The 117220-nt window shown below is 33.5% G+C and overlaps 14 protein-coding genes and 1 long non-coding RNA gene across 31 annotated transcripts; 8 read left to right on the top strand and 7 right to left on the bottom strand.

Moving 5' to 3' along the window:
• Positions 1-1592: 1592 nt before the first annotated feature.
• LOC108225558 (probable linoleate 9S-lipoxygenase 5) lies at positions 1593-6053 on the top strand. The gene is made up of 9 exons (XM_017400453.2): positions 1593-1962; positions 2225-2511; positions 2721-2961; positions 3329-3667; positions 3858-3943; positions 4035-4142; positions 4290-4594; positions 4773-5036; positions 5132-6053. The coding sequence occupies exons 1-9, from the start codon at positions 1713-1715 to the stop codon at positions 5898-5900; spliced, it is 2649 nt and encodes an 882-aa protein (XP_017255942.1). The 5' UTR covers positions 1593-1712; the 3' UTR covers positions 5901-6053.
• A 2378-nt stretch (positions 6054-8431) lies between these two features.
• On the bottom strand, positions 8432-9813 carry LOC108226228 (uncharacterized). The gene has a single exon (XM_017401178.2). It carries the CDS (start codon positions 9565-9567, stop codon positions 8662-8664), a length of 906 nt encoding a protein of 301 aa, XP_017256667.1. The 5' UTR covers positions 9568-9813; the 3' UTR covers positions 8432-8661.
• A 2388-nt stretch (positions 9814-12201) lies between these two features.
• Positions 12202-15326, bottom strand: LOC108225957 (uncharacterized). Of its 2 annotated transcripts, XM_017400911.2 has the most exons (8): positions 15211-15326; positions 14959-15080; positions 14700-14817; positions 14285-14373; positions 14119-14165; positions 13948-14036; positions 13205-13338; positions 12202-13075 (listed from the first exon to the last, which is right to left on the bottom strand). In XM_017400911.2, exons 2-8 carry the CDS (start codon positions 15055-15057, stop codon positions 12383-12385), a joined length of 1269 nt encoding a protein of 422 aa, XP_017256400.1. In that variant the 5' UTR covers positions 15058-15080; positions 15211-15326; the 3' UTR covers positions 12202-12382. The 2 variants fall into 2 exon arrangements, with proteins under 2 accessions (XP_017256400.1, XP_017256405.1); XM_017400916.2 differs by lacking the exon at positions 15211-15326 and having other exon boundaries at positions 14959-15175.
• Positions 15327-23724: 8398 nt separating this feature from the next.
• On the bottom strand, positions 23725-26428 carry LOC108221528 (uncharacterized). 2 transcript variants are annotated; one of them, XM_064081244.1, is made up of 10 exons: positions 26256-26428; positions 25997-26091; positions 25827-25891; positions 25624-25667; positions 25309-25386; positions 25014-25167; positions 24684-24863; positions 24336-24410; positions 24141-24260; positions 23725-23934 (listed from the first exon to the last, which is right to left on the bottom strand). In XM_064081244.1, exons 1-10 carry the CDS (start codon positions 26378-26380, stop codon positions 23920-23922), a joined length of 951 nt encoding a protein of 316 aa, XP_063937314.1. In that variant the 5' UTR covers positions 26381-26428; the 3' UTR covers positions 23725-23919. The 2 variants fall into 2 exon arrangements, with proteins under 2 accessions (XP_063937314.1, XP_017250891.2); XM_017395402.2 differs by lacking the exon at positions 23725-23934 and having other exon boundaries at positions 23963-24260.
• Positions 26429-27139: 711 nt separating this feature from the next.
• Positions 27140-35587, top strand: LOC108226260 (imidazoleglycerol-phosphate dehydratase, chloroplastic). 2 transcript variants are annotated; one of them, XR_001807646.2, is made up of 9 exons: positions 27140-27401; positions 27495-27622; positions 30370-30474; positions 32187-32279; positions 32898-32972; positions 33831-33893; positions 34321-34430; positions 34978-35155; positions 35239-35587. XR_001807646.2 is itself a non-coding variant. In XM_017401207.2 (8 exons), the coding sequence occupies exons 1-8, from the start codon at positions 27188-27190 to the stop codon at positions 35003-35005; spliced, it is 816 nt and encodes a 271-aa protein (XP_017256696.1). In that variant the 5' UTR covers positions 27140-27187; the 3' UTR covers positions 35006-35587. The 2 variants fall into 2 exon arrangements, 1 of the variants encoding a protein (XP_017256696.1); XM_017401207.2 differs by having other exon boundaries at positions 34978-35587.
• Positions 35588-55973: 20386 nt separating this feature from the next.
• Positions 55974-61275, top strand: LOC108225849 (protein OBERON 2). Of its 4 annotated transcripts, none has more exons than XM_017400805.2 (5): positions 55974-56122; positions 57882-58266; positions 59464-59981; positions 60093-60156; positions 60538-61275. In XM_017400805.2, exons 2-5 carry the CDS (start codon positions 57891-57893, stop codon positions 60984-60986), a joined length of 1407 nt encoding a protein of 468 aa, XP_017256294.1. In that variant the 5' UTR covers positions 55974-56122; positions 57882-57890; the 3' UTR covers positions 60987-61275. The 4 variants fall into 4 exon arrangements, with proteins under 4 accessions (XP_017256294.1, XP_063937309.1, XP_063937306.1 ...); XM_064081239.1 differs by having other exon boundaries at positions 56020-56114; XM_064081236.1 differs by lacking the exon at positions 55974-56122 and adding an exon at positions 57245-57744 and having other exon boundaries at positions 59467-59981.
• Positions 61276-63141: 1866 nt separating this feature from the next.
• Positions 63142-65423, bottom strand: LOC108226237 (FCS-Like Zinc finger 8). Its single transcript, XM_017401188.2, has 3 exons — positions 64856-65423; positions 63884-64728; positions 63142-63468 (listed from the first exon to the last, which is right to left on the bottom strand). Exons 2-3 carry the CDS (start codon positions 64675-64677, stop codon positions 63375-63377), a joined length of 888 nt encoding a protein of 295 aa, XP_017256677.1. The 5' UTR covers positions 64678-64728; positions 64856-65423; the 3' UTR covers positions 63142-63374.
• A 490-nt stretch (positions 65424-65913) lies between these two features.
• On the top strand, positions 65914-73227 carry LOC108226453 (protein STRUBBELIG-RECEPTOR FAMILY 7). Of its 6 annotated transcripts, none has more exons than XM_064081217.1 (13): positions 65914-66179; positions 66665-66794; positions 67093-67138; positions 67212-67277; positions 67355-67417; positions 67509-67810; positions 68347-68473; positions 68767-68841; positions 68967-69039; positions 69141-69233; positions 69791-69910; positions 70695-70851; positions 71448-73227. In XM_064081217.1, the coding sequence occupies exons 2-7, from the start codon at positions 66758-66760 to the stop codon at positions 68394-68396; spliced, it is 564 nt and encodes a 187-aa protein (XP_063937287.1). In that variant the 5' UTR covers positions 65914-66179; positions 66665-66757; the 3' UTR covers positions 68397-68473; positions 68767-68841; positions 68967-69039; positions 69141-69233; positions 69791-69910; positions 70695-70851; positions 71448-73227. The 6 variants fall into 6 exon arrangements, with proteins under 6 accessions (XP_063937287.1, XP_063937284.1, XP_017256915.2 ...); XM_064081214.1 differs by having other exon boundaries at positions 69122-69233; XM_017401426.2 differs by having other exon boundaries at positions 68378-68473; positions 68967-69233.
• A 14463-nt stretch (positions 73228-87690) lies between these two features.
• On the bottom strand, positions 87691-88252 carry LOC135150865 (uncharacterized). The gene is made up of 2 exons (XR_010289297.1): positions 88129-88252; positions 87691-87933 (listed from the first exon to the last, which is right to left on the bottom strand). It is a non-coding gene; the product is annotated as an uncharacterized LOC135150865 (long non-coding RNA).
• A 1117-nt stretch (positions 88253-89369) lies between these two features.
• On the top strand, positions 89370-93683 carry LOC108225599 (RINT1-like protein MAG2). Of its 5 annotated transcripts, none has more exons than XM_017400554.2 (5): positions 89370-89473; positions 90456-90762; positions 90845-90919; positions 91539-91642; positions 91737-93683. In XM_017400554.2, the coding sequence occupies exons 2-5, from the start codon at positions 90459-90461 to the stop codon at positions 93651-93653; spliced, it is 2400 nt and encodes a 799-aa protein (XP_017256043.1). In that variant the 5' UTR covers positions 89370-89473; positions 90456-90458; the 3' UTR covers positions 93654-93683. The 5 variants fall into 5 exon arrangements, with proteins under 5 accessions (XP_017256043.1, XP_017256002.1, XP_017256029.1 ...); XM_017400513.2 differs by having other exon boundaries at positions 91734-93683; XM_017400540.2 differs by having other exon boundaries at positions 89472-89490; positions 91734-93683.
• Positions 93684-93909: 226 nt separating this feature from the next.
• Positions 93910-96322, top strand: LOC135147766 (uncharacterized). Of its 2 annotated transcripts, XR_010285566.1 has the most exons (5): positions 93910-94051; positions 94198-94673; positions 95269-95459; positions 95590-95821; positions 96011-96322. XR_010285566.1 is itself a non-coding variant. In XM_064081200.1 (4 exons), the coding sequence occupies exons 2-4, from the start codon at positions 94625-94627 to the stop codon at positions 95761-95763; spliced, it is 414 nt and encodes a 137-aa protein (XP_063937270.1). In that variant the 5' UTR covers positions 93910-94051; positions 94198-94624; the 3' UTR covers positions 95764-95964. The 2 variants fall into 2 exon arrangements, 1 of the variants encoding a protein (XP_063937270.1); XM_064081200.1 differs by lacking the exon at positions 96011-96322 and having other exon boundaries at positions 95590-95964.
• Positions 96323-103400: 7078 nt separating this feature from the next.
• LOC108226469 (uncharacterized) lies at positions 103401-106206 on the top strand. Its single transcript, XM_017401437.2, has 2 exons — positions 103401-104616; positions 105541-106206. Exon 1 carries the CDS (start codon positions 103541-103543, stop codon positions 104117-104119), a length of 579 nt encoding a protein of 192 aa, XP_017256926.2. The 5' UTR covers positions 103401-103540; the 3' UTR covers positions 104120-104616; positions 105541-106206.
• Positions 105578-106206, top strand: LOC135146723 (uncharacterized). Its single transcript, XM_064081177.1, has one exon. It carries the CDS (start codon positions 105578-105580, stop codon positions 106109-106111), a length of 534 nt encoding a protein of 177 aa, XP_063937247.1. The 3' UTR covers positions 106112-106206.
• Positions 106207-106265: 59 nt separating this feature from the next.
• LOC108226508 (non-specific lipid transfer protein GPI-anchored 5) lies at positions 106266-107305 on the bottom strand. The gene is made up of 3 exons (XM_017401475.2): positions 106872-107305; positions 106719-106781; positions 106266-106613 (listed from the first exon to the last, which is right to left on the bottom strand). The coding sequence occupies exons 1-3, from the start codon at positions 107191-107193 to the stop codon at positions 106495-106497; spliced, it is 504 nt and encodes a 167-aa protein (XP_017256964.1). The 5' UTR covers positions 107194-107305; the 3' UTR covers positions 106266-106494.
• A 400-nt stretch (positions 107306-107705) lies between these two features.
• Positions 107706-115642, bottom strand: LOC108225519 (probable RNA helicase SDE3). Its single transcript, XM_017400410.2, has 5 exons — positions 115431-115642; positions 111741-112550; positions 111483-111656; positions 109531-110994; positions 107706-108582 (listed from the first exon to the last, which is right to left on the bottom strand). Exons 2-5 carry the CDS (start codon positions 112524-112526, stop codon positions 107878-107880), a joined length of 3129 nt encoding a protein of 1042 aa, XP_017255899.1. The 5' UTR covers positions 112527-112550; positions 115431-115642; the 3' UTR covers positions 107706-107877.
• Between the last annotated feature and the right edge of the window lie 1578 nt (positions 115643-117220).

The raw sequence follows: 117220 nt of genomic DNA, 5'->3' as shown, positions 1-117220 counted from the left end.
AATGAATTACACGTGTATAATTCTCCCTTATTTTTGGTGAAAACTACAGCTTAAGTATGGTATAATGGTTCTCTGCGTGAAGCAATATATTATTTAGATTCTTTCTGCTGCTTCTAGTAACCTGAGTAAATGAGCCATGAGAAAAATAGCAACCAAATAATATATGACGTCTAAAATAGGTGTAATGTAAATAACGGGATCTGCTCATCTCGTGATTTTAACCAAGTCTCACTGTTGTTATTTGTCAAGTCATTGACTCGTAGCACCCGGCACGCTTATTACCTCATCCCAGTGTTGTAAGAAGCGGAAATCGGACTTAATCAGTGAAGTTACGGAAGAGGGATTAATCGGTTATAAACATTTCCAATAGTATTAAGCAACTCCGTTATTAAAATTAAGGTCGCGTTTGGTGTTAATTTTACATGGTATATTATAAACAACAACAGCTTAGTTTTTTATAAAAATAATTAAAAACTTGTATGATAAACGGTATTTATTAAGTTTTATGGTTTTTAAAAAGTTTTATTTTAACTTTTGTGAGAAGAATTTGCACAGTCACTATTAAACCCCTGATATTTACAACAACATTTTTTTACTATAACAATCTTTTTAATAACAAAACGATTAAAAGTACTTTTAAAAGACTATAAGATATACGTTACAAGATTACTCTCTTTCTATTTTTATTTTTTAGGAAAAGTTTTACGTTATTAATCTTTTATATTTTTTTAAATTTAATTATTTATATCTATAAAAGATGTGAGTTTATATTTTTTTTTATAAAAATAGTTGTTGCTTTTTTAAAATATTGATAAATATTCTAGACTAAAAAACAACCATTTCATCTCTGATATATTGTCAAAAATGTGTATTTTAAAACTCCATTCTTATGAAATTGATATTCGAATTTTCTAGTATGAGCTAATGTACACCCTAATAAATCATCTCTTAGGTAGGTGGTTGATTTCTATCGAGTACAATCCCATTAATAATAATCTATCCATGTATAAAAATTTTCACCAAAAAAATTTCCCGCCTATATAAAACACACACTAGAAAAAAGCATTCATATCTTATAATTTGCTATAAAAACAAAATATTTCTAACTCCCTTTTTTTTTTGCAAGGAAAATATTTCATCGCTAACTTAATCAATAGAAAAGAGCGTGTATATGGAAGGGCACAGAAAATCAATCAAATAAAAGGACAATGATATGTCCGTCACTTTCATGGTATATATGGTGTACAACATTCATTATACTTGTCTCGCATGTGGCAGACATTTTTTCCGGAGACTTAAAACATGCATCTTTAGAAAAAAAAAATAAGTAGAAAAATACAAATGACATATTAATCTCTGATTTTGCTATCACTAGCTCTATTGATTCTAAAGAGAGTACTTTTGTAGGCATTAAGATGATTAGATGAGAGATTAGCAAGCTTAGCAACACAAGAAACAGGAAGGTGACAAGTGGAATCAGGTTCTTGTCTTGATGAAGTTTCCTTTCTTTTACATAAAGAGATCAACATTGAAAGTTCCTTTTGTCCCTACCAAATTCAGTAACTTGCATATATTTATAGCGACCCGTGTAAGAATAACTGTCAAAATAATCCAATGCAAGTCAGGAACATCAACAAAATAATACTACAGTAACTGAGCCTCGACTCTCTGTTTCTCACATTCGATCATCGGGTTTTTTGACAGGGACTCCTATGGGGAATTGTCCGCCATGGAATCCCGAAACAATGCAGAAGATAGTGGAAATGTTCTGGGGGAGATATCAGCAAGAGAGGCCAGATAATAGGAGGAGGGAGACTAAGAAGATTAGAGGGACGGTTGTGCTAATGAAGAAAAATATTCTGGACCTCAGTGATATGGGATCGTCGTTTCTTGATCGACTGCACGAGCTCATGGGACGAGGTGTTTCTCTGCAGCTCATCAGTTCTGATCATGTTGATCCAGGTCGGTTTCTCTTCAATCATCCAAATTTTTTTCATTACATTAACTTTTTTTTTTTTTTGAATAAAGTTTGTTCTCCGAGTTAAATTACAAATTAAGATTTTTTGGGATCTTAGGAAATTATAGCATACGCGTTTTACAATGTAGCACCATAGATCATCCTGAGGACAATAATAAAGTGTACCTATTGAAAATTTGAAATCTAATGATGACGATTTCAATAATCTTTGATAAGCTACTGTGTTTTATTTATATGTAAATCCAGTCAATGGGAGAGGGAAGCTCAGCAAAGCAGCATTTCTTGAAAATTGGATTACTAGAATTACCTCGGTGACAGCTGAAGATGCTTCATTTAGCATTACATTTGACTGGGATGAGTCGATGGGTGTTCCGGGTGCTTTTATTATCAAAAACCATCATCGCAGTCAGCTCTACCTGAAAACAGTCACCTTAGAAGACTTCCCTGGTCACGGGAGAGTCCATTTCGTATGCAATTCTTGGGTTTACCCAGCACATCGTTACAAATATGACCGTGTCTTCTTTGCAAACAAGGTACAGCCATGCTGAATCTAGAATATAAATCTTTTTCCAAATCCATATAGTTACCAATAAGCCTCCAAGACATTGTGGCGTGAAAGAAAATTTAATACCAGTAACTAGATGGCCATTAACAAAAACTATCACAAAGATGAGAGTATGTAATAATAGGAAAGACGAGCTAAAGATTAATCTTTTCTAAGATATTTAATCATTTTAATCAGGCTTACCTGCCAAATAATACACCAGCAGCCTTGAGAGAATACAGAGAAGTTGAACTTATCAATCTTCGTGGAAACGGAACTGGAATGCTAAAGGAGTGGGATAGAGTCTATGACTATGCATACTACAATGACCTGGGAAGTCCAGACAAGGGCCTAAAATATGCTCGCCCAGTGCTGGGTGGATCGAAGGAGTACCCATATCCTCGCAGAGGACGAACAGGTCGCATGCCAACAAAAAATGGTCAGAATTATTTATCCTTTTTCCTTTGGTTACCAAGCATATCTTTAACATTATTGAATACTAACCATTTTTCTTCTTAAATATCTTTTTAACAATCTGCAAAGTAGCTAATCATGTTGTTATTTATGCATTTATAATGTTCTTCAGTTAAGCACAAGCCAAAAGGCTACAGTATATTAGTAATACTCTTTAATATGAATGTTTACAACCTAAAGTATAATGATTAGTGAGACCCTTAACAAAGATTATGAAACAATCTTTGATGTAATTGCATTATGCTTATTGTCGGTTGCTTATTGTCGGTTGTCAGTAGGAAGTGAATTAACATCCTAATTTGTAAGAATCCTGAATCCTATTATCACTGCAGATAGCAGCACCGAGAGTAGATTGCCCCTGTTAAGTTTGGACATTTATGTTCCACGGGATGAAAGGTTCAGTCACATAAAGTTTTCAGATTTCCTTGCCTATGCTCTAAAGTCACTTGGTCAGATAATAGTACCAGAGATTAACTCTTTATTTGATAAAACTCCTGGTGAATTCGAGACATTCCAAGATGTAATGAAACTCTATGAAGGTGGAATAAGGTTACCAGATGGGGACAAATTGAAAACACTCAAGGAATGCATCCCATGGGAGATGCTCAGAGAACTTGTTCGTTCTGACGGTGAGCAGTTCCTCAAGTTCCCAATGCCTGATGTAATCAAAGGTAACATCACATCTTTTCATCTCACCTCAATAAACTTAAGCCAGCTTACTGACCTTCAAGCATCTCTTTCCCTGATATGATAGACACTAGCTACCAGTGTCTTTTTGCAAACTTTTAAAATTATGCAGAAAAGCCGCTTAACTCTCCTAAGATAACAAATAATTTAAGTACCTATTGTAATAAACTGCAGAGGACAAGTCTGCATGGAGGACAGACGAAGAGTTCGCACGTGAAATGCTTGCAGGAGTGAATCCTGTTTCCATTCGTTGCCTCCATGTAATATACTTCTCATTCTTAATCAGACAATCAGTTGTATAATAATAGTTTTTGATACTGAATTCAAAACTTTTACTACTCTACCTACCAGGAGTTTCCACCAACTAGCAAGCTAGACCCAAAGGTATATGGCAATCAAACCAGCTCAATCACAAGGGAACACATTGAGAAGTCCATGAATGGTCTATCTGTATATAAGGTAAATGGGACCAGTTGTTCTCTCTTGGGGAGTTCTACGTATGTGAATGTGCATCACCTGTCAATTTAGGAAACAAGCAGCAGTATATTACCTAAAGAAATCAGAATTTTCACCCTATCTAAATTTTCTACTGTCGTGAAAGTACAGGCTATCAGGAGAAAGCGGTTGTTTATATTAGATCACCATGATGGACTGATGCCATATCTAAGACGGATCAATACAACCACTACCAAAATGTATGCCACTCGCACTCTCCTACTGCTTCATGATAATGGGAAACTTAAACCGTTAGCAATTGAACTGAGCTTACCACATGCACAAGGAGACATACATGGTGCCACAAGTCAAGTATATACCCCGTCAGAGGATGGCATTGAAGGTTCAGTGTGGCAGCTAGCAAAAGCTTATGCTGCTGTTAGTGATTCAGGCTACCACCAGCTCATAAGCCACTGGTATGTACTAATACACAGTCTCTTGCATACTCTATCTAGTCCTCTACAACTCCCCCGGAAACATGAGGAGTTTATATAGTATCCACAAAAGAGAGAATGAGAATGACATTTGCTAAGCACAATGTATAAGGTTGTGTGACATGTGACATGCGTGCCTAAAATTTATTTCTGATTGCAGGTTGAACACACATGCAGTGATAGAGCCATTTATCATTGCAACAAACAGACAATTGAGTGTGATTCACCCAATATATCAGCTTTTGCACCCCCATTTCCGTGATACAATGAACATTAATGCCTTGGCTAGACAAATCCTCATCAATGCTGATGGGGTTCTTGAGAAGACGGTGTTTCCAGCTAGATTTTCAATGGAATTGTCATCTTTTGCTTACAGAAGTTGGATTTTCACAGAGCAAGCGCTTCCATCTGATCTACTAAAAAGGTAAAGAGGCAATGATGCCTCTCTTTAATAATTTTATCCACACTTCATGTCTGTTGATAAAACAAGAAACTACCTTTTTTTCCTGTGCATTGTAGAGGAATGGCAGTTCCAGACTCAAGGCAACCCCATGGACTCAGACTTCTAATAGAAGATTACCCCTACGCGGTTGATGGCCTTGATATATGGTCTGCAATTGAAACCTGGGTGAAAGAGTATTGCTCTCTCTACTACCCAACAGACGAAACAATACAATCAGACTCTGAACTTCAATCATGGTGGTTGGAGATCCTCACCGAGGGCCATGGTGACAAGAAGGACGAGCCCTGGTGGCCTAGTATGAAGACAAGAGGAGATCTTATCCTAAGTTGCAGCATCATTATATGGGTGGCTTCTGCTCTCCATGCAGCAGTGAATTTCGGTCAATACCCTTATGCTGGATTCCTCCCAAACCGCCCCACTGTGAGTCGTCGCTTCATGCCTGAGCCAGGTACTCCAGAGTATGCTGAGCTTGAAACAAGCCCTGATTCAGCATTTCTAAAAACCATCACAAGCCAGCTTCCAACACTACTAGGAGTGTCTCTCATTGAGATTTTGTCTAGACATTCAACGGACGAGGTTTATCTTGGACAAAGAGACACCCCTGACTGGACTTCAGATCAAAGAGCGCTAGATGCATTTGACAGATTTGGAACAAAACTGGTGGAGATAGAAAACAGGATTGCAAACAGGAACTGTGATGTGAGATGGAAGAACCGCGTAGGGCTCGTTAAGGTGCCTTACACATTACTTTATCCTAACACCTCAGATTACAGTAGAAATGGTGGGCTTACAGGCAAGGGAATTCCTAACAGTGTTTCAATCTGAAAATGCTCTGGTTTGCATCTGGAGATTCTTTTCTATTTTTATCTGCTAAATCTTTGTAACTTTTAATTGGAGGCACGTATTGTAAATCATGCCTAACGATTGCATCGCTGAAATTTGGAGTATTATTAATAAAAACTGACTAGTTCACTTGTTTGAATTGAGCAAATAAATGAAATTATGTTTACAGAGCCAGGTTATATCATTTCTGCTTTGAGGTGGCTAAACAACCAAAAAAATCGGAAAAAGGAAAAGAGTTTTATCAGAGCGAGGTTTCGATCCTCGGACCTGTGGGTTATGGGCCCACCACGCTTCCGCTGCGCCACTCTGATTTGTTGTTAATGTTGTACATCTCTTGTACTTGAATCAGAATGGACTTAAATGTCTGCGCGCTCGTTACATTCGCTGGAGTTAAAATTTTAGTGCACCCGCTAGAGAGCATACATCAAAAGGGTATACTGAGCATATCCAAAATCCTATGTGCGTGTAAAATTATATATAAATATCTTTTATTCAACAAATATAATCAACAACAAAACAAAATCATATGTACTCGTGATTATATGAAATTATACATAAAATATCTCTTATTTGACAAATATAATCTAACAGCAAAACATAGTTGATTATATTTGTTTGTTAGGAAACATGGGATTGGAATCGTAAAACTTTTTACATGATATCTAAAATACCACCTAGATGTCAAATCAATGTAACATAGATAATTTTATTTAAAAATTTTTATCACTAAAAATACTCCATGACCATGTATAATATTAGGGAAAATGAAATTAATTTATGATCCGTTAACTCTCCTTTTGTGATTGAAATTAAGTCGAATTTTCATTTCTTAAAAATCATGCTAGTCAAAGAAGGTCATACAATATGGGATGAACGGAGCATGTAATGTGAATTTTTTTCTTTCTGGAATAAGTTTTTATTCTTAAAAAAAAGCCCGAACAAACATGTCATGTAACATGGAACGAGATAGTTTGAACTCCAGATCGGGGGAACCGCACATTTCTTAGGATTTGTTCTGCATCTCCAAGCGCTTCTAGAGCACACCTTAGGCATCTCGGAACACAGACACACACACAAAATACTGTCTTGACCTCTCAGTCTTACCCGGGCTTTATATTTCAGACGGATTATTCTCGTGTGTATTTAAGACACTCTGGTTTTCATTTTGAGTAGGGAGCTCTCTTGTGGTCTGTATGAATGACTTTGCTTCCTTCTCACTCAGCTTTAGCTTCACACCACACCTTTTGCACCTAGCTCCTCTCTTTCCAAATCTAAACCTTGCACATGTGCCTTCCTTCATCAATTACTTTCAACAAACTACGGCCCTTCAATAAATCAAATGCAGACAGTTATGCATGCCCGAATTGCATGATCATCAGGGTTCGTATTGCATAATAAGAAACAAATACCCGTGATGAACAACTGTCTTTCTATACCCGCTCTAACAACTCTGTAGTGTGAGCACAAGCAAGCTAACCTTACCTATCGCCTATCAGCGAGCAACTTAAATTTAGAGATACGTGGACTTTAGTTTTTGTGGCAGCATGATGACACAAACTTACCTCGATACAGCATCTTATTACACCAATGATTTTCCTACTTAACTTGTCCAATCTAAAGCCTCATCTCAAGGATTGTAATTTTTTATATGGCAAACACTTTTAGTAAGGGGTTGAACTATCATGACTACAAATGAATTGCCACAGATGTATGTTCCATACAAAGCACTGAACTGGTAAACATAGTCACAATTTAGAACTCATGCCGTTCAAGATTCTCTTTAATTTAGAACTCATGCCGTTCAAGATTCTAAAGAGAATATTACTGATTTCTATCCAGGAGAGACATTAACAAGTCATTACAGGAAAATAGGAGAGCAAACGTACGGCATATATATCAGGAACCTCCTTTTTTGAAGCGATTATATATTCCTGGAACTGAGAAACAAAGCAAAAGAGATACTTACTTGCATGACAGCATAACTAGCTTTTAACCCCCCATACTATTAACAGGTATTCAATTTCCATCTCAATGCATGAGACTCCATTCATGATGATAAGTCATCAGTGCCATGATAAATTGTAACTACTAGAATTACGACCACCTATACCTGTATATGTTTCAAAAAGCAAAAGAAGTACCTTGTTCTGAAGCACAGGCCAGCCAGTTCACACTAAATTCTGCTATTATAAGGAAACCTGGGTATATCTTTACCATAACAAAGGCGCGACCGATTCTAACTATAATTACAACAAGAGACTACAAAGCTACAATGTGAGTTATTCATATCATTACAAAGTCTCAACAAGAAGATTACAAGAGCAGAGCGAATTCTCAACGAAGGTACATATATATATACAAATTGATCACTGCCAAATTATATGCAGTAATTCAGTATGCTAGGAGAGAAATATAGATAACAATAAATTATTGATCAACATCAGATTCATTCAAGCTGATGAGTGCTCTTAACCAAAGAAGAAATCTCTAAGAAAAGTTGAACACGACAATAGTAATGGTAAAACATATTGTGAATTACTCTGGAAGAATTAAAAAGACATTTTGTAAATCAAGCAATGTATGAAAAACCAACTAAACTTTCTATGTTCTCATAAGGTTCTGTGAAACAAATAATTGAGCAAACATTTGGAGACACTGATTAGTAAAGTATAATATTAGAAATAGTTCGACCATGTCCATTTTCCAGATATAAACTGCAACTGATTCATGGAAAGATTCACATCTACTCGTTCTTCCAAGCATACAAAGTCAAACAAAAACCAAGCCCAGATACTTTGGACCCCTTGAAACTCTGCAAACAAGGCCATTGCTGTTCCGAGTCATCTAAGAATGTCTCCCCAGTCCACAATTTCTCTGCTGATAAACAAGTTTGAAACATAAATATTGCATTCCCCAAAGTCGTGCCAAATAACCAATTATGAACATCCCAGAAGATTTCTACAGGAAGCCCATCAACCAATATCGTAGAGTTTCCACGGAACTTCCACCTGAGGTGCTTCACCTTCATCACGGGCTTACTGTCCACACGAACAATGAGGCACAAATCATCATTCCCATTTGCATCGCATTCAATTACAATATTATGAATCGGTCCGTTATCAGTAAACTGAGCTTTACTCGCGTACACTTTTTTCCCAAACAAGTGTTCCTTCTTGGAAACAAAAATGGAATTAAACAGCGAAGGAACAGCACCAATCTTCTTCAAAGCTTCTTTCCTCATATCTCCAACTAGCAAAACCATTTCCCCTTTACACACAATCCCCACATAGAATCCTTCAAGGGGCTCCGGCCCGGACCCGAATTTCGCCGAAGAAAGGTCCCAATACAAATCAATTTTGCAAGAACTCACATCTAAACACTTAAACCCTTTCCTTCTAGAAAACAAAGAGGGCTTCACATCAACTCTACACAAACACTGATGAGATAAATCATTAATCTCAACACCTAAACAATGACCCATCAAATTCTTACTCCATGAAATACTTATCAGACAAGATTTGCCAACTAATTTACACTGATATGTGCAAGTAACCAAATTTTGTGAAGATTTACTAATATTTGCACTTGAACAAGATGTATCTGCAACCTGAACTCCATTTTCACCAAAACAAGATGGAAAATCTCGCATTCTTACCAGTAAAACAAACAAACCCAACTTAAAAATCACTTTTTTCACTTCCAACAAGCATAAAAAGAGCAAAATATGAAAAGGGTAAGAGTATCTTACCAGAAAGACTCAATGTGAGATGAAATTACAAACCCATATTCACAAATTTGGGTTGTGAAAGAAGGCAAGTGTTTCAAATCTTAGGTTTGAGCTGTAGATACATACATTGGTTTAAACTTTAAAGTGGCTGTAATAAACAGGGAAAAGAGATGAGTGATGCTTAAGATCAGGAGCAAATTATGTGGAGTATACTGGGGGTCCAATCGGGTCAAGCTAGTAAAAAAGTAAAAAAGTTAAATTGTTTTTACTTTATTCTATTTAGTTTTTATTTTAGTGGAAAACAAAAATTTTGGTATTAAAAAAAAAAAAACTCCCTCAACCTCTTCCTTTTTCCTAGCCGCCGTGAGACTTCCATGATTTTCACTGTTGAAAAGTTTAAATACTATTTTCTATGCTTTCTTCTTATTTTTCAATAATAATACTCCTTTACCGGCGAGGATTTCTACATTTATACAAAATCAAAACATAATAATCTTTACCTAAATTCAGTTTCTTTGAAGTTTTGTTGAGTTATTTTCAATTGATTGCCGTTATTTTTTAGTATATCTCATGATTGTTTTTGTGATATTAGTGTTGCACTATAAGGTATTCATTTTCGTAATTTGCAATCACTTGCAACTTATTATGCAATTAAATGTAATTTTTAACTGATTTTTTAAAATTACATTTGTGGTTGCATGTACGTTTGTTAGCAGTTGCAGATTTGGTTGCATGTGCAACCTCCATATTTTTACAAATATTTTTTGCAAACATGATATTTCTGTAATTTATTTTAAAAAGTGAGAGTATTTTTGCAAAAATTCTTTTATTCTTGAATATTTATGAAAAAATCATTTAAGAAAATAGTTTAATAAATTATTGATTATATTTTGATTTAACTAAAAATATTTGATTTATAAAAAAAAAAAATTTAATCCCAAATCGACGGGTCAATCGATTAGTTCATTTCTACAACCTCGTGGAAGAGTAATCTATATATTTTTTTTTTAGTTTTTCAACAAGGATCTTCTTGATCTTTATAGACCGTGAATCTATTTGCTGAGGGTTTTTATAAATTGACGTGCTGATTAAAAATTGTTGTGGTAGAAATCATATAACTGTTTGGTATTTTTTATTTGCATATTTTAAATTATAATATATAATATAAAATAATAATAATAATACTTTTGATATATTTGGTGAGTTTGATATTAAAATATATTATAGCTTCTCGCAAAAATTGAAAAGCAATACTTTCAACAAATACTGGAAACCTGTTTTTATTAAAACTAAATTTTGAGTCATAAACTATTATTCAAAAAAATTACTTTTAATTTTATCAAATAATTTTTCAACTATTTTCGAGTAAAAAATGTCAAATCGTGCATATATCGATTTTGGTGGTGATTAACGTTATATTTGTTGTGTTACCTTCAGTTTTGATCCAAACAGGGTGCAGAGAAGTTTTTTAAAAAGTAGCTAGATCTCTGATCAACAGGATGCTGTATAAGTTTTAAAGGAACAATGTGAAGCAGACCTTAGTTTACAAATCCAGTCCACCTATACTTAAGCCCAAGGTCATTCTCATTGTTACCTTTTGCAAAAACGCACAAGCTTCTATCAACTAAACTACAAATAATCAGTACCAGAAGACCGGTAATGCTAAAATAGTCACATTTCTCCACTTCCACTCCTCTTCCAAACTACTCCCTCTGTTTTTAAATAATTGACGTTTGACTTTTTGGCACATAATTCTAAGAGCTTTGACTGCATACTTAAAATTATTATTTTTAAATTATTTTTTTCTGAATAAAAATATTAATCTTATACTTTAATTTACAAAAAGAAAATTTTAAAAATATTAATTTTAGCTATGTGGTCAATGCACCTAAAGATGTGTGCACAAAAGTCAAACGTCAAATATTTGAAAACAGAGGAAGTAGAAAAAAACAAACTCCAATGGACCTTGACATGTTCATGACACACCACAAAACACACACCCACACACACATTTCCATGAGTACTTGTAGACTTATAGTTTTGAGTTTCCAACACATTTCCACACGGCCAAACTAGATAGTCCAAATATACATTGACTTCGCTATGTACATGTATTATACTACCACACGAACACACACATTCCCACTACCAACTTATCGTGCCATCGATCTTTGAAACTAACATGCATCAAGTACTTTGTGTGCATAAACTAATAAACCGAGCGAGAGATACAAACACAATCTTACAATATTGGAAGTACTACATTTGTAAGACACCTGTGATTTTTCTAGTAAAATTAAATAACAAAAGTCTCACTGTGCGACATTCAAGATTCTCGTACATGTACATATACAAGAAGCTCCACGGAAAAACCTTAATGATTACTTTAATCATATTTCCAATTTCATTACCGATGCTATATATGTTCTCCGGCTCGACCACGATATCTTGCATCCATGCATTTACCTTAAGTTTCCACTTTGATTAATTTTGCACATATATTATAATTTAATATGAATCACACAAATTCACATCCCATTTTGCACGCAGTCTATATATTATATCACCCAAATTTTCAACTTCCTTACATTGATGATCAAAATCGATGAACAACACATTAAATTCCTTTTGACTTTGGAAACGAAAATTAAGTTATTTATACTACTAAATAAAATGTCTTGATAAAATTTAGTAGTAGTACTCATGTAGTTATGCTATGTACGTGGCATTTTGGAGATCAAAATCGTTGAGAAACTGACATGTGGCGACGGCGGAGCTGCGGCGAGACGATTGAGATGAGGCCGCCGAGAGGCGGTCTCATCTTTGATCTGTAGGTCATCTCGTCGTATGGTCGCCGGTAGAATTTTAAGAACATTGCGAAAGATTCGCGACATTTATCGGCCTTGCTGACGTGGCATTCCTTCTTGCTAGTGAAGAATGACATGGCAGGTGACTGGAGGAATGATGGATTAGGTGTCCTAGGTTGTTTGATGTGTGTGTGATCGAATGTTTGAGTCTTCTGAGGCAACGGTGTGGATGGGAAGAAGCTTTTTCTGGCGACGGTGTGGATGTTGCCACGTGTCGTCCTGGCAGCTGGAGATGCGAATGAGAATGACCTGGCATTGGCCGAGGATATGAGCGCGGGGCCTACTAGAGATGGGTTGGTGGGGCCTACTTTGGAGGATGACGTGTCACCCAAACTGAGGTACCAAGGCTTGACGGAGTCGAAGTGATGAGCGACGGTGAATGAGAATCGAGAGGAGGCGCATGAACCAATCTTGGCCGTTGATTGTGCTGACGTGGAGTTGAATCGGAGGGAGGAGGAGGCTCGTGAATAAGACGTTAGATCGTCGAACTCGAATGAATCATGGAAGTCAAGTGAGGATACCATAACAATGTAAGATGATAACTCAACAAACGCCTTCACTCCCTGCAAACAACAAAAAATGATAAAATTGTATATTATATACAACACACTATCAAGTTGAGACAAAAGATAAATGTACGAGTCTGAGTCGAGACAAAGAAACGATAAGAGGGTAGTTAAAAACAAATTTACCTTCCAAAGGTAAGAGAAAATGGAAGGAGGGTCAATAACAAAGGCCTTGTGGAGACGAGAAGGGTAATAGTCAGCTATGATCTTCATTGTAGTGAGCAACATATTCATGAAAGCTGGGCCTGATCTGAAAAAGCCTGGAGATGTAATAATGTTAATAAGTTACAATCATGTACAGTAATAGTCAAATAGCCAAATCTAACAAGATACAATCATGTACTCCACAAAGCTCTCACTATATTTTCCACTATTGTACAGTTCTCGTTAACAACCTGTGGCTTGTTCCATATTTGTTCTCTCTTTTACAAAAAGTTAAACCACCACTAGTGTAGTAGTGTCCACACACTAAATGACAGAAAGTAACCAACAGCCAATTTCGACTCTTAAAACGGAAAATAATCGAACTCGGTTACAGAAATTTAAATATTCACGTTATGCAGTTCCGAACTCGAAGGTTCAGCTAGCTATTTAGCAGATAATTGTGAGAAATTTAAGAAGCAGAATTCTGAGTTTGAGCATATGCTGGCATGCTCTGATTGTCTTAGGCCAGACACTTTTCGTCCCCACAATTTAACTGGAAATGCTTTTAAGGAATGATTATTAAATGCTCTTGTTCTACTGCCAATTTTGACTACTACAAATACAAATGTACAAGGCTACAACAAATAACTTCACTGTTGAGATCTGAGAAGTGAGAGAAAGCAAGGGTTATTTGGTCATTATCTAGGTATGAAAGCTAAACTTACTTGCATCGATTAAAATCACAAACTGCTCCACATTTTTTGCCATGCTTTGTAATGCAACCTCAAGTGTAAACACCACAACTCGAGTCAACCTGCCAAGTTGACCAATATATTTCATATACGCATTACTCAATCTTAACAACATTTGTAACAGTGAGCTGGTAATAAACTTACATTTTCTGAGAGTGAAACTTATGGTAGTCTTGCTTGATTCGGAAAATCTGCGGTAAACCGATGAATATAAAATCATTTCAAATATTTACGAGAAAATAAGATAGTCTAGTAGTAAAGGTGTATCCCGAGCATTGGAGTGAACAAGAAAATGAGGAATTTTATATACCAAAACGGGTCTAGATTCATTGTCATAGCCGGAGACATAAGCTACACCATCGGCGATCTCAGTAGAAAACTCATCAGCTATCAAATTCTCTGCATTTTCACACATCCCCAAGAATTAATAAAAAAATATATTGACCTATCATAATTTACTTCTTTATTAAAGTGCTTTAAAAATAATAATGGGCAAATTCAAATAGGGAAATGATAAAAAGCAAGATTCTGTCTAGTGTACAACGAAACAAAATGGACAAAGGAAAAGGTTGATAAAGTAATAACGGATAAACTATAAGAAACATGGTTAACATAGACACGGATATACATGAATATATGTGTAATGGTGGTGCTTTAAGGCAAAGTGTTTGAAGTTGTAAGCTTTTTAGTTGATAGAGATGGAAAGAAGATGAATGAAGTTTTACCAATGCCGATACTCTCTCTCCAAGAAAGGCAAGCTCTTAGGTTTTTGGCAGCTTTTTTTACATTCTCTCCCTTGGCTTTCAAAAATCTCTCCACACTACTTCTGCTGCAATACCTCTCCTGCACCCCATCAATATAATATCAATGCACCATTTTCAGAGAGAGAGAAGGAGAGAGGGAGAGGGAGAGGGGGGGCGAGAGAGAGAGAGAGGGAGAGGGAGAGGGAGGGAGAGAGAGCGAGCGAGCGAGAGAGAGAGAGACCTGTTTGAGGGAGAGAGGAGCTTGTTTCTTGAGGAGATGAAGAACGGCATCAACTCTATCTTTAGTTTTCTGAAGCTTTTGATCATCTGTCTTGCCCATTGTAGTGTATGCAACAATCTAAACTGCAAGACACATTTATATATGAATGCATGAGTGGCCAGTGTAATCTCTCAATAAAAGACAGAAACAAAAATACCAGACTTAAGCTTTACTCAACAAGTTTAAATTTAAAGAGAGAAAGGAGAACTCTACCTCAATAAAATCCAGAGAGAGAAACTCCACTTTGTCTAAAGTGTTGTGTTGTATAGTGTTTGTTTGGTACAAAATCGAGAAAAAAAGGTTAGCAAGAATAGGTATTTATAGCGGTGACGGAAGCCGTTATGTGGTTAAAAAATAGTAATTCCACGTGAATAGTGGATTCTCAAGTCAAATAAAACGACGGTCCGAAAGCGAGTTCTAACGGAAACGGTCGGACCCGGGTCATGATTAATCACTTTCCGAGTTGATATTTTGGAAGTTTGTCAATAATAATTTAATTTTAAGGAAAAACATATTCGTAAGTTGGCATTCAAATGTTGGCCAGTTTTTGGCAATTTATTTGTCGTTAGTCGTTAGATGTATAGTGAGAAACTATGTAGGTACAGTAGGATGCTATTGATACAGCTATCTGAATAGTGTAGATGAATGCAACAAAAAAGACACACAGTAGCACTGTCCTACAGCAGTGCTGTAACAATTTATCCGTATGATAATTCGATATCGATGTCGCGGTGGTACATGACTACATGCTGTCCAGTCGAGTGTATTGTGATATTATGTGCAGTGTAGGGATATCAAAATACAATCACTCTGCGAGTTCCTCTCTGTTCTAGAATCATTTCTATCCCATTATCATGTTGTTTAGCCCGCAATTTGTCTTTGTCAAATAAGCTCTTTAATTAAGCAATTTTGTTTCATCCCATTATCATGTTGTTTATCACGCAATTTGTTTTTGTCAAATAAGCTGTTTGATCAAATAATTTTGTTTTATCAGGGTCGGTAATAAAATTGTATGTTAAATCATCAATGTCAGCCTCTTCCTTATCTAAGGAATAAGGATTGTAGGTAAAATCTTCCAATAATGAAATTGTATGTTAAATCATCAATGTTAGTTATCTACGAATTGTAAGTTCAAATCCTATCCTATTCCCAGAAGTAAGTATGTCGAAAAGACAATCCATTCTTATACCGAATTAAATGGTAAAATTGTCACTTTTACCCTAGACAAAGAATTAAAGATGCTAGGTGTGGGTGCATAGTTATTGCGTGTACATGCAGCATTATCACTGGAGCTCCGGGATACAACACAGACAAGCAAGCATGAAACAAGCGAATGGTTGTTTCAAAACTAGTAACGTACACGTACGTCCTTGAGACTCATGAACAGTATGTCCAATATCTGTCCTGCCGATACACACGTTAATACATGTACACATGTGAACGAAGAGTCGATGCGAGGAGTGGCGGAACCGCGGTGGAGCTTGCTACCTTAGGAAATGATGTGAAAGATACTGAGCCGCATGTTTGGTCAGCAGAATTCACAAGCAGCACAAGTTGCTTCTGTTTTTCTTGACCGTTTGTATAAATAAACAAAATTATTTTTAAGAAATTGAGAATATAACTTTTTTCTCATAATTTCTACTTTTTCTTTTCAATATTTTATTAATTTATTTAGTTCTCACTCTTACTACACTTCTTTAATTTAAGCGAGAAGTCATTCTTTTAAACTAATCAAGACGACCCCTGAATTGTTTTAATAAAAAAATACATTATTGGATTAACCCGTGAACTTACATGACTAATATTTGCAGGCACGCAAGTACGTTGTGTATTAGCCAAAATTGAATTCATTGAATCTCCCATTCATACAGTGCGAGTGTTGTCCCGTATATAGAGATTTCTCTGGCTTCAAAAGAAATTGTAGTCTTTTCGTGCTTTCTGTTTTCTTCCTGTGTTTTTATAGATTGATTGTTAGAGCCAAATAAGTTATTGTTGCCCTTATTTCTTAACGGACCTGCAGTGACTCACGTGCTACGTTTCGTCGATCAGTTTGCGATAATGATCAAATCGAATATCTTTTCTAGCTAAACCACTCAAGTCGAGTATTTAACATGTGGTTCGATAAACTTGAGCTGGATACCACCAACTAAGTCGAGTTTGAACCCAATTTTATGCTCCATAATCTTGAAGAATATTGTTCAATTTTACTAGTGCTCATTAAAAGTGTGTTGGAATTTTGTTTATTTGCGGTCCTATATTATCACGTAGTCTTTCTATTTTCAAATAAATGATATTTAACTTTTCGACACATAATTCTAAAAATATTGACCGCGTATTTAAAATAATTATTTTTACAATTTTTTCTCAAAGAAATTGTTTAACTTAAATTTTAATTCACGGAAAGAGAAAATTCGAAAAATATTAGTAATTCTAGCTATAAAATAAATACACCTTAAAATGTGCGTAAAAAACCCATTAGCCCATCGGCATTTCTTTGAAAATATAAAAATTATATATTTGAATTGTCAACTATCTAAACACTTTATTAAGTTTGCACATGTGTGTTGTAATTCGAATTTAAATAATCGAGTTCAACGTATTAACAAACTCGAGTTTTGAGCATAATTTTTTGTCTGAAAACATTGATGAGTATAAATCTGATAAATAACTTTTTACTTTGTATTTATTAAAAATTTCATCCAAGTTGAGTTCATTTTCACCTCTACCTGAAACACAAGGAAAAACGGGTCCTCTCTACCGAACTTGAGACTTCATACAATTTCAAAATTTGAACACAAACCCTCCCTCCTTTCGCTTACTCTGATTTGCTTGCTACCTTACCATTCCACTATATTCCTTGTAATCATTACTCCCTCCGTCCCCCTGAGTTGTATACATTGGGGGACGGGGACGCGGCACAGACTTTAATGCTCCTGCAAAGTGTAGTTGTGCAATTTATTTTTAAATTTTTTTTTTCTGAATTAAAGTTTAGATGTTATATTTTTATACAGAAAAAGAAAATCTCAAAAATAAGTTACGGAACTATATTTTATAAGAGCATTGAAATGTGTGTCGAACAGTTAAAAAGAAACGTATAGAATTAAATGGGACAAAGGGAGTACTTTTTAGATTCATCTCCGAAACAAGTCAAACAGCGTTATATCTACCTCTTTCAAAAATATTCACATGAAATTAAATTATTAAAAGTAATTTGAATTTACAATCTTGATAAGCATGTTATCAAAGTCTGCAGCAGTGCACCTTTTTTTTGTTGCCAAGTTGTGGTGCACGTGTTATGTTCAGTTTATAAAAATTGAAAAGTTTTGTAATACTAGTAGATTTTCCTTATTATTCTTCATTTTGTAACAAATAATAAGCGGTTCAAATTTAAGTACCGATTCGGTAATGAAATTAGGCAGCTGCAACCAAATCGGATAAACTACGGAAGATAAGACTTGCAGATTCGCAAAGATATCATGCACACACGACGTACAATCATTCCTGTAATTTTACTGTAACATTCGCTTCTTATCAACATATGATATGATTATGTTTTCTCCAGTGCAAGTTCCTGTGAACATAAAATATTATTTATTCCCCGCCATTTTCGTATAGACAACAAAACTGATGCATACATTCTATAATGCAACCTCCTAGTCAAATGCTAGAATCTTTACACCGAATTGTAATTTACCTGGCTTACTTTACTGGTTTTTTCAAAAATATCCGAATTATAAATTTTTTTATATAAAATGACGGTGCAATCTCGTATGCAGATAACAATTGTTTCCAACCTACATTACAATTTCATAACTGTGTTTTGGAAAAAGTTATAATTTATTCATATAATAAATCCTTGAAATTATTATGTTATGGCAAAAATATGTTAGTTCTCCCGAAAATAATTCTTAAAAGATATTTAGTCATTAAACTGTGACTTCACCAAAACTAAAAATGTAACACGGATGGGGCACATATGAATTATGATGATGCAATCTAAAAGTAAAAGTGATGATCATCACCTTCCAACAGTATTTAGGCCATGCTAAAACATTTGAAAGAGGTAATCACGAATCATGTGTTTTATTTTCCTACCAGTTAAATATGGGTTTGCACTTTTTTCTTCATAGAACCGTTATAGAAAGAGTAGTTATATGGGGGTTGATGTTGAGCTAGCAGAATTGAAAATACATATCAGATTAGGTGAATTAGTCGGATTGATTGGTATGACTAAATTTACTAACTCAATTTTGGTTTCATTTTTTAGAAGTCAACTCTATTTCGGTTGCTCAGATAAGCTAGATGGTTGAAATGAAATCGGCGCCAAAATTATTTTGTGTATACGAAACTGGAGTAGGAACTGAAGTGGCACGAATATACTAAGGTTGTGTTTGACGTTGCTATTGCAGACAGTCAACAGCTTTTTGTTAAAAAGTTTCGTAAATTTAAAAGCTGTTTTTCCGAACAGCTTTTAGCTGAAAAGCTGCTTTTAGAAAAAGCAGACCCTCTTATACTTTTGGAAAAAGCTGCTTTTCAGCTTTCTGTTAAATATTTCACTATCAAAACTTACCAAAAACATCATTTTTTGAAATTATTACTCAAAATAAACATATATCAAAAAAAAAAAATTACCAGACAGTTATTTAATTTTTACAACATCACTTTTTTTACCAGCACTTTCTAATATTACAATAATTTTTAACAGTACTCCCAAATAAATCTTAACCGGAGCCAATTTGACCACAATCGTTTATTAAATGTAATATCTTTGAAAATATTGTTACTGATCCGAAATATTAGTTGCATTTAGCAGTGCTAGGTGCACATTACTGTGTAAAAGAAAAATTGTACATAATGATGTGGTAATTGATGCAGAGTGTTTTAATTGGGGTTGTTGGTGTAAACACATGGGCCAGTTCCAATCAAAACCCACCACATGTCATTATGTACGAGTTTTTGTACACAATTATGTACACAAAGCATTTTCCCTGTTGCATCATCCCAGTTTATCGTGTATATTATGTATTTTGTAGATGATTCTGAGAGAGGACTCATATAACGTACTGATTTTGATTTTGGACTGTTGGCTGATGTATCAAACGAGCATGATTATGATATAATCCCGTCACATTGAGCGTTTTTTCACTAAACAGGTGCATACTCATTTCAATTGTCAAGTTATAAGAAATCGCTCGACAAGTAAATATTTATTTCTGCGATCTAAACAAATAAACTGAGGAACGGGTACATACTCATTTCAGTGTCCAGCAAATAAAAGCGTTGAACATGACGAAAATTTGTTATATTTCTACCCGTTGGATGGATGCGTTATACAACGATACAAAATCAATATATTATACAAGCACTCACGGAATACAGTCAGGAACAGGATCCATAGTAGATATGAGCAACATTGTTCATCTCTCTCTCGGTCACATTTATACAAAATGCTCACTCTATTAGATACTCACAAATTAGAGAAAAATATGTTTCAAAACAGCTACATTAGCATGCTACTGGATTAAAAAGATCAAGGGGCCGTTTGGGTGAGTTTAAAATAAGTGTTTCTTGCTTAAAATAAAATAGTGAAGTAGAAGTTAGAAGCAAGTTAAGACTTATAAGTGATTAAAGTGTTTGGAAAATAAGTAGAAGCCCTGGAACAAAAGTTAGTAATCCTAGCTTTTTATAAGTACTTCTCGACTTTTTACACAAACGATATGAAAAAAGTGCTTCTAACTTATAAATCCAGAAACCGGCTTTTAAGCCGTTGCCAAACACCCCCTAAGTAACCTTCCCCGCTCTACATAAATTTTAATACAACAAAGAAGTATCAATTGAGTGTATTCACTTGAATTACACTCCCTCTGCTCCTGGGTTGTTTACCGCTCCTAGAAAATGTAGTTCCGTTACTTATTATTTAATTTTTTTATTTGAATAAAAATTTAATGTTTGAATTTTTATACACAAAAAAAAATCTAAAAAATAAATTACGGAGTTATGTTTTATAGGAACCTAAAATGCGTGTCGAGCAATGAAAAAAAATGTAAAGAAATGAGAGGGACGGAAGAAGTAGTAATCTCTTCCCTCCGTCCCTTTGATATGTATACGTTTGGATTGGGCACGGAGACTAAGAAAAGTGTATAAAGTAAAATAAAGTGAGAGGAAAGAGAAGAAAAAATGAGTAAAGTGGTGGGACCCATCAATATATAATTGATAGATTTGTAAAAGTGGATGAAAGTAGTGGGTGGTTGGAAATTTTATATTATAAAAGGTTATCACTTTGGGAAGGTTTTGAAATGTATAGAATTGAATGGGACATCCAAAAAAGGAAAGTTTATAGAAATCAGAGGGACGGAGTGAGTATTTCTCACGCGGGGAATTTACATCCTGTATGAAGATGTCAAGTCTTACCCCTATGAAGATGTGCATGTTCTTTGGTCCGTACTGGTAGAATCTCATGCCCCTGCTCCGCCATCAATCAAAAAAGATTCTTACGGTTTCACCAAAACACCATCGCACTAGAGGCTACGACAGGTTTTCAGCTTGCACAAATCTTACATCTATATGATTTTTTAATTAAACCAATTTATGAGAGGATCTAACTTTTTCAGATTTCTCTATTTTTATGTCAGAACAATTTCAATGGGGGTGTCAAAAAAGTGCTAAATTGTCATGTGCCATGATGTGACATGACACTCTTGTTGGTTCTCCATTATAGTGGAAGGAGCGCCAATTAGGGATGGAGATCGGGCCCCTTCGGGTCGGGGATTGCTATACCCGGTCCCGATCGGGATTCGGGGATACCCGCGGTGATTCGGGGATTTTTAATTTAAGCTAAAATTTCTATTTAAATACTTAAATTCATAATTACGATTAGTTTCTAATATGTCTAATTAATACCTAATCATTTTAATAAACAGATCTTCAATGATTTAATTATGACCTTTTTAGTTTTAAGACTTATATTAATAGAAATAAATATTAAAATTTATTTCAATAAATTTAATTATATTAAAGAGGTATATAAATATGTTAATAAATGATTATAAACATGTGAAAATCCATGACTGAAGTTGACCTAGAGAGGTATATAAACATGTTAATAAATGATTATAATATATATGTATATATTTATATTATATATAATATATAGTATATAATATAATAATCGGGTCGGGGATCGGGGAAAATCGGGTCGGGGTTCGGGGATCGGGCCGGGAGAATGTGAAAAACCGTACCCGACCCGATCCCCGATTTTTTTCAAAGTCATCCCCGTTCCCCGGCCCGTACCCGAAAAAATCCCCGAATCCCCGCACCGAATGGTGCGGGGATCGGGTCGGGATCGGGCGGGTCGGGATTAATGCCCATCCCTAGCGCCAATCAAAGTTGTCAACTTTTGACACTCTCCTAATATAGAAAAAAAATGTATATATCACTATAAAGACATATAGTTTACTATATTGTTATAATTATACTTGTACAAATATGTGGTAATTTTGGGTGCTAACCATTGAAGCAAATTTTTGTGTAAAAGTTGCCAAAAGAGAGAATAAAATATTAGTAGTATTTTTGATGATTTGTCATTTTAAGCGACTTTAGTTAGCACCCTTATTGGAGATGCTCTAAGTGTCTCGCTTACTAAATTATTTGAAAATTCTGTTGCGGATTGAAGCTAAAGTTTAAATCTGTATTCGGATTAAGCACCCAAGCCTGCAGCGCCATCCCCGGCATTTTTCCTGTCCTCCTTCAACTGTGGAAGATTAAAAGCAGATTAGGACAGTTTACTGGCCTTTGTACTTCTCTTATACACCGGTTCCACCTTCAGTTACAGTCAAGATTAATATTAGAATTTTTTGATGGTTTAAAATCTACATGAACAATATGGTGTTTGATAAGGCCATCATATAATATTTGGCCCCATAATATTTCTGTAACAGAAACTTTGTAGATCATATTCTCGTCTAATTCATCTGACAGAATATCTTTCTCCCCGTTCTTTTCACTCCTCCAGAGTTTAGGCCAGTCTGCTATATAATTTTATTTTGTTGAGTTATTTAATTCCAAGACAAACAAACCTAATAGCTGAATTTCACACCCTAGAGCGCTCTTTTCCTCTACGGTGATGTTAAATATCTCGGACACCAACGATTGTGATTTCAGCCCGAGTAAGAGGATTAACAGGAGAAAAGATGATAAAGACAGAAATAAAAACCTAATGAGCAGTAAATTCCAAGGAGTACTTATTTAAAGTGGATATAATGATGTATAGGGATAGGATCAACTAAAAACTTTTTAAGTTACAAACTTACAAACTTTTTTTTATTCTCCTATCGTGTTAATCCTTAGTTATATAAAGTAACCATGTTGAAAATTTTTCAAAAAACATCACAATTTTTAAAAATAACGCATAAATAAATCGCGTTTTCAACACATTTATAACTGGGGTTCAACATCGGGTGTTGAACACTAATTATCATTGTGTTGAATATATCTAAAAATATGTTTAAACTATATCTCTAGGGTTTGGGTGAGGTCTAGAAATATAAATATTAGTTATATAACATGTTTACCTTAGTTCTTACATTTAAAAATTGGTTTATGTACTTCTCCACCACTATTTTAGTCAATGTTCAACAAAAAATGTTGAAAAAATGTTGAACTCAAGTTATATATGCGTTGAACAAAAAAAGTTTGTAAGTTTGTAAGTTTGTACCAGAACCCTCCCCATGATGTATATATATCAAATTTGATTGATATGGGACATATTATGGTTAAAAGGTTTACAACTTTTTAACTGACTTCCTGATCTTCTTGACACTGTAACATATAACAGCTTCTGATCTAGGGGATGATAATGCCACAGATAAGAGCAGCAATGCAAGACGGCGCTAATAAAACAGTTAAACGATTGCTGGAGTCACCTTAGAAGTATCCATCCTGCATGCAGAGGAAGTTCATATTTTACTTATATTTATCCGGAAAAAAGCAGCAATACATGTGGTGACTGGTGAGTGAATTGATTAGTAATGTCTCACTGAATTGTAGACAATTTAAAGACTGTTTAGGACGTAATGTTTTAGTAAAATCAATACTTCTGTTTATTAAGCCTTTAAAATAGTTACGGCCATCATCAAGATCCTTACTTCAGTTGAATCAGCATTACAGCGCTGAGGAGTTGTATCAAGCACGGGAAGCCACTCCTTGAAGTATGACTGGCAGTCACTGTCTGCGTTTGTTAAAGCGCCAAGAGGTGTGATGGTTATCTGAAATGGAATATGCATTATGTTAGATGTCATCTTTCACTCTTGTTAGTTTCATCAAGTAAAGCAGCTACATACATATCCTTTTTTGAGGAAGTCATAGTCTTCTGAAGTTTTATCCTTAACTTGTGCTCCCATTTGTGGTCTTTCCCCCTAAAAAAATTTAAACGCTAGATTGTTAATTAATTTTTATGTTAATAAGGAGTGAAAATTATATGTAGGATAATATATAATCATAACTGTCAAAGGGATGATAGTTGGACAAATTACGCAGGAAACTTAAGTTAATTCAAGTAATTTAGTGCACAACAGAGAATCGAGATGTCAACTACATAATAAACGGAGTTAACATGTGTGACTTTTGTCCTAGATATCCTGTGTCCCAAGTCTTGCAACAAAATAGAGAGCACTAGCAGACTAGCTTACTATCAGTCGTTTGAAAACGAGTTGCTCCTGTGATACTGTGGCAGTGTTCTTGTCCATAGCAGCAATAGATTCCGTCTTCATATTCATTGTTGGTAACATATGTCCTCCTTCTGCATTCGAAGTAACTTGCTTCCATTCCATACTGACCATACTCTTGCACTGCCTAGCTAGCTTATATCCCTGTAAAGGCAAGCAAAACGCATATCATACCACTGGTTATAATTAAGCTATAGGAAATAAACAAATTAGAAACCTGTCTTTGATTGTACATTCTAAGATGATTCACTTGAACTAACAAAACAGCATTTTTAGCTAGTCACCAAATCTCACCTTATGATTTGTAACATCAGCTGGCAGATTTATATTCAAAAAGCATTTCTGAAGATAATTTGTATTTCTGATTTCAACAAGAATTGCGCTTAGTATAGGTAAGCAAGCCTCGGCAGCTACTGTGAAGTCATGAAGATTGCTCCCGCCCTTTACCCTGAAGCAACCACCAAATATTTTTTATGAAGAGAATTCAGTACTTACCAAACAATCAACTCATGATTTTAAAATGTGAACAAGGTAGAGATATACTAATAACTGATAAGTGGATACATCATGCGCCAGTTAGTTTGCATACCAGTGATATGAAATAGACACAGAGGGTACGCCTTGTAGAAAGGCTTGTCGGGCACCTGCTACTGTTCCAGAGTACCATCTGTTAGTCAAAGATAATATGTTACTTTAGTGCGAGAGCAATATTGCCAACCCTAAATGACTTCAAATTACAAAAGCACTAAACTTAAACTCCTACTGAGAGCAACGAGAGTACAAACCATATAGTCAGAGTGACTATTTGTTCAAATGAGGTGCTTAAATCTTAAGTAACAACTAACATGATTATTGAACATAAAACAAAATGCAGGAGGAACAACAAGAAAAGAACTATACTAACATGCGATGACCACAGTTGTTCCCCTCATTTATGCCACTGATAACCTGCACCAGAAAGTAAAGACGAGTTAATCATTTTTACCAAAAAATGAAGAACAAAATGACCCACAGTTGCCATAATTTGCTCAAAGATGAATTTAACAAGGTAATACTGCAGACTGCAGTAGCATTACTGTACTACATAGACTGAAGCCTGATAAGTACCAGATCAGGCACTACAGGAAACAGAGCTTTGGAGACTCCTAAAGATGCACAATCAGCCGGGGTCCCTGTGAAATGTGTATCGATAAGTACGAGCAATGAAGATGAAAAACATTGTCCTAATGATTTCTCAAGAGTAAAAAAAACAAATGCAAAAGATCGAGGAAACGAACCAGATACTGCAAAGGCCTTTGCTCCTGTAATTGCTACTTCCTTAACGTGGAGATCGTGTTTCCATGTAATACAATGACTAACAGCTGATTGCTCACTGCAAGAATTCAACAAAGCCAATACATTAAAATATATCACTAATTAGGCCATTGCCACTATAATTCATGCAAACTCAGAAAAGTGAATTGCACAACTAAGTTCATATGCAAGTCATGCATGCATGACAACATGAGTATATTTATTAATGGACAGAGCTAGTACGAGTCAGGAGCGCAGACGAGAATCCGGTAAAGATTGGTGGAGACAAGGACACGAACAAGAGCTTGTAAGCCAGGAGCATCGATTCCATCGTCATTGGTCACCATGATTGTCTTCAGATTATCCATATCAGCTAGTATTTCCAAGCTGGTTGTTGTAGTAGACTGGTAGTTTAGTTTAGTACTAGTATAATGAGAATGTGTGTGTACATTTCCCAGTAAATGCTGCATTTATATTCATATTTACATAGAAAAGTTAATACAACGTATCATCTCAGCAGCTCCTTGAGAAAGTGAAGAGAAATCACCGTTGGAAATGCATCGGAAATGCTCAACATGCGTTAAGTTGTTCTCTTACGCGGTTCGCTTAGTCGGGCCGGGTCGCAAAACTTTCTGGACTGTAGCTAGTGTGGCAAACGCGGTTACCTAATTCTGGCCCGGGACTGATTGGGCTTTGCACCAAATTCTTCACAAACATATAATCTACTATTGAATTAATTCATTAAAATATTTAAGAAAATAAAAATAAAAGGGTGTTGCAGAAGTAGGGACAGATTAATCTTCTGAATTGAGTTAAAAATTTATAATTTTTAATTAAAGGGAAAAATGCATTTAACTTTTTATAAATTTATTTTAATAATCATTCTTTTGATAATCCAATAATACAAATGTTGATAATTCTTAAATATATATCATATATAATATATATTTCATTTAAATCAGTCTAGTATTATTTTCCTAATGATATTGGTTTTTCTATAATTTCACACTACTGAATTTATTATGTTTATATTATAAATTTATGGTAATATATCATTATATCTAGTAAAGTGTAAAATATTTATTTATTTTAATATAATATTAACGTCACTGTGATTAGATTGTTTAAAAGATTTTTGGTGCAGAAGCTCGCCACTGAGCTTTCTCCTCTTTTTTATGGAGCTGCTTCATTCTAATATATCTTGTTCATCTCAATTACTTAATACCAGAGTTAGGGTTTTACAAACCCCTCTCCTCCTCAACCACCACTGCTTCTCCACTACTCGCAACTACCATAACAAACTCACTTCAATGGATGCTCATAAACCTCTCAATCACGCATCTTCAAGCCCCGTACTACTCGAAAACAACAACGCCTCTTCGACAACCGGTAATTGAGTTCAGCTTTCTTGAATTAATTACGCTTATTGTTTGTCAAGTTGTTGAATTTGTGTTGATAAGTGTGTGATTTTGTGATTTTTAGGTGAATGTCGAGTAGGAGAGGTGAAGAGAGTTACGAAAGAGACGAATGTAGCGGTGAGGATTAATTTGGATGGGTCGGGCGTTGCCGATAGCTGTACTGGGATTCCGTTTCTTGATCATATGTTGGATGTTAGTATCTAGTCTCGCCCCACTTCAATTATGTTGATTTTCTGTTAAGATGTCTATGATTTAAATATATGGGATAATATTACTAATTAGGTCTAGTACTTATCAACAATGTTCTAAAATGATGTTCCTAACCAATATTTGAGGTATTTGAAAGAAAGGGTTAAATGGCTAATTCATAACTAAGCTAGTTAAAAACTTGCAGTTTGGTCATGTTGTTAAAAAAGCTCACAGTCAACTAATAAAATATTTAAAAACTTGCATATCAGTCATTTCCGTGAACTCTGTTAAAAACATTGACGGAAATAAACCATCTTTCAAAAAGATCACTGGAACAAGAACAATAATACAAAAACATCACTCAAATATAATAAACATCACCTTCTGTAATTGCAACACGTAACAACAGCCTCTTTTAAACAACCACCAACCTCCATCATCTCCTACACACGGCCATGGACTCCCCGCCGTCGACTGCCGGCCTCCGACTACCAACAGCCGACCCCGTCTCAATTTCGATTAAGAGCAACCCAAACGACAGCCGCGCCATCCTGACTGATCCGAGCTCCACCGCCATCAACCGCGCCTTCGTTTGTCAAACCCAAACCCCCATGCAACAACAACACATACACAAAATCAAACCTTTGTACTCTTGCAGCCCGATTTCGTTTGATTTTGATCGGCCGCCCTTTGTACTCTTGAATTCTAATTTCCCTCACATGTTTCCCCCAAACTGCTCATAGATGTAATAAAACATGATTTAATGTTTTATTTTGAATTTAGATTTAATAAGGATTGGGTCGGGTCGGGTAAACGGGTATTTTAACGGAGAACGTTAAAAGTCAATGAATTTTTAACGTTCGTGTAAGTTTTTGTTAGCAAGATCGTTCGATTGAAAATTATATGAAACAAGGTAATGTGTTTGAAAGTTTTTTCAACAACATGACCAAACTGCAAGTTTTTAACCAGCTTAGTTATGTATTAGCTATTTAACCCTTGAAAGAAATGAGTACTCCAACAATGTCCTAGCGGGACACTAAGACATTCAACACATGCCTTATTTTTAAGGCACCACTTTGCATGTCCTAAACTATTTTTATCAATAAACAATTTAATTTCCCTCCATTCCAACGCACGTCTCTCCTCTCATATTTTCCCTTCCCTCCAATACTAATTCAAATATATTATTATTTTAATAGTAATGTGAACTATAAGGCTTGTTGTTGGAGTTTATATACCAAAGTAATGTCTGAAATCACTACGACACTATTTTTTGAAATATTAATAGGGCACTTGTTAGGACATTGTTGGACTTGCTCTATGTAAATATAGCTAATACTTGGATAGTGTTCACAGTTAGTTTTTGTTATAGTTTCTTTTAGATTTTTTATGGCTGTTCCAGTTTAAAGTTGCATCTCCATTAGCATTGATAAAATAAGTATGCAAGAAGGTTTTGTTTTTAAATGTTGGAATTTGACCTCTATTTAACTTCGGAATTATATAATGTGGATTTTTTTTTGGGTTGCAAAATTACGAGTCATGTTTTTGTTTCTGAATTGCAAAACATTCATGTAAGCATAGTAAGACACATATGCTTTGTTTGGTTGTGTGCCGCTTGGTTGAGCTGAAAGTATAGATTCGGCATAGAGTGGATTGATAACTTATGTAAGCATCGTAAGACACTCAAGCTTTGTTTAAAGATTCATTATCTCGGAAATCATGAGATAGATCCATCATGTCAATGATATATATTAATAACATTCTGAACTTAATTCATATCAATTTAGTCGCTCTGACTCTTGTTTGACACAGCTTATTTCTTATCACCATATAACACATCTTATGTAATATTGCTTTTTATGATCCCTTTGTATTGTTTGTTCTTTTGCCAGTGTCCAATCCTCTTCTAGTTCTAGTTTCCATTTTGTTTATCACCCGTATACTGTGCCTATTCTTCTTCAAGTGAAAACGAGTAGTGTTATCCGCAACTATGCAACTATACTAATTTGCCGGACATATATATCAAGCGTTATAACAATCCATATAGGTTAGTCCTTGCTCTCCTAGTACAACACTTATATGTAACTCTACGCTGATAATTTGATTTGCATATTGTCATTATTTCTTTCTAACTCTTACACATTTTGTCAGGTTACTGCTTTGTGTTATTGTTTTTTCATGAAGTAATTATTTCGAATGATGCTTTTTCTTATCCTATGTAACTTGATGAAATTTATTTGCGATATTACATGTTTGTAGTTCTTAGGTTACATTTGTAATCAACTTTTAGAGTATGTTATGAAACTAATAATATTTTCAGGTTAGTGCATGCTGCGTGTATGATAATTGTTAAAGTAAGAATATTGTTGTAGTTGGCTATGTTTGAGTTCTACAAATTTACTAACTGTTAAGGAAATCAGGGTCCAAGATAATAGAAACACATTTTTTTTTTTTTATTATTATTTCAGTATTTTCTGTATTGATTGGGTTTTTGGAACTACTTTGAGGAATTATTATAGTGATGTTATGAACAGAATTCCGCAGAAAAGGTACATAACCTTATAAGATTTTCTTATTTTTTTTATTTTGCAGAAATTCAATCATAGCTAATAACAAAAATAGTTGCATGACATTTACTATGCAATTAACACACACTAAATGAAGGTTTTATTTATATAATTGCAAACTCAATGTGTATATTATTGATTGCTTTCAGTCTCTTTTTGTTACTAATTATTGTTTTGTCACAGCAACTTGCTTCACATGGCCTATTCGACGTTCATGTGAAGGCTACTGGTGATCTTCACATTGATGATCATCACACGAATGAAGATGTTGCCCTTGCCATTGGAACGGTAACCTGTTTATGTGATTCCATTAGCAAACTGTTCTATTTCTCTTTTGTTAATCTATCTTTGTATATGTGCTTGTTTAATGTACATAAATACACGACATTAAAGGCTTCTACTATACTCAATGACGGTCAAGTCATAAATTGTATTTAGGGTGTTTACTGTTTTAAATAGAGCAATTGTAGTGTGTATTTCTTTCCCATAAGTACGTGCTTATAAGTTTACTATTTGACTATTTCTGTAATCCAGTATGGGCCTTGATGCAGAATGGAGAATCATAATAATTTATGTATGTTGTTAATTGAGAATTAATTTCATTGTAATTTATTGCATTTTAATATATACATATGGACTATCAAGAATACTCTAGTATAAGTTAGAGAAAAAGAAAAGAATTTGTTTACTTTACTATTAAAATTCTTGGTGGCTAAGTTTAGGGATTTACTCTTATACAAGGAGATGTACTCTTTTATTATGGGAAGAATATTGATTAATTGAATTTGAGATTGTTCTCTTATGGGTTGCGATCCTAACAAACATCACTATACATCAGGCACCATTGACTAACTATACAACAGGCACTATTGACTAACTATACAACAGGCACTTTCACTGTCACTGTTCATTTGATACTACTGCCTCAGTAGTAACTTGCTATGGTTGATGACTTAGTGGTAAATTGGGGTGGAGAAGAGGTGGGTAGGGAACCTATTAGACACCACCGCTTATTGATGCACGTAGTAAACATGTGATGGTTAAAGAAAATTGGATTGTTGAACCTTGTACAATTCAGTGTTTTATTATCGGAAAAGAAGAGGTGGAGAAGGCGTCTGTTCAGGATTTTAACATTAAAAAAGAAGAGGTAGAGAGGCGTCTAAACATGAAGTTGTGAAGGAAAACAAATAATCATCGTGGAACATGCGTTTTTCAAGGCATTAACAACACATTGGAACTGCTATATCATCAAGATATCATATTCCTTCGATGTTGCTTCTAAAGACATTGTTTATAGAAAACGCTATTACACCCATTAATTTCTTCCGCTATCTCTATTTTATAATAATATAAAACACGATTAAACCTACTACTTCCTCCACTATCTCAAATATATTATTAAGTATAAATTGGTCCCATCACTTTACTCACTTTTCATCTAACTTCACTCATTTTTTAAACATTTTCTTGGTCTCTGTGTCCAAACCCAACGTATATAATTCAATTGACGGAGTGACGAAGGGAGTAGTTTTTATATTTGTCTTGTTTGCTTTTGTAGTATTTTTATTTCCCAATTTGTATATTTCATTTATAAATTAAATAAAGTCTTTATATTGTAATTTTTATTAATTTGTAACTTAAAAGTGATAAATTACTGAACACTACAATGAAGTTACAAGTAAAATTATATAAACACGAAATGACTTATGAGTAGAATATTTCATAACACTTATGTGTCGCTTATCACATATAAGTGAAAAGTAATTTTTCTTAGATTATCCAAATGGATACTAAATCTTATACAAAACCTCACAAAAGAAAAAGCTGAAAGCAAATACAATTTAAACCAATATAGATGAAGTTGGCAATTTAATTGTACTGGAATCCTTATTAATCACCAACTAGGATATATTCAGACTGATTTTATGCATTTGTTGTATGAGCTAACATATAGGAACCGTTTCCTGCATAGTAACACTAGCGCTTAATTTGTTCTGCAGGCTTTGCTGCAAGCACTTGGTGATAGAAAAGGAATTAATCGATTTGGGGATTTTTCAGCTCCGCTTGATGAAGCACTGATTCATGTAGCACTGGTATGTTGTAAGAAATATAAATCTTGCAAGAAATATGTGAAATGATAATATATAACCAGAGATCAACATAGTGGTTCATCAGATTGAATTTGTAAATAGCTTGTAGTTGACCAGAAACATTGTGAATTTGTTGTTGGTCATATATATTGGCATTCCTGTAACATTTCTAGAGCTTTAGGCTTCATGCAACTGTATTGGTATACTTAATGTTTATCTATTTTTCAGAGGCATATGCCATTGAACTGTCCAGAATTTTGTCCCTGCAGCATCACACTAACTTCGATATTTTGGAAGCTAAACATGTACTGGCAATAATTTTTTGGTGAAATCATGTGTATCTGCACCTTTATTGCTAAGGATTTACTGTATACACCTTTATTGCTAAAGATGTACTGTATACACCTTTATTGCTAAAGATTTACTGTTACATGTTATTGATCCTGTTTTTGACTTGATAAATAAAATGATTTAGATAAACTCTTTGTAACACATGACACAGTATGTAGAATGCAGGGTTGCATTTACATATAATAATTCTCATCTTGTATGCGCAAATTTGGTGCAATAATAGATGGTCTTTGTTTCTTGTTTCCTGATTCTGCTAATTTTGTGTTCTAGGACTTATCTGGAAGGCCACATTTAAGCTGTGATTTACGTATACCAACTCAGAGAGTTGGAACATATGATACTCAGGTATTTTGGTTCTATAGTTTTGTTTTTTGCTACTGTGATTAACTGATGATATCTATAAATTTATCCTTAGGAATCTAATCTTGTCATGTTCCTACTGGTAGTTCTGCAAGTATTTTAATGTTACATGTAGGATGTTATATTGATTTATACTCAATAATATGCTTCTGGAGATATCATTACTTGTGAAATTTGTACAAGCATAACAGAAATTCTGTATGATCTGATTATTTCGCTATCTTTATACTTTAATCTATTAGCCAAATCAAGAATTTTTGAGTTTCCTAACAGCCAAATCCACCAAGTGGAGAACCAGGATACATGCCTCCCCCCTTCCCCCCTCCGAAAATCCCTTGCCAGTTGCCGTGGTCACTCCTTCGCCTGGGGGCTTCTTTTTTTTCAAAAATGAGAAGTAAAAAGAAGTGAATCACTTCACAGATTACACTTCTGCCCTTCAGAACAAGCAGGTGTACTTGGCAGCTGTCTTATGTTATATGCTCATTTATGATATATTTCCTTTGGATAAAACCAATGTTAAAATTCTGATACTGTAGTACATCATATAAGAGGGAAATTTGTCTGCATGTAGCTTTTCATTACTTAAATGATCAAACCACATTCAGAGGTTTGCATGAGTTATTTATCTATCACAAGCCACTATTTTTATTTATTTTTTTGGAAACTCAAATTTGACATAAATTGGCATGCTCCAATTTTGTGCATTCATTTTTCTCCTATTTTTCCGCACAATAACATTGGATCTATAGCTAAATGACATTCTGCTGATATATAACTTTATGTTAGCTTATTTTAATTTGATTTCCTTTATTACTTTACCCAAATGATCTCTCATCTCTGTAGCTGGTGGAGCATTTTTTTCAGTCTTTGGTCAATACATCTGGCATGACACTTCATATTAGGCAGGTATGCAATTATTTCATTGCAACAGTAATTTTCTTGCAGAAGAAGAAAATGATTTTGCAGATGAAGAAATACACTACACATGTCAATCTACATTAACAGATGCCCACCTCAGTTCATACCTTGTTATGTTCAGATAGTATAATTATGCTACTTTTAAAGCCAAATTTGCTAGTACCAAATGTTAGGAGAATAATAGTGTGGGCTAGGCGCTATAAACCTAGATATTAGTAGTCAGTAACTTGTCATAATTAAAATTGATAAGATATTAATTGTACTTCTTGCTAATGGTATTTGGTACTTAGAAGATGGCATGAATTAAGTTTTCATGAATCTAGACACACTTCAGCACAGTACTGTAAACAACACTTCTCTTTTGAAATTGTATGACCTCTTCTGATATTGTGAAATGTTCTTATGATGAGATTAGCTATCGGGAAAAAATTCTCACCATATTATTGAGGCAACCTTCAAGGCTTTCGCAAGAGCTCTTCGTCAAGCAACAGAATATGATCCACGTCGTCGCGGGACCGTGCCAAGGTTTACTCACACTTTCCTTTTAAATAATAGATGAGGCCATTAGCCCCTTATCCCAAGGCCTTGTCAATGCATGACAATTCCTGGCCACCTATCTTAATTTTTGTCTTTTTGACTTGATCATAAACCATAGATATTGGGACTTCGTTTCACTGTTATGGCTTTTGGCTACATATAATAAAGGATTTGATATGAAGGGCAATCATAGTATATATTTTTAGAAAAAGGATGTAATATGAGTAAGGGCAATCACAGTTTACGCCTTGGATATTCAAATGTTTTTTAATTAGTTGTCCTTCTTGCCTGTCCTGTAGTAAATTGACTTTCACCTGATAAATGCGAAATGGAGATGGTGGGAAAGCGGTTCTTTATATTATAAAGGCAATTCTAATTAACTAAAACGCAGTATTGAGAGACATGTTGGCAAGTTTTATGTTTGAAATAACTGTTTAGTTGGAGAGAGCTAGAACTAGTTTGAATTCCAAGTACATTATTTATATTATAACATAATCTGAATTCTGAAAGTTTATCATATTCTATCTCTTTGCAGCTCCAAAGGGGTTCTCTCACGTTCTTAATGCTTCATAATCATTGCACGGATGGAAAAAGCATGCCAGTACTGTCTTTCTCTCTTCTCTGGGATATTGTATCTACTGATTAAATCCACTGAAGGTCTGTGCCATGATGAAGTTTGCTTGCATAATAGAGTGGGAGAACTGGTTGACATGGTAAAGCACGAAATTAAATCATTGATTTGTTGTGGTATTTGGTACAATGGTAAAGACGGTAAAAAAGTTTAAACTTACTGCAGGCTGCCGCCCTGCAGCATGTCCCGAAAGTTTCTACGACCACATTATAAAAAAAGTTTAAGATTATGGGATGCTGCTGCCTTTGCTGTATATTATAAAAGCCTTTTGTTGTGGACGGTGCTGGAACAATGCAGTAAATTAATTATTCTCTTGAAGTTGGTCTTTTGTCAAATTTTTAAACTTATATCCAACTGATTTTCCATTTTACAAACCATTATGTTCTAGAACATTCTGTGTAGAAGACAATCAGCGTATTGGGTTATCATGGATTATGCTTCGAGATAGATGGCTGATAATGTAAAGAATTTATTTTGTTTGTGAACTCATAATATTGCAAAGTATGCTTGGTAATATTGTGTATCTGCTTAATGGCAACAAGAGTGTACCTAGGAAACTAAGGAAAGTAAATGAAGCTCTGCCTGATGAAAAGAGTATACTTAAGAGGACGTTTGGATGGCGGAAGAGAATGAAAATTGGGGAATGGGGTCTAGGAATGCTTACCTGGGAGTGTAGAAGGAATGATTTATCCAATTGCGAATGAGGTTCCGATTCAAATCACCAAATGGCTAATCCAAACACCAACACATGGATTTGAAGTTCGAAGTTCTGATTTTCGTTAACCGGATTCAATAATCATGAACCAAATGTTCCCCAAGTCATTATTTACATCCGTATTCGACATTGCACGTGCTTCATAATTAAGTCAAACAATGGAACCCTCTTGAGAGTTGAGACAATGGAGTGAACACAAATGAAATGGTTACAAGATGATATTTCAAAAGAAACTAATATCTGCATAGTGTAATGGATGAAGTAGCATATTAAACATACTCTTCTGCAAAGTTTAAGTCATTTATCAGAATCTACTCAACTTGCTCATCAAATGTGATGCAAATTATTGTAAACCAAGGCATGGACTGAGCTCACACCTCAACTTCTACAATAGTGCTCGGTTGCCAAAGAGAAAAGCTAATAAGAAGCTGAATACTGTTTCTGAAGAGTGAAGATGAATTTTGTGATTAACAATATAGAAATACCACATAAAAAAACCCCTAGTTAAATTTAGTAAAACGACTACAGTTGCATGCTAGGACATACAGAGATATAATTGCCGAGATGCTGAATCTGGTACTGAATTGCTATTGTGATGCTCAATTTTGTTATCCAGAATTAGGCCTCACTACACCAGGGGAATTTAGTTCTTTTTGTAGGTTCATGTCCAAGTCTTTCTCTATTCAACTGTAACAAAGGAAATATGCACTGGCATAGGAGTAGTTTTCATGGCAGCAGCAGCGAAAATATACAAGTCTGTAATTACCGTGCCTTCAACGGACCCTGAGAGAAATTATTCCCCACACTTTAAGCGCTGGGTTGATTAACACTTATGCTCCTAAGGGAATGAAAGGTGCTTTTTAGAAGGCTGAAGTGATTTTGACCAAAACTTGTAATGCTTACATGCTTCAGCAGTTTTATGTTTCTGTTAGACTATTACTAATAAGTAATACCTAGGCGGGATCCTCTATTATCTTACCATCGTAGATGCATTTTGAAACCCCAGGAAAATCTGTACAGTTGATGCCTTTGTATCTGGGATAATTATAGAGATTTTGGTAAACTGAAATTAGGCATCAGCCATTGTACCAATATGAGCTCTATCGTTCAAGATAGCCTTGTAAATTCTGGGTGACGGATCCCTGATATTAGAACTCGAAAATTCAGCACCCTCAGTAGATCTCTTCCCACAATTTTTAGGGGTGAGCAAAGTTCTTAGATTAGTGAAAAATCCACATATCCTTACTGACTTCTGTAAACAACTAAACATTTACACAAATGATAGATCATTCCCCTACCTCTTGCAATTTCATTTAAAAATAACTCTACTATTCCTGCTTATTAGTCTCATACAGCTCCACTATCAAACTTCTCATTCTATAAAAGAAATCAACTGTAAAACATTACTACAACACTCTATATGTCACATTCGAATCGCATAAAATCATGTCAAAAAAAATCAATAATAAAGATGAAAATTAAGCACATTCATTGATTTCATCCAAAAAAATCCTGAAACCCTCTGCCAGCAAAGACCTGATCAGAGAGCTCAGACAGAACAGCATTAACAGTCAACAAAACAACACTAGACCCTGCAATAACACCCAACACAACACCAGTAGTACTCACCACTTTACTAAAAGCAGGCCATTCAATCTCCCCAATCTCTTCACCCACCCCTTTCCAAAAATCATCACTTTCTTGTTTACTCTCGTCTCTCTCTTTCATGGCCTTCTTGATTTCTGCTCCTATTTCAGAAAGTTGGTCACTTTCTGGTTCTTGGGGTGCGGGTGTTTCTGTTTCTGAAGTGGCTTCTTGAGACACGCTGCTGCTGTTGGGGTCTTGAATGGATTTGATTATGGGGAAGTGTGATTTTTTGAGGGGTTTTGAAGTTGAAGTGATGGGGGTGAATATGGGTTGCGGGGTGAGATTGGAGGTGATTTTTGATGGGGTTCTTGGGAAGGATGGAGGGAGGGGAATGTGTGAGAGAGAAAGGGAATGCGCCATTGGAGAACTCGTGGTGGAGTGATGGTTTTGGATTACTGGAAAACTAGATTTGGGTAATGGGTCGGATACAACATACGGGTCAGGGTATCAGAGAATCCGAATTTGGTAGATATGAAAAATATCCGCAGCCGGGAATGGATAGTATTGGAATCTGTTTTATACTCCTCTCAAAATAGTTGTCACATTTCTATTTTTTTGGTCAAATTAACTATATTTTGACCAAAAATTATAAGTCAATTACTCATTATTTTAAAAAACTGAAAATTACATCTTAAAATAGATTAAAAAAAATTCCCGGTGACATATTTTTTTTATTTTGTCAATTGATAAATTTCAGTCAAACTTGAGTCCATTTGACCGGTACAAAACCAAATGTGACAACTATTTTGGGATGGAGGGAGTATTATCAATAATTTTATTTTAATGAAAAAATAATGGGCTTTTTTCATAATTGCCTAACCTCTTTAATTTTCTTACAAAAATATTGTTGCAAACTTTCAATATTTTAAAAATACCATTTTTTATAAATTATTTACAAGATACGACTTGCAACTTCTGCAACTTCATTTGCAACAACGTTTTGCGACAGTTGCAAATAAAAAATTAATTTGCAACTTCTATATCAAATACGACTTGCAACTTTTACAATCTCGTTTACACCACCACTTGCAACAGTTGCAAATGAAAATTTTCATTTACAACTTATGCAACTTCATTTGCAACAGTTGCAACTTGATATTGCAGATGAGGTTACAGAAGTTGCAAGTCGAATTTTTGCAAATAATTTGAAAAAAAAATTGTATTTTAAAAAATATTTCAACTTGACAGTAGTTTTGTAAATAATTTGTAAAAAGTTGGTATATTTATAAAAATTCCAAAAGAATTTATTAATTATTTATTTTTAAGATGAAAAGTAAAATATGAATTATTTTTAATATAATATATTAGTATATAAATATATATGTGTGTGTGTGTTGGGTATAATTTTTTGAAAAAAATATATACTATATTTCTAAAAAAATATATTAAATAATAATTAACTATATATTATTAATTAATTATATTTATTATCAAATTTATTTTATAAGTGGATGTCAGATGTTCGCTGCATCCCTCTCCAAGATTTAACCCTACATGCCCGCAAGGGTTGGTTCATCTAATTAAAGAGGGGACTTGTATCCTCTTGGTCACAGGTTCGACTCCCGAAAGGAGCGATATTTGTGATTATGTCCCCTGGGCCAGAGCCTGTTACTTAAATAAAGGATGATTCAAACACTTGGATATGTGTCAGGACTCATTTGTTTTCAATTTAGTACAGTTGAATGAGTTCCATCTTTGTTATTAATATAAATTAAAACTGTTTGGTTATCGTATTTTATTATTCATATATAGCTGACCAATATAAATTAAAATTGTTTGATTTATTTTTCAATTTTATTCTACTTCTATACCTTAAGCAACAGGCAGTTGATCTTGTTTTTCGACATAATGGGACAGAGTATGGATTATATCACGAGTCATTTGCCAACTTAAATTTTATTTGAAGTTTTAAAAATTTGACTAATAATATATTTGGATATATGAAATAAATGAGATTTAAATTTATTTAAAAATTATAATATTTTAAAGAAATAATAAAGAAATAACTTTAACATGATACCTCAAATATATATATCATCCGAAATGAAATATTCTTTCCCATGCACAATTCTAACATAATTGATCTCCCGCTGCCCTAGTATCTTCAAACAAAAAGTGTAAAGGTAAAAGGAACAGAAGAAACGTATAGCAATGGCAGTGAAAATTAGAAACGGCCAACCGACCTTAGCTTTCCTGATCTTGCAAAGATACCTGTCTGAATAATTAGTTTACTGTGTTTACACTCACTGTTCACTCAAGTTTGCTCTTGTTGCGTTCCGGTACAGGAATTGTCAAATATCCAAATGTATGTATGGACTGATCCACAGGTCAGTCCATATTCTTTGTCATTTTGAGTTGATTGAGTTGACATATCCGGCCCACACTGTAGTCTTACTGATTGAAGTATTCTTTTTGCTGTTAATCACGAAAATACCATCATTCTTTTTCTTCCTTCCATGCTTGCGAAAATTTTTGTTAAATGCTAGACATGGTTCAGCTTTTGAGTTTTCACAATCTATGTGAAATAAGCCAATTAATTGCATGTAATATAGTGAATAGAGTACTGGTGCAGTAAAGGAGTCCCGACCACATGGAGATGATATGGGATAGGGACATAGATTCATAGAGCAGCTGGTAGATATATTTTTTGTATGAGTTTTTCTGGCGCGTGCTCATGTTAAATACTACTCCCTCCGTCCCTCCCATTTCTTATCGAATGGGTTGAGCACGAAGGTTAAGAAATATGAATAAAGTAGTTGAAAAGAGAAAGAAAAGTGGGTGAAGTGGTGGGACTTACTGATTTTTAATGTATAAAAAGGAGATAGTGGAGTAAAAGTAGTGTGAAAAGGAAAGAAAAGTGGAGAAGTGGTGGGACCCATTGACCATATTTGGTAAGTTTTAAAATGTAAAGAATTGGATGGGACATCCCAAAAAGGAAAGTGTAAAGAAATGGAAGGAACAGAGGGAGTAAAGATCATGAAATTGACTCATTTTGACTCTTCCTTCTTGTATATTCTTAAGATCGACGAAAAGCTGGGGTGCTTGGCAGCTCACTGAAATTGTCCCTCGCCGAGTCGCCGTAATTACAAACATCGTTGTATTGTTACAATCTTCCGAAAAATAATGGCACAAATTTATATTTTCAAAATAACAGTTAAATAGACTCTTCTGAAAGCCAGCAAGTGTTAAACCTCTGTTTATACAAATTATTTCTCTCCGTTCAAGTGTCACTCACCTCCTAGAGACAAAATAACGTTTGTCTTAAGACCTGTCTTAAACCTCTGTTTTTTATGTATCTCTTCGTTTTTTAATTTGTTACTTTCATTTTCTGATTTAGTTGAGTGGAATTGTGAAAAAGGTGTTTGGCTTTAATCTTGTTTGTTTGTGGGTATTTGTTTGTTTGTTTGTTTAATTCTTGTGTTTTGTTTGGTTTTTGATGTTTTTGGCGATTTTTCGTGTTACAAATGAGACGCTTCGTTGTTCGCTTCGCATACGACGAGGCAACTTGATCGATAGCATAGCGGTGGTGGCCGATGGTGGCGGTGACGGTGGTTTCGGGACGGGATCCGATTTCAGAAAGGAAAGCGCTAATTGTGCCTTAATTGAGGGCGTAAATTGTGCTTCCTAAGCGTAAATTGTGCCTCTTGGGCGTAAATTGTGCCTTATTTGAGGGCCTTAATTGTGTCTTAATTAAGGACATTAATATTTTATTATTATGCCTTAATTAAGAACTTAATTGTCTCGATCATGAGTTATCATGATTGTGGGAATATTTTGATATAATCTGTTAAATCGACTTATATTCTTCTTGTTTCTCTTGTTTTATTTTCAGGATTTTTGGAAGAAAACCGGTTTTTCTTTTCAGACATTAAAGTTTTATTGTCTAAATTTCCCCGGTCATCTTGCATGTCCGACGGTTAGATAATAAGCTTTCTTGAATGAAAGAATTATCACGGTAAATTGCCGATTCTCGTTGAGATTTATTCTCATATTCAAAAAAAAAAAAAATAACAGTTAAATATATTTTTGTTTTGAAAATTAATATATAAAAATGTCTCTCAGCGGCCGGATGCCGTAGTCCCGTGCCCACTGTCCACAGCTTGCCACCTACTCTCTCCGGCCGACTCTCTTTTTCTAGATTCAAATTTTTATCCGTCCTTTATAATTTCACTTGCTTCCAAATTTCAAGATAGGATATTTCGATTGATTCTTAGATAAATTGTTATTTTTTTAATCTTTTGTATCTACTGTAATTTTGTATAAAAAAGATTGTTAATTGGGTTTCAGATTGTTAATTGCTTTTTAAAATTTATTTTTGTGAATTGTGATGGTCACTTGTTTTTGAAAAACTTGTGCACATAATTATATTACTCTTCTAATATTTTAAAATCTGCATATATCCTCTTCTAGCAGTTTGTATAATTTTAAAAAATGCTCATGCGATCTAGATAAAGTGCATCAATATGAATTCTGAAATGGTGGATAACAAATACACGCCACATCCAATTTGACAATTCTATGATAGTATGATGATATATGAAAACAATCAAGACTTATCAGCGTAATATGATGGGAGATGCATGGCTGAGTGACAGTATGATAATATATATTGAGAAAGCTTTTTTTGCAAGTGTGGATAACAGAGTTATTATACAACAACTAGCATTTTACCCGTGCTACGCACCGAACGGTTAATATTATAAAATAAAAATAAATTTGTATATATATATATATTCAAGTATATATTATATCATATCATTTATACAATTTTATTACATAATATATGTATAATTCTTTTACAAAAATAATATTATTTCTTAAATACTCTGAATTTGATCAATTATGTATCACGTATTATATTATTTTAAATTAAATATAAAATAAATCATATTTTCTTTTTAATCAAATATTATATAAGGATCGACCATTGTTCTGAAATTAGTGAATGCGATCCTACTCCCGATTTCGGACCCAAAATCTAAATCATCTGGATTCAGTTAGCAATGTCACATTTTTCCATACGGATCATTTTGATAGCAAATCATTGATTTTTATTAATTTTTTTTTGATAATTGCATCATCTAATTAACCATCAAATATAATATAATATATATAGTTACTAAAAAATTGTTATATTTTTAAGAGGTCAATTCTACCAATATTCTTTAAACTCTCCATTTTATTTTTAATTTTCTTAATATATAAACAAAAATAGGGAAAAAAGTGATGCATGAACATGAGAGGATAAATTTTTATAATAATAAATATAAATTAAGAGCGAAGGAAGGCTTCTAGAAATATGACATTAATCATTTACAAAAACATATTTCAAAATTATCATCATTTAGATAGATTTAAATCATTGTTAACAAATAACGTGATTCATTCAGAAATTCATATTAACTGATTATCTAGATTTCCAGTCATCCAGAACAGCTATCTAGATTTAACAAATGACTCCTTAGAGAATGGGGACGGGAGTGAGGTAAGTAATTTCAGGATCATAAATTTTTCCGATTTCTCGTATTGAATAAAGTAATGTCGGATTAAGTTCGATTAGATCGGTGAATGCATCCCCCAAGAGCATCTCCAACCACTGAAAGCCCTTAGCTAAAAGGTGAGTTGGCACATTATTTATTAACATATTAAACTGATATATTCTATTTTAACAATCTAAAATATTAATCACATACTATTTTTAAATTATAGTCAACCAATATAGCCAATACCATTGAAGCAAAATGTCTTACAGGTTTAGCAAATTTTACATAATGTCTTACAGGTCCCATTTAGCCAACGATTATAGCCAACGATTATAGCCAACGCCGTTTGAGATACTTTAATATCAGTCATTATTATTTATTATAATTATAATTACATAATTTAATTAATTTTTATGCATCAATTTATTTTTATTTGCATGATTAGTCTTTGTAGCCATATTTTAGGAAATTTGTATGCACTTAACTTATTTATAAAATAATACAAATTATTAAATTCAATAGAGCATGCCGTAAAAGTATACATTTGTAAATATTCACTCATCTAAAAGAAATATTATGTATTTAAAAAGATAAATATATATCATTTTTATATCTATTTTCAACCACTAATATAATGAAAATTTTGTCCCAGTAAATTAAAAAGTCACCGTTAAATTTCTAAAAATTTGTCATTCCGAATGCTAACTTGTATTAATTTAAATATTATTTCTCTCACTGTAATTATATATATATACTTATAGTTACGATATTTATGTAGATGAGTATAAATTTAATTTTATAAAATAGGAAATATTTAATTTTATCTCGTATAATACTCGAAAAATCATGTACGACACGTAATACATGTTTATCAGGAGATTGTATTTTTTCAATCAAGTAAATAAAAAACTTATTCTAGTCTGTAGGATGTGAAGATTGAAGAAGACTCGCATAATTTAAAAGAAGATTTATCAAATTGATCTAAAATTATAAATATTGATTAGTCATAAAAAATTTAGACTCATATAAAATCACATTGTTTACTGTTATTTTGAACATCTTATTGTCTGAATTTAAGAATTCCTTAAAATTCTCGGTCTCGCTACTACTATATAGTTAAAATCCTTTTATTTATTCATAATTATCGGATAATTCTCATGTGACAATAATATGGATCGATGATGATATGTTTTTCGTGAATTATTATATCATAAATTTTGCTCATTCAAATATTTAATCCTCGCATTTTTATGTTGCATCTTTACATGTGGCATTAACCTCAACTTAGAGAATGGGGACGGCAGCGAGGCAAGTAATTTCAATATCATACATTTTTCCGATTTCTCGTATTGAATAAAGTAACGTCGGATTAAGTTCGATCTGATCAATGAATGCGTCCCCCGATATCAGTCATTATTATTATATTATAATTATATAATTTAATTAATTTTTATGGATTAATTTATTTTTATTTGCATGATTAGTCTTTGTAGCCATATTTTAGAAAATTTGTATGCACTTAACTTATTTATGAAATAATATAAATTATTAAATTCAATAGAGGATGCCGTAAAAGTATACATTTGTAAATATTCACTCATCTAAACAAAATATTATGTATTTAAAATAAATAAATATATTTGATTTTTATATCTATTTTCAACCACTGATATAATGAAAATTTTGTCATAATAAATTATAAAGTCACTATGAAATTTCTAAAATTGGTCATAACTTGTGTAAATTTTATATTGTTTCTCTCGCTGTAATTATATATTTATACTTATAATTACGATATTTATTTGTATGAGTATAAATTTAATTTTATAAAATAAGAAATATTTAATTTTATCTCGTATAATACTCGAAAAATCATGTACGACACGTAATACATGTTAATGAGGAGATTGTATTTTTTCAATCAAGTAAATAAAAAACTCGTTCTAATCGTCATATTATTAGTCGTAAAATAGTTCCTTTTTTGTGATTGGCTAACGTCATATTGGTTCCTAATATAGCTCCTTTTTTGTGATTGTTTAACTATATATTGGTTAAAATTTAGTAGAAGGAAAGTGTAAAATTTAGTAGAAAGAAAGTAGAATAAGAGATATTATTGGTCTAAAATTTAGGAAAAAATTCTGATTGGTTCTAAAATAACTCTTTTTTCTGATTGGTTCTTAAAATAGCTCTTCTTTTATGATTGGTTAACTATTATAAAATAGGAAATATTTAATTTTATCTCGTATGATACTCGAAAAATCATATACGACACGTAATACATGTTAATGAGGAGATTGTATTTTTGTAATCAAGTAAATAAAAAACTCGTTCTAATCGTCATATTATTAGTCGTAAAACAGTTCCTTTTTTGTGATTGGCTAACGTCATATTGGTTCCTAATATAGCTCCTTTTTTGTGATTGTTTAACTACATATGGGTTAAAATTTAGTAGAAGGAAAGTGTAAATTTTAGTAGAAAGAAAGTAGAATAAGAGATATTATTGGTCTAAAATTTAGGAAAGAATTCTGATTGGCTCCTAAAATAGCTCCTCTTTTGTGATTGGTTAACTGCATATTGGTTAAAATTTAGTGGAAGGAAAGTTGAATAAGGATTATTATTGGTCTAAAATTTAGGAATAGCTTCTGATTGGTTCTAAAATAATTCCTATTTTCTGATTGGTTAACTGGATAGTGTGGTAAACTCAGGAATTATAATATAGGATATCAATATATGCAAAATCGCAGGATTCAATTATCATTCATCATTTCTTCATAAACGAATAGTACAACTATTGGAAATTGGAAATTAAAGGTTAATCCAACATGTCATACATCATTTTTTTTTCAATATTATATTCTTTTTCGTATTATGAATATTTTATAATTAAATATTTGAGGGCTTCTAAATTTTAGTCCCGGTTCGGCCACTGCCACTGCATAATTGTCATCTGATAATGTATGTTTATATAATATATATACATTATACAAGATGAAGTTCTCCAACTCAACCCATTTGAAATAGTTAACTGTCATCCCAACTCATGCAATTGGGATGGCCTCACCGTAGTCTCCACATCATTTGTCATGATCAGATTAATTAATCTAGAACTTGAATATATTCTCGCGCTAACTGTTGGACATATTAGCCAACTATAAAATATCGTACTCGCATTCCAATATCAAGAAACTGGATTGTGCTCAAATGAGTGAATTATATGAGATGATATAACTTGGGTAGTTGAAAAATGGTACTCTCTCCATCCCAAATTAGATGGTCCCGTTGACTTTGGGCACACAATTTAAGGTTCATTGACCGCATAGATACGTGACTTATTTTTAAAATTTTATTTTTGCAAATAAAAATTAAAATATGAAATTTTCATTTATAAAAGAATAAATTTCGGAAGTAGACGGTCAATGCACCTAAAGTTACGTGTCCAAAGTCAACGAGGACATCTAATTTGGGATGGAGGTAGTATTTTACTGCAAAATTTTAAGAGTTTTATATCAAACTGGCCACTCATTACGTCAAAATATCTCACTTGACCCACCCATCTTGTGGGAGACTCATTTAGACCACTGTAAACCAAATATATACTCCCTCCGTCTCTAAATACTTTTCCTGTTTGTACTTTCACGTTTGCAAATACACATTTTTGATCGTTAATATCTTTCATTTCGTAGTAGCATTAAATATAAAAACTTCACTGTATTAAAGTACTTGTGAACACGAATCTAACAAGATCACTCATGACTATATTTAGTTTTATATATTAGATGTAAATTAGTAATTTGTCTCATGTTATGAACAGTACCGACATCACAAACAAGAAAATAAAAAAGAAACGGAGGGAGTATCATTTTACCCACCTCATTATTTATAATTTTTTACTTAATCATTTATCAAAAGTTAACCGTTTAACTTTTCACTACGAAACCACTTCGAGTACTTTCATAATTGTCTTTGGTATTTATCAGAATAATTTGGGAATTCTTAAAGCAACATAGCTATGTAGTTAAAAAAAATATATAGTTAAATATACATATATTTATGTGATCACCCTTGCTATGTTGCTTTATAAATTCCCAAATTATTTTGATACATACTAGAGACAATTATGAAAATACTCGAAGTGGTTTTGTAGTAAAAAAAATAAACGGTTAATTTTTAATAAATGATTAAGTAAAGAAGTATGAATAGTGATGTGGATAAAATGATATATATTTGATTTACAGTGGCTTAAATGAGTCCCCGATGGGATGAGTGAGTCAAATGAGATATTTTGATGTAATGGGTGGTGAGTTTGATATAAAACTCAAAATTGGAATATATGTGCAGTTTCGAACATTTCGTCTTGCAATTCAATAAAAGACGTGTCCAAGCAAATATCTATAAAGACTATTTACGGCAAGTTAGGTATTTGTGGTTTTACTCACTTTCACCTAAACCAACAAACACTTGGTAAATATTAATTATGATATGAGCAAACAATCATATAAAAGAAGCCCGAGTTCAATTATGAACCTGAATTCTAATACTGCTTAGTTCTTTTTTGGATACTCTTTCATGTTTGTTTCCTTGTTATATTATAAAAAACAATGCTGACAGGAGCCATAATATTAGAAATCCCAAGAGCTGTAGTCAAAGACAATACTGTATGATGGTTGATGGTTGTAAGCTCTAACCCTAATATTTTGATAAATAGAGCTCGAAATGATCTTGATAAAGTGGAAAGGAAAGAAGTGTATATGTTTACGTCATTTTAAAAAAAATTATAATTTTCCCTTTTCTTCATGTTGATATAAAACTTAGGCCACCAGAATACCGCGGACTCATTCAGAAAATAAATAAATTATAAATCTGAATGGACTCTTGTGATAATGTTTTCTACTAGTTTTCAAGCATTATACATGCAACTCCGGCACCAATTTGTGCATAATGTTCTGAGCTACTACATCTGTATGCACTTATGAGTTATGACAAACACTAAACTAAACAGTGTACAGTTCCCATTTTGTAACCAAACTGTAACTCTGAGATAATTCCATCAATCACCACTACAGTACTGCTGTTGTGTACATTTTTGGCTAGGCAAGTCTAAAATAAAAGAAAGCCAAGCACATGCATATAAAGCACTGAATGATTGGACCTACTCAGACATGTTCATTGCCATGGATTCACCTATATATTGCATACTGACGTGGCGATATTTCACTGGAACTTCTCAGTCATGACATGGAAATTAATCATCCATATAATACAAGCAAGGCCGAATATTTAGTTATCCTTGTTGGTTATAAGCTCCCAAAGGTGTTAAGATTTCGATGTCTTAAAAGTTGTCAGCACTTGGCCGCTGGACCACAAAACAAAAATGAAGACAGTTTGAGGAGCTCTAGATCATTTTACTTGTCAATTAGACAATTACCAGACCAATAAACAAAGTTCAGAATAATTTCGAGAAGTACCAAAACATATTCCACCAAACAAGAGAAATAATTAATATATATAATTATGCAATTGATCATCTCGAAACTAAAAAACAACAGACTAAACATTATTTATTATAAGTAACATAACATCTAACAAGGACATATTAAGTTAGAGAAATTACATGCATCGATGCTGTATTAACGTCCCACACTTATCTTGGTTTAGTGATTCTAATATAAGGATTTGGCTTTGTCTTCGCAGAGGAAACATATCTTTTTCGCAAAAGACAAATTCCATTCCGTTTAGAAAGCCGAGATTAAAAAAAACAAATTAAAATTTAGATCAAGATTTAGACCAACCGCGATGATGCGATGTCACGTTGACAGCTGATTATCCGGCAAGTTTGTGATGACATGAGGGAGACTAGAAGATCAGAGAAAGCTTTGATGATAAACTTGTGGGTTTGTTTAGGGTTTAACGTTAAGTAACATAGTAGAAGCTCATGCAAGAATTCCCATTCAGCCTCTACATCTATGATCCCGTGTGCTTCCACCATTTCTTGCATCGAATTTCTAAAATCTTGGAAAGGATCGGGGGAGTAGGTTTGAATGGCAACACTGTCGGGGACTAGAAAATTCTTTCGAGGGGCCTGTGGAGAGCTCGGGGATTCGAATATGGAGTTGGAGCGGCCGGGGGAGGAGAAAAAGAAACGTTGGGAAGCGAAGACAGTGGCGAAATCAGGAGGGGACTCTTCGGCATCCGACGAAATGTCGGAGGCATTGGAGAAGGAGTCATGATCTAAGGAGGATGTGAGGTTTGATGTGGAAGTGAAGGTGAGATCACAGAGAGGATTGAAATTCTTCATTAGGGTAGTTGAGGTGGTGTGAAGATTTTGGTGTTGATTTGGATCGGGGAGAGTTGTGATAGGCAAGCATTTTATGTTGGAGAAGCATTGGAGGTAAGTCTTCCAAGTGAAAGGAAACATTTCTACAACTTTTTGCGATAGAGAACAAGTATAAAGACACAATTATGTATGTGGAGAAAGAAGAGAAGGAATTGGCGCACTTGATGAAATTATTGTGGAGTGCGCTTAACTCGTTTTCAATGCTTTTATCTGAGGTCAGGATTTAAGAAACGTTTAGAAATCACAAATTTTGAGAAAAGCTCAAAAGTTTGGACTAAACAATTTTAGATTAAATTGGAGTTTTTGATTACATAAATGATGTATTAGTGTTTGACATTATGTTACGGAGAAAGAAGAGAAGGAATTGGCGCACTTGATGAAGATTATTGTCGAGTGCGCTTAACTCGTTTTCGATACTTTTGTCCGAGGTCAAAATTTGAAAACACATTTAGAAATGAGAAATTTGAGATCGAAAAGATTAAAGTTTAACATCAAACTATTTTAGGGGGTTTCAACTTGGAGGGAAATGGAAATCGGGGATGAGAATCAAAGGTATGAGAATGACTATTCAAGAGAAGGGCCATGAATGATTTATCCTCTAAAGGGTCATCTGATCATGAAATTATTAATCAAAAGACCCATACATGTATTTTACCCAACAAAAGGATACTAAATATCTATTGAGAGTTTTTTTTTGAGAAACATCTATTGAGAGTTAATTCAATCCACCGGTAAAAATAGCTAATTTAAATTATCAGCCTAGACGGTTGTTATCAAACATCTCATAACATATACATATATTCATTCTTTTATTTATTTAAAGCAGAAACTGGACATATAAATTGCAACTCTTCAATTTTGAATTTTGAAAAAAATGAATAATTTTATTAAATATTTTAGATTTTTGAGTCCACTGACTGGCCGATTTTTCTTATTACTTTTTGGCCTATTCCGTATTGCCTAGTGTGTTGATGCAACTACGTAAGAGGAAGGGGGATATGATACAATGGTCTGTGTTTAGCTTATTTTGTTCAGTATTAGTTTAGACTAGCTTGTTGTCCCTCTCATTATTAAGATCATGAGCTACCTGCAGGAGGTGTTTAAATGATTTTAAACAAGAGATATAGAAGATAATTAACTCTAGGCTAAAACCTATGATTAAGATGTAATTTCAATTATGTTTTTACTGTTTATTTAGCATATTTGTTTGCAGTTGTGTTGCAATGCCTAGATATTTTTCAAGGGAAATGAATTGGGAATCTTATGATCCTGTGATTTCTCAAACATAGTTTTGTCAATAAGAAATGCATCCCTTTCTATCTTTTTCGAATGCAAGTGAGGTACATGTACTAAATTCAGTGCCTGTACCAGCCCTCCTGCTATTTTAACTTGACTATTTCTCTGCTCCTCCATTTAAATTATACTAGTCCTTTGCTTTAGTTCGGAAAGCATAAGATTCTCTCTTAGTTCTGTACCCAATTTTGTGCATATAGCGTTATTTTTAAATATATATATAAATGCTTCGTGCACATACATATACATGTAAAAAATATTCGGACTAGTCAAAATGGAAAGAAGAATCGTCAAGTCCTTGACACTCAACTCCGCACACATATAAAAAAAAATCCTGGTTCCGTCCCTGTCTATAAGTGTAGCAGTGGCGGATCCAGAAACCCTCTGCGTGATTTTTATTTCCCGGTACTAATTACATTACCTTGGCATGGGGGGCGATGACCCCCTATGTATGGCCGTCTTTAATGCATAATTGCTTGGCATCCACATAAGAACGATCCTCTGACTGTTTCAAACTTAATGAATTTCAGAAGCTAGTGCGTGCAGATGAAGAGACGATAAAGCTGCAGGGTAAAATGGATGTTCAAGTGTGAAGCATTACTACAGCATAAACTTGTCCATCCAGCTTCAAGAGCTGGTGCTGGGACAGTCCATCTTGTGACCACCTTTTCACTCCAACACAGTGAGCAGAGGTACATGAACAATTCTCATCAATTATTAGCTCCCGTTTATTAATAGGCCTTTTAATTTGCATGCATCACTCGAACATTTATATTTATACTAGCTTTTAACCCGTGCGAAGCACGGGCGGATATATAGTTCGTAATTTATTTCTAATCAATCGAATTACAAATGTAATTTTGTAATCTTGGTTTTTTTTTACAACAATAACTTTTAAGATTAGAGTTAGAAAGAGTTATATAATGGTTCGTGTTTATATTGAAATAGAACACGTTAAAATTAAAAAGAGTTATATAAAGGTTTTTGTTAAAAAAAGATATTCAAAATTGTATATTTATAATTTTATTTATAACATCATTATAATTTTTTTAATAAAATATTATATGATAATGTATTGTTATGAGTGTTTTTAGTATTTGAAACTGTTTTAACAATATAATACTCCTAGACTTCACATTTGTAGACTTGTAGTACTAAAAGGAGATTACCAAACTAAAAAATATAACTAAAACTTTGGACTACAAATTATACCCATGTTGGCTTATTATAGTATAGTATAGATTTATATTGTTTATGTTCAAGAAAGTAGTTAATAATTGCCTCTTAATTTGGTGTGCTTCTGAACTGGTGCTACCAAACAAGCTTCACCGAGAAACCTCGCAAACCCCAGCGTTGTGCAGCTGCTTCTTTCTTCACTTTCGTATTATTTTCTACCTACGCATGCGAAAACAAAAATAAGTGATTATGATAACATAAAGAGTAGTGCTAGGTGCACATAATTGTGTACAGAAAATTTGTACATAATTATGTGGCAAGTGATGTGGTGGGTTTTAATTGGGGTGGTTGGTGTAAATGCAGGGGGGGTCATCCAATTAAAATCCGCCACATGTCATTATGTACATGTTTTTTACACAACATTTTCCTAACATAAATTAATGATTAAATGACAATATGCGAATACCTTCAGCAATTAATTAGCTATAATTAGCTAGTCAACTTCGGAGAATATCATTATTGTAGAATTGTTAAAAAAACTGTACATTTTTTTATGTAATTTTCACTCAAATACTTGGGACAAGTTTAACAATATATGTCCTATTACAAGTGTTTTAAAAATGTATAAAATATTATTGCTCTAGTGATTTATGCCATTATTTTAATATATGAACCCCAACAAGATGTTTTATAATTATGTTTTATTAATAAAATAATAATATATTTGAATTATTATTGGAGGGAATGAAAAAAATTAGAGGAAAGTGACTGTTGAAATGGTGGAAATCTATTTTTTTTTATTGATGAAAAATGATTTATTATAAGTATAATGATGTTTTTAAAAAGTCACAAATCAGATGTCCTATTATTTTAAAGTATCAGTAGAAGATTGTTTGGTATAATAATTTATTATAAATACTGGAATTAAAATTAAAATAAAATAAAAAAGAGCTCACCAATTCATGGGGGAAAATAAAAAATAAAATGAATATGATTAGGTGGGATCATGGACATGTATCTTACATTCTTACTTGTGTCTTACTCCCTCCGTCCCAGTCCCAGTGAGTTATATACATTAGGATTGGACACCGGGACCAAGAAAAAGTGTAAAAAATGAGTAAAGTTAAAGGGGAAGTAGGTAAAGTGGCGGGACCCATATATTTTTTAATAATAGATTTGAGATAGTGGAGGAAGGTAGTGGGTGTAATAGTATTTTTATTATTATAAAATGGAGATAGTGGGAGAATGTAGTGGGTGTTGTAGTGTTTTATATTATAAAAAGTTGCTATTTTGGGAATGTATAGAAATGATAGGACATCCCAAAAAGGAAACTGTATAGAATTGATTGGGACGGAGGGAGTATGTCTTTTAGGGGCACTAAATCAGATTAATGCAACCGGCCTAAAGGCAAGTACAACACTGTCAAGTAAATGCACATTTGCTGTATAATTAGGAAAATAAGAGGCATCTCAAAAATTATTTTCAATGTTTTTTACGAATTATAGTTGATCATGTTTAATTAGTTCCACTCACATTAATAATGATGGAACCGTCTGCGGGAATCGGATCTAATAGTTTAAGCTATATATTTAGGATTAATTGAAAATCGGAGATTAATAAGAAAGATTAATCAGAGTGAAAATTGAATGTATTTTAATATTAAAATAATATGTAATATTTTAATTATTGTTATATTAGTTATTCATTAACATATATATATATATATTTACAATAACATAAATTCTATAAGTCCATATTTAAAATAATATACTATTATAATTTTAATAATTTATTTTATATACTTCGATTAAGAAAAACTTAAAAGGACTAATATGATATCAAAAGTAGAATCAATCTGTCTATCTTGTAAATGATTAATCAGTTAAATCGGGATTTTAAAACACTGTCTATATGCATATAAACCATCCAATTAAAATCAACTATTTATTTGTCATGTCATTTGGGGAAAAAATCTGAGATACGTGACATTACTCTATTTATTATAAACTAAAAGATCCCGATAATTTAGAATAACTGATGTTGTCAAAATCAACAACAATCTCTATATTCATTCCCATTATAATGACATATATGAACTAATAAAAGGGAAATAGTGGGGACAAAAAATTTATAAAATATAAAATAGTGGGACCAAGAGTGTTGAATGAGAAGGAAAGAATTTTTTATTCAAAAATATAAAATAGATTATGACCCGTGGTTACTTAAGAATAAGATATGACTAGTAATTTTGAGGATGTGTCCATAAATTCACTAAGATATTGTTGGGGTATTCTATGTCACATTCCCTGTATTTGAGTTTATGTTAATCTGATCATTTGTGCCCTAACCCACATATGTATTTATAATTAAATAAATATTGATCGGTGCTGAGAATTTCAAATATTTTGTGACATACATATATTATTAATTGTTTCTTAAAGACACCTACCATAATTTGATAGTTGGTGGATTTGCATAGGAGATAAATAAATGATAGTTTAATTAAACTGCATGTTTGGATGTGCCTTTTTAAACACTTCTGGGATTATTAGTCAAAATGAGCTTATTTGTACTGTTTGATAAAGTAAGCATAATGCTTATTTGTACTTCTGGGATTATCGGCCAGAGTGAGCTTATTAATAAAGTTTTTTGTATTTTACTAATTTGAAATTTTTTTAATTTATAAATTTAAATTACCAAACACTCAATTGACTTATAAAGAAATTATCCATGCATATTTAATGAAGGGTTTGTCTAGTGCACATACTAAGCGCAAAATTTTATATGTTTGGGAGATTTTAATTGGTGTGGTTGTTGTATATACAGGGGGTCCGCCATCACTAAGATATAAGAGCCAATTAGAATTTTCCAAATTTATAAAATTTCACGCTTAGCATGTGCCCATAGGGCTGTACTTCGAGCCGAGCCTAATTCGAGCCAAGTTTAATCGAATCGAGCCGGCTCGTTTAACTAATCGAGTCTAAATCTCTGCCCGAACTCAACTCGTTTAATTTCACGAGTCGAGTCGAGCCGGCTCGTTTAGCTAAACGAGCCTGTTTTAACGAGTCAAACAAGCCAGGTCGTATAATTTTACATTTAATCGAGTCTAAACATCTACCAGAACTCGGCTCGTTTATTTTCACGAGTCGAGTCGAGCCGACTCGCTTAATTAAACGAGTCGGAATCCTTGCTCGAATTCGACTCGTTTAACAAGCCGAGCCCAGTTAAATGAGTTCGAGCTAGGCGAGCTCGCGAGCAGCCCGATTCGAATTACAACTCTATGTGCCCACGAGCACACACTAAAAAAACCGTTTAATAAATTATAAATCATTTGGACACGAACCGCCTCGAATTTATCACGCTGCAGACAACCAGGGAGAACACAAACATAATTTCCACTCTTACAACCATATTATTTACTCCCTCCGTCCCATTTTAACTGCTTTTTTAGAATTTGATTGTTGTCCCAAAATATGTGACTTTCTCTTGTTTTCATACACTATTTGGTAGGTGAATTTCAATTTTGCCCCTCATTAAATGGAGCTTATATTTTCAATGCAATACAAATGGTATTTTAGTTTGACTTTTATTAGGGGTAGCTAGGTAAAAGTATTCAAATAAACATCACAATAAATGTAAAAATTGGTTTGTGTGCATCTCTCTAAAAAAAGCAGTTAAAATGGGACAGAGGGAGTAATTTGTTAGTATAATTATCAACCATCCATCAATATACTTATATAAAAGATAAGTGAAGGGCGTTTGGCTAGCGCCTCTAAGATAGTTTTATTCTATTTTCTAATTTTTTGAAATTTTGAAATATAAAAATATAAATTATTCGAGCCGTAAGGTTCGCGAACCTTATTGAGCCTCTGTCATTTTTAAATTTTTTATAATAAATATGTTTTTATAAAAATATTTAACTTTTTATTTATATTTTATGTATTTAAAAGAATCGAACTCGAGACGTATCGATCATATTTTGAGTTTTTGTCAAAATTTGGTGACTTGTTTCGAGCATATGGGCCTATAAAACTGTTTACGAATCGAATTTGGAACTTGAAATTAGAAGTTCGGTCAAACTCAAGCTCGAGGCCCGAACTTTTTAATCGAGCTCGAGTCGAAACTAACTGTGTTCGACTCGGCTCGACTCGATTACGCTCCTATTATTAGTTTTGTGTTTTTATTAATTAGATAATTGAAATAAATATTATATCAAAATATTAAAATTATTATAATCCTGACATCAGGAAATTGACATTTTATATAGAAGTTCCAAAAAATTAAAATTGGAACATAGTTTGTTGGGTTTGTTCTAGGGTTTTGTGTGGCATCCCTTTGTGTATCTCATTTCTCAATTACTTCCGTTGCATCAATCAGGGCACATTTTTATCCGGTAATCAGGTATATATTCGTAACCTTACTATTGTATTCCTGATTTGTAGCTTCTATGTTGTTTTGATTATGTTTCAATCAAACATGAGTATGATATGCATATTTAGTTCTCTTCCTAACACATTAGACCTTAAGTTATGGTGAATTATTATCTGCCGAACCATGTGAGCCAATATTCCCGAAAGTTGTAGTTGAACTCGAGTCTGAACCATGTGAGCCAATATTCCCAAAAGTTGTAGTTGAACAAGATGATTGTTTAATGGTCCAAAAGATGGATTTCTAGTGATCCACTATTCAAGAACGTAGTGGAGATTGTTACGGATATATGATCCACTTTAGGGCTTGGTTATTGTTCCAAATGTGGAATTCGCTAGTACCCTAGCTATGTTTGTTTTAAGGGATTAAAATCGGGTGACCATAATCCCATGAATCTACATTTTGATCATCTTTTTATTTCCATGGGATTACAATACTTTGTGAGGGAAGGTATTATACTCCCATAGAGATGAATAAAAAAGACGATTGAAATCTAATTTAATTGGATCATAATCCTTAAAATTTAGAGAAAACAAAGTAATTGACACAGCCTAATATATGAGGGTGGCCTACCAGATAATATTATCTATTTTGTTTGTATCTATGTCGAAGAGGTGATTATATGAAATATACTCAATTGCATGAGGGGAGTTGAGCCAATTGGTCAAAATAATTGCTATGTAAGTTATCATGGCTAAAAGCATGAATGATGTTTAACAATTTAAAATTAATTTGTATGTTTTATTTTTATCATTTGCAAATAAAATTTTTTTGTAGTCTATTGAAAGTGTAATTATATTAGATTATATAGAGTAATTTAGGAGTTCTAAGTTATGGTCTTAGTAGTCTTACAATACTAAAGTGGTTTGCTTCCTTTATTTTAAAAAATATTAACATTAAAAAGTAGATATTGATTGGATTGGTGGCCGAATCCAAATTAAAGATTAAAATAATAAATACATAAATACTTTCTATGGATTAAAGAGATAACAATATAATCTTAATTTACTTTATTAATATTCAATTATGTTATGTTTCTTTTTGCTTAATATGATTGGCAACTACCTCTTGAATGTTAAGCATTCTGACAAACTAGATTTAAATTTGATCTACCTGATTTGATTTCCCTAAAACTATGATGTTAATTTATTAAGCTAATTCTTGGTCATGTATTAGTTTGATTTGTGGACTTACTGCTCATATATTCTACAACATGACTGTTAAATTGATTTTAGTGGTCACTACTGTGCATGAACAGCAACCTACTTTATATATTGTCGGCAAGTTTCATATAGCATAGTACACATTAGGCATTAATTAATGTATGCTGTGTTGAAGGTTTTGGATTCACAACGTATTTATGTTTGATGATTAATGTTCATATGATGATATTGTCCCTGTTTTGGCTCAATATTATATTTTTGTGTCTGATGATATTGTATATGTCTGGTTTTTTACATGGGGTATCTCTCTATGTGTGTGTGGACAATGAACTAATTCATTACGCTTGACCTGTCAAGTAATGGATGAAAAGTCCAATGCTGAGTTGAGTAGCAGTACAGTTGATCAGCTGTCAACTCATTCTGATGTCTATTGTAACGTTACTACTTTTATAAATTTCGCTTCTTTTTTCCAAAATTACTGGGTGAACAATATCCCATATAAATTAGTCTATCATTCCAGTGACTGGTGATGATGTTTGAAGTTAATTGTTTACACTATTTGTTGGCAGATAAAGTATATGGAGATAGACAATGATGAAAAGAATGGAGGTGATGAAAAGAATGAAAGCACCACACAGATAACTAAAAAGGGGTTACATCTCTATCCAGTTTCTGCTCAAGCTTCTGGCGAAGGTTTGCCATATGCTCCTGAAGATTGGCCTGAACCAGGTGATAAGTGGTGCTGGAAGGTGGGAAAAAGAGTAAGATCTAATGGTTATTTTATGGATAGATACCTTTATCTTCCAAAACGTCTTCAGAGTGAGCGAAAGGGAAGAACTTTTGCAAGTAAGCTTTCAGTTGAACAATATCTTCAGACTACTGGAGCAGATGTCAAGAAATTTTTTGGTTCATTCAGTTGGCATATTCCTTCAGGAGATCGACCTGCAGTAGAAGGTTTGCTTCGACTTCTAACTTTAGTGACTTCTAGAGTGTGTTAATGCCATGTATTGTGTTTGGCTGGATATCGGCACTGAATTTCAGGAGATGAGTTGGTTAGGTGTCTCCGTGTAGTTTTTCACTATACTTGTCACTAAAATCAGCTAAAGCCATCTCATCCTTACTTTTTGCTAATTTCATTGCCATTATGTTGTGCCCTGGCCCTGCTCTTCATAAGTCTTGTTTTGCCACAATGTAGAAGTTTACTTTCATGAGTGTTAAATGCAATATTTTGGGTTCCACTCAATGTTCACTTTTTTCAATTACATTTTTTCTCGCCTAATAATATGGTGGCACAAGGGCATCAGTTAATGAGTTTTACGAACTAAGATGGCCAATAGCTCCTACTGGTGTAACAAAAGGCAAAAGATTGCTACATCACCCTCTGGGAAAGATGTAAAGGTTCTATGGTTTTTAGTTGAAATAGTTTATGGAAGTCATTTTGTCTACTTTTATGATGTGTTATGTAGTCACTTTTTTAATTTCTACATAAAATATGAGCGTAATTGGCTGTTAGGAAGGTGAAAAGTTTGTAACATGCACAAGAGTTTTGAATAACTGACTGTTCTTTTCAGAAAGTTTGAGGGTAACTAATTACTTTCTTTGAACACGTTAGTGCATCCATGGTTTATACTATATATTATTTATTAAAATCTATAAGGTTATGTAAAGACGAATTTCTGACATGAGAGCAATTTTTTAGTTATTTATTTATTTAAATGGAAAAAAGCAATTAGCTACAGAGGATACCTGTCCCTTGAAAACAATTATGCAGAATAATATGCAGGAGTATTTTTAAGATATCTATATCTGGTTCATTATTTATCAGCTACTTAAAGGTCAAAGGAATCCATAATTTCTGCAGTATGATGGCTTATTTTACATTTGGTTCGAAAATAAACATGCTGTGAATCTGCTGATCACAAATTGGAAGCACTCAGCGTGGGAAAAAACACAAGCCCATTAATTAAGTTATTACTAAATTGGAGTCCCTATTGAATAGATACACAACTCCTCCTTGTAGTCTTATGTATAATGTTTTGGCACACAACTGTATTCTGCACACCCCTAAAGGCTTGACATATAAAAGCTTTACACGATGAGGTACTGAAATTGGTTATTATTTAATTTAAATTTTTGTGTGGGACTGTACAGCAGAACTTGCAGGGTCTGAATTGCAAGCTGGGATTGGGTGTTGTAAGGCTGGTAATAAATCATGTGGCAGCTTAGCTGAAGCAGAGGAAACTTCATCAGGATCTATCCTTTGTGACATGTGTTGCAGTGAACCTGGCTTTTGTCGGGAGTGTTGTTGTATTTTATGTAGTAAGACCATAGATTTATCATATGGCGGCTATGATCTTATAAGATGTGAAGCAGCTATAGATGATGGGTTTTTTTGTGGTCACATAGCACATATTGGATGTGCTCTCCAATGCCACATGGCTGGAACGGTTGGAGGAAGCATTGGCTTGGATGCAGAGTACTACTGTCGCCGATGTGATACGAAGACAGATCTTCTTTCACATGTTAAGAAGCTTTTACAAATCTGTGAATCTATTGAATCTCGGGATGACATTGTGAATATACTGAATTTGGGGGCTTGTGTTTTGCGTGGCTCACAAAGACTTGCTGCGAAGAAATTGTTGGATCGTATTGAATTGGTCATGGGAAAGGTATAGAGCTGATTTTGCAGTGAACACTGGTTCTTTATATTGTAGAAGAAGTTTATCCTTGGTTTTATATTTTCTCAATCAGCAGCATGACCAAATTTGTATATGCGTCAGCTTAGAAGCGGGACTTCTCTAGAAGATATTTGGAAAGTGGAAGATAGCTCTGCTGTTATTCCAGGTACTCCTTCCATCTTTACTTGTTGCTGTCATTGAGAGTCAAGACATTCGGGCTTCATCAGAATGACAGACAATTTTTGGGTGCTGGAGTGGGGTTGGGAGGAAGAAGGGGGATCTGTAAACTGTTTTTCCATGCATCCTCTACTTGATTCTTTGGCTCATTAAACTTTCTCATGTTGTTTCTGGCACTAAACTTACTTGCCTCATATATAAACACACATGTTGTCAGAAATCTATGTTTTGTACAAGGCACCCACTTTGATGCCGTACCATCTGCAGTCCTAATCCGTACAGCCCTCTGTTTTGAAATTCTAGAATTGCCACCCATGCTTACATCGTTTTGTACCGAATAGAGTATGATTTCATTAAATGTTTGTGACAGGAAACTTGATCAGTGATGCAGATACTGCATCTGAATCTTCAATAGACAAAAACCCTCATAGTAGAGCAGCCTCACCTCAATATGTATCCGAAAGTTTTGATCCTCTGATAGAGTCTTTAAAACTGGAGGATAAGGTTGATGAGATTTTGGAAGCCTTGAGAAAGTCTCAAGAATTAGAATATAATATTGCCCAGGAGAGGCTTTATGAGCAAAAGAGCTATCTTCAAAGTCTGTATCATCAGCTTAATAAGGAAAAGGCTGAGCTTGTCCGACATGCAGCTTATAACACTGATCGGGATGCATTATCTCTACTTGTTGTGAATAGGGTCGATCAGATAAAAGGGGAGATTATTAAACTTAAGGAAATGGAAAAAGTGACCAAGGGATTTGGAAAAACTTCCAAAGAAATCTTGAAGGAACATTTTGATGTTCATTCTGAATGTGGATAGTTCTTCAAGCTGCCAGCATCTGTCATCATGCCGCTATTATGCCAATATCCATATAACGATTCGTGTGATTCTCTCTGAGCTCGCAGGTGCTCTTTGTGACTGCACTACTATTGTGCCAAAAATTTTGTTTGTTAAGCATTGTACAATATGTACTAAGTTTTTTGTTTACATGATAGAATTTTTTTATTTTTTTTGTAGACCTTTTACATGGTAGATTAATCATATTAGGTATAGATTTGTTTTTGAGACCTTTTACATATTAGGTATCACATGATTTACTTTGAGACGATTTTCTGCCCTGAAGTCTAAATCTTTAAAGCCTCGACAGTGACGGTACAAGTGCAAAATTTACTTGCACTTTATATTCCTTTTTATTCAACTATCTAGTAAATTTGTCTCGCACCTTAATTTTCATGAGGTTATTTCCCTTGTACTAGAATTCATTGGATGCCCACTTTTGAAAGTACCCGTCTTCATACAAATCATTTCTTGTCTACTCACTGTTGTTTAACTTCTCATACTACTTGGTATTGTGTATGAAGGCCAGTACATATGGGAAGGGGAATTTAAGTGTCGCCATGCAGTGAAGGAAGTAGTGTTCATGCGTAGTGCCTGCTGTAACTCCCGTGAGGCAGTGCTCATTAGAATGGAATGGAATGAAATTTATACTTCTAAAATAAGGTTCTCAGAGAAAAGATCTATAATTTTTTTTTCATCAATCATTTCATTTTTGAAATCTAACCCACATATTGCAGAAAAAATGTTCATTCCACTTTATGTTTCTCTGATATCTTCATCATTCCACAATAATATATACTTACAATTTTCTCGTACTCTCTTCATTCATTGTAAAATTTCTTTACAATTTTTCATTTCATTTCCTCCTCATTTCATTTCATCCCGGGGAACATAACCTGTAAAAGGTGGCATTATGAGATTTGGCTGTTTCTGAACGTTCTCACTTGTGAATTGAACAATCTGGCAGAGGCCTCATTGAACAATCTGGTAGAGACAGAGACCCCGCGGAGTTAACACCAGTGATACACCGATTGCATACACATATACTTTAATCGCAAAATTTACTAATACCATTATGATAGTACATTTGTTTTGTTAGATCAACATAAACAAGAACACTACCAATTTGAAAGGATCTAATATTCGATCAGCTAGCTTAAACTTAAACTTTGTCTGCACATATCAAATTTGGCTCCATCACTGTTTACTTGGATAAAGGGAACCATAAAATATGTCTTAGCTGAATAATTTTGCCTTATGCATATAAAATTCATTAACATCTATAATTCTGTCTCACCAGAAAGGCTCAACCCACATTCCCCAGATGATTTCAAGATTGGATTATTCTTCTAGCATGTGGGTTAAAGTTGGCTAAATGAGTAGAGAACCTTAAAAAAGAGTCCTAACTGGTCCCAACTTATGTGCTGCTATGACTATGAGCCATCTCCAATTGTTAGTTGTTGAAAAATGTACTAAGCAGGGTCCCCCATATTTGTTTCCTCATATGCAGCATATATTTGTGGACCATAGTAAGATAAGGTTTGATGACTTGCTGGATTTAGAGAATCAAGCTTCCACAAGCTTTTGTACAACACTTGTATTTTCATGAAATGTAAAATAGATAATGCAGTGAAATTTGTCAAGTTGATTCAAGATTCTCAAGGTGGGGGAAAACATTTTCATCATCAATATCACAATACCAAACCAAACATGTGCCTGATCATTGCATGTATGGCTTTAGTGTAGCATATGTAATCACTGTCCTAGTAGCATTCTGCTTAGATTTTGTGCTGAATTATTCTTTAGAGTGTCTTCTGCTAGTCAGAGGTAATTAGTTAAGTAGGCTCGCTGATTAGTTCAACTCAAAGCAAAACATATGGCATTAGGCAAGTAACAAGTACTCTGACAGACTCAAAGATTTAAAGATTTAAAACTGGTGTTCTCAAGACCAAAGAGTCGTTAAAAGGGGGGCGGGGAAGCTCTCTGTTCCCCGTTCGCCTGTAGCTACATCCTCCAGAACAATGCCAAGTTCAACAAGGCAAATAGTCGAAGGTATTTATCTATCCTCTGGTTAATTGTAAAAAAAGGTAATCGCTCGAGCCAATGCCAGGATAACCAATGCAACTAGAAGCAGTCATCAACAATAACTGATAACAAATTTACTACCTTAAAAGCAAAATTTAGTACATTGCAATGTAGATTAAACCAAATTAATCCAAACATACAATTATTACTTGCTTGCAAATGAGTTTGTCAAAAAAAAAAAACTCTAATAAGTTGATCCATATCTGAAATCTCAAAGATTCAAATATAGAAAATTGATAATATTTATAGTATCCCCCGTGAAGCTTATTGAGAAAAACTCTGGGATCATGTTCCGTAAATATCATCAGACTCTTCAGTACCTTCATCCGACAGTATTTCCTGGTAGCGACATTCGCTGCTGCAGAAGGCTTTCTCACCCCTGAGAACACAAAAAGAACTATGAGTTAGATATTGAATCAACAACATACAGATGAAGATTTGTACTACACTAAAAAGTGAAAGGGTCATCCACTATTAAATTTGTTTTAAACCAGTTCTAGAAATCAGATAAACAAGTTGTACCATGCCAAAGTATTCTAGTTCAAATAGAAGGCTTGAGAATTAAGGATGTTTTCGAGATCAACAATATGTAAGCTTAAAAGGTCAATCTCTATCCTATTAGTAACTAATGAGTGCTGTGTATAAATTTTTAAAGTGCAAAGTGTAAGTGAAGGGAATAGAAGAGATGTGGGAATACGCAGCACCTAAAATCATCCCAAGCGCTGCTAATATAACTTCTAAGCTATTTTATATACTTCACAATTCACATACTAATATAAAGCATTTGAACTAACCTGTACATGTAAATGTCTTTCCCTTGCCCAAGATTCTTGTTGCAATTGTAACAAAAACTTAAAAAACTCTCAGAGGGATATCGCAGTGACTTCTCAGTGCCAAAGCCGTTTTCTTTCTTGGAGGATGCTGAGAATCCAACAATTCCGCAACAGTCCTCAATTATGCAATCATCAAATATGTGGGTAGTTTTGGGGTTGGGGCCATGAGTAATCACACAAGTATACTCCTCTGAAAGCTCCATCTCCCCAGCAGAAAGACTGCCAGACAGAATCCGTGGCAGATTAGAATTCTCATTTCCAGAATTTAAAGAACCAAAAGGAGATTTCTTTGATGAATATGGAGATGACAAAGGCGAAAAGGATCCCAACTGAGAATTCCTAGTTTTGATGCCAAAATCCCTAGGAGACCCTGCATAATCAGAATTAGGGGAAGGAACAGAGGTGGGCAGGTGAGGAATCTGAATCTTCAACTGTGATCCAAACAATACCATTCGGCTTTCGCTTTTCGATAGATCTGTCTCTGATGTTTCATCAATGAGAGCATCAACTAGGCCAAGGCCAACCTTTTTAGAATCCAATCCATCCCACTTAACTCTACTTTCAGGTTTTGAGATTCTTGGGCTGTTACCATTAGACCAAAAAGGAGTTTTTATAGCAGAAAATGGTTTACTATCAAGAACTGAAGTTGGACTCATTACAGAATCTGTGTCAGTGTAACCCTTTGAGGTAATTCCAGTAAAGAACCTAGGAGAACTGAAAATGGATGTGGATGATTTTCTGTATGTATCTGCCATTACAACTTGCTGTATTATGATTATTCTAAATTTCCACTTCAGCAAAAACCCCTACACAAAAATTGCAACTTTAAGGTTTCAAAATCTAGGACCAAACATCATAAACCCCATACATATACACAGAACACAAATACATGTACACAATATATGAATGTCTTAGAGAGGAAGAGAAACACACCTGAAATGGTTCAAAAATGCCATGGATTGCAACTTAGAAGAGATGGGCATCTACCAAGTTCCATCAAGCACAACAAAAGATGCAATCTTTTGGGTACTATCAAAACATATAAAAGGCATTGATTCTTGGAAGCCCTCAACAATTTATTAAAAAAAAATATCAAGAATAATTAAGTTCTCTACAAATCAAAAGAAGGGTGACCCAATAATGATTCAAGACCAGTTTTAATTGATTAGTACTAGAACTAGCTAGAAGCCAACAAAATGCACAAAAGCTTCTAAATTTACCCAGCTTTTCTTTTCATTTCTTTTTCCTCTTTCACCAGTCTTTGAATTAATGCTTCTGCAATTATGATCCCAAAAGATTCACAAATAGTACTCTTGTATAAAAACAATACAAATTAATTAAAAGAGCACCACAGAAAATGAAGCTAAATAACAAAAATAACAATAATTAATTTAATGTATTTTTTCTGTATTTGTGTACACTAAATTTTAGGTGGTGAAAAAACTGCTGAGAAAGTTGTAAAAGTGGATACAAAAGTTAAACAACTGCTGTTACACTGAGGCACCGGCTCCTGCAAATCTGCAATATATATTTATCGGTTTGGCTAGTGTGTGCCCATGGGCACATGCTAAGCGCGGAAATTTTTGTATTTGGGAGATTTTGATTGGTGTGGTTGGTGTATTTGCAGGGGGAGTCCACTGTTATCATGAGATAGGAGCCAATCAAAATGATTAAAGCACAAAATTTTCCGCGCTTAGCATGTGCCCATAGAAAAACCGTATATTTATTTACACTCCTAGGGGTCTATGATACTGCTGATGTTGAAAAGGAAATGAGAATTTTTTTGATAAATTTTAAATTATTTTTTAAAAAATAATTTACCAAGTTATGATTATATTTGATTAAACATTTCTGATTTATTTAAAAAAAATTCATTAAATCCGTAGTTCAACTGATTATTTTTGATTGCCGATTTCTACAAACATCCTTATCATCTTTTATTATAAGCTAATTTCATCTATACTATACTATAATAAGCCAACAGGGGTATAATTTGTAGTCCCACTTTTTGTTCCCGTTTTTTGGTTTGGTCTCACTTTTTCGGTTTCGTCTCTGTGCTATACCGTTGTTTAAAAACCGTTTACTACTATGACTCTCTCTCCCAACACCTATTACCTATTAGGACTCTCTCTCCCAACAAAGATCGACGCAGCAGGAGTTACAATGAATCAACAGGAACAACATGAGGAGGAGAAGCAGAGGTTCGCCGTGAGAAGCTTTGTCTCTCAATGGATATAGACAAGCGTCGAATTTACGGGTATCTCTGTCTCTCTCTCCCCCTCCCTCCCTCCCTCCCTCCCTCCCTCTCTGGCTCTCTCCCCTTTAAACCATCAGAAGCTTTGTCTCTCAATTGATATAGACAAGCGTCGGATTTACGGGTCTCTCTCTCCCTCTCTGGCTCTCTCCCCTTTAAACTCTATTTATCTATTTGCTCGAATTCGTTAGTACAATCTCTCTCTTTCTCTCCCTCCCTTCCTTCCTCCCTCTCTCCCCTTTAATACTCTATCTAATTGCTCGAATTCGTTAATACAATTTGTTGATTTGCTTTTTTGGTGATTGATACGCCCCTGTTTTCATGTCCTGAATTTCTTTTTTTCACCTCATACTCCTTTACTATCATCACTGTGATTTCAATAGTTGAAGAAACTTTCTACGCTTTTACTATGTTTAATGTTGGCTTTATTAGAAATATATACAAGATAGAGATGATCGTGCTAATTTTGTGTGTTTCATGTTGTTTAGTTACACAGAGCTTCAAGTGGTTGTTCCTGAAAATAGAGCTTTCTATTTTCCCGTGCAGAAATCTTAGTCGCAATCAACTACAGGGCCAGCTAAATGACATTTTTGGATCGCTTTCAGCTCTCTCTACTTTGTAAGATTGCTCCTGTGACCTGTCCAGTTTCATACACGTTAATGTTCTTTTGTTATGATTTTTTTTGATGGATTTACTTTTTTGTAAATTTGAGTTTTGTTTATTCATTCTTACCGGAAACCGAAAGTGCAGCATACTGACCACCTTTCTCTCATAAAATTTGCTTTGTGTTGATCTACATTGCAAGGACATTTCAATTTCTCACTTGCCAGGAGTTAAATTTTTGCTTTGCTTTGCTTGACACAATGTCATATTTAATCTTTCTTGAATCAGGGTATCTCTTTTAATTCCATGACAGGTGATCTTCCTGAAAGTTTTACCGCTCTTTCAAGTATGGCCAATATGTAAGTATATTGTGATAGTTTTAGTATCTAAATTTATAAGATTTTTTTGAGTTCAAAGATATTTGTTGTGCAGGTATTTGCAAAACAACCAGTTTACAGGCTCTATTGATGTCCTTTCTAATCTTCCCCTGCATAATTTGTGAGTGATACAAGTCTATTACTTAAAAAGTGTTTTCAATTGTTGTACTAATAAGTTGATTGTATCTACAATCTCAGGAATATTGGAAATAACCATTTCAGCGGTTGGATTCCTGAAAGATTAAAAAACATAAATATTCAGTAAGACATTCTCACATCAATAGTCTTACAATGGTCTTAATTAAGTAGGGGATTTTATTTTTGAGCAGTATATACATGATTATTTTAACAGGAGAGAAGGCAACTCATGGAGTTCCGGTCCTGCACCACCTCCTCTACCTAGAACTCCTCCATCCAGCAGTAGCAACCGAAATAGAAAACAAAATGACAATAAAAACTCATCAGATGGTGGTGGAAGCAAGAAATCAGGTATAGGCGGTGGTGGTGTGGCAGGAATTGTGATATCCATTTTAGTTGTTGGAGCCGTGGTTGCATTCTTTGCAGTGATCAAGAAAAGGTCCAAAAGATCATCTGCAGATGTAGAGAAAGCTGATAGTCAGCCTTTCACTTCTTACGCTTCACAAGAAGTCCAAGGTACCAATCTTCTCCATCCAATAGAAAAGACTTGCTTAACATCTTTTTTCAACTAGTCTTATCCTTTTTCTCAGAATCCCACCTCCGACAATCATAGACTTGAAATTACACTCTTAAGATATGACATCAATAATAGAAGACCACTCTATATATTTCAACTATATAGGTAGTCATATTTAGGTATTACCATTAGTTCAGTTTATCACTGTTGACTGCCTGAGGACTGTTCTGTTTAGTTTGCATATCAGGATATGTCCTGTTCTTTTGTTATTGTAATATGTATTGTATTGTAATCTGAATTCTATTTTGCGTACCAGTCTGCCACTGTGATTTTAGTTTGATTTATATCTAACTGCTAGACTTTGATTCAGTTTCCTTTCTATTTAACTGATATGCTTTGATCTTGAAGATTTCTATTAACTGCTTGACTGTCCTGGATTTCAAGTCTGCCACTGTGCTTGACTGTCCTGGCTTGGCTTATATTCAAAATTCTATTTAACAGCCTGGGGACTATTCTGATGCTTTTTTATTTTTAGTTTATAGGTTGGCCTTCCTTGTCTTCTGCAGGTTCTGGATAGAATTTTGAATTCCAGCAAATGCTACCAGGAATTCTGCCGCATCACCAAGCCTTCAGACCTGGAAATTTTGATCTGGATAGGAGAGGTATGTAGAACGTACATAATCATACATTAGCCAGTAAGTTGATTTTGTCGATACCATCTTAGCTCAAATTACACTTGTAGTTGCCCAGAAATGTGATTTTTCTAATCTTTATGCATATGAATCTATCTGATATTTCTGGACTTACGTGACACTACATGAATGAGAATCCTATGTGAGAGTAGTTTACTTTTAAAATTGGACCAAAGAACTAGAAAGGTTTGATTTCTTATAAAAAATACTTACCCTGAAATATTGTATTAGTCCTTCCACTTTGTTTTTCTCAATTTTTTCAGGATTTGTGTTAAGTTCACTTTGTTAGTCCGGATGGTAAACATATTGTTGTTGCTCTTCTGGATTGTACTGTGAAGGTTAGATTTTTTTTTTGTTCAGAATGTTCTTTGCTTCTTTTCCTTCACTACTGTAATCTGTTTTTTGCTTGCCACCTTGTTTAACTAAAATATTTGAGTTTGGTCTGATGTATCTTCTATTACAGGCTGCAGAAGATTACCAGAAATCCTTGAGTAGGAATAACAGCCGCAAATGGACTGTACAGGCATATACTTCTGGTAGATTAATTTGCTAGCATAGGACACAGTGTCATAGTCAGGGAAGGCTTTCTTTTGGGTACTTCTCCTTATATGTTAGCAGTTATCTGGATCTATTGCAGTATGTCAACGCGGGGTCTGTGATTTCTCAACAAAAGCTGAAGTGGCACAATCAGGAGGTGCATCTGGAATGTTGGTGATAAATAGTGAAGCAGGTAGCTTTGGAATTACTGAATGTATTTTTGACTAACTTGGGCTCCATTTGTTTTTCTGAAAAATATTTTCCTGATTTTCTGGCCTTTTTTTAGCTTCTAGAAAACTTTTTTTCAGAAGACATACAAATGCTGGAAAATTAGAAATATGGAAAAAGTTTTCCAACGTTGTTTGGTTTGTGGAATAAAATGTTTTCCGGAGGAAGATTTCTTTAGCAAATGCTATCAATTTCTGGAAAATGACTTCCCCTTTTTAAAAAGGAAAACATTTTCCAAATTGAAGAGTTTCTAACAATATTTAGTACTTTTTTTCATGAGTCAAATCATGGAAAATCATATCCTGGAAAATGATTTCCAAAAAAATATTTTCCCTAGAAATAATTTTTGGACAAGTATAATTCCGAGAAATCATCTTCCGGGAAATTATCTTCCCGGTAAATATTTTATAAAATCAAGTTATTCCCGTCAAACAATCGGAGCTTTAACTTGATATTTTATTATTATTATTTTTGACTAGCTTATTGACATATATCATGTTTACTAATTACCACACTTCTCAGATGGGCTACCCGTGATGGATTGTCCCCACACTAAAACCCTTAATATCAGTATTCCATCTGTGGTTGTCACAAAGTCGGATTGAGAGTTTCTAAGTAAGGCTTTGGCTGGTGGAAGCAGTGGTAAGCTTTGAATTTTAGGATAAAGGAATCTGGTTGCTTTTAGTCATCTTTTTTGGCTATTAGACTACAAAGAGATTTAGTCTAAATACCATAATATCATTTCCTTAATCATTGGAAAGTATCTGGGTGTTTTGATGAGTAGTTAAATATGCACCCAGTTAGTATATAGTTCTTCCGGGAGAGGTCTAAACCAAATAGAATCGTTCTATTGACTTTGATTTTCTTTAGTAGTTTACCGAAATTGTATTATGCAATCTTAATAATATAATATTATTCGTTACATCACATTATTTCTCTGAGATCGTCTTCAGTGGCTCTGGCAGTTTGAAAAATATTTTTTCTTTTAAGTTGCTATTGACCATGTAATTAACACACGCGTGTAGCTCTTGCTTGCTTATTGGTTGTATTCGGGCATTTACGGAATAACAGAGCATGAATTCACATAAACCTGGTACAAATTTATGTTATATCCTCATACATGTTTCTTCTCATAGCGGCTGCAATGCATACCTAAAAAGGTAAGGTTAAGTGGTAAACTATCTCAGTTATACCAGTTCTATCAAACCTTAGTGTACTGGCTACTTGTCGACTTTCTAACTGCATTTTTAATTTAAGTATCATAATTTAGACAGCATGCTAACATTCTATACTCCTGTTCATAAGTAGAACAATAGTTGGAACTGTAAAAGGACTCCTGTATATTTAGATTGTTGATCTCTAGTCTTGGGTATCAGAACTACCTTTATTTGGTTTGTTACTCATGATCTCTTCATTTCAAATGTAGTGGAATTACTACTTTATGCACCTGTTCGTCCAGTGCTGGATATGTCACTGCTATTTTTATGGTTTATGGCTGTTGGACCGTAACTTGTGCTTCACTTTGGAAAGGCTCAACAGTGTGCGATAAAATTGAGGGGAGCTATAGCCAACTATCACTGAAGGTTTTTAATTTAATTTATTAGTTTATCTTTTATTTTATAAAGGATATTGGCACAAAATAAGTGAACAGTAATGTAAGATAGTGATTGGAGAGTATTTGGAGAGATATACTAGAGGATTAGAGACTGATAGAGAACGAGGACATGTCTAGAGATAGAATGGGTGGACATTACAATGGATCCCCTGGGCCCCATTAGGTTTAAACTACACAACAGGTTCAACTGACTATATATTGTTAGATTACAGGCTTTTAAGGTTTTGGTCTCAACAGGAAAATATATTTTGGTTTTTATGGATACCCAAAAACCATATTCCCTACCAAATTAGAAGGTTCTCTTTATGCTTTTGGGATATATCAGAAATCCTCTATCGGTAACTAGCAATTTTATTGCAACAAGTATCCAGTTATACCTTCAAAATTTATTGAAAAAAGTGAATGATCCCGTGAAAAGTTGAACAAGTGTGAACTTGGATTGAGAAGAAAGATTAATAGCTTTAGGTTATTTTCGGTGTTTGTTTGCGTCATGATCGATCTAAATCAGTACATACAATAAACAACTATGGTTACTGGCTTATATTTTTCCTTTTCTTTTGCCAGGAATCCTCAGAGACCGATGAAGATGATGAAGAAGTTGTTGAAATTAATGTGATGAGTGCCATTGTTTTTGTCATCACAGCATCCACATTTCTGCTTCTGCTGTATTATTTTATGTCATCTTGGTTTGTGTGGTTGCTGATTGTACTTTTCTGCATCGGTGGTATCCAGGTATTGTAGGTCATAATGGTTTTATCTTTAGAAATTTTGTTGATCATGGCTCTAAAGAAAATGTTTGGTTGTGTGCATATGTGAAGTGTTTTTGGTCATGGGATTTCTTATTTCAACAATCTGCATTTAGAAAGTGTGTTTTCTAGACGAACAAGATTCCAAGTAATTTCTGAACCTTAAACACTAAACCCAGTAAACTCTGCATTAGTGGACATACACTTAATGTAATTTAAACTCTGCATTAGTGGACATACACTTACATTAATGGACATACTTTTATTATAAAAGTAATCCTAAATGTAATATTACATTTAGTCGTCCTCTTTTTTAGGATCAAGTGGCTTCTCTTCTAATTGTAATTGGCTCCATTTCTTAACAAGTTAACATCTCTTGTCACCTTGTGATTGTTAGCTGCAGGGTTGATAAACAGCTTTCAAAAAGAGTACTAAGATATTAGAATTATAAGAAAACTGGTATGTTTTTATTCATTCCGTTGAATTCTGTTTATAAAACTTTGTGTTTAAAATAGATATAGCATAATTAGCACATATCCTGTTTCAAATTTAAACTAATATGACTTATCTAAATATCTATATTTAACCAACTAATGTCTTGCCATGGAGGACTGTTATTGAATAAGTTCTACAGACTTTTATTTGACTACTTCAGCTTCAGCTGGTTACTTGACAGCCATATTAGTACCACGTCTCTGAAAAAGATCGGCGGACACATATATCCAAATACAATATTCGACAAGTTAAGTGGATCCCCTATCTGCAATGCTCAATTTTCAAATGAGGACAATCATTATAAATCGGATGGATACCCCGTACACCTAGATCAGATGGATGAATTTACATGTCTTCTGGGTAAAGTTGCTCTACTCATGGGATGTCTTTCGCCTTATTTTACACAATCCATTGACTTCTATTTAGATCTATTTTAAAATTATTTTCAATTCATTTTTATGTAAGACTTATAATGCAAGTGATTTAGACACTTAATATTATTATTATTATTATTATTGGTAAGAGTCGTTTTAATAGAGTTATCCAGTTTAATGTGTGAAATAATTGTACATATCTTCGGCTGCTCTAAAACTTAGTATGTGTTATTAAAGTTACAAGAGGAATGAATTGTGCTTTGCTTTAATTTTCTTATGTCATTCGATCACACCTATATATATAGAATATATATATAGAATCAACATGTACATGCAAGTTGATATAACATGGGGTATATGGATCTTTGCTGCATGAATAGCCCATCCATTGTTGCTCTTATGCCTGAGGCTTTGCCACAGAACATGTCAGATGGCTGTTGTCATGGTGCTGTTTTAGCAACATACTTTGATGTTACTCTCTTGTTATGCAAAGTGGATGTGTACAAGCAAGGTCCAACGGAAACATGGCTGCTCTAAACAGGTTGATCCGAGTTTTGGAATACTGATGCAAAGGACTAGGTATATAGAATAAAGGAAAATAAGGCCCAACAAAGTTTGCATACATGATAAAACCTTCTGTGCAAATATAATCCAGGTCCAGATATATGCACTTTGGTAACAAGACACAAAAGATGACAAAATGTCTCAAACAAGACTTTTTCTAGATAACAATAATTTAAACAACTGCAGTTTCAGAGTGTTCAATGTCACCCGTAAGAACATTACAGTCGAGTTGCTTATTTGATAATAGTAAAATTAACGAAAACAACTACAGAAGTTCGAGCCACCTACATGTACCCAAGCTTTGCTGACTTGCAAGTTCTACTTGCACAGATTAATATATAAATCTGTTAGTTCACCTTCCCCACACATTAGACAAACAAGAATACAGTTATTGACAAACAACTCTTGCTCTGGAGAGAGGCATCACCCTTATTGTCGTAGCATTTTCCAATATTATCATATATTAATATTAATAAAAAATTCACATATGGATATAAAAACATTTTAATAACTAAAATTTTTAAAGGAAAAGATTTTTTTTCCAATAACTAAAAATTTTAGCTCAATATTTTAATATCACTAAATTTTCCAAATACAATAGTATCATGCGCTATGCAATGAAATATGAAAAATATGAGTTAATATTAATCAAAAACCACATTATCATATATTAATATTAATAAAACATTCACATATGGAAAATTGATTGTTTATACTAATATTTTATAAGAATATTTATAAATATACCAACTTCTTAGAAATTATTTACAAAAATATTGTCAAGTTAATTTTTTTTCAAAAATACAATTTTTTTTCCAAATTATTTACAAAAATACGACTTGCAACTTCTGCAACCTCATTTGCAACTGTTGCAAATGAAGTTGCATAAGTTGCAAATGAAATTTCTCATTTGCAACTGTTGCAAATGGTGTTGCAAACGAGGTTGCAGAAGTTGCAAGTCATTGCAACTGTTGTCCAAATGAGGTTGCAGAAGTTGCAAGTCGTATTTTTGTAAATAATTTATAAAAAATGGTATTTTTAAAAGTATTGAAAGTTATTTTTTTAAAAAATTTCAAGAGCTTAGGCAGTTATGAAAAAAGCCCTATTCTATATTATCGAAAAAAATATTGTACAAGACAAATTTTCAAAAGTGAATATAATCAATCGATTAATATGATTTAATACCATTTTATTTAATTAATGAAAAACATTAATAAAATGATATTAAACTTATAAATAATCAAATTAAAATTATATGGTCGCCCGTGCTTCGCACGGGTTATAGGCTAGTATAATTAAAAGTTAAAGATCATATTTAATTAATAGTATATTATTATAAATTAGTAACCGAAAAGAAATAAAAAAGTTATTTATAAATTTATGGCATAAAGTTGGCTATAGGTTTGGACTTTAAATTTTAAAACAATGGGACATACATTGCATTTGAATAATTTTTATTTTTTTTACAAAAGTGTGAAGGTTGTATTTGATTGCCATCAATTGAACAATATACTTATAATTATTTTTAAAAGATCATAAAACAGTAAAAAAAAACTTGAAAAAGTAGTTTTTATATAAAAACCCAAAAATATATCCATTATTGGGTCCGTGAACCTGTGTAGAAAGACATTCTTCTGTTTTGAGATATAAGTTGTTTGACTTTTTGCACGTGTTTTTAAGTATTTTGACCGCATGTTGAAAATCATTATTTTTTTTAAAAAAAATTTGAATAAAAATATATGATTGATATTATCATTCAAATAAAAAAAATCAAAAAACTGATTTTAAACATGCAGTCAAAAGATTCAGAGATACGTGTAAAAAGTCAAATGACTTATATTTCAAAACGGAGGAAGTTGAATAAGTGCAGGGCAGTTTAGTAATTAGTGTGAAGCGGCTTATACTTTAGGTGGCTGTAGCTGGTGGGCCGGCCTTTTGCCAAATTATCGCAAAACGTTAAAACAGAGGGTATTTGCGAGTTCGTGCCAACTGACTGCCGTGGTGGCCCGCTTTTTAATTTCCCGTATTAGTCGAATCGGTGGAAAGCTCACGGACTGCGCTGTATATTGTGACTATTGTCATACTCCCTCCGTCCCGGTCAATAGTATACATTGGGGGACGGGGGCGCGGCACGGACTTTAATGCTTCAATGTAGTATAGTTCTGTAAATTATTTTTAAGATTTTCTTTTTTTGTATAAAAGTATAACATTTATACTTTTATACAAAAAAAGAAAATCTTAAAAATAAGTTGTAGAACTATGTTTTATAAGAGCCTTAAAAAGCGCGTCGAGCAGTGAAAAAGAAACGTATACAATTGACTGTGACAGAGGGAGTATAAAAAGTCTTTAGCAATTTTTTAAGGTCAAGACGTACGAGATTGTAATTCATGTTTATGATAATACTATTGAGTGTGTTCAACTCAAGTCCCACATCGAAAAGATAAATAAGATTTGTCTTGAATATAAGCAATCAAAGAACTCCATTAGTATGAGGCTTTTTGGGAGGAGCCCGAAAACAAATCCGTGCGGGCTTGGCCACGACCCAGAGCGGACAATATCATACTAATGCGGAGTTAACGGGTGCTGCGCGGCCTAACAAGTGGTATCAGAGTGAGGTTAAGAAGTTGATCCTGGGGTTGCGGGCTGCATTTGTGTGATGTGGGGAGGCTTTCCAGAACTACGATTGGAGGTCTTGGACGGCTTGTGTCGAAAGTCTTTCCTTGGACGGCTTGTGTCGAAAGTCTTTCCAACAAGGTGGTCGGACGGCGTGTCCCGCCTAACAAGTGGTATCAGAGTGAGGTTAAGAAGTTGATCATGGGTTGCGGGCTGCAGTTGTGTGATGTGGGGGAGGCTCTTCAGAACTACGATCGGAGGTTTTGGACGGCTTGTGTCGAAAGTCTTTCCAACAAGGTGGTCGGACGGCGTGTCCCGCAAGATGAGGAACCGATGAGTAGCGGCGGTACAAGGGTCACAAGATTAGTGGTTCTTGGATTGAGGGGAGATTGTTGAGTGGGTTCAACCCAAGTCCCACATCGGAAAGATAAAGAACATTTATCTTGAATATAAGCAGCCAAAGAACTCCATTAGTACGAGGCTTTTTCGAGTTTGATCACGGTCAAAGCGGACAATATCATACTAATGCGGAGTTAACGGGTGCTGCGCGGCCTAACAAATACAAATTCTAGAATAATGCTCCTGGGTTCAGAAACACTATATTATTAGAAGTTCATACTTTACGGCTCTATTGTATTATTTTTTATTCAATTTCTATTAATTAATTATCAGAAGTTTGGAAATTATTAGATGCTAGAAATTTTATCCTCGACATAATTTAATATTTACAAAGTTGTGTTTGTAAGCACTAAATTATGTCGGTTCCTATAATTTACCAAACTAAATTATCGATACTTTTAAAATCAAAATTACCCAGATCTTTAACAAAATATCGATATTGAAATAACTTTTCCTAAATTTAATTATCTTAAATTAATATGTGATCCAATTAATATCCGATTATCAATGGATGATGCCTTGCTCGCCGTGAACGAGCGCGCACTCTAATCTTGTCGCAATTAAAATTGGCAGGGGAATCCTAGAATCCACTTGATTATTAAAGCTACTCCTAGCATATGGGACCCAACTATTATGTCAAAATTTAATGTTGATTGATGTTGCCTTTTGAGACATGGCAAGTCGATGTCTCTTTATTAATCTTCCGATTCAAGATTAATTATACTGCTATCAATCTGTTTTATCAGAAGGTCCACAACTTTCAACCTATGTTGACTAAACTACCCAAAAGAGAAAAGTAAGCAATTTAAAATCGATAAATAAATTATTGTATTCCTATTTTTCGTGGTCCTATTATAAGTCCTTTTTTTTTTTTTTTTACAGAATTTTATTATAAGTCCTTTGAATTCTGAAAAAGTGATATTATTCCTGTGAATAGGACCTGAACTGGGCCAATGTTCTTGAGTTCCCGTTCTGCGTGCACCTTGAACACAAGTAAATTGTCGGTAGCGAATTTTAAATTCAGGCTGAGCTCAGATTTTTATGTTTAATTTATTTCATTGTAAAATCTTTTGTGATAAGAATAATCAAAATTTGTATTTTATGATTAAATTTATGCTTTAAAATATATCTTTGAAAATATTTTATGATATTTTTGCAAAAATATTTTAAAATTTATGTACTAATGTAAAAAGGTCTTAATATTATTATCAAAACTATTAATATAAAGGAAATCTAGGGGGATTTTCATATTACATAAATTTAAAAACAATTTTGAAAAATATTTATACTACTCCCTCCGTCGTCCCATGATGTTTACGTTCACTGTGCACGCATTTTGAGACTCTTATAAAGTATAGTTTAATAATATTTTTTTAGTTTATTTTTTTCTAGAATAAAACTTTAAACATCAAATTTTTTTCATGATTTATTTTATAAAAAAATATTATGAAAGTATATTTTATAGAAATCTCAAAATCTGTGTCAAAGAATATGAGGGACGGACGGAGCAGTACAAACCTGTTCTTTTTTTGCTTTGGATATTTGTATAATTTTCAACTTGGAAAATACGGGAAAAAAGATATTCAGCCTCTAAGAGCACACAACAATTATTTGAACTAGCCTTTTGGCCCGTGCTACGCACACGGGTATTGATTATTAGATTTTTTTATCAACTTAACCTATACTTTCCGTCGTGAATAACCCCAAATCTGACGGGTAATAGGCGCATTCAAACTACTTATTTATGAATTTTAAGTTATAAAATTTAACGTGTTTATTAGCATTTTGGCCCGTGCTACGCACACGGGTATGATTTTTTGTTTTTTTATCTAATTAACATATACATTTTTTATTAACAAACAGTATGATATGAGATATAAGTTATGAAAGGCACATATGTAAGAGTTAAAATAGTCGAGTTATGTTATTGGCGATCAGTACGTTGTAGATGTTAAAGATAATATATATGAATGTCGATTGGAAAAAAAATCACGCAACAAATTTTATAACGACGCGGACTATATAAATCTTTGTATTTAGAAACATAAATAATTACTTCCTCCATCACAAATTAGATGAGCCTTTTGAGAAAAATATTCATCCCAAAATACTTGAGCCTCTCTCTTTTCAATGCACATTTATCAACAATTTTCCATACTTGCCCTTTCTTATTTATCATTTTCAATATAGCATTTAGCTAATACAATTGAAAGTCAATGTAATAAATATGGGTAGAGATAGAAAAAGGAAAAATCATTTAATACTCCTTAATATGTGTGAAATGAGCAAAAGGCTCATCTAAATTGGGATGGAGGGAGTATAAACTTAACCTGATTATCCATATTATAAATCTTCCATCCATTCCTTATTTATTAAATTAAGGTGAATATGTTGATAATAGAGTTTCCACCTGTTTTTAATAAAAATTGATAAATAGGTTAAGAAATAATTAACCTTAAACATCAATAAAAGAATATATATATATATATATATATATATATATATATATATATATATATGTGTGTGTGTGTGTGTGTAGTCATAATTCAGTTACATTACTATAATTATATGCTACAATTATTGTCTTTACCGAAAATTGATAGTAAGAAGATATACGTGATAAATATCTATAGAATAGATACTGTACTGATTTTATAACAGAATAGATTTTTCATTAGTATCATTGATATTTCAAGTTCAGAATAAAAATTTATAAGTTTATGGATCAATAATCAAATCATTGTTTGTATAGTTAAAATAATAAAAAAAATAGGTAATTGTTTCTAAAATATTTAAAAAATTCATGAAAATAGTAATGACTATATAATTAAGATTTCTCGGGGTCGCCTAACGGCGATCCCTCGTATCTTAAATAAAAGAACGAAAAATTATAATAAACTATATGCAAGAACTTTTATTGTTAAGTTATTTAAATGAAAATATGCTCATTTAACAAATTTTTATTTACATAAAAATATGCTCATAGCATTTCGGCCCGTGCTACGCACACGGGTAAGATTTGTTTTTATCTAGTTAACCTATAAATTTTTTATTAACAAACAATATGATATGAGATATAAGTTATGAAAGGCAACGTATGTAATAGTCAAAATACTCGAGTTTTGTTATTGACAATCAGTACGTTGTAGATGTTAAAGATAAAATATATACGAATTTCGATTGAAAAAATAAAATCAGGTAACAGAAATTATAACGATGCGGACTATATAAATCTTTGTATTTAGAAACATAAATAATTCTTAATTTGACTTGATTATACAGATTATAAAGCTTCCATTCCTTCCTTAATTATAAAACCAAGGTGAATATGCTGACGCTAGAGTCTCCTCCTTCCTTAATTAATATTAATAAATTGATTAAGAAATAATTAACCTTAAACGAATACATCAATAAAGAAATACATATGTAGTCATAATTCAGTTACATTACTAAAATTATATGCTGCAATTATTGACTATATTTAAAATTGATAATAAGCAGATATATGTGATGAATATTTTTAATAAAACAGTTTCTGTATTGTTTTTATAACGGGATAAATTTTCATTAGTATCATTAATATAACCAAATATTTAATATAATGATAATTTATAATGTTTTGAATAAAAGTTTATAAGTTTATAGATCTATTATTAAATCATTATTTGTATAGATAAAATAATAAAAAAATATTAAGTAATTTTTTCTAAAATATTTATAAAAGACATGAAAATAGTATATAAAAAAAATTATTATTAAGTTATTTAATTGAAAATATGCTCATAGCATTTTGGCCCGTGCTATGCACATTGGTATGATTTTTTTTTTATCTAGGTAAGCTATACATTTTTTATTAACAAACAATATGATATGAGATATAAGTTATGAAAGGCAACACATATAAGAGTCAAAATAATCGTGTTATATTATTGGCGATCTGTACGCTGTAAATGTTAAAGATAATATATATGATTCGATTGAAAAACAATAAAATCACGCAACAGGAATTATAACGACGCAGACTATATAAATCTTTGTATTTATAGAAACAGAAATAATTTGAAACTTAACCTGATAATGCAGATTATAAAACTTCCATCCATTCCTTAATTATAAAGTTAAGGTGAATATGCTGATAAAAGAGTTTCCTCCCTTCCTTGATAAAATTTGATAAATAAGTTAAGGTTAACTAACCTTGAAGGAATACATTAATAAAGGAATACATATGTGATCATAATTCAGTTACATTATTGAAATTATATGCTACAATTATTTCCAATATTTAAATTTTATAATAAAAAGATAAACGTGATAAATATTTATAATGGAATAGATTATGTATTGTCTTTATAACAGAATATACTTTTCATTAGTATCATTAATGTAACCAAATATTTAATATAATAATAATTTTTTATGTTTGGAATAAAATTTTATAAGTTTATAGATCTATTATCAAATAATTATTTGTATAGTTAAAATAAATAAAGATATTTGATAATTTTTACTAAAATATTTATAAAAGACATGAAAATAGTAATCACTATATAATTAAAAAATTTTGGGGTCGGCTAATGGCGAACCCTCGTATTTTAAATAAAATAATAAAAAATTATAATTGATTGTATGTAAGAAAATTTATTGTTAAGTTATTTAAATAAAAATATGCTCATAGCATTTTGGCCCGTGTTACGCACATGTGTATGATTTTTTTGTTTTTTTTATATAGTTAAGCTATACATTTTTTATTAACAAACAATATGATATGAGATATGAATTATGAAAGGCAACGCATGTAAGAGTCAAAATAATCGTGTTATGTTATTGGCGATCAGTACGCTGTAAATGTTAAAGATAATATATACGATTCGATTGGAAAAAAATAAAATCACGCAACAGAAATTATAACGATGCAGACTATATAAATCTTTGCATTTAGAAATAAAAATAATTTTAAACTTAACCTGATTATGCAGATTATAAAGCTTCCATCCATTCACTAATTATAAAATTAAGGTGAATTTGCTGATAAAAGAGTTTCCTCCCGTCCTTAATAAAAATTGATAGATAAGTTAAGGAATAACTAACCTTGAAGGAATACACAATAAAGGAATACATATGCGATCATAATTCAGTTACATTACTAAAATTATATGCTACAATTATTGTTTATATTTAAAATTTATAATAAGAAAATTGAATGTGGTGAATATGGAAACCAATACATATATTAGAAAAAAAGATTGTAATAATAAATGTCAAAGTCAGCAAAAAGCAAATAAACATTGACTACCTTTCTTTATTTACATATGAGTTATAGCAGGCTAGACCTATTTATCCGAAAATTTAAAAAGTCAAATATATAAAAACTTACTTATCAAGAGCTAAAATTGTGGAGTGAAAAGATACTCTATTAATAATGCAATTATAACAAAAAATTCTTGATTTTAAAATTGAATATAATGAACATGGACACCGTATAAATTAAACGAAAACGTATTGTAATAATAAATGTCATATTAGTGGAAATCAAATGAAATTTGACTTCTCTATTCGCATATAAGCTATAGCAATCCAGATCCATGTATCGAAATTTTGAAAAATCTTGTATATGAAAACTTCTTTATCAAGAGCTGAAATTATGGAGTGAGAAAAGACTCAATTAATTTGAAATTATAACAAAACGTATTGATTTGCTTATTGAATATAATGTATATGGAAGCCACTATATTTTATACAAAAATGGATTGTAATAATAAATGTCAAAATCATTGAAAATCGAATAAATTTTGATTATGTTTCCTTATTTACATATAAGTTATAGCAGGCTAGATTCCTGTATCTGAAAATTTAAAAAGTCTAATATATAGAAACTTCCTTATCAAGAGTTAAAATTGTGGAGTGAAGAAATACTTCGTTAATCGGAAATTATAACAAAACGTCGATTTGAAAATTGAATATAGTGAAAATAGAAACCGCACAAATTATACGAAAAAATATTGTAGTAATAAATGCTAAAATAAGTGGAAATCAAATTATATTTGACTATGTTTTCTTACTTGCTACTCTGAGTTATAGCAGTGTATACGCATGTATCGGAAAATATAAAAAAAATTAATACATAAAAACTTTATTATCAAGAGCTAAAATTGTGGTGTTAAAAAGTATTCCATTGATTAGGAATTATCACTAAAAGTATTGATTTAGAAATTGAATGTATTGAATATGGAAACCAGTATATATTATACAAAAAAGGAGTGTAATAATAACGGCCAAAATCAGTTAAATCAGATAAACTTTGACTATTTTTTCTTATTTAAATATGGGTTATAGCAGGCTAGACCCATGCATCCAAACATTAAAAATTCGAATATATAAAAACTTCCTTATGAAGAGCTAAAATTATGGAATGAAAAAAATACTCTATTAATTTGATTTATGACAAAAAGTCTTGATTTGAAAATTGAATATAATGAACATGGAAACCGCAAAAATTAAATGAAAAAGTTTTTTAGTAATTAATGTCAAAATCAGTGGAAATCAAATAAAGCTTGACTTCCCTGTTTGCACATGAGCTATAACAGTCTAGATCCATGTATCCGAATATTTAAAAATCTAATATATAAAAACTTCGTTATTAAGAGCTAAAATTGTGGAGTGAAAAAAGACTCCATTAATTCGAAATTATAACAAAAAGTCAAGATTTGAAAATTAAATATACTGAATATCGAAACCACTACATATTATACAAAAAAGAATTGTAATAATAAATGCCAAAATCATTGAAAATCAAATATATTTTGACTACTTTTTCTTATGTACATATGAGTTGTAGCAGGCTAGATTCATGTATCTGGACGGAAATTGCGTCATATTCATTCTCGGTGTCTCTTGTCAAAAAACAATGGCACACGATAAAAAGTTAACAAAAAGTCTAGATCAATAAAGCAGATGTTGAGGAAAAGTGAATACAAATCTTCACACGATGAGCATTCGATGGTGGCTAGGACGAATCATCTCTGTTCAACAGTTGTAAGGAAAACTCAATAACAAAAAGAGGCTCAATAAATACAGTGGAGGACATATATGCATCATCATAATCACTATCAATACGAAAGGAAATTATGCAAAAAAATAATTAAAAAAATTAATTGCAAATTATCATGTCATCTATACAAAATCAAAATAAATTGAATACAGAAGAATTAAAAAACAAAACACTAAGATTACTTTTTGCACAACACAAATCCCAACACGAAGAGTTAAAAATGATGTTCAAAAAATAATCCCAATTTCTATATCACAACACAAATCTTTCATTTGCACTAAAGTGTTCGAACCTTTTCTCAAATTCCTGGAACATGAAATCAATAGAAATCGTTAGGACGGATCTCTCAGCTTTTCTCTGTTGCAAATTATCAAACACGTTAAATACAAAATCATGTACTGATTATGATACCTGCAGCGTTCAAACAACAACCTTCAGAACCCGTTCAAAAATAATAGAATGAACAAATATACACAATGTAACAAATATTGTAAATTAAGATGGAAATAGTGCAGACTTATTTCACGGCCAATGGTGTTATTCTCTTTTTGACTTCGAAACATCATCCTTTGTCGAAGTATCGTCGCAAGAGGACTTTGACAGATACTACCTGATGCATACACGGATCAACGCGATTTGTGCAAGATAAGTACAATTTGATTATACAATATAGTAAATAAGCGCAAAGCAAAGTCCGTGGATAGAGAAATTAATGTGTAAAGAAAGCCAAGATCAGTAGTACTGCACCAAAATCCGACCGAGAACACAAATCAGTTCGAAAGCCAAGCAAGAAAACATACTCGTCGCGATTAGAGGAGTGGAAGAAAGAATGATTTCGAATGTGAAATCCAACTTATCTGCTTTGATCTAATAAGAATATCATATGCAAAGAAGTAGCAAAGCTTAAATCTAAACCGACGTCGTGATTAGTGGCACGATTCAAGGATGTGTGATTAATGTTATTTTTAAATTTTGATCATAATATGATGATCCTGATATGATTTGAATGAGCTCGTAATGAGTGGCTTGATCGAAGGGATTGCATTCAATGCTGCGCTACTGATATGGTAGGAACATAGTGCATATCCAGTATTATCCGGGTCGGGTCACATAAAGATCCTAAATATCTTTTCATTGTGTTAATTTGAATGAGGAAGATGCTGGGTCGATCCAGAGCTTAATGGGTTGATCCAAGAGCATGTGAAATTACCATATCAGCCTTAAAAAATGACTCATGCTTTAAGAAGTACTAGCTTTTTTGGCCCGTGCTACGCACACGGGTATTGATTCTTTGATTTTTATCGACTTAATCTATTCTTTGCTTTAAAAAAAAAAAACTTAATCTATACTTTATGTCGTGATTAACCCCAAATCTGGCGGGTAATCAGCGCAGTCAAATTATTTATTATGAGTTTTAAATTATAGAATTTAAAATGTTTATTAGCATTTTGTCTCGTGCTACGCACACGTGTATGTTTTTTATTTTTTTTATCGAGTTAACCTATACATTTTTATTAACAAACAGTATGATATGAGATATAAGTTATGAAAGCAACGTACGTAAGAGTCAAAATACTCGAGTTTTGTTATTAGCGAACAGTACGTTGTAGATGTTAAAAATAATATATACAAATGTCGATTGAAAAAATAAAATCACGCAACAGAAATTATAACGACGCGGACTATATAAATCTTTGTATTTAGAAATATATATAATTATTAACTTAACCTGATTATGCAGATTACAGAGCTTCCATCCATTCCTCAATTATAAAATAAGGTGAATATGCTGATGATAGAGTTTCCCCCCGTCCTTAATAAAAATTGATAAATATGTTAAGAAATAATTAACCTTAAAGTAATACATCAATTAGGGAATACATATGTATTCATAATTTAGTTACATTACTAAAATTATATAATGCTATAATTATTGCCTATATTGAAAATTGATACTAAGAGAATATACGTGATAAATATCTATAATGGAATAGATTATGTATTGATTTTATAACGGAATAGATTTTTCATTAATATCATTACAATAACCAAATATTTAATATAATAATAATATTTCATGTTTGGAATAAAAATTTATATGTTCATGAATCTATGATCAAATCATTATTTGTATAGTTAAAATAATAAAAAAATATTCGATAATTGTTTCTAAAACATTTATAAAACTAAAATTTTTGATATTCTTCATTCAAAAATTCCAAAAAATCAGAAAAATAGAACAGAGCGATGTTAGAGGCGCCACCTACACGCCCCTCGCTTCTCCTTTATATAAGTATATTGATTGATGGTGAATATGCTGCTGATAGAGTTTCCTCCCGTCCTTAATAAAAATTGATAAATATTTATAACGGGATATATTTTTTATTAATATCATTAATATAATCAAATATTTGATATACTCCCTCCGTCCCGTTTTAACTGCTTTTTTAGAATTTGATTGTTGTCCCAAAATATGTGACTTTCGCTTGTTTTCATACACTATTTGGTAGGTGAATTTCAATTTTGCCCCTCATTAAATGGAGCTTATATTTTCAATGCAATACAAATGGTATTTTAGTTTGACTTTTATTAGGGGTAGCTAGGTAAAAGTATTCAAATAAACATCACAATAAATGTAAAAATTGGTTTGTGTGCATCTCTCTAAAAAAGCAGTTAAAATGGGACAGAGGGAGTAATAATAGTATTTCATGTTTGGAATAAAAATCTATAAGTTTATGGATATATTATTAAATCATTATTTGTATAGTTAAAATAATAAAAAAATATTAAGTAATTTTTATCTAAAATATTTATAAAAAAACATGAAAATAGTAATGATTATATAATTAAAGTTTCTCGGTGTCGCCTAACGGCGATGCCTCATACCTTAAATAAAATAGCAAAAAATTATAATAAACTGTATGCAAAGAATTTTATTGTTAAGTTATTTGAATAAAACGATGCTCATCTATCAAATTTTAATTCAAATAAAAAAATGCTCATAGCATTTTAGCCCGTGCTACGTACACAGATAGGATTTTTTTGTTTTTTTTTCCAGTTAAGTTATACATTTTTTTATTAACAAACAGTATGATATGAGATATAAGTTATGAAAGACAACGTAATAGATTAAACGAAATTTTATTAATTTATTTAAATAAAAATATGCTCATTTATTACCACATGAAAATTATTTAAGCATTTTGGCCCGTGCTACACACACAGGTATGATACAGGTATGAAAAAAAATGCTCTATTAATAATGAAATTATAACAAAAATTCTTGATCTGGAAATTGAATGTAATGAACATGAAAACTGTATAAATTAAACGAAAAAGTATTATTGTAGTAATAAATGTCAAAATCTGTGGAAATCAAATGAAGTTTGACTTCCTATTCGCATATAAGCTATTACAGTCCAGATTCATGTATCGAAAATTTGTAAAACCGAGTGTATGAATACTTCCTTATATATCAAGAGCTGAAATTATTGAATGAGAAAAGACTCCATTAATTTGAATTTATAACAAAAAGTTTTGATTTGAAAATTAAATATAGTGTATATGTAAACCACCACATTTTATACAAAAATGGATTGTAATAATAAATGCCAAAATTATTGAAAATCAAATAAAATTTGACTATTTTTCCTTATTTACATATAAGTTATAGCAGGCTAGATTCATGTATCTGAAAATTTTAAAAATCTAATATATGGAAACTTCTTTATCAAGAGTTAAAATTGTGAAGTGAAAAAAAAATACTCCATTAATCGGAAATTAAAACAAAAAATCCATCTGAAAATTGAATATAGTAAATATGAAAACTGCACAAATTATACGAAAAAGTTTTGTAATATTAAATGCTAAAAAAAGTGGAAATCAAATTATGTTTGACTACGTTTCCTTTTTTGCTATGAATTATAGCAGTCTATATCCATGTATCAGAAAATATTCAAAAATAATAATTAATATATAAAAATATCAAAAGTCTTGATTTGAAAATTAAATGTATTGAATATGGAAACCAATATATATTATACAAAAAAGGATTCTAATAATAACGGCCAAAATCAGTTAAATAAAATAAAATTCGACTATTTTTCCTTATTTACATATGGGTTATAGCATGATAGACTCATGTATCCAAAAATTTAAAAGGTCAAATATATAAAAACTTTCTTATCAAGATCTAAAATTATGGAGTGAAAAAAAACTCTATTAATTTGAAATTATAACAAAAAGTCTTGATTTGAAAATTTAAATATAATGAACGTGGAAACCACAAACATTAAATGTAAATGGTATTTTAGTAATTAATGTCAACATCAATAATAATCAAATAAAGTTTGACTTCCTCATTTGCATATGAGCTATAACAGTCTAGATCTATGTATTCGAATATTTAAAAATCTAATATATAAAAACTTTCTTATCGAGAGCTAAAATTGTGAAGTGAAAAGGTACTCCATTAATTTGAAATTATAACAAAAGGTCTAGATTTGAAAATTGAATATAGTGAATATGGAAACCACTACATATTATACAAAAAAGAATTAATGCCAAAATCATCGAAAATCAAATATATTTTGACTACATTTCCTTATACACATATGAGTTATAGTAGGCTAGATTCATGTATCTGGACGGAAATTGGGTCATATTCATTCTCGGTGTCTCTTGTCAAAATACAATGACACGCAATAAGAAGTAAACAAAAAGCCTTGATCAGATGTTGAGAAAAAGTGAATATAAATCTTCACACGGTGAGCATCCGATAGTGGCCTGGACGAATTATCTCTTTTCAGCAGCTGCAAGGAAAACTCAATCATAAAAAAAGGATCAATAAATGCATTAGTGGACATATATGCATCATAATCACTATCAATACGAAAGGAAATTATGCAAAAATAATGTCAAAAAAATTAATTACAAAATATAATGTCATCTATGCAATATAAAAAACTTAAAAACTGGAACAAAAATACAAAAAATAGAACATACACCAATGCTAAGCCACAATCCCATATGTGGAGGTCGTATACTTTCAAAAAAGGCCTCTCCAGCTTTCCAAACTTTCACCCAATAAATACCTTAATCCTATATTAGGTGAATCATATGAGCTCCCCACATGAGAATACCTATTAATTAACAACAGACACAAACTTATTACAAATTGTTGTATATCACACTAATGATTCTACATGAAGACGTTAACGACAATACGATCGCGTCCAAGACTTTTGGGGAACCAAGACCAAGAGTACTGTATCTTGAAAATGAATGCGTATGAAAACTTTACTCTAGTGCGGAAATCAATTACCTGATGCATGTGCTTTCTTTTGATTCTTGGAAATTGTCTCAACACTTTTACCACGATCCATGTCCATTTCTTTTCACACCTGCAGAAACAAAATTTTACTATTATAATCGAGGATTTCGATACTGCAACATTATCATAGAAAGGATTGCAAAACCTGTTGACGACGTTGAATCCGTCTTCATGCTAAAGAAACACGACCACTGTTATCATTGCAATATAAAATAAATGTTACTACCATACACTCTACAAATCGAGAGATAAAAAAATGATCAAATGATTACAGATGCAAGTAGATAATAAGAATTTCGAATTTTAAATAAAAAATAGCAGAGAGCATAATGGAGGAGGAAGAGATTGATTTAGATAAATAAGCACGGATTTGTTATGATTAATTATCATGTTTGAATTTGAAATCAATTAGACGTAGTAATGAGTGCCATGATTGGAGGAACCGAATTCAATGCCTTTTTCAAACTCTCATATGGTTGGAAGATGCTATGAGATCCAAAAAGCTCAATGAGTGGCTTGATCAATGGAACAGCAATAAATGCCACGCTCCTGATATGGCAGGAACTTGCTGCATGCCCAGTGGAAATCGGGTGGGTCGCATAAAAACCCGGAATATTCTTTCATAGTGTTAAGTTGAATGAGAAAGCTGCCGGGTCGATCCGAAGCTTAATGGGTTGATCCAAGAGAAAGTGAAATTACCAAAGCAGCCTTAAAAAATGACTCATGCTTTAAGAATTATATAGATATAGATATTATCTATTTTAGTTATTCAGCCCATTTTGAGAAGTAACGGTGAAATGGCCCAAGGGGACTAATTTTTTTCCCATTCAAAATACAATTAACACTGGGCTTTTCCCTCAGAAAAAACTAAGATTAAAGTGTATAGGCCCAATCAAGAATGTGAGCCCGAAATCCAAATTAACCAACTTCAGTTGCAAATAGAAAAACACACACAAGGAGTGATTGGATCCGTGTAACAATTTTGCGTTCTTAACCGTTCTCTTCAAATTGAGGATCAGGTAACGCCTATATATATGTGCGTGTGTATGCCAGATTTATTCTATAGCTGGATTTGTTTCCGTTTTGTATATTTATTTCTAACACTTGTATTATGTTGTGCTGGGTGTAGGTTTAGTAGCTAATTCTTTCTTATGTCTAATTTTTTTACCGGTAATTTGCCAAGAGATTAGTGTATTTAAGTGAGTTCAGGTCGTGTTAATTTTGACTTTTGTTTCGATATGTGATCATGCTGTTGTAGTCTCGAAACATTTATATGACTTTTGTTGAAACTGGATTCGGCACGCCAAAAATCTGTTAGGTAATTCGAGTAGATTATAGGCTTAGAAGGCCTGAGTAATTAGTTCATCAAAAATTTTCGGAGAGTAAAGTAGTGGATAAGTGCTACGAAACTTGTTCTGTTAAATTTGTGTTAATAAAGAAATCATCAATGTGGACATTTAGGATACTTCAATTTAAGTCCAGGTCAAATTATAATTTAGCATCTATATGCATGGGAGTATTATGATGTTAAGGTTCGACAAACTTGTGTTGAACTTTAAGTGAATTTGTGTTTTTATATACATGTTCTGATTCTTGTATGTAATCGGTAAAGGTTTTTTAAGACTTACGATTTCAAAGTCAAGGCATAGAAAATAAAGCATGTACTTAAAATATTCTTTAAATAAGATTCAACACTTAGCCGTGTTAAATCTTATATGTTAAATTTTCCGGTTAGTTAAAGAAATAGCACTACATCATATTTCCGATTATGCCAGCTTTTTGTTTTTTAAGAGAATGACCGAGCTTCTCAACCTAAGCACAAAAATATTACTGTCCTAAATTTTCAACAATTTTTAGCCAAATTAGCCGGGGCTTAATTTATTTTGATCTAACAGCCTACAAAACTTTCTGTGACTTATATTTTAGAAAGTTTCTAATGTAAGCTCCCCTTGTTTATATCCAAGTAATGAACATTGCTTTTATGTTTCTTAATTTTGACAGAATATGATAAGTGAGATGATTCTCCCTCCAGCATCATCTCTTTCTCCTTCTGTGATAAGCTATTTGGATACGAAGCTCCATACAAAACATGATCAAGAAGCTTCATCTAGCCTGCTTCTGGAGTTAGAATCTGAGTGCAACGACTTGGACAAAACTCTTTCTGATCTTAACCGCATCCTCGAATCTCATTTATTCTCTTACGCCTCTTTCTCTTCTCAATTTGCCACTCTCCTCACTTCCGTTAGTGCCAATCTATCTGATCTTCATTATTCTACAGCACTCTCTGCCGGTGATTCCACTTTATCAGGTCAGGTCCTCCCTCCCAATCCTCTTTCTCTATATGTAAATACAAATGTCTAATTAAATTGATTGTTGATGGCATCATTCAGATGGAACGGGGAGATCAGAGCTACCGGCTCTTGCCAAGGAAGTGGCCAGGGTGGAGGCTGTCCGTGTTTATGCTGGTATTCATTTTTACTCAAACTTATTCTGTGTGAATAAATTAGTGTTTCAATTGGCCTGAAATATGACAAGTGTTAGGTTTTTAATATCGAGTTACCATCATACGGCACTACCTGTGCTCAGCTCAGTGTAAATGCTCGACCTTTTGATACGTAGAAACATAAGAGTCTGTTTGGCTAAACTTATTTTTCAGAAATAAGGGCTTATTTCTGGACAAAAGTACAATAAAATTCTACTTTTCTCTGAAATAAGCCCTTGTTTTTTTATCAATATCGAATATGAAACCCCTCTTTAACATTCATATCCGAAAATTTTATAAAAAGATGCATTAAAAAAAAAAGAGCTTATTCTTTTTTATAAGAGGTGCCCAAACATGCTTAATTATAGAATGCCACTGTTTTACCTGGCCATTAGTTCCATATGTAGTCTGATTTGGTTTGGCTGTTAAGCATACCTCACATAGTTAATGTGCTAGTAGTTTCTCTAATACACAGTGAATACCCGCGGTACCACCACCATTTGACCAACTTTTTGTGTTGAATGTACAAATGACTCCTATGTCTCTACAATCTGAGTAAGCACAAAAGTTGTTTTAATTTTCTGAATCATATATCTTCTCAGAGACGGCTTTAAAATTTGACACCTTGGTTGGTGACATTGAAGATGCTGTATCATCTGTGGTGAACAGAAATCTAAGGAAACATCCATCCTCACGTAATTTAGAGGTGACCATCTCCATTATTTGTTGGTTTCTTTTAATGTCCTTGTGCATATACTTTCTCACCGGCAATCTCTTTGTATCTTCTTTTTTCCTAGAAGGATGTACGCCTCATTGCCATTAAAGCTCTAAAACAGGCAGAAGATATATTAGCTTGGCTTACTGAAGAACGCCCTCAGTGGGCACGTCTTGTATTGGCTGTTGACCACAGAGTTGATAGGGCCTTAGCCACTTTGAGACCACAAGCAATTGCAGATCACCGCTCCCTTCTTGTATCCCTTGGATGGCCACCTTCTATCTCTTCTTCTAGTACAATAGATACTGATAAAAAGAATTCAGCTGCCATCTCGAATCCATTATTTTCGATGCAAGGTGAACTTAAAAGCCAGTATTGTGAAAGTTTTCTTGCATTATGCAGTCTGCAGGAATTGCAAATACAGCGAAAATCTCGGCAACTTGAGGGGCATAATCTGGAAGTTGCTCTGTGCCAACCATTGTGGACTATTGAAGAGCTTGTGAATTCTTTGTTTATAGCATCCCAGCGCCATTTCTCAAAATGGGTTGATAAGCCGGAATTCATTTTTGCTCTTGTATATAAAATTACTCGGGATTATGTTGACACCATGGATGATTTATTGCAACCACTGGTTGATGAAGCAATGTTATTAGGATATAGTTGTAGAGAAGAATGGATCTCAGCAATGGTATCTTCTCTATCCACTTATTTGGCGAAAGAGATATTTCCTGTATATGTTGGTCAGTTGGAAGAAGATGTTGTCACTGGAATACAATCACAAGCTAGAATATCCTGGCTAAATCTTATTGACTTGATGATTTCTTTTGATAAACGAGTCCATTCTCTGATAGTGCAATCTGGAATTTTGGTCTCTCTTCAGGAAGACGGAAATATGCAGAAGCTTACTTCTTTACAAGTCTTCTGTGATCGACCTGACTGGCTTGAACTCTGGGCTGAAATAGAACTTAATGAGGTACTTGATAAATTGAAGTTAGAAGTGGAGGATGAGAGAGGTTGGTCAATGGATGTTCAAGGAGCAGCCGTTCTTTTTGGTGCAGAAGAATATAAATCTCCTGCAATATCTGGTGCTTTTCTTGATCGGTTGTCTTCTTTAATTGATCGTTGTTGGTCAATACCTAGGATATCATTAAGGTCGAGGTTTGTTAGAGTTGCAGGGGCACCTGTAATACATAAGTTTTTGGACTCTGTATCTCTCAGGTGCCAAGAAGCTGAGGGGCTGACTGCCTTGACTGATGATGCTGCTTTAATTAAAGTTACAAGGTCTGTTAATGCAGTCCGCTACTTGGAGACAGTTTTGAAAGAATGGTGTGAGGATGTCTTTTTTCTTGAGATGGGGTTGAAACAAGCGGAGTCATCTGGGATATCATTTGCAGAGAATAGTTTCAATGAAGGTTCAATGGGAGATATTGGGTGTGGTATTTTAGGTGAAGAAATTAGAAAACTTGAAGAGTTCAGAGTAGAATGGATTGAAATGTTATCAACTGTGGTATTGAGGGGTTTTGATGCTAGATGCCGAGATTATATTAAGAACAGGAAGCAATGGCAGGAAAGAAGTGAAGAAGGCTTGGTTGTATCGAGATTGTTGGTTGACGCGCTAGATTATCTGCAGGGAAAAGTATCGGTGTTGGAAGGGAGTTTAAATAAGATGGACTTTGTTGGGGTGTGGAGAAGTCTGGCAAGTGGGGTGGATAAATTGATATTCAGTGGAATTCTATTCAGCAATGCTAAGTTCTATGATGGTGGCACTGAGAGGTTTGGTAATGATTTGACAGTTCTCTTCGGTGTTTTTGGGGCCTGGTGTTTGAGACCTGAAGGCTTCTTCCCCAAAATTAGCGAGGGTCTGAGGTTACTAAAAATGGAGAAAAATCAACTTCAGGGAAGTTTAGCAGGTGGGGAAGTGTGGCTTAAAGAAAATGGGATAAGGCATTTGAGTGTTGCTGAGGCAGAAAAGATTGCTAAAAACAGGGTGTACAACGGCTGAAGGCTTCCCTTTAAAAAAAAAAAAAAACAACTGAAATCTTGAAACTTCTCCGATGGTAGAGTGACCCATCAAGCTAGGACAGACTGATATGTCGCAATATCAATCTAGTCTTTTGTGGCTCTCTGTGTTCTAAATATTAACCGACCATCACTAAACTGTAATAATTAATATACAAATCACAGATTTCAATTGTTAATGATTTAGTGTATCGATTTTTCATTTGTTTAGAACCTTCTTCGAAGGTGAAAGCTCTAGATGCTCCAGGATTGGTCCAACTTCTGATTATGGTCACAACTTCCACTTTGACAAATGTGATATCAGCAGGAAGAAAATTTACTATTGATCTGGCCAGTAGATGGTGTAGAATATTCGGCTAAGTAAAGAAATGTTGTACATTGGTAAGTCGTCTATCAAGATTGTGTGGTCTTTCTTAGCTGGGTTATTTGTGTACTATGCAAGTGTATTATCTATATACTGTGACTCAATGCGCATTCGTACTTCTGTGGTTTTTGTGTCCATTGAAATGCATTTATGATTTCAACAGAGTGCTGACAGATGGGGAGGTTTAGGAAAAGGTGTTGGGATTCAAAATTTTGAGTTGCATGCTTTCCGAGCTGCCTTCCAGATGGTAAATCCTGTTGTATCACAGTCCCATTGCTATGCTTTGTGATCTAATTTTCTCTGGAAGGGATTAGAAGTTCAAGCTTATTTGTTTATTGTTTGGTAAATTGATGCCAAGCCAAGAGCCACTAATAAGTCTCACATTTCCTCTAAGCCCTTTTGAGACTTTTGAAGGTTCTTTTCCAATATTATCCAAAGATCTTGGTTACCAGTCCTGCCATTGGTTGTCAAGGTAAAGCTTTCGCTGCCAACAAAATCGAAGGGCATTGGAGTCAGGTTTGCATCTTAAAGGGACTTAAGATTATTACTTATCTCTTTCTCCTAAAGACTGTAAGAAGAATTTTACTTGGATGAACAAAAATGCAGAGACTGAAGTCACCTTATCTGAGAATCTGAAAGGTAATTACCTTAACTTTTCTTTCTGCTTTAGTTGATATGTTTCTTTGATGTGAATCTCGGTGGCAATATATTCTCCACAAAGGCCTTTTATTTTCTTTAGGGAGAAAGCAAGTGAAATGTTGTTTTTCTTTTACCAGTTGCTGTAAGATGGGTTTCCGGGTCGGCAATCAACCTACACTTTATTTTATCCAAGATTGCATAAAAATATTAATATGTACTTGCTTATAAGAACCTGTTTGGGTAAACTCAAAAATTTGACTTGTGACTTATTGTTACTTAAAGTGAAAGTTGAAAGTTTTGAATTAGCATCTGTTTGGATAGTTTTCTTGTTTCATGTTACTTTTAACTTCAATTCGCCTTTTAGCTTATTACACAAACACACATTTTTTGACTTGATTGCTTTAAGCCGCGCCAAACATATTCCTAGTGACCTGTAAAATTTTGGAAGTTTGATTTATTCTGATTTTCTCGTCTCATAATCGCGGGCAACTGAGTGTAAAAACACAGTGTACAATCAGCAAAAAAATCCGCAATATGCTATTATTGTGGTACACTATTGCTTCCTTAGAATCCTTTGGTGCTCATGAATTTACAGGGCCAGACCATACTGATGGTATGATTCAGAAAGTTTCTTCCAAAATTAGTTCTGGATGTGAGAAGACTACATATGCCGAGAAATATATGCTTTTCAAGAAATTTATACAGTCTGCACTTGATCGTCTTGGTGTCCATTGTTTGAAGGAAGTTGATCTGGCTGGATTATGGAAGAAAAATGAACCGTTTGCTGTAACTCCTGCAATATCTCTGATTTTATTTTTTTTGTTTTTTGATATCTGTAGATTATCTCTACTATGAAGGGATGTCTATGATTTGTAATGTTTGTATCCTTATCCCTAATGGTAATGCATTGGTGCAGGAACTGATAGGACCTTATTGGTCTCTGCGAGATGCTTCAGGGCTGGTACTGGAAACTATCCTGCCGCTTGATAGGCTCCAGGAGCAAGGCAATTCCTTAAAAGTACTAATGCTGCCAATCTTTGATCCTGCTTTATCTCCCGGAAACGTGGCTCTCATTTCTTGGAAAATCTGAAGTATTCTTCATTCCAAGTTCTCTACATCATTACATGGTTGTTAAGATCAATATATTGGTAATGTCTTTCATGTGTTTATTCTGATATACATATATGGACTTTGTATGTTTCATTTCTGTACACCGTTTCTTTATGATTTCTTTTAATAATTATACACATTTAATTGATTTAAATTAAATTGTGATAAAATTTATAATGCATTTCAGACACATAAGCTATTAACGTTACAATTGCATTATTATTCAGGTGATTCATGTTTTACGTTCCCTGTTTGGCTTGCTTAGACGACAATGGTTTATATAAAAATTCAGACATTTGAGGCCATATCTCACATTAACTTGTACTTTGGAAGATTGTCTTCGTGATGCAAAATATTTCGTGGAAAGAAAAGACAAGTGTTATATGATTACATCCGTAACGTAACGTTCTTATAGTTGATTTAATTTCATGTTATAGTTGCCATGGTTTAATTTTACTGTGTTACAATCATTCTCAGGCAGTTTGTTAAATGGCAACAGTAAGTATTCTCTTCTGTTTCTAACAAATATAATTTTAATATTCTAAAGTGCATCTCAAACTCAACTTTTTTTCATTGCTCACCAAGTATTCTGTACATAGATCATATTAACACAAGTTATTATCTTTTCAATTATTGTATTAACACATTGTACGGGGGCCGTTAGATTTAGATTTCAAGGCTCGGATCCAAGGGTTCAGATCCAATTTTGAGATTTTAATGTATCCTTGGATATTATCCGCCGCGGAAAGAAAAACTTTCATTCCGCAGATATTTATAGCGGATACATCTAAATCTAACGGCTCCCGTACAATGTGTTAGATAACCTCTTCCCGACAACCGGTTGGTAGGGAACAGGACCTTGCGTTAAAGTTGGAACGTTGATATTCTTCATGATGATTTTACTTTGCTTTTAGTGGAAGTATATTTTGCTCCTGTGTAATTTTGGTATATATGATATGGGTCCTATAAATTATAATCATGAATCATGGTTGTGTCTTGCAAATTTTATATTGGTTTTTCGGCTTTCACATTAAGTTGGGTAAATTATCTGTATGACTGTATCCGTATTGGGTCTTCTGTCCCACCGTATTTTTTCCTTCGTGACTAGTTTTTTTTTTTTTTTTTTTACGAAAAGCAAAAAAATTTAATAGATAACTGAAACCCAGCCGAGACAAACCCTCGAACTGTCAATTACAACCTGATTAAGAAACAAAAAACGAGCTAAACATATAGCCGTTTTGTTTTCAGATCGTTTAACAGATAGAATATTTAAATTCTTTATACTAAAAAGTATTACAATCAAATCTCGAACAATCCAACCTATATCAGTTGTGAACATAGTAGCATCGCAATTGACCTTCACATAAGCAGCAGCATCTGTAGCCCAATGTTCAGAATTATCAGTTACATCAACCGATATTGGATCAACAAATGACCCCAAAAGATGAACAATTTTATGTCGTGAAAGGTGAGCTCTTACGATATTCACCACCGTGCCATATCTGATACAAGCCTCACGGATTACCCAAAATATCATGTAACTCCTTCTTAGAAACATTACCGAGACCCATAACAAAACACACAGAAACGTCAAAACAGACACAAACATCCCAAAAAGATGGGCACGACCTTGATGACAAGGTACTGAACAAGAACTCACCCAAAAGGATTAGATCTTGGTTTTATTGATAAAACTAAGAAATACGAGAGAAGATGGACGAACAAAGATGATTAATCAGAGGGGATGAAGGATGAAGAGCGGAGAAGTGGGGGTTAGAACTTGGAGTCGACTCTCAAAACTGCAAAGCCTAATTTTGAGAGAGAATTGTACTTGATTGATATCATCAAAACTACTAGTTTTTAATATAAAGTACTTTTAACTTTGAAGTAAAATATGTTGAACCTGTCTATTGACTATATATTGGTTGGTTATAATTTAAAAATAATATGTTATTAATATTTTGATTGTTATAAATAGAATATATAAATTTGATATGATAATAAATGGTGTAACCCCCTTACAAATTTACTAAAGGCCTGTAGAATTTTGACAAATATAGTCATCTATAAGAGGTTGCCTAAAATTATAGACAAGAGGTTGGTATGGTTGGAGTGTGAATTTTTGAAAAGATTGGTTATATTTTTTATTTTTGGTATGTCAACTCAAATTTTAACTAAGGGGTCTTGATGATTAGAGATGCTCTAAGAGCATCTCCAAACTCTCAAAGAGGCTCTATATATTCAAGCTCTTAAGTGAAAAAATAAAGAGGTATGAATAAATTAGAGCTCCAAGAGACTCTTCAAAAAGTTAAGAGCACATTCTCTCTCCTTTCTTTTATGAGTCACAACTTGGCTCTTAACATATTTTTATCAAGAAAAATTTCTTTCCTCAAATTTATCCCCACTTTTAAATTTGGATCTTTGTTATAGTGGAGCTCAACATGAATAAAATATGATATAGAGAGCATTGTTGGAGTTCATGCTCTTAACTTTATACCAAATTACTAAGAGACATATTTTTTATATTATATTTAGGAGGCAATTAGGAGGCTCTTGGAGATGCTCTAATGTACATGTACATTTGAAAATGTTTAGTTTATGTGAAGAGCATCTCCAAGAGACTCTCTAATGATCTCTTAAGTGGAAAAATAAAAAATCATGTCCGAAATAGAGCTCCAAGAGACTCGTAGAGCTTCTTTAAAAAGTTAAGAGCTCATCGTATTTAAGAGGCTCCGATAATATTTGTTATAATGATCGACTATATTTGAAAATATTATATTATTATTATTCATGTTATTATAAATAAAGAGTTGGGTTCAGTAGGGTACTTGTTTTTTTAAAGACTTCGTAGACCACATCTTATACCGTTAGATGAAATTGAAAACAAGCGGCTAAGATTGTTCCATAACTATTAACAGTTTTTAAAATTAAAAAAAATATACGTATATGAAAGCGCGTACGTATGTGTAGTTGTCTTAACGCATTATACGGAATCATAATCCCGCAACCCACTCTCCACAGAACAGTGGTTACAAACTAAACATCTATCCATTAACACGAGGATCATCGGAGCACAATTCTTGCAAAACGAGTCGGCGGAAATCTCTACAAAGTTCTTCGCTTGCAGCACCAACACCTTCATCCAAGATCAGCAGTAGAGATGTTCAGAGGTATGTTGCAGTACTCTGTATTACTCTAATTGAAAAATCGTCTATGAATTAGTGAATAATCGTGGGTTGATTATGAGAAGGTAGTAAGTGTTAGAGTCCAGCTTCAAAAAGACGAGTTGTGGATCATAGCAGTTGTTTAGCAGGGGTTGAGGGCATTAGAGGTGAATGGAAACTTGCAGGAATCGGGGGCAATAATGCCTCAAGCGATGAAGACAATGATTTTGTAATCCTGCAGAATACTTCTCGAAAAGCAATAATATAATCCACAAGAGAAATGGTAGTGCAGTAGAGGAAAAAGACGGTTCGAAACACATTGTTCAGAGTGGGACGAAAAGATGAGCAGCAATTTAAAAGCACCAAGAGAACAAGGGAGAACGAGGTACAAAGGCAAGGTCAAGAAGACGATAACATATGAAAACTACATACAAAACAAGTTTTCCCCTTCAATAATGTCTGATGTTCTTGGAAATTTGCCGATGAACAAAAAAATTGGGTGACAGCAACCGAGTTTGGTGGTCTTTTGAGTTTTAGGATGGTGTGGTACACACACTCATTGGGGTACAATGCAGGATTTTGTTCTTTTGTTCTGCAGATTTTGTAGATTCTACCATCTTTTAATTGCTTCATCATTGTCTACTTTAACATTATTATATTCTCAACATGAATATATGTGATGAAGTTTCAAGTATTTGTAGTTGTTTAATTACTTTTAGTTATCCTTTTTTCTGTTATAAACAGTGGTGCAGAACAAATGAACAATCATAGCAAATGATCAGCAGTGTACGGTGATAACTCTGTTCATCACTATTAAACATGGATGTGTTTGATTTGTGACCGTCAAAGTTGAATAATACAGTGCAAAATTTTACATAATTTAATAACATATCTTCATCATCATACATAGAACGTATATTTTAAAGTATAAAACTGAACTAATCATTAATCATGATTTAGTAGGACAACCACCACAACTAGTTGAAGATGGATACAGGAAACTAACTCTACAGTTGCCGGTCAACGGGCTACTCCGAAGATAATCATTAATACGAAATATAACGGCCAAGCGAAAGTCCAGTGCTGCAAAGAAACCGTTACAAACCTACACTCTAATCGTATACTATTTGTATTTGCTGAATATTTTAATAAAGTGTTTTAAATAATGAAAACAATCGTAACCGTAGGATATGAATTGAATGGATGGATGCGATGATGGTCTACGATACTACGCTCTTTTTGTGGTCTACATAGAACTTCCTTCTATAAATAAAATATATTAATTTAATATAGTATGAGATGACATGAAGTCTTGTTAGAGGTTTTCAGATAAACATAGTTAATATAAAAATGTTGACTAAATTTTTAGCCATATGAAATGTCTCTCAAATAGAGTTGGTTAAAATGATAGGCTAAATAATATAAAATAATTCTTCCTTCATACAATATATGTCTTTTTTGAAAAAATTAGACATATTAAAAAAAATATTAATTATATACTCCCTCCGTCCCAGTCATTTGTATACAAATGGCTGGGACACGGAGACCAAGAAAATGGGTAAGAAATGAGTAAAGTTGGATGAAAAGTGGGTATAGTGGTGGGACCTATTTATATTTAATAATAAATTTGAGATGGTGGAGGAAAGTAGTGGGTGTAATAGTGTTTATATTATTATAGAACGGAGATAGTGGAAGAAAGTAGTTGGTGTAATGATGTTTTATATTATAAAAATTTACTACTTTTGGAATGTATACAATTGATGGGACGTCCCAAAAAGAAAATTGTATACAATACATTGGGACGAAGGGAGTAATATTCTCTCACTTGTACTTGTACTTTTAATAAATGCATGAATGTAGACTCTTATTCAACACTTATTAATTGTTATACAACTTTCAAGAAAGGTAATTTTGAAATAACGTCAATATATTTGCATTGAAAATTAAAAATAAACAAATATTATAAGACAAATTTTTTCCCCCAAACCAGACTTGTGTTGTGGGACGGGGGTATATTGACCAAGTAAAAATTGTTGGATTTACGTAATTTCTCATAACATTTCCTATGCCCCAAATTAGAATTATTAGGACACGAAATAAAGGCAATAATGCATTTGGAGACGCATACGGCACGGGTCAGACCAGCAGGCTATCTTGACCAGTTCAATCTGTGTTTGGCAAAAAATCGACTCGATAAATGTTCAATCTGTTTCGATCCGAATGAATTTTATCAAATCTAATATATTGAATTTGAATTTAGATTCAATTTTTAAAATTGAAAGAGTTTGAATTTGGATATTAGATATTTCAAATCGAAACCCGATCCGAAATCCAATATCCAATCAAAACCCGATTCGATCCGAAACCTGAAAAAAAATCCAACACACACACATAATATATAAATGTATATAACATATTACTGTACAGCCGCTACACTTTGGGTGCGCACTAGGTAAACCACGAACTCACGCCACAAACCACGTGAATCAAGATAAATCGCACTTAAACGACATGCTCTGGTCTAGGAGGCATAATCACAAATTCGGATTTTGGATAAATCTGAACCCGGCCCGAAATCCGTGGATTTGGATTTGATATGTGAAACCCGATTAGATTTGGATTGGATTTAGATTTAGATCTGGATATCTTAGATATCCGAACCGATCTGACCCGTTGTCATTCCTATTTAGGAGCCTGTTTGCCTAGACTTAAAATTCGGATTTTAAACAATTTTTAATTTTAAGCTGAAAAATATCTGCTTTTGTCATAAATTAGAGGTCAGTTTAAAGTAAGAAACTAACTTAAAGTTATAAATTAAAATTATGGAAAAAAATATATTTAAAACTCTCCGTTTATAATCAGGCTTATCTGCGTAAATGAATTCCCACTTTGTTTGACCGTCATGAATGAATTTCCTCTTTGTCTCACCGTCAACTCGTTAAGTAGAACTGTGCGATCGGATCGGATAGGCCGAGAAAACACATCCTTCAACAGTTGAACGTATAAGAGCATCTCCAACCATCTAAAACCATTGGCTAAAAGATGAGTTGGCATACTTAAAATAAAAAAATTTAGCCAACAGCTCCAAAAACTCAACTCCAACCATGCTCACCTGTTGTCTATAAATTTAGCCAACCTCCTATGGATGGCTAAATTTGTCGAACCTCTACAGGTCTGTAAGAAAATCTGTAGGAAGATTGCACATCATTTATTACCATATTGAACTGATATATTCTATTTTAACAATTTAAAATATTAATAACATACTATTTTTAAATTATAGCCAACCAATATAGCCAATACCATTGAAGCAAAATGTCTTACAGGTTCAGCAAATTTTACATAATGTCTTGCAGGTCCAATTTAGCCAACGATTATAGCCAACGCCGTTGGAGATGCTCTAATGTAGGGCCAGGAGGATATGCATCAATGATAATATGATATCACAAAATTTAGCTAGTAAAAATAAGCGGATGTAATATAAATATAAAGGCCAATATTACAGAGAGGGACTCCTTATATGGAGTTACATAGTGCGCCAGTATAAATCATCAATTTTATTATAAATTCTGTTATAGAATACATATAAAACGTGATTCTAATATAGAATACTATAAAATAAATCTATTTTAAGTAATTTAACACTTAAAATTTGATTAAAAAAAGTATATTTTCGAAATTGATTCTACAACAGAATAATTCTGGATGATTATTATTCTGTTATAGAATAATGTTCAGATATTGCATAATTACAGATGATCTTTGGAATAAAAAAATTGTATAACTTCGTTTTCGATTTAATAATCAAAATTTGCAATTATATTTCATAAAAAATATAATAAAATATATATTATGTATATATTTATAATGGTGTGCTACGTAACTCCATATAAGAGGGTATGCTATGGAGTGCCACCCTAGATATAAATCCGGTGTTAGTCTACAATGAGAGCATTTCCTATAGCCAAGCATTTTTTAGACTTCAAGTCGTTTATCATAAAAAAAGAAAAAAAAGCACCTAGAAAGTAAATTTTAGAATATTTAATAAAAATTTTGAAAAATAAATAAACACAAATCGGTTTTAACGGCACAACTTAATTTTTTTAGAAGAATATTAAACATGTTCTTAAATGTTTTACTAGACCATTTATTTTATAGAATGTCTTTTGTATTTGATTAATTTGATAAAAATAATTTCAATATATCATTTCATATATTTTTATTTTTTAATGAACAGTACTACGTCCCTCAAATTCCGTTATCAAATCCATTTTATAAAATGACGGACACACTAATTTTAGTTGGGTAGTTATGTGCATATTGGACTCCAGGTATTATTAGTATAAATGGAAAAACATTCATATATTACTAACTAGATTTATGAAAAAATTGGAAACACTTTTTCCATTTTCCTTTTTCAATATATTATTGGACATAAAAAGAGCTTTCATAGCAAATAAATCACTAATCATTAATCAAGTAGTATAAACTTTCCTGGCAATTACTTTGGCCCTATATCTTGGCCTCACTGATAGCATAATCCTCATAAGAAAACATACACAAAATATCCTCAACAAAAACATCAACTTCCTCATGGAGGAGCTTCAGCTGAACTTAAAAGAAACACTAGCAGAAAATGAGGACTGTTCAGACATAAGTCTGAGACTGCAGGACGAGAATGATATAGATGATATGATGAAATGGGCTACAGATGATAAGGTGAGCAAATTCTGTTCATGGTCAACTTACACCTCAAGACAAGAAGCCATAGACTACATGGCCAACACTGTGGCTCCCCATCCCTGGTGGAGAGCCATATGTGTCAACAACCGCGCCATAGGATCCATTTCCGTGACTCCATTCCAAGGGAATGATGTTTGTAGAGGGGAGCTTGGGTATGTTTTAGCTTCCAGCTACTGGGGCAGAGGGATTGTGACCAGGGCTGTCAAGATGGTGGTGCAGATGGTATTTGCTGAGTGGCCTCATTTGGAGAGGCTGGAGGCTCTGGTTGATGTGGACAACGTGGGATCGCAGAAGGTGATGGAGAAGGCGGGGTTTATGAGGGAAGGGGTGTTGAGGAAGTATGTTGTTTTGAAGGGCAGGACTAGAGATATGGTGATTTTTAGTATTCTTTCTAGTGAGATCACTCAGAGTTCAAGAAAACCCGTGTAGTCGGTGTAGATTCAAGGTTTTAAGGATTTCTAGTGTAAAAGTCCTTCAAGAAACCCCTTGTAAATCCAAGGTCTTAAGGATTTCTCGTGTAAAAGTCATTTAAAGTTCTAGGCTTATGTTTCCTGATGATTATGTTATTAGGCAATTTCAAGAATTGTTCTGTGTGTGATAGTATGAAGTTGAAATCATACAAGTTGTGGAGTGAATTATCAAAAAAAAACAAAAGCCACCATCACTCATTGACTTTTGACAAGTTGGGATCCAATATTAGGATATACTATAATATTACATTGCATAAAATAAAAATATTGAAACAAGACATTGCTTAGAAAAGTCTGATTGCTGAACAATCAAGGGATAGGCTCAATTTGTGTGCTTTCCTATTTGTTTCCAATCAGAGGTTTTGTTAATTCCTGGGCTTTACACAGTTTTGTTGAATCATATATCTTTGCTGGTGGGGTTTCCACACTTGAGAACTGGGGAATTTTCTTCTTGAGGTGAAATCTTGATCCTCAACTCTGGCATTACTATTTTTGTTGTGTCTGATTCGAAGTTTAAATCATATACTTGTCTGAATTGAATTTTATACATACTGTCGACATCTACCAGAGCTTCCAATTTCAATGAATGTGAGTGTAGCAATCTAGCTAGCTGCTTTTCATGTGTGCTTGCTTTATGTATTAGAAGTAGGAATTGTGGGAAGTTTAGAATGAAGCAACCATACTAGATCAGTACTATTACTATGAACTAGATTAAGAACAATTATGTAAACATCTGGATCTACAAAAAGTTGTGGAATGCAAGATTGTTGGAGGAAGAATGTAAACCTTGGAAGTGAAAGTATTCTAGAAGAGAATCGAATTCTCCAGATCCAATGTTTTACATGGAGGAATTGTTATGTTAGGTTTGTGCCCTGTCTTCAATTTAATGTGTCCACATAATCATGCGTCCGTGCCCAAATAAGAACAGAGTTCTTGTGTCAGACTCTTAAAAAAAAAAAGAGTCCGAGACTCGGATATGTGTTGTTAATATGTCAGAGTCTACCTCTCGACTCTGTCTCATGTCAGACACTCACAACCCGAATTCGTGTATCAAACTTGAGGACTAAGTTGTCATACAATTTCTTTGAATAGATTAAAGATTACCTAGGAGACCTTCCTTCATTGTGTATGCTGTCCCTTGGTCAAATATCAAGCTTATTGTTTATCATATTCATTTCTTCTTCTAGCTTAAATACATAGCCAGCCAACTTGACTGCTTTTTTTATATATTATTATTACTTGGTCCTCAAGTTCAACTTTGTATATCACCAGGCTTCCTAGAAAGTTCTTCCAAATTCTTCTTTGCACATTTATAATCAGGTATTATGTTGAAGTATGTATATCAAGTAAACAGAAGTTGATATTGTGCACATATCACAGAGACTAAAAAGAGAAGAGCCAACGAAGTTCAGCAGAAATGACAGCAGAAAACGATGACAATTCAGATATAACTCTCCGCTTGATGGATCTTGGTGACATAGATGATTTCATGGTGTGGGCTACAGATGATAAGGTGAGCCAGTTCTGCACATGGAAAACATGCACCTCTAAGGAAGAGGCAATGACTTATATGATCAACTCTGTCATTCCTCATCCGTGGATGAGAGCGATATGTCTTAAGAACCGCGCCATAGGTTACATTATGCTGACAGCATTTGAAGGAAATGATGCATGCAGATGTGAAGTTGGATATGTGCTAGCTTCAAAGTACTGGGGAAAAGGGATCGCCACAAGGGCACTGAAAATGGTAGCTTCAACTGTTTTTTGCGAGTGGACACATTTGGAGAGGCTTGATGCTTGGGTTGATCAAGATAATTTGGGATCACAGAGAGTGCTGGTGAAAGCTGGATTTCAGAAGGAAGGTGTTCTCAGAAAGTATATGCTGATCAAGGGAAAGCCGAGAGATATGGTTGTTTTTAGTCTCCTGTCCACTGATCCACACGTTAACTAAAATGCAAACTCTAATCTTGATCTCTGTTTATTTTTATTCATGTTGACTGTTGAGATGTAATTTTTGAGTTATAAATTGCAGTTCTTTGTGATCCACCTTCATATTTTCTTACTAACATTATACCAGAAAGAAAAACAGAAACCAACCACAGAACTTATCGAAAAATCATAACATATCTGCTGTGCTACAAAACAAGCCATACGATGAACTAAAGAGGTTCATAAAAGAATAAAATACAGAGATGTTTGGAGGTCGTAGACAGATAGGCATCCGCAATGCAACTCCAAGTATCAATCATAACAAAAAGAGGGAATAAATCATATAGAATTTGGCCAATCGTCTATATTCTGTACTGGAAAGATGGCGGTACTTCATCATATGGTTTAGGTAGATGCATATGATGCAACAAAGACGAGGAAGAAGAGCAGAGGCACTGCCACTCTGGTAGAGCTTCCATCTGAGGAGCCGTTATCTTTTGATGGTGTCGTGTTGGATCCGGGGCCTGAATTTCATTAGATAAGTATAGCAGTAGTCAGTCGAGTTGATTGAATGTTTACAATGAGAGTAAATCAAGTAGTAGATGTATTGACTTGGATTCTTTTTATACCTGAGGGTGTTCCATTAGTCGGAGAATCTGGTGATCCTGATGGAGCGCCATTTGGAGAAAGGCCTAATAATGTTTAGAAATAAAGATTTATAAGAAATATTAACAATCAATTTAAAGAGTTGAAACAAACTGTCTCGAGTAAAAGATGCTTACTGTTGCAGGTACTGAGTGGTGGAGTTTGAACATTGCAAACACCAGGCAAGGTCTGAGCTTGAGTTTGGTTGACTTGGATACCGAAAGACGAGCCACCACCATTAAGCACTTGGCACAAGCACTCTGGCTTTGATCGGACAACGGTGCTGAGCTGCGTGCAGCACCCTGAATCCGGCTTGGAGGTGTTGCCTGTAATGTAGTTGAGGCAAGGGGACAGGCTAATCAGCGTGTTGGTGCAATCCGACGTTTGAGCTGTAGATCCAGTCCAGAGAGTGGCCACAAGGACCATGGCAAGCGCAAAACTTACTTTCGAGTGAGACATTGGATGATTGTTATGTGTATATGAAGATGGTAATGAATGTAGAGAGTGAAATAATTGGGCAGTGAAGTTGTTGAGAAGAAATGTAATGAAGCTGAGTTATTATAGGACTTGGAGAAGAAGGATCAACTTTGAACATGGCGTTTATAGGTGACCAAACTACTTGGTAATCCAACAACTTTCATAATATGAGACTAGGTTACATAAAATTGAAAGTGACTCAGAGTTCAGACCTTGACAATTGGTAGTTTTTACTAAATAAAATAATTTGATGACCAAGTATTTGGTGACCAAACTGAACAACACACACCAAGTCTACATATAATCTAATGAATCAGGGATCCTTGTGCATTGCACAATACATAGGTTATTTAACTTTTAGTGCATCTTGTAAAATAACTTACCTGATAAACAGGAATTCTAATTTGCAAAATTTTATGTCAGATAATATCAATCCACAAGGAAACCATGATTTTAAAAAATGTCAGATTATAATTTATCTATAAAATGCAAGGTTGTGAAAAGAGTACGATTCTGAAAAATGAAATCCATGTTCAGACAATATATTAGGGTGCATCATAGTTTAGAGCTAGCATAGTCTGCCACCTATGATTCCGGTCCGATATTATATCTGGTTACAAACCTATTTTCACCAGAATATACTTTAGAGGTTTTGTAGTAGTCTCTTCAAGGCATTGACCAACCATCCGACCATTCAGATGTGACAGCTGGTTCAGCCGTAGCTTCACCCGCTTCTACATCTTTACAGACCTCCTTGCATTCTATTTGAGACGATTGACCAGCTTCCTCCTGCGGGGGTTTGCCCAATCCTTGTTCCTGAGGGGGTTTGTCCCCAGGCTCACAATCTCCATTCCAGGGTGGATCACATATTACTTGAGTCGATTGATCCCATCCTTCACCCTGAGAGGGTGCAACCCATTCTCTCTCCAGAAAATTTTCATCCCGTGCCCCACAATTTTCACCTTCCCAGGAAGGATCACTATTAACTTGATTCAGTTCTCCTCCCTGATAGGTTTTGTCCTGGGCCTCGCAATATTCTCCTTCCCACGGAGGATCGCAATTAACTTGATTCCAACCTCCTCCCTGAGAAGTCTCGTCCTGGGTCTCACAATATCCTCCTTCCCAAGGAGGATCACAATTAACCTGATCCCATCCTCCTCCCTGTGAAGATTCTCCCCATTCATTCTCCTGAGAGAGCTCGCCAGATCCATCCTGTTTCCCAAGATCACAACAGTCTCCTTGCCAAGGGTCATTATCCAAATTGCCTTCGGCTGTCAATTTGTCAAGCAAGTCCTCCCTTGCTGGAAGAAAGCAGCCTTTGTAGGAACCATTGTCAACACAGTGCCAAAGAAGCTTGTTCCAGTATGGATCCTATCATAATAAATCACACAATTAACAATAACACGGTAATTTGTTAATATAACTGGGACTGGGCCATCTTCTAATAAGCTTGTGAAATAAAAAAAAATAAAAATATGGAATATGAATCGCCCTTTATTAAAGTAACTGATGCTATTATAAATTTCAGTAAGTGGCCAGCCATGATTATTGTGATCATCACAAGCAACCATTCTCTGGGTGCCAAATAATAATTACATTCCAGCCTAAAGGTTAGAACTTCAATCAGCAACTATAAAACTGAACTGGTGAACTGCCACAGCTTTCTTTGACACACTAAAGTCTTCACCTTACTAACGGCGCTGGACAGTTCTGATGGATTGTCAAAAAAATATACTAACACTTCAATCTAATCTAAACAAACTTCGGCACATGAAGACCTATTTAGGGACTCAAAACCAAATCAAACCGCCACACGTATTTGTATTTATTACTTTTCGGTACAGGCAGCTTATTTTTACCCCTATAATTTTCAGTTTTGTCAGTCGTCAGGGACAAGGGTAGATCCTCCATTTAGCAAAATAAAAGTCTTGTCTTCCTCAGACCTACCTTGTAATAATGATTTGAGCCAAACAAATTATCTGATACTCCCTCTGTCCCTTTCATTTCTTAACATTTCTTTTTCACTGCTTGACACGCACTTTAATGCGCCTATAAAACAGTTCTATAACCTTTTTTAAAAAAAAATATCTGAATAAAAATTTAGTGTCTAAATTTTTAGTCAGAAAAAGAAAAATGTTAAAAAAAATTATAAACTAGTATGTTTTTTAAGCGCATTAAAGTGCGTGCCGCGCCCCCGTCCCCCAATGTTAAGAATTGAGAGGGATGGAGGGAGTACTATTTATATCCCTGAACCCAAAATTGAGTGACTGGTAAAACACAAGGAAAAAAGTAACCCCCTACATAACTTAACATTTTTACCTTGCAAACAATGTGAGGATTCCCGATAACTATCAGCAACGATCTTGCCCTGGTGATTGCGACATTAAACCTCCGAGGATTGCTCAAAAATCCTAGGCAGTGGGCTATGTCAAAATCTTTGTGCTTTATAGTCGATCGGACGGTTGATACAATGATAACTTGCCGCTCCTGTCCTTGAAATTGTTCCACACTGCCAACTTGGATATTGGACCGCTCAATACCTTCAAGTGCTTTCTTTATTTTGAGGACTTGTTGCCGATAGGGTGCTATTACACCAATATCTTCATCGCTCAGCCCCTTTGTCTCTGTCAGGTGCCGAATGATTTCAACTGTCTTGCTGGCTTCAATCCTATTAAACCATGAAGGATTGCTTCCCTCCCTCTCATCATAACCCTGGATGCCAAAGAAAAGCACAGGAAAATCCTTGTTTGGAAGGAGGTCCTCTGAAGCTGAGGAAAAACTTGTATCGTCATCTTTGCAAGCAATCAATTCACCTTGATAAAATAAATTAGAAGGAAGATGCAATATTGCTGGATGACACCGATAGTTCTTAACAAGTTTGATGACATAATTTTGATCACTTTCGTCATAAAACTTGAACTCAAATAACCTCTCCAAGTACGACTTTCCCAGTCCATATCTTTCAGCATCTTTCGAGTATATTACAGGACCTAGTTGCTTAGGGTCTCCAGCTAGAACAACAACAGTCCTTCTGCTGCAAAGATTGGACAGAGGAACCATTGTTTCAGGCTCTGAAGCCTGGCCTGCCTCATCTAAAAATATATGAGAGAAGTGTTCTCTCTTGATTCCTTCAGCATAAAGAAGTGAGGAACTTGCATATGTAGATATCACAATCTTGTAGCGCCGGAGGGTCATATATGGAGGACATCTGAAAAGTCTCTCTGCTTCATCATAATAGCTGAACTTGAAATAGTCAGGCTTAATATCCTCAAGAGGACGCGTAAGGGCATTGAGCCGTAAAATATCTCTGTTTTGAACTCTAACAGCGTCTTGGACAAGGAGTTTTTCTAGTATATGATCTGCTGCACTGTTCGAAGGTGCACAAACAAGAATTCTCGCACTCTTTTGAGTTTGGTATAGCTGGAGGATTGCTTCTATAACGGTCATAGTTTTACCCGTGCCCGGAGGACCATATATCACATAGGGAGCTCCTCCTTTGCAACCAAGAATCATCTCAACAGCATTTTTCTGCTCCTCGTTTAACAAACAAGATATAGGCACCAAAGGATTAGTGTGTATCACTCTGCTTCTAAGAGAATCATCTGGGAATAGAAATTCTGCCGCTAAACGTTGGGAAGCTTCGATGGCTTGATACAATCTTCGCATGTTTAATCTATTATATGTGAATTGAACATTGTAGAGATTGCTAGCCCTAAAGCGAGAGTGAAATCCTTGTTCAAAGTTCAAGAACACAACTTCAGCCTCTACACGATGTATGAAACCCTGTCCCAGAAAATATAAGACGTTTGATGTTATATAGAGTGATATGCAAACTAATGCATTTAGAATACATAAATAACAGATACAATGAGATTTTTAGGAGTTAAACACAACATGACAACAATATCAGCTAGTAATAGACTAGCAACGATACACATTAGTGAACACAGATAGTAATAGACTAGTAGCGATTCACATTAATAAACACAGTCACAAGTCACGAGTAAACTTTTATTATAAAGTATACCTACCTACACGGCGAACCTCTAAAACTGAGGGAGACTAGACAAACTGAATCCCTTTTGTCAGTAGTTTCAAAAAATGTTACCCAATCTAAGAGGTGAAGGTGAGAATTGCGGACACTACCAAATCTTTAAGATGATAGGCAAACAAAGTAGTTGGGATGTATATGTATACATATTGATCTTAGCATCAAATATATTTTGAACTTGGTCAAGTTTTAGGAAGTAAATTCCTGATATAGGACAAACCTGATACGTGGGAGAGGGGTCATACTCATTAACAGTCGCGAGTCTAGCAAAGATAGAATCTCCATAAACAAGTGATGGTCTTTTTTCAGCAAGCCCTGGGACCTCCAGGGTCAAAAATCGGGAACCCTTACTCTTCATTTTGACATGGTCCATGTCATAACCCCTCATGTCATCCTGCAACACAAATGCCAGCTCAGTTTTGAAACAGTAATCTAACAAACTTAGTTATTTCATTAAATTTATAATGTACTGATGTACCTCCATTTTAATTTCTTCCATAATCACCAAATGCTTAAAGTATGAAGTATAATTCTGCTTTGTCAGACCCTGTTCAAGAAGCTCCGGTATCTGCCTTTGTTTTAAAAGCTCTCGAACATCATCTGGTATTGGGTAAAGAGGAAGCTTATTTTTGAAATATTGAATTGAAGCTTTAGGAGGCCGCGATCCTGGAATAACGTCATTAGTAATCAAATTCGGCCATTGCTTCTTCTTGATTTCTCTTCTAAATTTCTTATTTCCAGCTAAAGACTCTGCAACTTTGTCTACTGCAAGAACGAATACCAGCCGCTCGATTGTATCTTCCTCAGTAGTAATATGCACAGCTGCTGTGTGCAGGCCCAGCTCCTTAGGCTTGCAAGACAACCAAATGATTAGAGGTTTTCCAGGTTGCAGAACTCTATCCTCCAGTGAAAATGTCTCCAGGTATTGCTGGATATATTCAACATCTGAATTTGCAGAAGGAGGTTCCATTAGTGAAAGAGTGAAGGACTTCTCAGGTTTTGAATCATAGATCTCAGCTTTGTGAAGTTCTATTGAATCGTTGGAGGTGTTGAGGACAGTAATTTTGTCGACAATTGTATCTCCCACGTATCCAAATTGAGGTTTATTATTGACTAATGGAAATGGGATTGATATTTTAGTCACGCCTTCGGTACTACAATCATAACAGCACTGTGACATGTCATTATCAAAATCAATGAATCCAATATCACCCTTGTCTGATATGACAGATCTTTCCTCATCGCCACCATAAATTGAACCCATCACCAATGATAGTTTGAAGCCAATCTGCAAGTCTCAAATGGAAAATATGAGGATATTTACAAACAAAAGGACAAATAGATATTAACCTTCCTCTTAAAGTCAGATATAACAATCAGGAACCATCACAAAATATGAATATGATACTATAACATGTCAAGGATTGCTGTTTCAGATAAAGTAATAATTACATGAGAGAGTAAACATACGTCCCTGTCGGAAAAATTCTTGTTAAAGGTCAATATTTGATGACTAAAGCAAAGCTTTCATTATTGACTTTGCTAGGATAAATAGATTAACCGAATGTAATATACCATTTGAAACCTTTGAAATATATTATGGCATTTGCTTGAAAGATAAGTTATTTTGAAGCAATAGATATGTAAAGATAACTTTTGAGTCCTACAATTATGTGAAACAAAAATAGATCTCGCTCTGATGATAATTTTCACCTCACTTGGAGTCGAATACATTTTTTAAAATGGTCACTTTTACTTAATAACGAGAGGCTAGACACAGATATAAGCGGCCAAAGGGACTGATCAGCCATAACATCTCTGGTAACAGAAATATGATTAATTGTTCCAAAAATGAAACCAAACAAGGCACTGAACAGCTTTACTGACAGCAGCATGTATGGAAATAAAAATCCAACTATTCAAGAATAAGCAAATATAAGAAACTAATAAACTTTCTTCTGCTTCTTAAAATTGGAAAGAAAAATAAGCAATAAAGAATGATCACAAGGCATGTGAAAATTCTACAAACATGTGATCACAACAGTAAACATTAATATAACGAATAAAAACCCAAATTCTGCAAACATATGACAAATGATTGACTATACATCACAAGTAATTAAGAGTTCAAGCCCTGACAATCCCTCTGATGGTAACAAAAAAACAGTACTACTATTAGATATGATGACAAATATAATTAATCAAACTAGCCCAAAATCCTGCAAACAAACAACAAATGATTAATTCATCACAGACGGCCAAACCCTGAGAAGCCCTCCAAGGGTATCAAAGAGAACCCCACACATTGTTGTGAAAAGGGCAAAATAAAAAAAGCGCAAAGCTCCAATTTTGAAGCGCAACTCGTGAAGCGCGATTACTCGCGCAATTTTTGCCCAAAATCAAATTATCTATATAATTATATAATTTTGAGATTGTTACTTCTAATATTAGTTTCAAACATAAATTATAATCTCGAACATAGTGGAAATATCACATAAAAATATCATACTCTCAATCAATCACATTTAGTATGTTTGCAAAACGAAGCTCAAACGCGCGATTTTAACAACACTGGCACCACAGTACTTGTACATATCAGCAAACATTAAACAGTAATTCAAACACAACTTCAGCAAAAATACGACATATGATTAATTCATCACAACTTAATGAGGTCATCAAACCCTTCAATGGTATCAGTTTTAAAACTCAAGCTAACAATCATAAAAAAACTGCAAATAATAATTATAATAATGATATTTAATAATAATAATAGTAGTAATAATCACAATAATTATAATAAACACAAATCTGTTCACAAATTTACCATTGATCAGAAGTAGCTAAAACCATTTCACTGTTGACAGACAAGTGAAATGAAAATAGATATCATTCATTGATAAAAAAATTAACTCGCTTCGAGTATTGTATTTTTTATAAATAGATCAGTGTCAGTTTATTTACAAACAGGAAGCTGGACCTGGAGATAAGCACTGGCCAAGGGACTTATCAGACACACAATCTCAGGCAAGTGACGATCTCATCATTTGTATAAAAACTATACCACTCGGCACTGGAACAGTTTACTTAACAGTGGCATGGAGGAAATCAAAGATCTAACTCATTTATTTTTCTTGTACTGCTTGAAATTGTTTAAGCAGTAAGCAATCAAGAATGATCAAGCAGTTAAAAGGTTTTACAAGAAAGATTAGAATGGCTGTAAACAATGATTTATTAAAACCAAACGCAAATTCTGCAAACACACAACAAATAATTAATTATTCATCACAAGTGATTGAGAGCTTTAAGCCCCGGCTAGCACTCTGAGAGTATGAAAGAGCGGTGCTATTTCTAATATATCGGTTTAGACCCAAATTATGCAAGCATACAATAAATTTATGTTACCTGGACTCGGCTAAAAGTGTCCAACATGGATACATGTCAGAATGTCGGACTCGGCAATAATCTAAAAATTTTACATGTTTTTGGCTTAAAATAAGTGTCAGTGTCCATACCCGTGTCCGAGTGTCGAGGGTCGTACTCGAGCAAAAAGAAGAGTCCGGATAACGTAGCAATATATAACTAATTCATCACAGATCATCAAACCATGACAAGACCATCATTATATACATATCAACAAACATTAACCATCGAATCAAACCAAAATTCTGCAAACATGTGACAAATAATTTATTCATCACAACCGAATGAAAACATCAAGACCTAAGAAACCAACCCTCTAACAGTTATAGATATCATTACATTTATGCCAAAGATTCCATTTCAACTTTTACTAAAAAATCAAAGGAAGCAAACACACCTAACAAAACAAAAACCTCCAAAAAAAACCCATATCATTGCCCAACACAAATTCATCCACAAACACACCCATCTATCAGAAAATGCAGCTCACAAAATCAAAATTCAAATCTAACCCCCTTTTTTCTTGAAAAAATTAAAGTAACATAAAAAAAAGGTTATTTACCAAAGATACAAATTATCAACAAATTGCAGCAACAAAAGCAAATGCAACAGATAGAACAAATAAGAACGAAAACCCACATGAGGATCTTCAAAATTACACACAGAGAAAATTAAGCAAACGCATATAAGAATCGTTGTGCAAAAGTGGAGGCATAAAAGAAGAGATATAGAGTAAAGAATTCACCTTTATATAAAAATGGAGCCTTTGAAATTGAAGTTTGAGAGAGTAGGGTTTTATAGATACGCTGAATTGTTGAAACCCATCAAAACATCTGATGCCAGACAGACGGTTCGGATTTCAGAAACACATACTACGAACACTGATACGTAGAGAGATGTTTTGTCGCTATAAACAACTAGTCCGAGGACGAGACTGTATAAACCCCAATGTTAATATGTTTTTAACGATGTTGATTAATGATATTATATATACGGTTTTTAATTGTCCACAATTTACTGGGCCTGTTTGTTTAACAGAAGCAGAAGCTACTTGTTACTTCTGCTTCTCTTCATCTGCCTCTCTTGACCCGTTTGTGTAAAAAAATAGAAGCACTTTTAAGAAACTGAGAATGCTACTGAGAATGCTAACTTCTCTCTGACAATTTCTACTTCTTTTCCAAACACTTTATCAACTTATTTATTTCTCACTTCTGCTCCACTCCTCCAATTTAAGTAAGAAGTCACTTCTTTTAAGTTTACCCAAACGACGCCATTATTTCAATGTATACAGTTTATACGCATAGTTATACGAGAGTAATCATAACTATAAGCGGTTACAAATTTAAGATTAAGTGAGCGAGTAATGTGACTTAACTTTTTACGATCGCAATTCATCACCATGTATATTTTATCTGTTCTGCGATATTTTTCTTCCATTTTTATCATTATCTTTACTTGCTTTATAATTTTTCAACAAGTTGCTATTTAATATTTTACTTTATATAAAATTGATATATACGATGAACGTCATATATATAATTTGTTTCATATAGTTTTGAATTTGTTCAACTTTTGGAAAAACACTCTAATTCTACAATCTTATTTCAATTCTTAACAAAAATCAAATTGCGGAACATTAAAACACATCAAACTAACAAAACTAAAAAACATCTGCGGAAGAACATCTTTGAACTCATTTTCAAGGTTCTGCACATCTGCTTAGTATCTTTTTAGTTCGGTTCTATTATATTATCCTGCAAATCGAGTGTTACTCTAGTCGTGAATTGATTTCGGAAGAACATCCCCATATGACTTGCATGTTTAGTAACAACATATTTTGAGAGTAGTATACGGAATATATAAATATATAGTTGTTATGCAGTATATAAGGCGCTTAATCGTATTCGGAACAATCAGTGTCTTTCTCTTTTAGTATTAAAATAGATTTATGTGTTTTAATTGTAGCCGCGCAATCTTATTCTAATCAAACGGTGATGATTGTGGTCTGACTGGTCTCCATGGACTCCAATATATTTGGGTCTTCATAGAACCCAACTCAACGAGATAATAATGTGATAAACTTCGTTCTATTCTATTCGATCCTTATTCCAATTTTTTTAAAATAATAATTAAAAAATAAATATAAAAATAAGATTAGAGACTTAGAGTTGTCATGATATTTAATATAGTAATTTATTAGGAGTCATATCATATATTATTTTCTAAAAATTGTTTTAAAAACATCACTGGATATGATTTTTAAAGAGGAAAGAGAGATCAAGCTCTTAAACTTTTAAAGACCACAAGGAGCTCATTAGAGATCTAATTTTCACTTTTTTTTTTTTAAATTTAGAGTAAAGAACTTGTCAGAACGCATCTCCTCTATAAACATCTCCAATAATTTTATGATTGTCTCCTAAATATAACATAAAATATTAAGCTCGTAGCAAGTTAGTACACTATTAGGATTGTGAATTCTAAAAATACACTTAATACTCGTTCTTAACAATATATTTTATTCTTATTGAGCTCGAT

The sequence above is a fragment of the Daucus carota genome, chromosome 1, assembly GCF_001625215.2.
Source record: "Daucus carota subsp. sativus chromosome 1, DH1 v3.0, whole genome shotgun sequence".
In the NCBI taxonomy this organism is placed as follows: Eukaryota; Viridiplantae; Streptophyta; class Magnoliopsida; order Apiales; family Apiaceae; genus Daucus; species Daucus carota.
The sequence above is the reverse complement of the archived record's forward strand: the minus strand, read 5'-3'. Positions and strand labels throughout refer to the sequence as shown.

Excerpts from the sequence above, each read along its gene's own strand:
- LOC108225558 (XM_017400453.2), top strand. The coding sequence starts at position 1,713 with ATGGGGAATTGTCCGCCATGGAATCCCGAAACAATGCAGAAGATAGTG. Across the intron at positions 1,963-2,224 it reads TTCTGATCATGTTGATCCAG|TCAATGGGAGAGGGAAGCTC; the intron begins GTCGGTTTCTCT and ends ATGTAAATCCAG. Across the intron at positions 5,037-5,131 it reads CCATCTGATCTACTAAAAAG|AGGAATGGCAGTTCCAGACT; the intron begins GTAAAGAGGCAA and ends TGTGCATTGTAG.
- LOC108226228 (XM_017401178.2), bottom strand. The coding sequence starts at position 9,567 with ATGCGAGATTTTCCATCTTGTTTTGGTGAAAATGGAGTTCAGGTTGCA.
- LOC108225957 (XM_017400911.2), bottom strand. The coding sequence starts at position 15,057 with ATGGGCAAGACAGATGATCAAAAGCTTCAGAAAACTAAAGATAGAGTT. Across the intron at positions 14,166-14,284 it reads ATGAATCTAGACCCGTTTTG|ATTTTCCGAATCAAGCAAGA; the intron begins GTATATAAAATT and ends GGTTTACCGCAG. Across the intron at positions 14,037-14,118 it reads AAGTTTCACTCTCAGAAAAT|GTTGACTCGAGTTGTGGTGT; the intron begins GTAAGTTTATTA and ends TCAACTTGGCAG.
- LOC108221528 (XM_017395402.2), bottom strand. The coding sequence starts at position 26,380 with ATGGATAATCTGAAGACAATCATGGTGACCAATGACGATGGAATCGAT. Across the intron at positions 24,864-25,013 it reads CTGATGTTACAAATCATAAG|GGATATAAGCTAGCTAGGCA; the intron begins GTGAGATTTGGT and ends TTGCCTTTACAG. Across the intron at positions 24,261-24,335 it reads ACTTCCTCAAAAAAGGATAT|ATAACCATCACACCTCTTGG; the intron begins GTATGTAGCTGC and ends ATTCCATTTCAG.
- LOC108226260 (XM_017401207.2), top strand. The coding sequence starts at position 27,188 with ATGGAGCTGCTTCATTCTAATATATCTTGTTCATCTCAATTACTTAAT. Across the intron at positions 30,475-32,186 it reads TTGCCCTTGCCATTGGAACG|GCTTTGCTGCAAGCACTTGG; the intron begins GTAACCTGTTTA and ends TTTGTTCTGCAG. Across the intron at positions 32,973-33,830 it reads TTGGAACATATGATACTCAG|CTGGTGGAGCATTTTTTTCA; the intron begins GTATTTTGGTTC and ends TCATCTCTGTAG.
- LOC108225849 (XM_064081232.1), top strand. Across the intron at positions 58,267-59,463 it reads AGATCGACCTGCAGTAGAAG|CAGAACTTGCAGGGTCTGAA; the intron begins GTTTGCTTCGAC and ends GGGACTGTACAG. Across the intron at positions 59,982-60,092 it reads TTGAATTGGTCATGGGAAAG|CTTAGAAGCGGGACTTCTCT; the intron begins GTATAGAGCTGA and ends TATATGCGTCAG.
- LOC108226237 (XM_017401188.2), bottom strand. The coding sequence starts at position 64,677 with ATGGCAGATACATACAGAAAATCATCCACATCCATTTTCAGTTCTCCT. Across the intron at positions 63,469-63,883 it reads AAAGACATTTACATGTACAG|GGGTGAGAAAGCCTTCTGCA; the intron begins GTTAGTTCAAAT and ends TTGTGTTCTCAG.
- LOC108226453 (XM_064081217.1), top strand. The coding sequence starts at position 66,758 with ATGACATTTTTGGATCGCTTTCAGCTCTCTCTACTTT. Across the intron at positions 66,795-67,092 it reads CTTTCAGCTCTCTCTACTTT|GTGATCTTCCTGAAAGTTTT; the intron begins GTAAGATTGCTC and ends ATTCCATGACAG. Across the intron at positions 67,278-67,354 it reads AATCTTCCCCTGCATAATTT|GAATATTGGAAATAACCATT; the intron begins GTGAGTGATACA and ends CTACAATCTCAG.
- LOC108225599 (XM_017400513.2), top strand. The coding sequence starts at position 90,459 with ATGATAAGTGAGATGATTCTCCCTCCAGCATCATCTCTTTCTCCTTCT. Across the intron at positions 90,763-90,844 it reads CGGTGATTCCACTTTATCAG|ATGGAACGGGGAGATCAGAG; the intron begins GTCAGGTCCTCC and ends GGCATCATTCAG. Across the intron at positions 91,643-91,733 it reads CATCCTCACGTAATTTAGAG|AAGGATGTACGCCTCATTGC; the intron begins GTGACCATCTCC and ends CTTTTTTCCTAG.
- LOC135147766 (XM_064081200.1), top strand. The coding sequence starts at position 94,625 with ATGAACAAAAATGCAGAGACTGAAGTCACCTTATCTGAGAATCTGAAA. Across the intron at positions 94,674-95,268 it reads CTTATCTGAGAATCTGAAAG|GGCCAGACCATACTGATGGT; the intron begins GTAATTACCTTA and ends ATGAATTTACAG. Across the intron at positions 95,460-95,589 it reads AGAAAAATGAACCGTTTGCT|GAACTGATAGGACCTTATTG; the intron begins GTAACTCCTGCA and ends GCATTGGTGCAG.
- LOC108226469 (XM_017401437.2), top strand. The coding sequence starts at position 103,541 with ATGGAGGAGCTTCAGCTGAACTTAAAAGAAACACTAGCAGAAAATGAG.
- LOC135146723 (XM_064081177.1), top strand. The coding sequence starts at position 105,578 with ATGACAGCAGAAAACGATGACAATTCAGATATAACTCTCCGCTTGATG.
- LOC108226508 (XM_017401475.2), bottom strand. The coding sequence starts at position 107,193 with ATGTCTCACTCGAAAGTAAGTTTTGCGCTTGCCATGGTCCTTGTGGCC. Across the intron at positions 106,782-106,871 it reads ACCACTCAGTACCTGCAACA|GCCTTTCTCCAAATGGCGCT; the intron begins GTAAGCATCTTT and ends AAACATTATTAG. Across the intron at positions 106,614-106,718 it reads GACTAATGGAACACCCTCAG|GCCCCGGATCCAACACGACA; the intron begins GTATAAAAAGAA and ends AATGAAATTCAG.
- LOC108225519 (XM_017400410.2), bottom strand. The coding sequence starts at position 112,526 with ATGGGTTCAATTTATGGTGGCGATGAGGAAAGATCTGTCATATCAGAC. Across the intron at positions 111,657-111,740 it reads TGGAAGAAATTAAAATGGAG|GATGACATGAGGGGTTATGA; the intron begins GTACATCAGTAC and ends TTTGTGTTGCAG. Across the intron at positions 108,583-109,530 it reads ATCCTCACATTGTTTGCAAG|GATCCATACTGGAACAAGCT; the intron begins GTAAAAATGTTA and ends TTATTATGATAG.